We start from the raw sequence: 121896 nt of genomic DNA on the forward strand, positions 1-121896 counted from the left end.
GCACCCCAACAGCCTTTTAAAAAATGTTTATTTATTTATTTTGAAAGACACAGAGAGAGCACTAGTGGGAGAGGGATAGAGGGAGAGGGAGAGAGAATCCCAAGCTGGGATTCTCCCACTGTGAGTGTGGAGCCCCTTGCAGGGCTTGAACTAGTGAACTGTGAGATCACAACCTGAGCCAAAATCAAGAGTCAGATGCTTAACCAGCTGAGCCACCCAGGTGCCCCTAACTATTTATTTTGAGAGAGAGAGAGAGAGAGAGAGAGAGCGCTTGTGAGCAGGAGACAGGCAGAGAGAAAGGGAAAGAATCCCAAAGAAGCTACACGCACAGTGCCTTCCTAACAGGTAGCAAGCCTTGCAGGGCTCCATCCCCTGACCCTGGGATCATGACCTGAGGTGAAACCAAGAGTCAGACACTTAATGGACTGAGCCACCCAGGCACCTTCCGTCATTGCTTTTTAAAACATGTGTTCATATGTATCAGTTTGGATATCTTTATAAATGGATAATGTCAAGTTTTCTGAAAATGTGTTCTGCAGAATACTGTAGTCCCAAACAGTCATCTGTGAAAAAAAGGAATCCACAGTTGTACAGAATATTTTGCTTCCCACTCTTTACCAGTCTCCCTTCTGCTCTGTGCCCAAAGAGCTGATCTGTATGGACTATAGGTTCCTTTGCCCTCTCTGCCTTCCTCTTGGATTTGGCTAAGGGGGAGGAGGGCTGAGGGAGAATGGGGAGATAAGCTGGACATTAAAGGAGATGGGGAAATGAAGATAGCCAGTTATTCCTGACTCTCTTATTTCCCTTCTGCTGGATTGCCACTAGTTAGTTGGCTGTCTTCCTACCAGAGTCACAGCTTCTGTGAGACAGTCATCTCCATTTAGTTGCCTCTTTAGGCCTGAAGATGGTAACAGTACTCTATTCTCCCATGTTGGCTTCCTTCTATTAAATGTTTCTCAGTTACCCACTGTGAATGTACCACCTATTTCCTTCCAGGAACTGACTTATTCAATAGTTACATATTATATTGTACTCTTGGAAAGATTCAAAATTCACACTAGGATGTTAAAGGCACTAAATGATATAGCAGTAAATAATATCTAGGTTTCAGTCATTGTTTGCCAAACTTATTTATTCATGGCACCATTTTCCTAAGAAAATCCCTTGAACACACTGGATTGTAGAATTTCTTTCTTTTCTTTTTTTGTAAGTTTAAATGTTTTGTTTATTTATTTATGTATTATATTTTTAATTTACATCCAAGTTAGTTAGCATATAGTGCAATAATGATTTCGGGAGTAGAATATAGTGATTCATCCCCTATACCACCCAGTACTCATCCCTACAAGTGTCTTCCTTAATGCCCCTTAACCATTTAGCCCATCCCCCCACCCACAATCCCTCCAGCAGCCCTCAGTTTGTTCTCTATATTTAAGAGTCTCTTTTGTTTTGTCCCCCTTCCTGTTTTTATATTATTTTTGCTTCCCTTCCCTTATGTTCATCTGTTTTGTATCTTAAATTCCACACATGAGTGACGTCATATATTTGTCTTTCTCTGGCTAATTTCGCTTAGCATAATACCCTCTAGTTCTAGCCACTTTGTTGCAAACAGCAAGGTTTCATTCTTCTTGATTGCTGAGTAATATTCCATTGTGTGTGTGGGGGGGGGGTGGGTGTGGGTGTGTGTGTGTGTATACCACGTCTTCTTTATCCATTCATCAGTTGATGGACAATGGGCTCTTTCCATAATTTGGCTATTGTTGGTAGCACTGATATAAACATTGGGATGCATGTGCCCCTAAGAATCAGCACTCCTGTATCCTTTGGATAAATTCCTAGTAGTGTTATTACCAGGTTGTGGGGTAATTCTATTTTTAATTTTTTGAGGAACCTCCATACTTTTTTCCAGAGTGTCTGCACTGGTTTGCATTCCCACCAACAGTGCAAGAGGGTTCCTCTTTCTCCACATCCTCGCCAGCATCTGTTGTTGCCTGTGTTGTTAATATTAGCCATTCTGACTGGTGTGAGGTGGTATCTCATTGTGGTTTTGATTTGTATTTCCCTGATGATGAGGATGCTGAACATTTTTTCATGCGTTTGTTGGCCATCTGGATGTTTTCTTTGGAAAAGTGTCTATCATGTAGAGAAGAATTTTTTTAGTGAAATAAATTAAAATTTAAAGAAGCAGATTGATATTAAAAATAAAGATTGATTAAAAATTAAAAGCACTCAATAAGTGGGCAAATTAGAATGGGTGGGAAATTAAAACAGGAGGTTCCTAATATTAAAGCCAGATGGTAAAACAGAAGAATACAAAAGAGGAACAAAAAACAGCATAAATTTAGATAAGGATATTAATTAAAACATTAGGAGGGTAACTTGAGCAGGATTAAGTCATCAATAGAATAAATTATAATTAATTCAGGTTTTCCTAGGCAACTAACACTAAGAAAATGTTAAATGGACCCCACTCTATTGTAGACAACAGTTATAGAAGTTTTAAGAAGTTTTATTGTGCCAACATATCTCCATTGAGTATCTTTTTAATGTTTGTTTATTTTGAGAGAGAGAGAGAAAGAGAGAGCATGCATAGAGGGGGAGAGGCAGAGAGATAGGGAGAGAGAGAATCCCAAGCAGGTTCTGTGGTGTCAGTGCAGAGCCCAGTGTGGAGCTCTATCTCACCAACTGGAAGATCATGACCTGAGTTGAAATCAAGAGTTGGACACTTAACCAACTGAGCCACTCAGGCATCAGTTGGTCAAATACCATTGAGTATTTTTGCAAGACCCACATGCAATGCCTATCAAGGCTCTCACAAATTTATGTTGTTTGGAAAATTCATAAAAGAAAACAGGAGACAGAAGAAAACTACAAAACTTACAGAAAGTATTCTACAAATTTTTTTTGGAGCATTGGCTAAGTTACAAATGGAAATAAATAAGTGGATTAGTGTCTACATACAATATTTACTTTGAAATGACTTTCCCCTCAATATACTTTACACGAATATCTAAGAATATTGGTTGAAGGTGACTAACCTGAGCAATAGCTCTATCTGAGTAGTAAACTGGCTTCAAATAGATACTGACGGATCTGCCATGCCACTCGTTGGAAATATATATAGCACTTTTTACTATAAGAATAATCTAATTTTCAGATACACAAGGATATACCGTGCATAATCCTGGTTGCCTTGTGGAAAGGGAAATAGTACCTAAAGAAGAGGAATGAAAAGGAAACTTTCACTATTCTCCATGTATACTGTAAATGTTGTACTTTACAAATATGTTACCTTTTCAAAAATAATTTTAAAACCAAACTTTTCACATTTTCAGCTTCTGCTTCTGAAATTAACAACCACCTTAAGGAAGAAAGCAGTCTCCAGTGCCAGGCACCGCTCTTGGTTTCCCTCCTCTCCTCAGTCTTGGTCCATAAATTTTTACTTCTTGGGTTGCTCTCCAATGACTTCAAACTGACTAGCTGTCAACCTCAGCTTTTAAAAACAATTTTAGTCAGAAGGATGGACCATAATGGTCTCGTCTATCAGTACCTGAAGCAGAACTTCCCCCAAGACCACTCCTCATGTACTGGAAGTGGAAATATTGTTGCAGTTTCCAAGTTACCAAGAATTTAGTAAATATAGTATGTTAACCAACAAGTGTTAAAATTTATTATCTCCAAAAATAAGATAAAAACAAGGACAATTGTTAAATTCCATAGACAGTTATTTGTAGCTGGCATTCACATCATCTACTGTAAGACAGGTCCTGTATCAATGGAATTAACATAGCATTTTATTTCACCTTCATAACCACCAGATATTTAGCATCAGTCTTATTTTTCAGATAAAGAATCCCACGTCAGAAACATGAAATAATATTTTCTGTGTCACATGACCAATGATTGATAGAACTTAATTCAAGTTAAGCTTCAATCATTGAAGGTGGTACTATGTGACACATTTTACCAGCCTCTGCAAAGCACTGTAGTAAACCCTGAATCAAAAAAAGCAATAAGAACATTAAATAACCCCCCCCCCAAAAAAAACCTGCCAATGGTGTCATTTAGTTTGATATTTTCTATTAAGAATTTGTCAACATATCGCACCTACATGGCTCAGTTGGTTAAGCGTCTGACTCTTGATTTTGGCTAAGGTCACGATCTCAGGTTGGTTAGTGGCTCCATGCTGACAGTGAGGAGCCTGCTTGACATTGTCTCTCTCTCCCTCTCTCTCTGCCCCTCCCCCACTCGTGTGAGTGCTCTCTCTCTCTCTCTATCAAAATAAATTAAAAAAAAAATTGTCAAGTGCCTTGGTGGCTCAGTCTGTTGAGCATTCAACTTTGACTTCAACTCAGGTCATGATCTCAGGTGAGTTTGAGCCCCGCATTGGGCTATCTGCTGTCGGCACAGAGCCTGCTTCAGATTCTCTGTCCCCTTTTTCTCTGCCCCTCTCCCACTTTCTCTCTCTCTCTCTCTCTCTCTCTCTCTCAAAAACAAATAAACATTAAAAGAATTTGTCAATATATTGAAGATAAATTTTCACAAAATGGAGTTTGTGATTAGGAGAAAAAAATTATCCTGAAGAATAAAAACAACTCAAGAGGGCGCCTGGGTGGCGCAGTGGGTTAAGCGTCCGACTTCAGCCAGGTCACGATCTCGCGGTCTGGGAGTTCGAGCCCCGCGTCAGGCTCTGGGCTGATGGCTCAGAGCCTGGAGCCTGTTTCCGATTCTGTGTCTCCCTCTCTCTCTGCCCCTCCCCCGTTCATGCTCTGTCTCTCTCTGTCCCAAAATAAATAAAACGTTGAAAAAAAATTAAAAAAAAAAAACTCAAGATAGAAGTATCATTTGTTCCCCTTTTATTTCACCACACATGATGTTTCCATACTCACAATAAAAGGTAAATTCCTGAAGGTGTAATAGAGGGGAATGAGAGGTGGCATCTGTGTTCACCCATTTGTTTCTCAAACATGTTTCTGGATATTGCCTCTACACTATATTCGTAGGGCCCAAGCTTGTTTCTGTCTTTTTTACATAGGTGAAGTCCCTTGGTCCCCAGCTTCAAACTCAATCCTTCCTCTGGTTCACAGGACCACCAATCACTGTATTCTAGCATTGTCAGCTCTAATATCTGGCAAATCCCCTTTGATGATTTTCTGCTAGAGTATTTTACCAGTTTAGGTCATCCTTGGCTATCTCTCTGGCATCTTCATTCTTTCTTAGGTCATTTTTTTCATTGTCAGTCCCTTTCCAAGATCTGTATTGATGCTTCTGGGTCTCAGTGACTTTTTTTTTTAATTTTTTTTTTACATTTATGTATTTTTTGAGAGACATAGAGAGACAGGCACAATTTGGGGAGGGACAGAGAGAGAAGGAGACACAGAATCCGAAGCAGGTTCCAGCCTCTGAGCTGTCAGCACAGAGTCTGACATGGGGCTCGAACTCACAAACTGTGAGATCATGATCTGAGCCGAAGTAGGACACTTAACCAACTGAGCCACCCAGGTGCTCTGGTCTCAGTGACTTCTACCACTATACCAAATGTCTGCCTGCTGGAACCTCTTATATCACTAACTATAGACTCGTGGTGTTCTTGCCCTATTAACTACATGTATCCCTCCCCACCAACATTCCCATCCCCCACATAGTGGTGAATTGTTACTCTGCTGTACTCTTCCCTGAAGTGAGATACTCAATGGGCTGCATGTACCTTACCCTATGCTGCTGAATAAAGTTGCTGCATCACAAAACTATGTGAAGAATGTTTATCTTCTGGATGAATAGATTGAACTCTGAATACTGCCTTAAAAATAAATGTTCATTTGAAATATTCTTAAGCCTCTTAACTACTGTTAGTGTTATAGATTATAATAACTGGAAAACAAAACAAAACAAAGAACAAGACCTAATCATAATCACCATCCTCTTGGAATTTACAGTCTACTAAGAAAGATAAGCTCTCTAGGGAGGCAGTAGAGGGCAGAATGATAAAGTGTCTTAGAAGAACAGATGAAGTAGTATAGAAGTAAAGAGAACGAAAACTATTTCTTCCAAAAGGAAGAATCTGGTATGACTTAATGAGAGAGAAACAACTTCTGGAATTGGAGCTATTCAAAGAGAATCCCTTTATCTCTGAGGAAGTGAGCCTAAGAGCTAAGAACTATTTTCCCGGCCCTTAGAAGAAAGTCAATCTTTGGGATGGTGTGAAGATCAAAAACAAGGGAAAAACAAATGAATTAGGGAGAGAAAAAAAAGGAAGAAAGGGTAGGAAGGAGACCCTAATGTCAGCTGAGTCTCTGGTTCCAGATACCTCTGATGCTAGTTGTATTGCTGATATTGTTAGGGTCTGTTTACAAAAGCCGACAAGTACCCCTTTTTGCCTAAATTAATCCCCTAAACTGGGATTTTCTTTTTTTAACTTTTTAAATGTTTATTTATTTTTGAGAGAGAGGAGAGAGACTGAGAGTGAGCAGGGAAGGGGCACAAAAAGAGGGAAACAGAGGATCCAAAGCAGGCTCTACGCTGACAGCAGAGAGCCTGACACGGGGCTTGAACTCTGGAACCATGACCTAGGCCAAAATCAGAGTTTAACCGACCGAGCCACCCAGGTGCCCCTAAACTGGGATTCTTCTATTTATAAACAAGGCATATACTCTGGAAATTTACCGGTTACTAATTACATCTTAGTTAACTAATCTCAGTTAAACTAATGTTTCAATTTTTTTTAAATGTGCGATTTGATTATTTTAAAGTTAATTTTTAATCCTTGGAAATCCTGCTTCCTAACCTTTCTTTAGCCATTATTCCACTGTTTGAAGGATAAAAAATAACCATACACAGAAAGAAGTCCCAGGGCCATAATATATAGAATCCCTCTAAACTAAACTTGTTCTTCAAGTATACAGTGGCTAAAATATTCAGATAAATATGCTAGCACTCCTTTTCCATATTCACCATCTATTCCATCTGAATTTGCTTTTTGGGGGTGGAGTTAGCCAAATATTCTTTTATACCCCTGTATGGAGGGTCAATTGTTCCAGCATCATTTATTGAGTAGTCCACCTTTCCCCCACAGATTAATAATACCGTGGGGGAAGTAATACCATGGATTAATCAAAATCCATGTATGCACAGGTCTGTTTTTAGATTCTTATTTCTTTTTTATTGGTCTTTTGCTTATCTAATTGATTGTAACAAGGACATGTTTTAATTATTATAGATTTCTTTTTTTTTTTTAGTGTTTATTTATTTTTGAGAGAGAAACAGAGCGTGAGCAGGGGAGGGGCAGAGAGAGGAGGAGACACAAAATCCAAAGTAGGCTCCAGGCTTTGAACTGTCAGCACAGAGTCTGATGCGGGGCTCTAACTCACAAACTGCAAGATCAGGGCCTGAGCCAAAGTCGGACACTTAACCAACTGAACCACCCAGGCTCCCCGTAATTATTATAGATATCTTATAAGACTCAATAAATGGTAAGGGTAATCCTCCATATTCTTCAAAATTGTCCTGGTTCTTCTTGGCTTTTTCCATTTGAGTTTTAGACTGGGTTTTTCAGGTTCCATTGGAAGTACAATAAGAATTGCAATAACTTCACAGACTGATTTTGAAAAATCATCACCTCTATGATAAGAGGATTTTGGTATTGGTTAAGTATCTTTCTCATTTAAGTTTTTCTTAATTTTATTTATTTATTTTGAAAGAGAGAGTGCAAGCACAAGTGGGGAGAGGGGCAGAGAGAGAGGGACAGAGAGAGAGAGAACAGAGAATCCCAAGCAGGATCTGCACTGTCAGCACAGAGCCCAACATGGGGCTTAATCTCGTCATGACTTGAGCCGAAATCAAGAGTCAGACACTTAACTGAATGAGCCACCAAGGTGCTGCCAGTATTTTTCTAACCTCTGAATCTACCTGGGCTTGGGACCCAACCTTCCTTAATTTGGTCTGCCAAGACCCTGACTGAACCTAGGCTCTGATAGAAGAATGAATTTTGGGGGCGCCTGGGTGGCGCAGTCGGTTAAGCGACCGACTTCAGCCAGGTCACGATCTCACGGTCTGTGAGTTCGAGCCCCGCATCGGGCTCTGGGCTGATGGCTCAGAGCCTGGAGCCTGTTTCCAATTCTGTGTCTCCCTCTCTCTCTGCCCCTCCCCCGTTCATGCTCTGTCTCTCTCTGTCCCCAAAATAAATAAACGTTGAAAAAAAAAAATTTTTTTTAAAAATAAAAAAAAAAAGAAGAATGAATTTTGAAAAGTCTCAAGTCCCAATAACTCTACCCAGACCCATCACCATTAGCAGTTAGTATTCTTGGTTGATGAAGTCCTTTCCTATCAAGAATACACTTCATGGATTATATCACTCTTAAGAAATTAACATCCTCTTCCACGGGGAAGCCAAGGCTTGACAACCACACTTCTGTTCCCCTAATCAAGCTACTCATTTTCCACAAATATGTTGCCACCAAATACCAGTAATACTGCCCAGAATAGCAAGTATTCCAATCTTCAGTCACCTGAAAATTAACTCAATATTTTTTTTAAGATGTTTTTTATTTTTAAGTAATCTCTACACCCCGTGCCTTGCTCAAACTCATGGATTTGAGGTCAAGAGTTATATGTTCTATTGACTGAGCCAGCCAGGCATCCCATGAGCTCAATATTTTTTTTTAAGTTTATTTATTTATTTTGAGAGAGAGCACAAGCGGGGACGTGACATAGAGAGAGACAGAGAGAGAGAGAGAGAGAGAGAGAGAGAGAATCCCAAGCAGGCTCCACTCTCTGCCACCACTTACCACTATGAGATCATGACGTCAGCTGAAATCAATGGTTGGTCACTTAACCAACTGAGCCACCCAGGCACCCTGAGCTTGATATTTTTTAACTTGGGGGTCAAGTATAAAGCAAATTTTCCAACTAGCCCTCCTTTCACTGAGTTATGATTTGTGGTGATTAAATCATACTTATTTGTTTGGTCTCAACTATTTGGTCTCATACTATTTGTTATGGTCTCAGTAGATAAAAACTATTGGAAAAATCCTAACTCCAGTTTGCTATTATTAGGTGATTTTGAAAATTTAAGAAAATTTAATAATGAAAATTTAAGATGAAAATCATTTAAAAAGAAGTTGAAGAAAAAAAAATTGAAGTAAAGCAGATTGGATGTCATCTTGAGGTCAATGCCCACAAAGGTATCCCAACAATACTGAAAAGAATCTGATGGTAAGCATAAATTAAATACATGAAATATTTTTTTATTTTGTTTTATTAAAAATAATTTTATGTTTATTTATTTTGGAGGGAGAGAGAGAGAGAGAGAGAGAATTTGAAGCAGGATCCAGGCTCTGAGCTGTCAGCAGAGTCCGATGTGGGGCTCAAACTCACAAATTATGAGACCATGACGTAAGCCAAAGTTGGACACTTAACCGACTGAGCCATCCAGGAGCCCCGAAATATTTTTTGTTTTAATGTTAATAACCATAATGTGCTAAGTTCTCCTTACCTAATAGGTTAACTTTTATACTGCAATATAAGTTTATACAAAAAAATCAATCCAATTGTAAAAGGAGTACATGATAACTGTGTTATCACTTTTGATTTGATTTATCTTAATCACATAAAACATAGGCATTATAAGGAGAAAATGCATTTGTATATACACATAGATGTATATACATACATGTAACATAAGACATAGTATAAAAATAATATGTACATACAATTTATTTAGGAATAATATATATTATATTCTTATATTGAAATCAGCAGCGTGGTTCAAATATTTGCTTACTTGTTTTAAGAAGTAAACAAACAAAAAACTAATACCTGAACATGAGTTTGCTGTCTTAACATTTTTTTTGGAAATGTTGGTTAAAGATTCCTACTCTCCTGATACACTGCTTTCAAATATGATTTTATAAATCTGGTAAGAATGCTTATTTAGGGGCACCTGGCTGGCTCAATCAGAAGAACATTCGACTCTTAATCTAGGAGTCGTGAGTTCAGACCTCATGTTGGGTTTAGAGATGACTTAAAAAAAAAAAAAAAGAGTGTAAGAGTTCTCTTACACTAATTGCCTGAGTTGTGCTGTAAGAAGCAACAACCTCTCTTCTTCCTCTCTGCTATCTGCTCAGCAGCTGCAAAGCAGCAACTATGCATGAATGCATCTCCATCCACGCTGGCCAGGCTGGCATTGAGACTGGCAATGCCTGCTGGGAGCTCTATTGCTTGTAACATGGCATCCAGCCCAATGGTCAGATGCCAAGTGACAGGACCACTGGGAGAGGAGATGACTCCTTCAACACCTTCTTCAGTGAGACAGGTGCTAGCAAGCATGTGTCCATGGCAGTGTTTGTAGACCTGGAACCCACAGCCATTGATGAAGTTTGCACTGGCACCAACTGCCAGCTCTTCCATTCTGAGCAGCTCATCACAGGCAAGGAAGATGCTGCTGATAACTATGCCTGAGGGCCCTGCACCATTGGCAAGGAGATCATTGACCTTGTCTTGGATCGAGTTCAGAAACTGGGCAACCAGTGCACAGGTCCTAGAGCTTCTGGGTTTTCCACAGCTTTGGAGGGGGAACTGGTTCTAGGTTCACCTCCCTGCTGATGGAACATCTCTTTGTCAATTATGGCAAGAAGTCCAAGCTGGGGTTCTCCATTTACCCAGCCCCCCCATGTTTCCACTGTTTTTGTTGAGCCCTACAACTCCATCCTCACTACCCACACCACCTTGGAGCACTCTGATTCATGTTAGACAATGGGGCCACATCTATGACGTCTGTCAAATAAACCTTGGATTGAATGCCCAAAATACACTAACCTGAATAGGCTGATAAGCCAAATTGTGTCCTCCATCACTGCTTTCCTCAGATTTGATGGAGCCCTGAATGTTGATCTGACAGAATTCCAGACCAACCTAGTGCCCTATCCCCGCATCTACTTCCCTCTGGCCACATATGCCCCTGTCATCTCGGCTGAGAAAGCCTACCATGAACAGCTTTCTGTAGCAGAGATCACCACCACCAAGGCATGCTTTGAACCAGCCAACCAAATGGTGAAATGTGACCCTTGCTATGGTAAATACGTGGCTTGCTGCCTGTGGTACCGTGGTGATGTGGTTCCCAAAGATGTCAATGCTGACATTGCCACTATCAAGACCAAGAGTACCACCCAGTTTGTGGACTGGTGACCCATTGACTTCCAAGTTGGCATTAATTACCAGCTGCCCACTGTGGTACCTGATAGAGACCTGGCCAAAGTAAAATGAGTTGTGCACATGCTGAACAACACCACAGCCCTTGCTGAGGCCTGGACTCCCCTGGACCAGAAGTTGGACCTAATATATGCCAAGCATGCCTTTGTTCACTGGTATGTGGGTGAGGGCATGGAGGAAGGAGAGTTTTCTGAGGCCCGTGAGGACATGGCTGCCCTTGAGAAGGATTATGAGGAGGTTGGTGTGGATTCTGTTGAAGGAAAGGGTGTAGAAGAAGGAGAGGAATATTAAAATTAACAATGTCACAAGGTGCTGCTTTTACAGGGAAGCTTATTCTGTTTTGAATATTGGGAAGTTGTGCTCTGAACAGTTATTTTTTATGTAGCAGTGTATATTCTCATATACAATTACTGACCTATGCTTAAAAACACAACGCTTTGTTATAGATCCAAGCTGTCCATTTCTTTGATGAATTTGTATAAAGAATTCCCTGTCTTAAATGAAAAATAAAGAATGCTTATTTATTTTGAATTCATAAAATTATCTGCCCCAAATAGTGGTGTTAACTACACGAAGCATAAAATGACTTTGACTTGGTAAACATTTTGTCTTATTGCATATGTAGTTCATTACTTTTAAAAATTGTAACTATTTCCCTGTGCTATCACTAAACTGAAATTTTACAGTGACAAATGTAAGGGGAATTAGGTAGAATAATTCCCCTTATAGGGATTGGAGCATTTATTATGTATTACACAATATTACAGTATTTTTTAGTAACATTAACTTATAAAATTTTTGTCTTATAGCCTTCTACTTAAAATTCCTTTGGAATCACAGAAAATGCAAACAATGACACAACGAATACAAAATGAAGGCTTGGGTTTAATTAAGGGATCTTCCTATTGTGCTTTTTTGGCCTTTGAGGAACATTGTATTACATTCTTTTAAAAAAAGAAAGCAAGAAGAAATGGAAGGGGAAGGAAAGAAAAGAAAAGAAATCTGGTATAGCACAAACTAATAATATTAGAAAAATAAGTAAGACCTGAATCTAACCTTGTCAGAACCCATTGTGTGCTGGGAGAGTAAGATAGCTAAAGCTTCACAATGAAAAGTGGTGAACGTGTTTTCCACTGCCATGGTAACCACAGATTTGGAGCCCAACCTCCAGAGAAAGTTCAGGAGGACATCCTTAACTTCTGATGCCAAAATTTTGGAATGTTTTTTTTCTGAGTGAGCATGAGGAGAGCACTTTAAGAAGCTTCAGCTATGCTCTCAATTTGTATGCTTTTGAACATTTAGGTTCCACTCAGTATTTTGTAATTATAGGTATAAAACCTTTTCATGTCCACTAAAACAGGTACTAGATTGAATGCAATTGAAAGTTAAGTGTTTTAAGCCAATTAACAAAGGGTTTTTTTTTTTAAAGATTCTTTAACTGTTCTTTTGGTTTAATTATCTCAAGCTGACATTGCAAAATAATTTCTGTAGTTATAACTTACCAAATCTCAAATAGGACATTGATGCAATTAATAATGTTGCAATATCTTTTGTCTTCTAAATATATGGCATGTACCTGGATTTTAGAGTTACAAAGTCTTGCATTTGGAGCCTTGCTTCATTACTAATAAGCTATTTAAACTGGAAGTTTATTTCATTTTAATTTTTTAAAGTTTATTTATTTATTTTGAGAAAGAGATACAGAGAGAGAAAAACCTGGGGGAGGGGCAGAGACAGAGGAGAGGGAGAGAATCCCAAGTAGGGTCCCTCCACACTGTCAGTGCAGAGCCTGATGCGGGGCTCAAACTCACAAACTGTGAAATCGTGACCTGAACTGAAACGGAGAGTCAGATGCTTAACCAACTGAGCCACCCAGGTGCCCCTGATCTGGAAGGTTATTAACCTCTATGAGTCTTAGTTTTTTCATCTCTAAAATAGGGATAATAGCAACGGTTTGTGCTTATTTCAGCACCTCAAACGTAGAAGGCACTGAATAAATCATTACAACTTGGTTGCCCTTTCCTTAAAACTCATCCATAATTGAGTAGTCCAAGCAATGGTGTCTGTGCTTTGAGGACCTAGAAAGTGATTTGCAAAATTTGTTTTTACTCTTCTTACAAACTAATAAGTTAGTATGTTACTGTTTTGTGGATCCTGGCCCAAAACTCAAGACTAATGGATTATAAAGAAAGGACTTTGTTCTTTACAGCACAGTAAGCTGCATGAGCTCTGGGTGGATGCTATGCATGCAGTGAGTTTCCACTGAGGCTGAGGAATACTGAGCATAAGGAATTCATCACTTTTATAGTAAGCAGTAAGCAAACCTACTCTTTGTCTGGGGGAGACATTACCTCATCCTTCAGGGTTACTCACTGCAAACACAACCCTGAGAAATGTCCCAGGGAAGGAACAGAAAGAGCCTTGCATTTCTGGCATACCCAGCAAGAATGTACATGGATGCTCAAGGCTCGTGGTGAATTGCCTGTCCACTCCTACCTACCTCATAGGTGAGATTGTTATTTTTTTTTAATTTTTTTCATGTTTATTTTTGAAAGAGGGAGAGTGAGAGAGAGAGAGAAAGAACAAGTGGGGGAGGGACAGAGAGAGAGAGGGAGACACAGAATCGGAAGCAGGCTCCCGGCTCTGAGCTGTCAACACAGAGCCCAATGCAGGGCTCAAATCCATGAACCGCGAGATCATGACCTGACCTGAAGTTGGACTCTCAACCAACTGAGCCACCCAGACGCCCTGAGATTGTTATTAAAATACAGATTGAGAGGGGCTTTGAGCTAATTTTTAAAAATTAGCAAATGTGACAACTTATAGAATTTAGCATGATACCTGACACAGTGTTTAAATGAATAAATTAATGAATAAGTGAGAAATATGCCCATGAAATATAGTAAGTATATGTATTAAGTTGGCTTTTGTTGTAATTTTATTTTAAAACTAAAATAAATGTTAAATGGATACAAACTTGTAAATTAAAGTAAAACTATGTATCTTGATTATGGCTGTATTTTATAAAACCATGAGATAGCCAGAGTCCTACTAGGAAATGTAGAAATCTATCTGTGAGAGATAATAACAGAAATAAAAGGGGACTTGGCTGTTTGAACAGATAAATGGCCAGAATTGACAACATCAAAGTAAATATATTCATAATTATTGAATTTGGTAATTATTGTTAACTGTCTTCAGCTATTTAAATTGTAATTTAGAGAAAGGAGTAAATACAATGAGTAACTGTCCGAATATATGACATTAGAAAGTCCATAGGGCTACTCAAAACCCATAGGGCTACTCTACTAATCAGTTTTAACTCAGCGGAGTTACCTTACCTAGATATGCTTTTTGGCTTTCACACCACACCACTTCTTTTTATTGTTCCAAAGCCAACCTTCTATATCATAAGACAGCTGCTTAATTGAAACTCAAAATATCTTTGCACAACAATTTCTTAACATGCTCTGATGAATTTTAGTTCTGCCTTTCTATAAAGTGCAAAATGTGGAGGGTATGCTCAATAGCTTTTGTCACCCTAAGAACAGCAGGGTATAAATTAAACAATCCATGCGGTGAGAGCAGATACTGCCCTCCTCACTTAAAGTCCACACTTACAATTTCCAAAATCCTCTGAAATATTGAATGCAACTAATTGCACCATAAAATATGAAAGCTTTAACCATGTTTGAAAGGTAAAGAAAGTTGAGCCATTACCAGAAAGGAAATCTTACAGATAAGTGAGCAAAAACCTGCAAGGAGTCGAGTTCTTACTAGTCAGATCATCCTGAGTCTATTGCAGATGGGCACTAAGGCTACCTTCTCATGGTCTCTCTCTCTCTTCCTCTCCTCCCTTAAGATCCTTATACAGTCCTTCACCCCTTCCCACCTTCTACCTCCCCAGTCCCACCATCCTACGTCCTTTTCCTCATTCTCTGACTCAAAGTCCTTCTGAATCTGACAAACTAACTGTCTGAGCTAGAGAATAAGAAAAGAAAGTGAGGGTGGGAGGTTTGTGGGCTCTACAGGCTATCAAACCCTACGCACAATGGAGAAGAGGGAAAATTGAATACCTTGAGATGAAAATCATGAAAACAACAAATTTTTCCCTTAATACAGAATCTAGTATGTAATTTTGCCAAAGAGTAGTATTTTTTTCTCCTACCTTATTCTTTTTATAGTATCCCTGCTTTGGATAAGCCACGTCTCCAGCAGAGTTGTGGGTAACTATCCTGTCCTAGAAAAAGAATGGGAGGAAATAGAGTCTTTTGCCAAGAATACATGTTACTTTTGCATGTGGTTGGTTTATTAGCAGCATCGCATATTTTCTTATGTTGTAACTCATATTTGTCAACCCCAGTGATAGACCTTACCTTGATTTCTGAGTGCCATGGAGCACATAATGCAAACACAGTTGCTAAATTGCTCTCTTTATTATCTCCTGGATCATCTTTCCCTTACTTTTGATATCATACCCAATTTTTACCTCCTGATGGTACTTATCAATTTCCCTCATATAAAAAAGGTATGTATACACACATCCTTCATATTCTCTGCTAGACTGTAAGCTAAGAACAAGTTGTATTTTTAATTTTTTATAAGCCCACCACTTGACTTCTGATCAATATTAAGAACATATAAATAAATAAATATTGGTTGAAAAAGAGGGTGAATAAACATTCTCTTCCTTTCTACAACTCTGTGATGACTGCTTTGGTTTCTCTTTCATTTGGCATCTTTAACTCTTTAGTAGTTTTACTGTATGGCTCTTGCTATAATGCCTCCATCATCTTAACTTTCTAAGGCTATGAGATCTTCTCTATGCTACCTTTATAACTGCTGTGATATGATGACACACTTTCATAGCTTTGTAATATGTTTTTAATGTCATCTCTTATGAACATAAAATGAATTCTATGCAGACACATGGCAGAAGAGGCCACTTACAAAAGAGCTCTATTTTGTTATTTGCAATCTTCCCAAGTATGACCATAATTTAATACTTAAGATTGAGAGGAAGCTGTCTTTCAGTTACGAGACATTTTATTAAATGTGACTGAGTGGGAAGTTTGGGAGGAAGCGATGAGTTTAAATTTAAAGAAAAACTTATTATGCACATATTAAGTAAATGTTTAAAACGGAAAATACTCTGCTGCTCTGCCCCCAGTCCTTCTAATAATTGCCTTTATAGCTCCATAACTCTAAATAGTTCATTACTTCTAGATTTATCATCTTTGTTTAATATGCACTACATCTTGACCCCTGATACAAATTACTTATCATACTAATTTTCCCATCCACACCTTCTGCCAAATTAAGTTGTCGCTTTATTTCCATTATTGATCCACCATTACTAGGTAAACATGGGTAAGTTACTTAACCCTCTGTTGCCTCTGTTTTACTGACTCCCAAAGAAAATCTGAGTACTTCATATAATTGCTGTGGAAATTAAATGAGTTAATACATATGTAAAGAACTGTGTTTACCATACAGTAAATATTATATAAGTAATGACTTCTTGTTGCTGTTTTCCTTCAAATGGTTACATTTATAATTAACATTATATTCTGAAATATTGACTTCTCATTCCATCAGTTTAGAAAATATATACTGGCTCCCTACTCAATGAGCTATTCTTGCATTTTCCTCCATCTGGCCTCTGATTTTGCCCTTCCAAGTGTATAGGAATTAAAATAATTAATTTAATTAAATGTGTTAATTTAATCCAATAATTAATTGTGCTTTGTAACCAATTGAGGTTTCTGTGTTTTGTAAGGAATGATCTTAAAAATTGAACCCCTCCCTGCAAAAGACAGCATTTACATTATGGTAATGATGTGAACATTGTTTATTAAACAGTAAACTAGATGATATACATCTTTATAAGTCCAAAATCATTACCATGCACCAATCAAAAAATGATATTCCAAACATTGATAAAATATTTCCTCTTCTCACATTCAATCATATATTCAAATCATTCTGTATTTTAGTTTACTATATTTAAACTTGTTTTATTTTGTTTGGGGGTGGATTGTGATTCTGTTTTTTTTTTTCTTTTTGTTTTGTTTTGTTTTGTTTTGTTTTTTTAGAAAGAGTGCAAATGAGTGAGAGAGAAGGAGAGAATCTTTTTTTTTTTTTAATGTTTATTTCTTAATTTTGAGAGATAGCATGCGTGCCTGAGCAGGGGAGGGTCAGAGAGAGAGAGGAAGAGAGAGAATCCCAAGCAGGCTCCACTGTCAGTGCAGAGCCCCACAGAGGGCTCAATTCCACAACCCTGGGATCATGCCCTGGGCAGAAACCAAGAATCAGCACTCAACTGACTGAGACACCCAGGCGCCCCTAAACCATTGTTTCTAATAAAGCTCTTATTTTTCACTGTTATTTCTAATTGCTTTCCTTTTGCCTTGCTGGTAAAAGAAACATAACCTTCCACCATATGCTGTAGATTACCCACCTTGTACGTACTACTATCTGTTGTATTACTATCCCAGGAATCTTCTGATTTCCTGCTTCCATCTGGACAAGCTTTGTCTTGATTTTCCTATGGCTTAGTTTCATTGTTTTAATGCTTTCCACATCTTTCACTTTATTCCTTGTTTTGCTAAAGTACATATTCAAATAACGTCCTCAAAAAAAGATGATTGGGAGGTAAACTTTCTGAGGTCTTGCATGTCTGAAAATGTATTCTTTGCCCTCATAATTGTCTGATAATTTAACTGGGCATGAAATACTGAAATTTAACTGGACATAAAATACTGAGTCCAAAATCATTTCCCCCCGAAGTTTATAAACGTATTTCTTTATTATTTGCTCCTATCCAGTGCTGCTAATTAGAAGACAGATCCCAGTTGGATACTCATTACTCTGTTAGTGAACCTGGATTTTCTTTGTGGAGGCTTTTAGAATTTTATCTTTATTCTTGGTAATTTGAAATATAAAGAGGACATATGTGTACGTAATTATATATGTAACTTTGTATTATATACATATTATATATTCTATACATAATATAGATTATATATAATATGTATATATTATATACATGTAGCTTACTCAATTCTTCATAGGTATTTTCTATTTAAAACTTTGTTTTCAGGGGCACCTGGGTGGCTTATTCGGTTGAGTATCCAAATTTTGATTTCGGCTCAGGTCATGATCTCAGTTTGTTAGATGGAGCTCTGAGTCCTGAGTGTTTGGTGCTGACAGCATGGAGCCTGATTGGAATTCTGTCTCTCCTCTCTTTCTCTCCTCACTTTCTGTATGCCTCTCACCCTACTCACACACACTCTCTCTCTCTCAAAGTAAATTAGCATTTAAATAAATAAATAAATAAATAAATAAATAAATAAATAAAATAAAAACTTTGTTTTCAGTCCCCAAACATTTCTTTTCTTTTATAATTTCCTCCACCCTAATTCTTCAATTCTCTTTTTCTGAAATATAAGTTTGTCAAATGTTGGAGTTCTTGGAATGAGCCTCTAAATACCATCTTTCCATCTTTATCTTTTTCCTTCTCATTCTGGGAGACTTTCTTGCAGTCTTTCTACTGATTTTTTAAAAATAATTTTTTTCAAAAGTTTTTGTGTCTTCTGATTATTTTTCATAGTTTCTGGCATAGTCCATAGTAGTTTTATGAATAAAATATCATTTTGAACTTTTCAGAGAGTACAGACCCAATTTTTAAAATGTTTATTTGTTTGTTTATCTTGAGAAAGAGAGAGCATGCTCTCAAGTGGGTGGAGGGGGAAAGAGAGGAAGAGAGAGAGAGAGAGAGAGAGAGAAAGAGAGAGAATCCCAAGCAGGCTCCGAATGAGCCACCAGGAGCCCCCATACCCAAGTTTTATTAGTGTTATAGGTTCTCTATCACAAACTGGCTCTGTTTTTGCCAGCTTTTCTGTTTGTTTGTTTGTTTGTTTGTTTGTTTGTTCATCTTGCTCTTTGCATTTAGACTGTTAATTTTCTTCATATTTCTGGGATATATATTTGTCCTTTTATATTTATAAAAGAGTAGATTGATTTATACATGCTTGCATGGGTTTCTACTGCTGTGTGCTGTTTCTCCAGTAGGCCTGACTAGTATATGCAGATGAGTTAAAGGTATTCGTTGGCCAACTTTATTTAGGCTTTTCACATAGAGAGCAAGAAGACAGTTTGGAGAACCACTAAAGAGTCGAGAGTGGGGAGGGGGTTACTTTGCTCTGGGATAGAACTCTTATACTAGAAGCCTTGGACCTCCCTAGGAAGTTCTTTAAATTTCTTTAGAAAACTGCCTCCACTCAGCCCTACTGGTAAATTCAGGGCTTTTAATTACTCTGTTCCTACAAGGAGAGTAAAGTCAGGACAAACCGAACAGCTATTTCAGAAGTGAACTTACAACTATCCTGATACAACATGCCAATTCCACAACTAGAGCCTCTCTAGTTTCCACTGGAAAGTCAGATTCCATCACACTATAGTTTTCTACTCCTTGTAAAGCTTCTCCAAGTATCATTTGTCAAGAAACTACCAAACTTTTTCCATCTTTCAGAAGTTCATTGAAAACTCTGGTTAAGTAATCAACCACTTTCCCATTTTATTTACTGTTATGCATTTCTTTACTGTCATTTAGTTGATGATAATGGAGGGGGGGGAGGAGCATTAAATAAGTGTAATCAGTCTATTAGCTTTATTTACTCGTTTTGCAAATATTTACTGAGTGTATATCAGGTGTCAGTATTAACATAAGATTGGTTTGTTGGGCTGTAGATTTTCTCACTCTTGGAAGGCCATTTTTGGGGGAGCAAATCATTTTTAATTTTTTAAAAAGAAATATACCAAAGAGTCATGCAATGCTGCCAGCATTGGATACAATCCTGGGCCACAAGTCCACACACTCCTTCGAAACTGGTCTTGTGACAGCAGAACCTTTCATTTTGTCTTTATTGTTTGCTATGAACTCCACATCCTTTTCAAAAAAAAAAAAAGAAACACACCATCTTTTCTCTGGTATGACTTTCATTGTTGAACTACCACTGTAGGATATACCTTCTTTCTGAGGTCTAGTTTGCCTTTCTTCACTGTGGCTATCGCCATGTCACCCACACCAGCAGCAGGAAGTCTATTGACTCATCCTTTGATCCCCTTCACAAAGATGATACACAGATTTTTGGCTCCTTTGTTGTCATTACAGCTGATCACAGCTCCTACCAGAAGACCCAGGGAAATCTGGAACTTTGCACCCAAAGACCCATCATGTCCTTGCTTTGACATCTTGAATGGAGCCCAGGGGCAATTTTTCTTCTTATTTCATGTGTTTGAGACACAAAGAGCCCTGTAGCCTACCTCCTAACCATAGCTCCCCTGAAGAAAAACTCAATGGAGCTGATTAACTCTCTGTCTGAACCAGCTGCCAAACTCTCTCTCTCCCTTCTACCTTTCCTTTAGGTGTTTATTACCTTTCTAGAACCCTGACCTTCCTTTCCAGTCTGGCTTCCACATATTTTTAAAAATATGGAATAAACAGCAAGCTATTGAAAATAATTATTAGGCCAAATTTGAAGGAAAAAGTAAAAATCTACAGAGTTACTCTAAAAAGGAAGCTGCTTTTGGCCAAAAACATTTTCCCAAGATCAAGAGTGAGAGTAGAATTTGACATTTTTATGGACTGCATGGCAGATAAATCCACCAGCTCTGGAACAAGGGTTTGGAGGTTGTGCTGTGCTCTAAAGGATCATCCCTGCAATAAACAGGGTCTTCTTTCAAACTGAGAAAGAACCCATGTAGAATTATAGCCCAGTCAGATTCCCTGGTAAGTCCAGAAAAAGTCAAGACATGAACTTGAGCAGGACTTATAACATGCCTGCAGACAAATACTAATTTTTCTGGAAGAACATAACTTCAAAGTATTTTATTTTTAAACATAATGCCCAGGAACCATACGTAACCAAGCACCTCAAAAAATTAACTACCATGAGCAAGAAGCAGATCTTCAGAGAATTCAGATATTGTAATTACCACATGGAGACTCTAAAAACATGATACTGACCATTTAAAGGAATGAATACAGAATCAAAGATATCTTCAGAGAGTAGAAAACTGTAAAAAGTGATACCTGGGGTTAGGTCAGTATGGAAGATAGGGCAGCCTTTTAGGACGAGACAAGTTCAGGGTCCCCATACTACTTCGTCATCTTAATTCCATCCTAGAGCAGCCTTTTAACCTTGAGAACCTAACAAGAGAGGTACTAGACCCCTAAGGGGCTTAGAAAATAATAGATATTAGCAAGAGCTGGCAGAGTCTGAACATTTACTATACGTCAGATATTTTAGTCTGTTAGGGCTACCAAAGCAAAATACCACAGATGGGGTGACTTAAACAACAGCAATTAATTTCCCACAGTCTGGAAGATGGAAATCCAGGATTAAGGTGTCAGCTGGATTGGTTTCTCCTAAGACCTCACTCCTTGGCTTGCAGATGTTTGCCTTCTGTCTGTGCCTTCACATGGCCTTTTCTTTGTGCTCTCGCATTTCTGGGGATTCTTCCTCTTCTTATAAAGACTCAGTCATAGTGGATTAGGGTCCCATCCTTATTACTTCCTTTAACCTTAATTCTCTCTTTAAAGACCTTAATCAAATACAGTCCCATTGAAAGTTTGGGCTTCAACGTCTGAATTTTGTTAAGAGAAAATATTTGCTAACTTTAAGAAGAATGTTATATCAATTTTTAGCTAACAAATGTTAATTAAAAAGTGAATAATATGGAGTGTCTGGGTGGCTCAGTCAGTTCAGCGTCCAACTCTTTGTTTCGGTTTAGGTCAAGATCTCATGGTTTGTGAGTTCGAGTCCCTCATTGGGCTCCACACTGACAGAGCAGAGCCTGCTTTAGATTCTTCCTCTCTCTTCTCTCTCTGTCCCTCACCCAATCGTGCTTTCTCTCTTACTCAAAATAAATAAACTTTTAAAAATGTGAATAATAATAAATAATAGAGATTGCATTTTATCATCATGATAGTTGTAATCTTTGTAGAACTTTGGTAGAACCATTTGACATATTAGAATTCATAGCATCAAACAAAATAATCTTCAAGAATTGAAGTTTACATTTAGCTATTTAATTTGATTTATATTTAAAAAAATCTTTGAAGAAAAAAAAACCCTTTGGAGAATTTTTTATTTCTGTGAGGCAGAATTAAACAGAATATTAATTTTGTCAACTCAGATTTGGAGTTGCTTGTTTACAAACTATTCAAGCAAGATGGAATATCTGGTAGTACATATATAAAAGGCTGATGGAACCAAATAAAGCCTTTTCCCATACTTTTCAGATTAAAATACAAGCATAGCAGGGTTTACTAACACCCACTAATTGCCTGTAGAAGAAGTTCATTTGCTGCTGAAGAAATAAAATGATGTTCCTGGAGAAGGCAAGCCTTTCTCACATGATACCTAGTGTAAAGATCCTCTTGTCATTTAACTCCAAGAAGATTCTGGAATTGGTATGCTTGTCATGAATGCTGAGAAGGAAATGGAAATTCAATGGTGATTCTGTTTTCCTTAAAACCAAATCCATTTCCATTGCCACAGTTTTAAATCCAAAGCATACAGACTAAATTTTTGTGGAAAGGAAGTAGTTCACAAAAATATATTTTTTAAATGTGTATCTGTAAAAGAAAGGTTTTTTTAATTCACTTTTTATCCTAAAACTTTTCAAATACATATAAGAAAAAACAGAAGAAACCATTTAGGACTGGTCACCTAAAATCTACAATTACTAGCATGTTACTACTCTTATCTAATCTCCATTCACTAACTTTTAATCTATTTATATTTTCTAGAGTCTTTTGAATAAAATTCCAGGGGCTCCTGGCTAGCTCAGGAAGTAGAGCATGCGACTCTTTATCTCAAAGTCATGAGTTCAAGCCCCACACTGGGTGTGGAGCCCACTTAAAATAACTAAATAACTAAATAACTAAATAACTAACTAAATAAATAAATTTCCAGATATCATATGGTTTCACCCATATGAATTTCCACATGTGTCTCTAAAAAATAAGGATTCTTTAAAAATACCAGTATCAGGGGTGCCTAGGTGGCTCAGTCAGTTGAGGGTCCAACTTCAGTTCAGGTCATGATCTCATGGTTTGTGGGTTCAAGCCCTGTATTGGGCTCTATGCTGACAGCTCAGAGCCTGGAGCCTGCCTCAGATTCTGTGTCTTCCTCTCTCTGCCCCTCCCCTGCTTGAATTCTCTTTTTCTAAAAAAGAAAAAAAAATTATCATACTTATATTTTTAAATTTCATGAACACCCAGTATGTATTCAATTTTCACCAATTACCTTAAAAGTCTTTTTTGTGGCTCAGTTATTAGTTTGTTCAACCATTTATTAGCTTGTTCAAATCAGAATCTAAATAAGGGGAAGCCTGGGTGACTCTGTTGGTTAAGCGTCCAACTCTTGATTTCTGCTCAGGTCATGATCTCATGGGTTCATGAGTTTGAACCCTTCATCAGGCTCTGCACTGACAGCGTGGAAGCTGCTTGGGATTCTCTGTCTCCCTCTCTGCCCTTCCCCTGCTCTCTGTGTCTCTAAATAAACAAACAAATAAAAAAAATACAAACCTGTGACACTTAAGGTACCAACAAAAAAACCACATTACCTGAAGATAGGTGCCAAAACTGTTTATGTTCTACTCCAGGCATGGAGGAATACTCTTCTCCCCCTTCTACACCACACTTAGTCTTATGGATACCAAAGAAGCAGTGCTTTGTATCTTCACATTTTATGAACTCCTTCACTGAAAACAACTCCTTTGGCTTCTGCCTGCAGAAGCATTGGGACAGAATTATACTCTCCTTGGCTCATGAGACAATATACTGTTCAGACTCCACTCTTTTTGACACCTGGCCTGGGGGATGTTGGAGTGGGGTGATTGTGGCACTGATGGGATAAAGACAGAGGAAAGCATGACTGTGAGACACAACAAAAATCCTTTTGTAGAGGCTAAAGTCTTTCTGCAAATCAATTCCTGGCATATTTAAGTCATCAAGTCATGGAATGTTTAAGTTTATTTGCTTATTTTGAGAGAGAGAGAGAGAGAGAGAGAGAGAGAGAACGAGTGGGAGAAGGGCAGAGAAAGAAGGAGAAGGAGAATCCCAAGCAGCCTCTGCACCAGCAGCATGGAGCCCAACGTGGGGCTCGGACTCACAGACTGTGAGTTCATGACCTGAGCCAAAACCAAGAGTCAGACACTTAACTGAGCCACCAGGAGCCGCCATAGAAAATCTATTGAATTACTACTATGAGCCAAATATTGTGCTGAGGGCTAGGGATAAAGATTTGAGCAGTATATAGTCTCTGCTCTTTTGAAACCTACAATCCAGGATAGAGAAGGAACATTAAACAATTAGTAAACACATGCTTAATAAAATAATTACAAGTGGGCACAGTTAGAAAAAAGTTGAGGGGTGCCCAAGAGAAAATAATGGGGGGTCTGTGGTATAGGGAGTTAGAGGAGGTTTCCTGAAGTGATGTTTGAGCTATAACCAAAAAATTGTGTAGTTTCATGATTCCATTTACATGAAATGTCCAGAATAGACAAATCTAGAGACAGAAAAATTAGATTAATGAAAGTGATTACTGGTTGCTTAGGACTGTGGGAGGATGGGAGTTCAGTGGTGATGGCTAAAAGATATGAGATGACTCTTTGAAATGATCTAAATCTTCTAAAACTGATTGTGGTATGGTATGCAACTGTAAATGTGCTAAAAACTATTGAATTGTATACTTTAAATGGGCTAATTGTGTGATATGTGAATTACATCTCAATAAACCTGTTACCGAAAAAAACAAAACAAAACAAAACAAAACAGATCATGTCATTCCTTGCTTAACAAATTCCCCAGTGGCATCTACTTTTGTTTGTAATACGTTCTAAATTCCCTGCTTTAGCCTACCAGGTTCTTGCCAATCTGTTGGCTTTCTGTCTTGCACCGTATGCTCTATTCACACTAGCCTTTTCTGTTTCTAGAGCATCCCAAATTCATTACTATCACAGTCTTGAATTAACATTTTTGTTCCCTAGAGCTCCTTAGTTGTGACCTCCTTAGTTGTCTATTGTCACACAGTCTCATCCCCTTACTTTCTCTAGTCTCGTGAAATCGGTTTCCCTGGTCCCCCCTTCCAACTTTCCAATATGGGCTCTAAATTCCAACTTGGGATCAGTAAAGTTTTCGACATATTTCTTTTTTAATTTAAACAAATTATGTTTCTTAAGTAATCTGTACACCCAGCATGGGGCTTCGACTCACAACTCCAAGATCAAGAGTTGCACGGTCTAACAACTAAGCCAGCCAGGAGCTCCCCTCCCCTTTTTAAAAGTTTCCTACATATTTCCATTGATGGGACTACATGAGAGAAGTTTTCTCATAAAGCCTGGATGCTTCTAGCAAATGCTACACTTTCTTGAGGTTCTGTCTCTGTACACATTAAGTTGTTTATAATATTTTGTAACTCTGTTCTTCAGCAATAATTTTAATTCAAACATAAATTATAAACAAGTTATTAGCTTTTGGTGCTATAATTTGAAAAAGTTATAAATGGGCAACCTAGCCTAGGAATGTTAGGACTGGTCCCTTTTGAGTAAAGCCATGACTACATTTAGTCCCATAAGAAAGGTCTCTCAGACCTCATTCCAAGGCAGTCTTGCCTCATGGACCTATATTCTGTTGTTGCTGTAATTTGCTGAGCTTCCTTTTGAACTTGCTTCTCCACTGATGGAGTGAGTGACATAGACTTAGTGCATCTTGGGAAACTGCAAGGTACAGAAATGACTACCACCCCCTTCTTTATCTTGTGCCTGGTGTGTAGAGAGCTGTAAACCTTCCTGTGCTTTTGGGCTATGTACTTACCCTTTTGCCTTCCCACTGTGACCAGGGCTAGTGTAGGCAGCATAAAACTTAATCTTATCTTAATCGCACCTGATGAATCTGGTTCTGTATGTACTCAAGAGTACAAATAACAACTCTAGCAACTGGGAGATCAGTTTCTAACTAATTGAAAGTTATAGTTAACTGCCTCTTAGCAGATACCTTTCACTGTCATTGACTTAACTGAAATTTGATATTCCCTGAGAACCTTATTTGCTCTGCAACCCTCCCAAGTAGAGGTATATATTTTTCACACCCCTCTTACCTTAAGCTAGGCTTTCCTTTTCTCAACTGCAGCTTCTTCTAGATCATTCATCTCTCTCCCTTCTAGGGAAACAAACAACAACAACAGACTGCTACCATTTTATCCCCCTCCTTGTTGTCATCATCTGTCTCTTCCTAGTCTTTTCATGGTGGCTTTAGCTTCTAGCTCAGCCTTCTGCACTCATACCATCATATAATTTTCATGATGTCAGTTTTCATGTGAAGGACTCGTTTAATACACTGAAGTCTCAAATCCTTGACACTCACTTTCACTTCACCTTAACTATTCATTTCTGTAGTCATATCTGAAAACTTGTCATCACCTAAAATTATACCACTTCCAAGAGTCTTGATTTCAGAAATCCTCAATCTAGACACCAGCCTTGCTTTCCAAAACTTTACTTTACTATCCATAGTAACATAATTTTTCTATCTCACTCAGATGCCAAACTATTGAACCCCACTAGTTTCTCATTATCTATCATCTTCTTCTTGTCTTTATTTCCTGTGTCCCTGGTTTATAGTCCAAGGTCTGTCATTGTTATTATTCCCTAAAAATGATCTACAACTCATTGGTTCTCTCTTCTTCCACTGCACTTGTCTGGCAAAATCTCAACTCTAATTGAATCCAATTGTCCGTATTTTCAACGTGTATTGCTAAACAGTAGACTGTTGCTGAGGGAAATCGCACAACTGGGCTAACTGGCTTCATTTTATCATCACAAACTTTAAATGACACCCAACACTACCCAAAACATCTCTTCCATTTTCCTTGGTAAGCTTGCTTTTCTACTCTTATAGACATCAACTTCATTGCTTCTTCTTTCTCCTCAAATATTCCAATATGCCTCCTTTGCTTCCAATCAGTCCTCCATCCTCTCATAACAGCAAACCAACACTTTTTTTAAGTTTATTTATTTATTTTGAGAGAGAGACAGAGAGTGCATGCACCTCGGAGGGCAGAGAGAGGGAGAGAGAGAGAATCTCAAGCAGGCTCTGCACTGACAGTGGGGGTGGGAGGGTGGGATGGAGGTGGGGTGGGGGTGGGGGCTCGAACTCATAAACCTCGAGATCGTGACCTGAGCTGAAACCAAGAGTCGGTGTCTTAACCGAATGAGCCACCCAGGAGCTCCACCAACCAACACTTTCAACCGTAGCTTTACCCACTCTTCCTTTCTTTAAAATGGGGAGTGTATCCTTATGCCTATATAAGGCCAATCTCCAGAGGTTCAGTGTTAGCACTCAAACCAGCAAACTAACTAAACCCTCATATACACAACTCTCCTTTGAGCAGATCTCTGTTGCCTCCTGCTCTTGCTCCGTTTCTAACTTAACAACAAAGCTTCTCAAATCAGCTGCTATACACTTATCACTGCTTCAATATCTATTTAGTGATCACTATTGTTTCTTCTTCTATTTCTATGGAGAGAGCTTTAGGGGAAAATCAGCTAGTTTTTAAATATCAGCTTGATACTATTCCTTTGTTTCTTATGTGGCATAGCCATCACGATGAATTATGCATCTTTTATTAGACACTGTGAGTCAAAACTGTTCTCAATTAACCTAAAATAAATTACAGAAATAAATTTCCAGCAAAGCACACCCTTTGTAGAACATAGTTATGAGAAGAGCAGCAGAAACTGTAGTGCTCAAGAGTGTTCAGTATGATTTGTGCTAATGCACATTGATGAAAGGTTTACATTTCAGTCTACCCAGTGTTAGCTCTCAATGTCTTAGTGTGTGCAACAGCACTCAGAACATATGTAAATACATAAATATATCAATACCTATTAATGGGATGCTTTAAATATATTTTAAATATCTTTAAATATGCTTTAAATATCTCTAAAGAAAAACATTTCAGAATCAAGTAACATAAAAATCAGGGCTGTGTGGAACAACATTAACCAGAGAAGACAGATAATAAATGCGCTTACTGCTAGTGATACAGAAATGAAATGGTGTCTTGGTCCTCCAAGAGCTCAAATTCTAGGGGTGTCTGAGTAGCTCAGTGGGTTAAGTGTTGGATTGTTGATTTCAGCTCGGTTCATGATCTCATGGTTCATGAGATGGAACCCTGTATTGGGCTCTGTGCTGACAGTGTAGAGCCTGCTTGGGATTCTCTCTCTCTCTCTCTCTCTCTCTCTCTCTCTCTGTCTCTCTCTGCCCCCTCCCCCTAAATAAATAAATAAACATTTTTTAAAAAGCTCAAATTCTAATGGGAAAGACAGCAGCCTCATAAGTTCGATAGCAGAAGTGTGTACAGGATACAAAGAGGAGAGTGAAATATTCTGCTTTGGGAGGGAGACAATTAGGAAAGATTTTATGGAGGAGATATCTGAATAAGAGTTTGCCAGATAAGACTTTCCCGTAGAGGAAGCAGCATGTACAAAGGAATGGAAGCATGAGATTGCACCACAGAATTATGAGGAATTTGGTAGCTGGACTATAAGAAGTAAGAAAAAGATATTGGTGAGTTGAGATGAGATCATGAATGATCTTATAAATCATGCTAAGAAGTTAAACATAGGATTGTATTTATTCAGGGTGGAACTTTGAAAGGTCACAAGCAGAGGAATAATGTTATTAAATTAGCCTTGACCTTTTTTTTTTTTAAATTTTTTTTTTTCAACGTTTATTTATTTTTGGGACAGAGAGAGACAGAGCATGAACGGGGGAGGGGCAGAGAGAGAGGGAGACACAGAATCGGAAACAGGCTCCAGGCTCTGAGCCATCAGCCCAGAGCCTGACGCGGGGCTCGAACTCCCAGACCGCGAGATCGTGACCTGGCTGAAGTCGGACGCTTAACCGACTGCGCCACCCAGGCGCCCCTAGCCTTGACCTTTGAGAAAGATTACATCCTGGCATGTGGTCAACAGATTGAAGGGAGACAAGATGGGAGATTATTTCCACAATTAAGTACAGAGGAGGGGAGATTCTGGAGATCTCTAGGGGGAAGAATGGATAGGATTTAGCACCGATCTATTCATTTGGTCATTCAAATAACTTAGTCACAACTTCAGAGGAAGTGTTCTAAATATCCAGAAGTTGCAAATAAAGTTTTACATATCCTTTAAAATGCTGCTATAGAGCTACATGATTAACTGGGAGGAATTTTTACTGTATATTGTTGATTTTTTAAAAGCAAACTTAAAGCAGTACATATATTAAAATCCCATTTGGTATACAAATCTTTGCATATTCAAACTTTTTTCTTTCTTTTCTTTCCTTTCCTTTTCTTTTGTTTTCTTTCCTTTCCTTTTCTTTTCTTTATTTTTGAGAGAGAGAGAGAGAGAGAGAGAGAGAGAGAGAGGCAGAGAGAGAGGGAGGCAGAATATCTGAAGCAGGTTCTGTGCTGAGACCCTGATGCATAGCTGGAAATCAAGAACTATGAGATCATGACCTGAGCCGAAGTCAGTCACTTAACTGACTAAGCCACCCAGGTACCCTCAACTTTTTATTTTCTTAAGATAAATTTCCAGAGGTTGAATTCTAGAGTCAGAAGATTAAAAAGGTTAAAATATATATGGGATGAGGTGCAGGTGTGTGTGTGCATATACATTATTATATAGAACAAAAGTCTGTAAGATATATACTTAATATGATTATTGAACTTGTAGATTGTTTTCAGTTTTATATTGTAAGCATCCTTGTACATAAAATTTTAGAGTCCTGCTCTATTATTTCTTTAAAAAAAATTTTTTTTTTCAATGTTTATTTATTTTTGGGACAGAGAGAGACAGAGCATGAACGGGGGAGGGGCAGAGAGAGAGGGAGACACAGAATTGGAAACAGGCTCCAGGCTCTGAGCCATCAGCCCAGAGCCTGACGCGGGGCTCAAACTCCCAGACCGCGAGATCGTAACCTGGCTGAAGTCGGACGCTTAACCAACTGCGCCACCCAGGCGCCCCTCCTGCTCTATTATTTCTTTAGATACAGTCCTAAGAACAGAAATTCTGCATCAAAAAATGTGCATATTTAAAGTCTTTTGATACACCTTACCAATTTTTCTCTAGAAAACTATCAATTTGTATTCTATTCTTAGTATATGACAGTTTATCCATGCCCACGTCAACACTAAATGATGACTTTTAAAATATTTTACTTATCTGCCTAATGATACATGATATGAAGTTGATAATTTTCTGATACATTTATTAAAGATTTATTTTCTGCTGAAGTCTTTTTTTTTTTTTTTTTTTTTTTTTGAGAGAGAGACTATGTGAGTGCATATGAGTGGGGGAGAGGCAGAGAGAGAGGGAGACAGAGGATCAGAAGCAGGTTCTGTGCTGATAGGAGACAACCCACTGTGGGGCTCGAACTCACAAACAGTGAGATCATGACCTGAGCTGAAGTTGGACACTAAAAAAAAATTTTTTTTAATGTTTATTTATTTGCCATGTAGCAAATAATCCTCTTCTTATAGACTTGAGATGGCATCTTTACTACAGACAAAAATTTTATTTTTGTTTATTTTTCTGCTTCTTGACTTTTTTAACAGCTTTGTTGAGATGTAAATTCACATACCACACAATTAACCCATCTAAACTGTGCAATGTAATGGTTTTTGGTATACTCTATTATTAATTTTTTTAAACCATGGTAAAGCATCTATAAAAACAGCCATTTTAACCATGTTTCAATCTACAGTTCAGTGACATTAATTACATCCAGAATGTTGCATTATTTCTAAAACCTTTTCATCATCCAAATAGAAATTCTGTAACCATTAAACAGCAAATCCTCATTCCCCCTGTTCCTGGCCTTTCTATTTTGTTAATTTTTCTTTGTCTATTTTTCCTATTTTGTTAATTTTTGTGTATTTTTATTATGATAAATTTATATATTCTTATGCTTAAATTGAATGTCCACATCCCACTCCCACACATTACTTTTTTTTTAACTTTGCTGACTATATTAGCTTTTCCATTCTCTTAATTTAATTAAAAAAATTTTTTTTAATGTTTATTTATTTTTGAGAGAGAGAGATAGAGCACCAGTGGAGGAGGGACAGAGAGACAGAGAGGGAGAGAGGGAGACACAGAATCTGAAGCAGGCTCCAGGCTCTGAGCTGCTAGCACAGAGCCCCATGTGGGGCTTGAACTCATGAACCACAAGATCATGACGTGAGTCGGAGTCAGATGCTCAACCAGCTGAGCCACCCAGGTGTCCCCTCTTAGATTAACTTTAATTTGCCAAATTATAAAAGGAATGGCAATACATTCATGGTTATTTTGAGGAAAATCGACATCTTCATTATATTGTTTTTTGCTACCTAGAACATACAATCTTTATTCAAGATTCTGTTTAAAAAAATAATAGTTTTACTGACATAAAATTTATATACCATACAATTCATCCATTCAAAGTGTACAATTTGATTGTTTTTAGGAGATTCACAGATAGGTGTGACCATTATGACAGTCAATTTTGGGACATTTTCATCACTTTGAAAAGAAACTCTACACCTTTACACATCATCCCTCTATCATCCATCCCTTCACCCCAGTTCTAAGTCCTAATCTACTTTCTGACTATAGGTTTGCCTCATCTGAAAATAGGCAAATTTTACTTCATAAATATATTTGGGGACTTGTTTGCCTATTCTGAAAATAAGGCAAATTTTATTTCATAAAATATATATTTTGGGACTGTATCTTTCAGGTAGCATAACGTTTTCAAGGTCTATCCATGCTATAGAACATTGGTACTTTATTCTTTTTTATTGCCATATCATATACCGTTGTACGGCTATACCACATTTTATCTATTAATCAGTTGATGTACATTTATTTTGTTTCCACCTTTTGCTGTTACGAATTATGCTGCTTTGAACATTCATGTACAATGTTTTGCATGGACATATGTTTTCATACCTCTTCGGTATACGTATAGGAGTGGAGTTACTGGATCATATGTAGCTCTATGTTTAACAGTTTGAGGAACTGCCAGACTAGTTTCTAAAGCAGCTGCATGATTTTACATTCCCACCAGCAGTATATGAGTGTTCTGATTTTCCATAGCCTCACCAATAATTGTTATTTTCTATCTTTTTTATCATAGACATCCTAGTATTTGTACAGTAGTGTCTTATTATGGTTTTGGTTTGTATTTCCCTAATGACTAATTAGGGAACTGAGCCTCTCATTTACTGGCTATTTGTATATCTGCTTTGAAGAAATGTGTATGTAGATCCTTTACCCCCTCCCCCGCTTTTTTTTAAAAGTAAGTTCTATACTTAACGTGGGGCTTGAATTCATGACCCTGAGATCTAGAGTCACATACCCTACCGACTGAACCAGTCAGGTGCCTCATCCTTCACCCTTTTTAAATTGGGTTGTCTTTTATTGTTGAGTTTTAAGTGTTCTTTACATATGTACATTCTGGATACAAGTCCCTCATCAGATAATGTGATTCGCAAACGTTTTTTCTCACTTTCTGAGTTGTCATTTCACTTTCCTGATTGTGCCCTGTGAAGCACGGAAGTTTTTAACTTCGATGAAATTCAATTTATCTATTTTTTTTCTTCTGTTGTTTTTACTTTGGTGTCATATCTAATAATCCATTGCCAATTCTGAGATCATAAAGATTTACCCTTATGGTTTCTTTTAGGGGTTCTATAATTTTTACTCTTACATTTAGGTCTTCACTCCATTTTGAGTTAACTTTTGTATATGGTTTGAGCTAAGGGTCCAACTCCATTCTTTTGCATGCATCCATCATCCAGTTGGTCCAGTACATTTGCTGAAGAGACCATTCTTTCTCTTCATTGGATGATATTGGGATCTTTGCTCAAAATTAGTGGACCATGACACATGGGTTTATTTCTGGACTCTCAACTTTATTCCATTGGTTAATAACTCTATCCTATGTCATTAGCACACTATCTTGATTACTGTTGCTTTGTGGGTAAGTTTTAAAACTGGGAAGTGTGTGTCCTCCAACTTTATTCTTCTTTTTCAAGATTATTTTGGTTATTCTAGGTCAGGTTTCCTTTTAAGTAAGGTTTTTCTTTTTCCGTATAGTGAAGAAATGCACAATTTTTTCTTGTTAGGCTGTTTAAGTGCTACATATTTTTGTTGGAATTTGTTTTCCCAACAAATTGTAACCAAGATTGCTGTTTATGGGAAACCTATTAATTTCTTTTAACTGATTTTTGAACAACTGGCCTAGTACTCAGGTAACTCCTTAATGCTAGTAGTCATTTAATTGATTCTGTTTGATATGCAGTTATAGCGTATGCAAATAATAATCATTGTATCTTTTATTTTCTTATATCTATCTTTCATTTCTTCTCTGACCTTTCTGTATCAGCTAATATATGGTATGAATATATGAATAATGGTAGTCATAGTCTCAGTCTTGCTCATCCCTGGCTTGAGTGGGGATGCTTCTAATATTTCACCATTTAGTTTGATGGATTCAGACAGCTATCACTGAGCTGCATCTTAAAAGGATTCAGAAGTGGGGGGCCTGGGTGGCTGAGTCGGTTGAGCCTCGGGCTGGACTCTCGGTTGCAGCTCATGTCAAGATCTCGTGATTTTGTGAGTTTGAGCCCTGTATCGGGCTCTGTGCTGAAAATGAGGAGCCTGCCTGGGATTCTCTCTCTCTCCCTTTCTTGCCCCTCCCCCACTCATGCTGTCTCTGTCTCTCTCAAAATAAATAAATAAACTTAAAAAAAAAAAGGATTCAGAAGCAATCTAAAAGTGGTGGGAGGGTCTGTAGTGGTGTTTAGGGTCAGTTCAGAAGAGAGCATTCCTGTCAGAGGTAACAGCATGAGCAACGACTAGGTTAAGAGGCAGTATGGATGTGTGTAGGAAACAGAAGTTAGATGTTGCTATGTCATAAATTTAAAAATCAGGGAAACATGAGAAGAGAAGCTGAAGAGCTGGATAAGGACTAATCCCAAAGTGTCTTAACAGCTATATTAAGAGGTTTGGGTTTTATTCTTTTTATTTTGGAGAACCACAGAAAAATTTCAAGTAAGGCGGGGACATTGTCACCGAGGGACCCTTTCACAAACACTTTCTTTGTTAAAAGAATTTTGAAGGGCTCCTGGGGGACTCAGTCTGTTAAGCATCCGACTCTTGATTTCTGCTTAGGTCATGATCTCATGGTTTGTGAGTTCAAGCCCTGTGTTGGGCTCTGCGCTGACAGTGTGGAGACTGTTTGGGACTCTCTCTCTCCTCTCTTTCTGTCCCTCCCCTGCTCGTGCTTTCTCTCAAAATAAATAAACATTAAAAAAATAGAAGAATTTTGATTACGTCATTGATGCAATATGTCCAACCAGATAATGAAAGATTTGTAGCTCCAGAACCACACAGATTCTCTAGAACTTTCTTGTCCTTGAGGGCATCCACTGTCAGAAATGCCTGGTCTCCACTCCAGGCCAGGTAAAGCATGAATACATGTCCTCTGTGCCCACCAGTGTCAAAGCACTGAATGACAGAATTGCTCCTTCCCTGTACCTTATAGTTGCTAAAGTCTGCATAGGTGCTTTTATGCCCTGTGCAGACCAGGTACATGGAAAACTTTTATTTTATTGTTTGACCCAGCCCCTCTAGGCACCCCCTGATCTCTGGTACATTGTGCAAATTATTTACCCTGGATCAGGATATGCCCTTAGTTGGGAGCTATCTTTCTGGAGAAAGTAGGTAAAAAAAACTGTGTGGGAAGGGAGCAAGCCTGACATAAGGAACAAGGTGTTCTGGGTTAAGCCTCTAAATTTCACAATGGTCTTAGTAAAATGAATTCAGAATATTTTGATTCTACTGCTTTGATGTCATGTTTAAGAATAAAACCATTTATATCTATTCAAACTAACGTGAAAGTGTGTCTGTGTATATAAAAAGTGTTTTCCAGAAAAAAAGACATTAAGTATATTTGATATTTTTATTGATTTTCTATTTGCTGCAGTTAACATCCCACTTTTTTCATCTTTACTCCAGTGAACTGATACTGTAGGAACCAATGTTTCCATGATGACAAGCATTGTTCATATCAGACTTAACTTCCATACCAGCACTGTGAGCTGTCTTCCATGGCCCCACTCTCTGCCAGGCTCAATTTTCTTGAGTAAAGTTTTGCAACATCCAAATTTTGTCAATTTTTCATTTTTCCACATGTTTTGTTTTGTTTTGTTTTGCTTTGGTTTTGGTCAATTTACAATCCTATTGGTCAGTATTTGCCATTGTTAGTTGTCTTGTCTTGTTTTCTACCAAATTTAATTTTCCTGAGTTAATTTGGAGTTTTTAATGCTATCAATACAATCTGATTTTCCAATAGGTCTTTTAACTAAAACAATGTCCTGCATGCTCTGAGAGCCATTCTCAGTATTATTATGATGGTTCTTTCTTCTAGTAATCTTTTTATAGACTGGATAAAAGACAGATTGTGTTTATATCTGGAAGCAAAAAGAAAAGATCATTAATGAACAAATGTGAACTGGGTTCTTGCCTGGTTCAAAATAACATGGTCAAAATTCACGCTTTGTGGTAAGCTTGTTGGCTTTTTTAGGATTAGAAATCTGTTTTGTAAATGTGACAAGCTTACCATTCCTGTACTTTTTCTTTTTTTTTTTTTTTTAATATTTATTTATTTTTGAGAAAGTATGCATGCAAGTGGGGGAGGAGCAGAGAGCAAAAGGGGGACAGAGGATCTGAAGCCAGCTCCACAAAAACAGCAGAGAGCGCCATGCAGGGCTTGAACTTGCAAACCACAATATCATGACCTGAGCCAAAGTTGGACATTCAACCAACTGAGCCACCCAGGCGCACCTGCTATAGTTTCTTTTAACCTTCATTGTGTTTTTTTTCACAAATTTACTAAAATTTCTTTAAGAAGATAAGTTTTCCCCAGGTCTTCCAAGGGAATTTTCCAGATAATGATTTTCTATTTGAGCTCTACTATATTAAATCCCTTAGAATTGGATTTTGTTTATCATCTTATTCTTTCCTAATGCCTTTTTCAAATTTCACATTGAGGTCCAGAAGAAGAGTAAAAATAAAGTTAAGGTTTATTTTAGCAATTCATCCCAGACATTCCAAGTGAGAAAAAAATTTTGATTACTCATTTCTATTTCCCTTTCTCAAAACAAAACAAAACAAAACAACAACACAAAAAAAGAGATTACAAAACCAAGTTTTGAGGGATCAATGAGTCAAGGCAGGGGATGGAATTCTAGGATTCCAGTAGAATTGGAACAATCTAAACTTCCTTTGTGGAAGAGCATTGAGTATTGGGAGTGCTCAAAATACCGGAAGACTGGAGAGAGTAAAGAACAGCTCATCACCACATGCCTGTAAGCTATTCTTCTACTCTGCACAAATCTTACAATGTGGCCTAGGTTGGCATGAAGCTTAAATCAACAAGTAAAGGTTTCTGAAGAGCACAGCAGGTGCTGGCTATCATTCTTTAGTGGGTACTGTAATGTTCCTTGCCAAGAGAAGGCACAATCCCTGTCCTCAAAGGGGCTTGTTTTGGTTGGAGTGATGACTAACAACATTACCTCACAATGTTTATTAAGGGCTGAGATAGAAGTCAGCACAGGCTGCTGTGGAAACATTAATCAAGACCAGTGGAGTTCAAAGGTTTTGGCCTCAGAACCTATATATATTCTTAAAAATTACTGAGGGACTTCTAAGAGCTTTTGTTTATGTGGGTTAGTTATTTACTATCGTAGGAATTAAACCTAAGAATAATAAAACACAAAATAACAAAATTCATTATATGTTATCATAAATAACTTATTATGAATTTTTTCCCAACAAAATTTAATGAGAAGAGTGGCATCACTTTAAATTTTTGCACATTTCTTCAATGTCTGGCTTAATAGGTGGCTGGATTCTCATACCTCCTTCTGTATTTAATCAGCTGCTACATGTTTTGGTTGAAGGAGATGAAGAAAATTTGTTAAAGAATTGACGCTCCTCTTAAAGGTCTAGGGAACCCTTCAGAGGATCCTCTTGCCATATTTTGGAAACTGTTGACTTCGACCAGGAATGATTCTTGTAGGCAACTTGAGTCCTGAAAAAGACCATCTATTTACAGAAAAGGCGAGAACAGAGGTGGTTAATGATGGGGCTGTTGTGTATAGCCAGCCGGGATTCTTCGGCAAGGGGCTCATGTACTGCCCTGTAGCCTACCATTCTTGAAAGCACACCCAATTAATGAAACGTATTGGGGCGGGGGGGGGGGGGCAGATTTGACTATCAATATTGCACTACGAAGCCTTAGTGCTCATTACAATCGAGAAAAATCGATCTGTGCCTCACCCCGCGAGCGAGGTGATAGCTCAAGGCCCTCAGGCGTGCCGCACCCAGACAAGACTGGGAGCGGCGCGGAAGCGCAGCCGAGTGCTACAGCCCGGGCCCCGCGGAGGCGCGGCACTGGAGAGCCCACATTGCGCAGGCGCAGCGTGCAGGCCGCGGCCCCCGGAACGGTAAACAGTGGGGTCACGTGACGCGGCCCGGCTCCTGCCCCCGCGCCGCCGCCGCACGCCGATGGCTGCGGGGTCTCGCGCCGCCGCACGGTCCCCACGAGGCGAGCGACCCTCGGGCCCTGGGCGGCGGCGGCTGCTACGAGGATAAAAAGGGCGGCGCGGAAGCCAGGCTAGTGTCGTCAGCAGCAGCCGTTCGGCCCTGTGAGCAAAAGAGGCTGTGGCAGCGACGCCGACGTCCTGCGCGTACCCCCTCTCCTCGGCACCCACCGGGCCCCCTCCTCCTCGGCGGCGGCGGCGGCGGCAGCGGCCACCATCTTCCTCTTGCTGCCAGTGGTAGCGCTCGTCTGGCGGAGCTGGGTGAGTTGCGGCTCTGGCCGCGGCCAGGGAGACGGGCAATTCTCCCCTCCCCCATCCCTTTCCACACGCACAGCGCCGCCGCGGGCCTCCCCGCCCCTCCCGCGGCGGACACTCCGCGCCTTTCTCCCGCGCAGCCGGGAAACCTCTCCGGCCTCTTGCGCAACGACCCCGGCCTGCCCGGGCCGTGCCTCTGTCGCCCGGGACCGTTTGGATCGCGGGGTGGGAGGGAGCCGCGGCGGCGAGGTGGCCAGGCGGAGGGTCTGGACCGCGGCCTCTCCCCGGCTTCTGCTCCCGGGCCTTCCGCGGTGAGTGTGCTCCACTGCCGCCGTCGCGCGGGCGCGCAGGCCCGGAGGCACCGCGGGCGCTGCCAGGAAGGCCCGCCCGCAGGCCCCCGGACCTGGCCCTTCGTACCTCTTCCCTCCAAGGGAGCGAGCTCGGCATCGAGCTTTGGGCCCTGCCGCGAGGCTGAACCCTGTCCCAGCTTTTGGAGAGGGGGGAGTTGGCGCTCTATCCATCCTCCTGCTACCGCGCGCTTTTGTGCTCGGGACCCAAACTGTCGACTCCTTTTGCTTAGTTTGAAAAAGGAAGCCTAGAATGTGGCTTTCGGAATAATATGAGTAATTTAATGAACCACTTGTCGATTCGTGCGTGTTAATGGTGCTAAATAACTGATCACCTGACACGGGGAGGGGGGCAGGGAGGAGGGAGAAAGGGAGAGAATGTTAGTACCGCGCATAGTCCTGTTTCCCCCTTCTTTCCCCCAGCAATGTGTTGCCGGGTCCGATGACCTTTTCCCATCTTTGGATTTTTAAATGCCATTTTCTAAAGACTATGATTCGAGGTAGTTTGAATGCATGATTATTGGTGCTATTCAGGAATCATTTGCAGATTATGATCATGGATAATCATTAATGTAAGTGGTAACAGCGCTTTGATATCTACCTTTACTAATCTTCATTACATGTAGAAATACTTAATTTAAAATGAGACATTGGTTATTGAGCCTTTCCCAAATACTACCTTATTTTAAGCCAAAAAAAAAAAAAAAGATACAGTAAACTATTTAGGGAGTACTTAGTACATTGTTCTACTTAGTTACGATTTGGGGGTCGATTTTTGTTTTCCTTTTTACAAAACTGGTTGTTCGAGATCTTGCAAAACTACGCCTTCTTTACTCATTCATTTCCTACCATTTTTTGATTCTTGAATGAAGTGTTTGGGATTGTGAAAATGTTTTTAGATGTGTTTGTGGTAAAGAGACACGAGTCAAAAGAACCAAGAAGTCTTTGCAGGATTCTTCTGTTTTTGAATTTGTATCCTCATTCCAGAGCTCAAGAGGTGTTGTATAAAGATTATTTCGAATAGTAGTTTTTGCTACCGCTCGACCTTTTTATTACTATTATTTTCTGTCCAGTTCTTCTGTTTATTTGCCCTATATTACGATAATGAATTTTTCCTCCATCATCATTATATCTATTACTATTTTAAAATACATACTCCATTTCCCCATGATAGTAATATAATTTCAGAGAAGATTTAGGAGCTATTATTGGTCTGATTGAGCCATACACAGTTCAATTAGTAACAGAAAGACTTCTCAACTGAACTGGGCTGCTTTTTAAGTATGCAGAATTACAACCATAGATTTTAAGCTTTATTTGATAGCTGTGCTGTTAATTTGTCAAAAGGATAACAAGAGTTAGTTGATGGGACCAGTTTTCCCTTGTTCCTTGCATGCTTTATAGGTCCGTTTATTGAAGAGCATGAAAACGTGATATACTGCTTTTGCATCCTTCAGGCAGGGCAGTGAACTTCCTTGTCTGTCACATTGAGTTAGTTATGCATTCTATGCTGTTGGGATGGACTTCACATAACTTTAGTTGATCCTTTGGTATACTCATCTGTTGCATGTTCAAATAAGTCAAATCTCAGAGAAGCAGTCTGTGTAAATGTAGGTGAAAGTTAGCATTAATTAAATGCAAATTTCAGGATAGAAAAGAGGAAAGCAAGTTGTCTCTATGTTCAAATCGTTTAAAACCATAGTATTAAAATTTAAATTGTATTCAGATTGGAATTAGTTAAGAAAGGTTGATAATCTTTGATTTATGTAATAGTTTATTAATAAAACTCTGTTGTTAAAAGTTGGAAGGCAACAAGGTGACAGTTGGATTACTGCAAAATTATCCTGAGTTTAGATTTTCACATAATATGTATTATACTTGGAAAAAATTCGTGAATGTAAATTATGCATACAATTCTTTTTTTTTTTTTTAGTACTGAAACATAATAGTTATCTTCCTTGGTAATATGGCGTTGCCTTTTTAATACATTTTGCTTTCTTAAATGTGCACTTTTTTTGTTTTTGACACAGATATCTCATGAAATCCTTTTTACTTAATTTTTGTCTGGAGATAAGGTCTTTTCTCCTCTTTAATGAGATAATGAGCTTCATTGATCAGTATCTCAGGTTTGTGGATTACCGGTAACTACTTCACAGTGTCAGGAACTATTAGGGTTCTTGGAGTGCAGATTTCTATTTTCTTTCATCCACATTTCAGGAAATCTTTCTGACGAGGGCTGTTGGATTTCTTTCTTTTGTGGAGCAGTACATCTTGGGCTCTGTTTCTCTTTTTTTTCTTGGAGCACCTCCGAGAATCCTGGAGTATGTTTTCAGAAGGATAGACATTTTATTTTTTAACTACAAAAATGACTTGGCAAATTGTTAGACACTTACAGTATAGTTGCATGTTTGAGAAAGATACTCCCTTTTATTTGCTGCTCCTTGAATACTGGGAAAAGATATTGAGGGTGTTGGTTTGATTCAAAATATGTGAGACCCAGGGGCTGTTTTTACCCTCAAGAAACATAGTCTAGGTTGAGAAACAAGATTCAAAGACTCAAGATGTTAAATCATTATATTAAAGTGAAAAGATGATATTTCAAGAATTACAAAAGGCATTGTGTGAGAAATTGCCAAATGTGTAGACCGGACACTTACTCCTATGCATTGTGTGTTAATTTATATCATTAAAACAATTTTTTTTTTAATGTTTATTTTTGAGAGAGGGAGTGCAAGCATGCATGGGGAAGGGGCAGAGAGAGGGAGACACAGAGTCTGAAGCAGGTTCCAGGCTCTGAGCTGTCAGCACAGAGCCTAATGCGGGGCTCGAACTCAAGAACTACAAGATTATGACCTGAGCTGAAGCTGAAAGTTTAACCAACTGAGCTACCCAGGTGCCTTTAGATCATTTTTTAATGGTCAGGGAATTTTCATTTTTATGATCAGTTGTACAGTGAAGAGAAAGAATGAAGAGAAATAGTTTAATAAAAATTTCAAAATACTACCCAGAAGTTTTAGTTTTAGCATGATCTAACTTTATTAGATGAAGTTTTGAATGGCATAGTAGATTGTACAGAAAGGCTAAACTTAATGTTTTTTTTTGGTTCATTCATAATTTGTGTGAGTTGGCCATGTGAAAACATTCTAAAATTGTAGACTGTGAAAATAAATTGCAGAGTTTGTAGTCGATAACTTCCAAAATGATGTTTGTACACACTGAGGATAGCCATTGTGTTTTTTATGTGTAGGGAGTGGCTAAGTGTGTATTTTCTAACTTATTTTGGAAGAAGGGTAGGTCACTTTCTTTTTAGTATTTTTAAGATTTTATTAATTGTTAAGAACATAAAAATTAGTATGTGTTACACAAGTAGAGTGCATATAGTATAGTATAAATGTGCGGATTCAGTAATCACGCTGCTTGGGTTTCAGTTTGGGGCAAATTACATAATGGTCTGGGCCTCAATTTGCTTGTCTGTAAAATAGATAGAGTAATTGCACCTTCCTCGCAGGGTTGTTGGGAGGAACTAATGAGATAAGGCATACGATACACTTAGCATAGGGCCTGAAACATAGTGCATGCTAAAAGTACATGTTAGCTTGTAGTGTTAGGACCTACTCCATAGTTTCAATGATGAGCTACTTCCACTGGTTGTATGGTCAGTCCAAACCATATCAGTAGGATATGGTTGTAAACTTTGGAGTTAGTGCAGTTGGCTAGTGTAATTCTGCTTTTGCCAGATTCAGCTTGTATTTGATAGTTCTTTTTCTGGATTCTTAGGTTAGCTTTAGTCTTAGTATGGCAGACACCTTGGAATCTTACCTGTTCTTTTACCTGATTTAGAAAAGTTTCGAGCTTTGCTTTTTCTTAAAGATTCTAACCAATGCAACTGGAGTAGAATTTGAAGTGTGTTTAGAGCAGTTGATTAGGTTGCATTGCTCTATAGAATTGTACTTTCTAGAATTGTGTTGTACTACATTGTTTAACCATTTAGTGATTTTCCTTTTCTCTATCCTGGAAAGATAACCTGTTACTCATCTTTAATGTTTTCATATTATGGTGGTTAAGAACTGACCTTTGTGTCAGAGCAGAATTGAGTCCCAGCTGTGTCACTTATTTATTCTATAATACTGGGTGTAACTTTGCTAAGCTTTAGCCCCACTCTTATAAGTTGAAATAATAATGATACCTGCCTAATTGTATGGTTGTGAAGATTAAGTGACATCATGCATACATTAAGTTTACACTGTGCCTGGCACATAATAAATACTCAATGCATTTTGCTTTATAAATAGATAATACAGTGTAGTGGTAAGTGCATTGATTCTTGAAGGAAATTTTCTGGGTTCAAATTTCAGCCCCACCATTTACTATAGCAAGTAATTTAAGCTCTTTGATCCCAATTCTTCCCTCCCTTCATTTCTTTTTCTTTCTTTGTTTACTGAATTATAATATAGCATTGTAGTGAGGATTAAATTAATAAATGTAGGGCAGAGTTTCTTAACCTTAGCAGTTTTCTGGCTGGATAATTCTTTGTTGTGGGGCTTTCCTTGTGTATGGTAGTATATTTACTGGATGCCAGTAGCCTGCCCTCCCTTTGTGATGACCAGAAATGTCTCCATATATGGCCAAATGTCCTCTGGAGGGACATAATCACCTCTGATTGAGAATTACTGATGTACAGTATGTAGACCATTGCCTGGTGTGAAATTAGAGCACATCGTTTTACGTTTTTAGTCACTATTAGTAGTGGTACTTTTATTTTTCTACTACTAGTGCCTATTAGAAATTTGTTCACGGTAAGCAAGCCTGATGAATTGACAGCTTAATTTAGACTATAGGATAGGGGCTATAAGGCACCACGCTTCCATTCCCAGGGCCTTTGCATTTAGGTCTTTGCCTGGATTGCTTTTCCTCATTTGTGCATGGATCACTCCCTCTTTTCAGATTTTGGCTTACATGTTCATTTACCATTGTACATAGAAACACTCTTCCTCTTCCCATCACTATTACCCTGTTTAATTTTTTGTCATAGATTTTACAATCTCCTGAATATATTTGTAACTCCCCCATGCCACCCCCATACACATATATGTGAATACAGACTGCATGAGACAGAGCTTCTTCATAGTATAAACTGTTAGGGTCTTTGGTAGCTTTAATGATTTATTGTTAGGTTTATATCTATTTTTTTTAAAGGAGATGACATGATAAAACATAGTTTTACTTTGAAGATGCTTCTGAAAAGTTGAGATAGTTTCAGTGTATTCTTAATTTAAAGGGGATTTTATAGAAATATAACTTTTTTTTCTTTTTTGCTGTTGGTGTTTTCTAAATCTTTTTTGCTTTCCATTCCATGAAACAGAATACATGCTGATTTTATCAGTGTGAACTAAATTTGTTTGCAGTATAATTTTTTGAGAGTTACAGATAAAGTATTTTAAAGCGGGACATATCTTCAAACTCATTTTATTCAGAATGTTGGTAGTAATACTTATTTTTTAATTGTTCTGAGTCTTTCCAAATGGTCTGTTAGGACCAGACTCTGTCATTCATAATTAGCACATGCTGTTCTTCCCTTTGCCTGGAGTATCTTCTGGACCTTTAGGATCCAGCTCATACATCACTTGCTTAGATATTCTTGGCCTCATGAGTTTCACCTTCCTCTGTAATAACTGTCTGCAATCCTTATTATGACACTGTCCTATTTTGTTGTGATGTTTACATGTTGTTTATATGTCTATACTCTTATATTGTGAGTTCCTTGGATTTGGATGGTACTTGTTTCACTGGTACCTATAATAATACTTTATAAGTAGATGCTTAATAAATATGTGAATAAATGAGTAATTTTGAATTAAGTAGATTACCCAGTTCTCTGACTTAGCTGGAGATATTTTATGGTCTGGAAACATGAGACGTTACTGTGTGTGATCTAAGAACTAATTCCTGGTTTCAGTATATACCCAAATTATTAGTATCGATTTAATTGAATATGTACATATCATTATCCATTTAACATACACTGTAGATGGACTTGTTGTTTTATTTTTATTTATTTTTTTGAAGATTTTAAAGATCTTCTTTGTCTATCCACATTACTAGTTATCTCCTCTAATTTTATTTTTATTTTTATTATTTCTTTTAATGTTTATTTTTGAGAGAGAGAGAGAGAGAGAGAGAGAGAGAGAGACAGAGCACGAGTTGGGGAGGAGCAGAGAGAGAGCGAGACACAGAATCCGAAGCAGGCTCCAGGCCCTGAGCCATCAGCCCAGAGCCTGATGCGAGGCTTGAACTCAGGAACCGTGAGATCATGACCTGAGCTAAAGTCAGATGCTTAACCTACTGAGCCACCTAGGCGCACCTATTATTATTTTTAAATATACTTTTCAAAATTCTTTGTTTTTTTAAGTTTACTTATTTATTTATTTATTTAATTTGTACACGCAATGTGGGGATCAAATTCACGGCGCCTAGATCAAGAGTTGTGTGTTCTTCTGACTGAGCCAACCAGGTGCCTCCTCTAATTTTAGAGTAATTTTAGATTAGTGTTCATGTTTTTAAAAAGACTTATTTTTATAACAACTTCAGACTTATAGAAAAATTGCAGACATTGTATAGAGTTTCTGTATTCCTTCATCCAGTTTCCTGATTGTTACATCTGACATAATGCTAGTGCCTTTATTAGAACTAGAGATTAACATTGGTACATTGCTATTAACTAACTTGCAGACTTTATTCTGATTTTACTGGTTTTTCTTTTACTGTCCTTTTTCTGTTTCATGATCCAACCCAGTTTACCACATTGCATTTAGTAGATTAGTGTGTTCATGTTAATTGAGTTAATATTTCTGCAGTTGACTTAACGTTTGTTTTCCAATTTAGCATGGAAAATTTTATCATTTTATTTTTGATACTGAGAACTTGATATCTGAAACTGATCTTTTAAAATGAATTGCTTTATGCTTCCATTAAATATTACTTTCAAGGTAGTCTTGTGAGATGGCTGTATACTATCATTTTTGGAATTTTTCCTTGGAATTGCCCCCAGAACCACTTAGTACTGCTTATGAAAAGTCAGTCTTACTAATTTATAATAGATTTACAAGAAAACTGGTCTTGTGATGTCTCCTGTAGAAATTGTCTTCTTTGGGTCCCTAATTTTATAACCTATTCTGTGTTGGAAGAATCCTGGTCTTGTTGGCATAAAGATGTCTCAATGGTAACTGCTTAGTAAACATGTGTTGAATGAATTAAAAGTATTATTAAATAAATGCAATTTTGTTATGCTAGTCCTTTTCAATATTTGACTATGGAAGCCTTTTCCCTGATGTGCTTATTTAAATTCAGATAGAACACACTTTACAAGTCATACCAGTTTGGCCAAAAAGCTGTAGTGGAAAGTTTGGTTCACCCATCTTATTTACACAATGTTTTGCTTTTTATATTTTTTTAAATTTGTCTTTAAAGACTATTGTCTACCTTTGAGATAAAAAAATATGTCACAAGCTCTTAAAGTACTTTTTTTTTTTTTTAATTTTTTTTTCAACGTTTATTTATTTTTGGGACAGAGAGAGACAGAGCATGAACGGGGGAGGGGCAGAGAGAGAGGGAGACACAGAATCGGAAACAGGCTCCAGGCTCCGAGCCATCAGCCCAGAGCCTGACGCGGGGCTCGAACTCACGGACCGAGAGATCGTGACCTGGCTGAAGTCGGACGCTTAACCGACTGCGCCACCCAGGCGCCCCTCTTAAAGTACTTTTTGTAAAGGAGTTTGGGGATGGTTCACTAATAGTGCTATTGAAAAAAACATACTGCTTATTTAGATCACTATTTACTAAATATTGTGAATGTTATTAAATAATGTGAATGAATATTTAGAATGGGTTGGTCTTCCATATAGCTTTGTGATTTTGAGCTATGTGATCATAATTTTGAATGTTCTTAATGTCTCCATCACTTGAAATCACATAACCAGTAGTAACAGAAAGATGGACTTCAGGCGAAGTTTGTAGAATTTATCAGACTCGTGTTGCTATGGGAATGAGTGCATTTTTCAGTAGATTCAGCATACTGTTTTTAGAAGGAAAGTTTACTATTTGCTTTTAGAGCTGGAATTAACCTTTTTTTCTTTTTGATTCATCTGAGAAAAAAAGATTACTAAGTGGGATGCAACTTTGAAAAGGATGTAGTCTTGACCTGTGGCTTTGGATTCCAGCATATGTAGATAAACTAATTTGTCAGTAGTTTTAGCTATGTAATTTGTAAGCATTTAATAACATTTTTGTAAATTAAATACCAGAAATTTATTATACTAAAATTTTTTGGAACCTAAAAACATACTAGTGGAAGCATTGGTGATATAATTGAGCCTTTTTTAGGTACTGAGATCAGGTAGTATTAGAGAATTAAAAGTTTTCCTGAGTTTTCATCAGCATTATGAGCTGTAATTTTCTTTTAATGTTACAGTTAGAGAATGCATATAAAATAGCCAGCATGTCAATCAAATCATTAACATTTTAGTGTTTTATGAATATTAATTAATTAATTTTAAAAAATGTTTTATTTTTGAGAGAGAGAGAGAAAGTGAGAGTGTGAGTGGGGGAGGGGTAGAGAGAAAGGGAGACACAGACCCCAAAGCAGGCTCCAGGCTCTGAGCTGTTAGCACAGAGCCCCATGTGGAGCTGGAACTCACGAGCCACGAGATCATAATCTGAGATCATAATCTGAGCCGAAGCTGGATGCTTAACTGACTGAGCCACCCAGGCGCCCCTATTAATATTTTAATATACATAAAATTCCAAAATTTGAGAAGAGATACTGAAATCCTTCATTTAGAAGGGGATTAACTTTTGTGAGAATGAGGAAATTTTCTTTCATTTTTTTTTTAGGATTTTAAATTGAGTTACAGTAAACTTTCTACTTAAAATGAACAGATTGATGAATTCCAGTGGATGTATACATTCATGATTTAGGAAATTTTTATCATTCCCCAAAGTATCTTCCTGTCCCTTTGCAGTGTATCCTTCTGTTATCCAAGGACCCAGGTAACTACTGGTTTGTTAGAAAATTATTTTTAAAGAAGAGCCTTTAATGAGTCAAATCTAGTCAATTTCTAGTTTGGGAGCTTAGTGTGAAAGAGGAAGAGGTATGGCTATAGGCTGTGGAGCCTAGGAACCTAGGTTTGAATCTTGGCTGTTTTATGATTTGGGGTGAGGAGATATTTATTTACATTATTTATTTGTTTACTTTTATTATTTTTATTATAATATTTTATTATTATTATTATTAATGTTTATTTTAGAGAGAGAGAGACAGAGTGAGTGGGGGAGGGCAGAAAGAGAGAGAGGCAGACACAGAATCCAAAGCAGGCTCCAGGCTCTGAGCTGGCAGCACAGACCCCGATGTGGGGCTCGAACTCACAAGCTATGAGATCATGATCTGAGCTGAAGTCAGATGCTCAACCGATTGAGCCACCCAGGTGCCCCAATATTTACATTATTTAAATGAATTGTCTTGTAAAAAATTATTTGTTAAGTGTTCATTTATTTTAGAGAGAGAGAGAATGAGAACGAGTGGGGGGAAGGGCAGACCGAGAGGTTCCAAAGCGGGCTCCATGGTGGTAAAAGTGAGCCCGATGCGGGACTCAAAAACTGTGAGATCATGACTTGAGCCGAAGTCAGAGTCTCAACTGATTGAGTCATCCAGGCGCCCCAGTTGTTTAAACGTATTTTCTATGTAGAGTCTATTATTATCATTGGGCATAAATGGGCTAAATATGGGTGAAAGAGTTGGCAGCATATGATATATACACAGTAAATTGTCAAATATCTTTGAACTTTCTCTTCCTTCATTTTTATAGGGGAAAGAATCAAGGACAGTTTGAGGAAATTTTGGTAGATTTGGAGCCGATCTAAAAAATCTTGGAATTTTGGAACCCAAGATGTTCTGGGTTAGTTGAATTTCTAGCTAACTGAATATTATTAGATGTTTTTGCTGATGCCCTTCCTCTCCCACCTTCCAAAATACATTGGTTCAGTTTTTTCTGAAACCAGTCTTATTTTCATAATTCAACTTTTGATTAATTGAGGCTCTTCAGGGCATGAGATGACCTTTCTGAGCAGTGTGTAGTATATATAGTAGGAGACTAGCTTGACATCTGTATGTACCTCACATAACTCACTAAAATAAATTTAAATCTCTGATACATTGTTTTCTTGTCATTTATCCCATTTTATCCTAAAAGGAGTCCCCCCCACTAAAATGTGTGTATGTGCACGTCTCTGCCTGTGTATGTGTGTATTTTTTTGAGTTTTGATTTGTTGGGTTTAATTAATAGTGTCTTTTCATTTCCCCCTCGACCCCTACAAACGACCTTTTTCTCTCTGTATTACCTTTCTTTAAATGATTTAAATGCTTTGTAAATGACACAAGGCTATTTTACCGTCTTAATAGGTATGGGACAAATATTTGATTTTGGCTCTTTTATGTGGTCTTATTGTGGAAAGCAGTGTTTTATTCTTAATTTATGAACAGATTATGGTTAAAAACACACGGTTTTTATGGTTTAAGCCATGTCATTCTTTCAATTGTATCAAATTAATGAATTATATACATAGTTTTTCCCTCAAAATAATAAACTGAGTAAACATTTAATAGGATTTCTGGTAAAATGATATTCTACATGTATGATGAAGAAACATTATTTAGTAAAGATTCGTTCTACATGTCCAAATGTTTATTCTAACAACAGTGAGGGTTTTTTTTTAAAAACAATTCAGAAATACCGAAGTGTGTTCTTAGACTCAAAACTATTAAAATAATTTGGTTTTAGGTGATTATCAATTGATAGCTTTATTTCTTATGGTATTTTTTTTGTCTTTCTATAGGGCTGAAAGACACACAGAAGTCTTCATGGATATAGTTGATACATTTAATCATTTAATTCCTACTGAACACTTAGATGATGCCCTATTTCTAGGATCCAACCTGGAGAATGAAGTCTGTGAGGATTTTAGTACAAGTCAAAATGTCTTAGAGGACTCGCTGAAGAACATGCTCAGCGATAAGGATCCTATGCTAGGATCTGCAAGTAACCAGTTCTGTTTGCCTGTTTTGGATAGCAATGATCCCAATTTCCAGATGCCTTGTTCAACAGGTAATTCTTACTTTTTTTTTTTTTTTTTTTTAGTCTGCAATTTAAAATAAAAAGAATTTTCAGCAGCATCTTTTTTATTCTTTTTCTTTTTTTCTTTTTCTTTTTTTTTGTTTTTTTGTTTTTTTGTTTTTTTGGTGAGGGTAGTGAATTTAGGATTCTTTACTTTCAATTTAGAGCTGCTGTTCTAGACATCAGAATTAGACTTTAAATTTTCTTCCAAGGAGTGTGGAATTATCTTTGAGGATATTATGGATATGGATAGGGTGACCATATAATTTATTATCCAAAGGGGGACACTTTTTGAGAATTACAGGGGTGCTGTTTATTACATTATGACAAAAAGTATAAGTTGGGACTCTCTCTAGTATATAGGGATTGCTTAGCAAATTGGAACATTATGTCACTATAGGCCTGCTGGAGTCAGGGGGAACTGCTGAATTGACCTTTCTCAGTACCCCTCCCAGACCTTCATATTTAATATATTGTATGCTTTCATTTCAGATATTTTGGTATTTTGTACATGTATCTCAAAACCAGAGAAAGAACTCTAGACCTGTGCTGTCCAGCATAGTAACCACTAGCCACATAAAACTGTTAAATCACTTTAGAGGAGTGCAGTCCTAACTGAGAATGTGCTGTGAAGTGCACATTAGATTTGTTTGTTTAAGTAGGCTCCAGGCCCAGTGCAGAGCCCAATGTGGGACTTGAACTCAGGACCCTGAAGTTAACATCTGAGCTGAGATCAAGAGTCAGATGCTTAACTGACTTCATCCACCAAAGTACCTCCTGCACATTACATTTTAAAGACTTAATATGAAAAAAGAATATCAAATATATTTTGTCAGAGGTTTTTTTTGTTTTGTTCTGTTTTTTTAATGTTTATTTTTGAAGAGAGAGAGGCGGGGGAGGGGCAGAGGGAGAGGGAAAGCGGGAATCTCTGTGCTGACAGCACAGAGCCCTATGCAAGGCTCAGTCTCACAAACTGTGAGATGATAATCTGAGCCGAAATCAAGAGTTGGATGCTTAACCAACTGAGCTACCCAGGTGCCCCATTGGAGTTTTTTAATGTTGATTACATTTATGATATTTTGTATACTTTGAGTAAAATAAAATATATGGTTAAAATTAATTTCATCTCTTTTTACCTTTTTTTAAAAGTGGCTACTTGAAAATTTAAAATTACATATGTGGCTTGCATTATATTTCTATTGGATAGCACTGATCTAGGTTCTGTAGTTGAAGTAACTGGAAGATTAAGGATAGCAACTTTCTGTAAGGCTAAACGATTTCTTAATATGAAATTATCTCAGATACATTAATATGTGGGAAAATATGTAGGTTTTCTTTTATAAAGCAAAGCAAATATTACAGCAGACTTTGGGGCAGTTAGCTATTCTGTAAGCTAAAATTAACTAAAGGAAAATCAGCTTCACTGGAGAATTTAGGCTTCCCATCACTGTTCCATAGAGTAGTTCACAGGTTTATGTGGTGTTGATCTGCCTTTCAATGAGTCTAGACTTCTGCACTATGATTTTTCAGAATAATTTTTGTTTCGTTTTAATATTTTCTGCCTAATATTTTAATATAACAGTATTTAAATTTATATTAGGCTGGCCTGCTATTCATCCATAAATTTTTCAGATTACTCTGCTTGAAGACCTCAACATTTTGCCTACTAGGAATCTTCATTTTAACAGCTCTTTAATACTGAGGTCTTTTGAATTGATTGCTAATGGTATATCTCTGAATTACATACCTGGTGTTGTGTTATTGCGTAGGTTTACATTGTTTTTGTTGTATTTTAAATGTTTTAAACCTTTTAAAATTTTGTTTTATGTATGCACTGTTCAAGTTTTTTACTTTGGTTCCTGTGTCAGTACAGTGTACCTAATTATCTTTATTGTCAAGTGCTTTGGACAGTTCTTGGTTGTATACAGAGTCGCACATCTCAGTCTAAATTCAGGAAAAACATTTATTGAATAATTATGTGCTTATTACTGGAAATATGGTTACTCTTTAGGATGTTAATTGGTTCTGAAATTAGCAAATGTATCATCTTGTTAGACTTCTTTATTTATAAAATTTCAGCCCTTTTATAATACCAGTATTCCTACTTGCTGTCCCCCTTTTTTAAAGAATTGATTTTTATTGATCTGAAAACTTTCTATTGTGAAAAGTCTCTTCAGTTTGGTGAACATTTCTTTTCTTAATAGAAGACTGAGAACATCTCTGCTGAAGTACTTAACAGTTTTTTGAGGTATAATTAATACTTGTTTGTGATTCTGTTATCTTATAACTTTAACTTTTTTATTTAAGAACTTAAGTAGAATTATTTTCTAAATTTATTTTAAATTTGTGTGTTATAATTATTTACCTTGGCTCTGAAGTGGAACTGTTTTTATTAATATGTATGTAGTATATATGTTTTTAAGATAGTAAGGGAATTTGTGGAGGAAATTTTAAGTAATAAAGCTCTTCTGTCTAGGATCGTTTAGATTTCTTTATGCGGTCAGGTAGGGCATTTATCTTGATTGCTTCAAAGTTCCATTTGCCCTTTGGGATATTTGGTTGAGTAAAAGGCCTATATATTTTCTAATGATAGCAAGATGGACATCATTTAAAATTTTGAAAAGTTTGTTTTGACATAATTTTAGATTTCAGAGACAGTTGGGAAGAAGAAATTATATTATAAACCATTTAGTGAAAACCTTATATGGATAATTTTTATAAGTTTCAGCTATTCACATACCACTTCAGCTTTTTGTTATAAAATAAAAAGGATATAGTTTTTATCCAGATGTTTTGTACATGGGTCTATATGCTTTTATTAATTGTCTTACTGGATCTTTAGCAGGGAAATGACCCTGTCACTATTCCTCACATCAATGACAGTTATAGATTGTGGTAATTTTGTAACTTTGGTTTTGACAGTGCTAAAACTAGCAAACCAATAACTGCTATGTCTTGTTCTCTACTATGCTTAACCAAGTTGATTTGCTGTAGTTGTTAAAGACCAGTTTTTTGTTGACATAGTTGAATGGCTTGCATATATTTAATCTGTATCCGGAAGTCATAGAATAGCTTTAAAAATTACAAAAATAGGAAAGAAACGTTGAAGATTACTTTTAGGGCTCTGTTTGAGGCAAAAAAATTAGGATGCTGATCATTTCATGTTGGGAGATCACCAATAGATTTCTGGTCTGTTTCAGAATGCTTTGGACTCCAAAGTGTTTATGTACATAATTGCAGTATTTGCATATGGTTTTTAGATTGCCCAGTAAACTTTTTTTTTTTTTAACTCCAGTGAGGAAAATCATTAAGTATTGGAGAAATGTCTGATCTTGATAATCACAACAGTTATTGGAATTCTTTAAAAATCTTGTTATCCTTAAAATTAAAATATTTGCCCAAGTAATAGGTTGTTGATACCAAATATATTGTATATACCACTCGAACATATTGTTTATATATACCACTTGTTTATATATACCACGTATGTAAAATCATTGAAATGGTTTTTGAAAAACTGGCAATACACAGTGTCAAGGAGAAATATTTTTTCTCTCCTTTTACAAACATGTTCCCCTTTTACATGGATGGCTCTGATTCATAAATGTGAAGGAAGTCTTGTATTTAACCATTTCTTTATATGGTATATTGAAAAGAAATGTTCAGTGGCTGTAATTTGATTTATTTAAGACCCAGGAAGACAGATATATTGTAGATATGTGGGTACGCAGAATACCTTTTATTCAAATAGTACTTACTCATAGCTCTTGTGCTCTTCAGTGAAACCAAGGTGTTCTTTGCAGGCCACGTCATGGCTTACAAAATGATCATTGACTAAAATAAGAAAAAGCCCCTCCTGTACATGGTTTTTGGAGATTAAACATTTTAGAAAGTCATTAAAATCTTACCGGTATCTTGCATATTTGCTAAAAATTGATTCATATTGTGCATTTAAGTACTTTTTTCAAATGTAAAGGAAAATTTCTAGTAGCATGCATATGTGATAGTCACTTTCCTGTCGTGAATGACATTCAAGCAGTTTTGTTTAGTAAGAATTGTAGTTTGTGCTGCTTTCCTCACTGTGCTGCTTTCCTCACAGCAAAGTATTGTAATACATGTTAAGACTGGTTTTATAAGCCTCTTAGCAATGTGTGATTTGGTCCCTTTTTTGGCACACAAGTTTTAACTTTGGTCATAGCTCATAGTTTTGGGGCATCTTCACCATTAGAGGCAGAATTCATCTGTGTAAAATCAGAAAAATTGTGTTGTCCTGACACTTGTCCTGAAAAAATTGGTGTCTTAGTGCATTACTGAGATTTATTAAAAGGTGTTTACAAATTTTTTTGTTTTTTCAGTTTATTTTGATTTATTTTGAGAGTGACAGAGACAGCACGAGTCAGGGAGGGGCAGAGAGAGAGGGAGACCGAGAATCCTAAGCAGGCTCCACACTGCCTGCACAGAGCCCAATGCAGGGCTGGAACTCAAGAAATGGTGAGATCATGACCTGAGCTGAAACCGGATGCTTAACTGACTGAGCCACCCAGGCATCCCTTTTTAAAAATGTTTAAAAAGTATTTAAGTAATCTCAGCACTCAGTGTAGAGCTTGAATTCAAACCCAACAGCCCAAGATCAAGAGTTGCATGCTCCCTCTGAGTCAGCCAGCTGCCCCTTTTCACAAGTTTTTATGGCTTCATGCTTCTCTTGGACAGCATTTTCAATCAGACATTACATTTAACTAAACACAGTGGACCTTTGATCCAATAAAATCCTGTTTTCAGATTTTAATTATTCTTCTTCTTATTCATACTTGATTTGTGGGGGTGGCAAACTGTTCAGATTAATTAGAAATGTGGACCCAGCTACACATATAAATTCATTCCATATTTGCACTGGGGTCTTTTTTCACTATTTTTATTATCCTGAGTGGTAGTTTTTTGTTTTTTTTTTTAACCTCTTGTGCCATCACAAGAAGTCACAATCAGTGAACCTCTTGTGCAGTTTATCTTATTTTTGAGAATTGGCATTTGAACAAGAAAATACAAACAATACATGTAAGCAAAGTAGTAATACAAATGTGATGAAATACTAAGACGGATTGTATACTGTTAATTGTTAGAGTAACTGATCACCCTTGGAAGAACATGCATAGCCTTTAAGAATAAAACATCATTTCCATAAGTGATGGTTAATATTAAATATCATTTTGAGTTATAATTAGAGTGATTTTGGTGAAAATGAGTATGTTTAGAAGAGAGCTAACAGAAAAGAGGCAAAAATTTGTAGAATTAGAGATGTAACCTTAGTGGAGGAGAGAAAATGCTGGAAGATGGAAAGAGTAGGATATAATAGCCATAGATCCTTGCAAGTTTGTCACATTGGCAAGAGATTTGACTTTTTTTTTTTTAATGTTTATTTATTTGGGGGTGGGAACGGAGAGAGAGAAGAGAGAGAATCCCAAGCAGGCTCTGCACTGCCAGTGCAGAGCCTGGCACAGGGCTCGATCCCATGAACTGTGAGGTCGTGACCTGAGCTGAAATCAAGAGTTGAATGCTTAACGACTGAGCCACCCAGGTGCCCCAAGAAATTTGACTATATTATGAATAATGGGAAAGAGCTTAGATCCATTAGGGAGCAGTTAGAGGTACAGTTTGATTGGCTAAAAGGAAGAACTTAGGGTTCATCAGAAATAGAGTAATAGTTCCCTGGGAATATGAAATTTACACTTTTTTTTTTTTACAGTTGACTTTTGCTCTCTTTAACTTGATGTAATATAAAGCCAAGTATATTTTAATTTTACTTCGCATTGAATGAACATTTAATTTTCTGTCTTAATTTAAAATCTGAAAATTAATCATGTCTTCATCATTATATCCCTAAGTAATGTCTTTCAGTTTATTCCTTTTATCTATTACTTAAAATTCATTTCATTATTATTTCTGAAGCCCATTGCATATTTCACTTAAAATACAAACCTTGGATCAAGACTAGAACAGTTTTTATTCTTTGGGTTACTGAATCTTTTAAAATTTAACTCGCATATGTGTGTTCTCATAACGGGCTGCTTTTCCCAAGATCTGGGATATTTGGTTCTATTCAGTCTACCTTTTTTCTGGAAATCCCAGAGCCCTCTGTCCTTATCTTTTCCTGTCTAGGCTTGTCATTCTCTTGACCTGTTGAACATCTGTCATCCCTGAGCTTCACTGCACTCCTTGAGTAGAGCTATTAGAGCTATTACTTTTCTGTATTACATCTGTTCCCTCTTAATGACATCCTTAGTCAGTTTCTGGTCATACCATATTTGAGTAATAATTTGCTTTTATTTGAATATCACCTTTCTTAAAATTTTAAGGCATTATTTCTTAGCCTTCTAGCATCTAGTATTGTGGTTAGGTTGCCTGATTCTTGTATGAGACTTTTGCTTTGTTAGGTGGCCATTCTTGCACTCCTGCTTTAGAATCTTTTCTGTATCTTTTGGTGTTTCATCTTTAAATTTTGCTGGGCCCTTGGTGGGTTTTCAGTTTGGAGAGTGATCCCTTCAGCTCTGTAAAATTTTCTTCTGTTTTCTCTGCAACTCCTAGTAGACAGATTTTGCCCTTTCTAGAGGACACATTTTTCATCTCTTTCTTGAATATTTACCATCTTTTGCTTTATGTCTTTTTAGAGAGTCACTGTCATATTTTCCATTTCTTTGAATATTTAATTTTGACAATTGTATTACTGTTTCTAAGAACTCTTATGTTCATTCATACCATTTTTAATTTTTAAATTTATTTATTTATTTATTTAAATTAAGCTTTATACCCAGTGTGGGGCTTGAACTCCACCCTCAAGACAAGAGTTGCCTGCTCTATCTACTGAGCCAGCCGGGTGCCCCTATTCATACCATTTTTAAATAGTATTCTGTTTGTTATAGGGTTATAGTGAGAGTCTCTTTATAGTCTGAATTAATTTTTTATTTGTATATTTTGGTCTTAATGTGTTGTAAGCTTTTTCCAAATGTCTAATTATTTTTGGTTTGTTGATGTTTAAAATGGGAGAATAGGAAATGTATGTCAGGTTTGCTGTGGGATAAGTGAGTATTAGCTAGATAGCCTGCAGTTATTTTGGGGAACTTCTGAATACCAGGATGAGAGGCGCTTTATCATTAGGTGTTCATTCGGTTTCACTTCAGGGTTAAGAAAAGATTTTCTTGCTTGGAGTTCATTGCTTGGCTATAAGCCTTATTGGGTAGTATTGAAGTCAGGGGAAGGGATGAGGTTGACCTCTTAGTATGTTAGTCCTTAAGGTAATTCTTTTATTTTCTAGCCCAGGTCACTGCCAATACCCTTTGTTGGGTGGGGTTGTTCCCTCTTAAGTTACAGCTCCCTTTGGCTCTAGGCTGTAACTTTTTCATGCTCTGTTTCATTAATCTCTTCTGTTCAGGTTTCTTTTCATCTTTCAGAAGTGTGTTAAAATCTTTCATCAGCTTTTGGGCTTCCTCTTATTCTTTGTTATTATGGGCTTTTACCTTTTATTCCTTTATTCTCATTTTAATGGGATTTAGGGAAGAATAGGAGATAAAATTTGGCCCTAGGGAGCCAATGACTTAATTAGGTCAGGTAGAAAATTTCTGATACCCAGTAATTCCTTCTTAAGAATTTTGGAACCCTTAGTATCCAAAATCTATGAAGGACTTACCAAACTCAACCCCAGAAAAACAAGTAATCTGGTGAAGAAATGAGAAGACATGAACAGACACTTTTCCAAAGAAGACATCCAGATGGCCAACAGATACATGAAAAGATGCTCATCATCAGGGAAATACAAATCAAAACCACACTGAGATACTACCTCACACGTCTCAGAATGGCAAAAATTAACAACTCAGGAAGCAACAGAAGTTGGTGAGGATTTGGAGAAAGGGGAACCCCCTTCCACTATTGGTAGGAATGCAAACTGGTGCAGCCACTCTGGGAACCAGTGTTGAGGTTCCTCAACAAATTAAAAATAGAATTACCCTACAACCTAGGAATTTATCCAAAGGATATAGGAGATGATTCATAGGGGCATATGTACCCCAATGTTCATAGCAGCTCTATCAACGATAGCCAAATTATGGAAAGAACCCAAATGTCCATCAACTGATGAATGGATAAAGATATGGTATACATATATAGTGGAATATTTCTTGGTAATGAGAAAGCATGAAATCTTGCCATTTGTAGCAACACGGATGGAACTGGAGGGTATTATGCTAAGTGAAGTACGTCAGTCAGAGAAGGACAGATACCATGTTTTCACTCATATATGGAATTTGAGAAACTTAACAAAAGACCATGGGGGGAAAGGAAGGGGGAAAAATAGTTACAGAGGGAGGCAAACCGTAAGAGACTCTTGAATAACAGAGAACAAACTGAGAATTCATGGGGGAGGGTGCGGGGTAGGGGAAATGGGTGATGGACATTGAGGGAGGGTACTTGTTGAGATGAGCATTGGGTATTATATGTAATTGAAGAATCATGGGAATCTACTCCTGAAGCCAAGAGCACACTGCATACACTGTATGTTAGCTAACTTGACAATAACTTGTATTTAAAAAAAAAAAAAAAAAGACTTTGGAACCCTCTTATTATCTTGCCTTTGTCAGTGTTGAATTTTACCCTGTTGTTTATTTCTTCCATGGTCAGTTTGTACTTGTTCTCTCCTTTTTAAGATTTCTTAACCTATTAGTAGTATTAATCTTAATTGCTAGTTTTTTGTTAGTAACAAAGCTATTAACAAACTTCTTAGAGTTTGCAAGTGTGTTAGAATTTTCCAAAGAAGAACCAATAGGGGGTGTGTGTGTGTGTGTGTGTGTGTGTGTGTGTGTAATATAGGGGGAGACAGAGATAATGAAGTTAAGATTGTTTTATTTTAAGAAATTGGTTTATGTGATTGTGGAGGCTGGCAAGCCCAAAATCTGCAGGGTAGGCTGGTAGACTGAAGACCCAGGGAAGAATTGATGTTGTGTCTTGAGTCTGAAGACAGAATTCCTTCTTACTCAGGGGACCTCCATCTTTTTTCTCTTAAGTTTTTCAACCGATTTGTTGGGGTGCATCCATGTTATGGAGGATAATCTGTTTTATTCAGAGGCTACTGGTGTAAATGTTAATTTCATCAAAAAATATATTCACAGTAACATTTAGACAGGCATTTTACCAAATAACTGGGTTCTGTGGCATAATGAAGTTGGTACTTATTACCCATGAGAGCAAGGTACCAAACTCAGAACATGATAGATTATTCTTTGAACTATTACTGCTAGTTTATATATGTTGTCATGAAACTGCTTTTTTTTTTTTAACGTTTATTTATTTTTGAGACAGGGAGAGACAGAGCATGAACAGGGGGAGGGTCGGAGAGAGAGGGAGACACAGAACTGAAACAGGCTCCAGGCTCCGAGCTGTCAGCACAGATCCCGACGCGGGGCTCGAACTCAAGGACCGTGAAATCATGACCCGAGCTGAAGTCGGCCGCTTAACCGACTGAGCCACCCAGGCACCCCATGAAACTGCTTTTAATCTCAGAGTTTCATGGGGAGTTTGCAGGCAGAGGAGCTTATAAAACCCCCTGTTCTTTTCTTTTATAAGGGATTATATATAAAGGAAGTTGAAAAATAGCTAATATGTGTGGATGTTAATGTAACAGGTACTGCACAAAAGTACTTGGCCAACATTATTTCATTAGTTTCACAAAAGCCTTAAAAGCTGTAAGTAACTATCAATCCCATTTTATAGCTAAACTGAAATTTTGAGAGTTGGTTAAGTGATTTGCACGTTCACTAATACGTAGGTCATAGACTAGAAAAGATTCTTAGTCTTCTTGTCGTCAAGCACATGAGTGTTCTTAAGATCAAGGCTCTAAAACTGTATCCCAAATTTCATTTGGCTTCATAGTCAGCAAAATTAGGATGAGGAGTGGTTTTAAGTTCTGTTTTTAAAGGACCAAAGGGGATAGTTCTCGTCTTTCCCTTTCAAAGAATGTATGCATTTTTGCATTTATAAGATTTATGAATGCCTGATATGGCTCTTCATTATTAAAGACTACATGTTTTAGAGAGAGAGAGTGTCATTGGCCAGTCTAACGTCTTCTCATTTTGCAGTTGAAGAAATTGAGACTTAAAAATAAACATTAACTTGAAGAAGGTTTGTTAAAAGTGGGTTGTTTTGGTTTTATTCACTTACTGAGTTGTGTGTTTCATATCAGGTTGTGCTTAGTTTCTCTTTTTATGGAGCTTAAGGTTTAGCATGGATGTTTTGATGTTTTATGATGTTTTGAGGATGCTTAGTAAGTCTAGTTATTTATTTAACATTCACTTACTGGGAGAGGTGGCCTCCCATGGGTCTTGTGTGTTCTTGAACATTCCTGCTGAGTGTGCCAAGAATGAAAGGTCTTGATCACTCTTAAACTGGGCCATTTTTAGGGTTGTGTTTGAAGCAAACAACTTTGAAGAATAGGATAACACTTGCTCCTTCACCCAATCACCTCTTACCCCAGACAAATTGCATACTTGCGTACTGCTTGCAATGAAAGTGATAAATTCCCCACACTGTTCCTCTCTTGTATCTCACCCCAATATGTAGGCATCTGTCTAGGCCCACCTGTTGCCCCTATGGAACTTGGGGTGGTGGTGGGGGCAGAGAGAACTGACATAACATCATGGTCATGCTGCTTGCTCTGCCACAATGATAGAATTGTCTCTGACCTGGTAGTCTCCTGTCAACACCATGTATTAGTAACAAGCTAGTTTGTTAGTTTGCAAGTGGGGTAAAAGTCACGGACCCTTCACAGTTCCTAGCATGACTGTGTTGAAGTTCAGAAATGATATATGGGGGCTTACCAAGCACTTTAATTATTAAAGATGAAAAAATTATTCCATGAAGGCTAGGATAGCTCTGTATATAGTATGTTGTTCATATAGGCATTAGAGTAGTACCTAACCTAGCACATAGTAGGTGCTTAGTAAATTTTAACTGGGTGGAGGGCAATTCGAGGAAAGGGGAAAAACTAGGGCCAAGTAGTGGAACCAGAACTTAAGATAGTAAAAAATGTTTGCTGCAGGTGGGGCACAACTTTGGCTCTCAGATTTCTAGCAGTCATTGTGGAAGAGGAAAACATTCCAAGGGGAAAAATTATTGTCCTTAAAGTGAAAACAAAGTCAAAGTACCCAGGAAAAGGAAAACCTTTTCTGATAGTAAAACTAGAAAGAAATATTATCCACAGTTTTGTCCTAGTGTGTGATACGCTAAAAGAAAATCCTTACCAACATACTCTCAATGAACATGAGCTTTTTGTTACAGTGTCACTCAGTATGTATCCCAGTATAAGCTGTATTATAGGGACTAATATAATGACCTGACCCAATCCTAGGTTAGATTTTATGTTATCTTTCAAACAACTTTCCTTGGATATCATTTCTTATATCAGATTGTTAAATGTATTGATGGGAAGGTGAGTTACATGATACTGTCAGAGATCTGGTGGGAATGCAGTTCTCACCCTTCCACCCCCCCCCCTTTTTTTTGCCAGCCAAAATGCGTAGACATCAGCCTTATAAATACACAAGGATGTGTATGGAATTATGTAAATTTAAAAGCTCTAATGGGGAATTTGTTTGAATAGGAGGCTTCTCTGCCCTCCCTGGGCAGAGGAGGACAGAACCATTATTTTCCTCAGAAAATGATTTTGGGATCCTGAAAATAATTTTGCATAAATGGACAGTAGGAACCTCATAATTTCAGACATAAATGAAGATCATTTTGGCACAGATAATTTTTCTAAAATTTTTTGTGTTTATTTATTTTGAGAGAGCATGCATGGATATCTGAGGGAGGCACAGAGAGGGAGAGAGAGACACACACACACACACACACACACACACACACACACACACGCACGCACACAGAGTGTCCCAGGCAGGCTACTTGCTATCAGTGTGGCAGGGCTGGAACTCGGGAATTGTGAGATGACCTAGCTGAAATCAAGAGTTGGACACTTAGCTGACTGAGCCACCCAGGCACCCTGATAATTTTTGTTTTATAGCCCTTGTTTTAAGTCGCAACTTTTGTTGAGTAAGATTCTACCCCCTTTAGTTCCATTTGATTATTGCTGTTTTCTTCCAGTTATGGAAGGATTGCATAATCCCTTATTGCCATTTTCACCATTATCACTGCCTTGATTTCTATGGAACTCTTTAGGTTTGTTCGTTTTACTTCTGTCCCTTGTACTTAAACCCCTCCTTATTTACTTGCCTTAGTTGGAAAATGTGCCTGGTTAGAATTCTTGTTCTCTGTCCCTCCTCTGAATGTGTGCATAAACTTTTAAAAAAGTAATGTCTGATAGTTATTCAGTTACATTATGGTTATTTTAGTAGTTTTTAATTTTTTTCCTTGTTTCTTAAATGTTTATTCATTTTGAGAGAGGGCAGGGGAGGGGCAGAGGGAGAGAGAGAATCCTAGGCAAGCCCTGTGCTATCAGCGCAGAGCCCCACATGGGGCTCAAGCTCATGAACCTTGAGATCATGACCCAAGCCGAAATTAGGAGTTGGACACAACCTACTGAGCCATCCAGGTACTCCAGTTTTTAATTTTCTTAAATAGGAGAAACATCATATCTGACCAATCTCATTGGAAGACTATTAGATTGGAAAACTAGTCTAAGACTAGATTTTTGTCTATGATGATTGGCCTACCATCACCTACTGGTGAGAGGAGGAAAAGAGAATAATACCTTCTTTTTGTTTTGAGTAAGAAAGTCAAGGTATATTTTTCTCATCCCAGAGCTAAGTTTAGTCTTAATTTTGTAGCTTTCATCACAGGAAAGTTATTTTAAAAATGTAAAATTTATAAAATATGGCTGGCATAGTATTTTGAAGAGAATAATGTTTGAATAATCCTAATTGTATTAGAGTATAGTTAAAATGAAGAACATAGGAGTCTGTTCTGATGATACATAAATTTGAATTTACTTTCTCATTAATAGGGTTAGGAATGGTCACATTTTCATATTAGCTTTCACATGCTTTATGAACCCATACTCTGGGTTCAAATTTAGAATAATAATAGAGTGAGCCTGACTTCTGAGTCCTGGTTTTGTGAGGAAGTAGGAAGAGAAGTTTTTTTTAAACCCTTCACCTTGTGCATTTTGAAAATATGTAATATGTTTATTTTTGATCATCTTATATTTTTAATATATTATCAGAATTCTCTCACCTTCCTACCTCTTTCTTCCCAGCTGAATTCCTTTCAGCCTCATTCTTTATCTGTGAGTTTTTATTTTTCTCCAGAATTAACTGCTTACTCTATCTGTAATCAAAATTTGTTTCTATACCTTGTCTGTGATCTCAGCTCAGAATTTAAACAAGTAAGTTTATCACATTATATCTAGTTAATTTAAACACGATTGATAACTCGTTAACAGTTCCAGAACTGTTTATATCGTTGGGGTGCCTGGATGGCTCCGTTGGTTAAGTGGCCTACTCTTGATTTAGGCCCAGGTCATGATCTCACAGTTCATGAGATCGAACCCCTAGCTGGCTCTGTGCTCATGGCACAGAGCATGCTTGGGATTCTCTCTCTCCCTCTCTCTCTGCCCCTCCCCTGTGCGTGTGCTGGCACACTCTTTCTTTCTCTGTCTCAAACATTTTAACAGAAGAACTATTTATATGATTAAAAGAGGATGTTTTCTAGTGTAAATCAACTTGCATTTATTGGATGTTTGTACATTTTAACGTGGGTAAAAAAGTTTTTTCTACTGTATGTGGGTACAAAGTTTTTTGTAGTATATGTAGTGGGTGGTCTTTGGACAGGAAGGCTAATATTCTATGATTTTGCAGTTTAAAAGAGTCGGGTTCTTGATTTGACAGTTTAATGTGGTAACAATTTGATCAAATATACTTATTTCTCATAATCAGAATATTTGTTATAAGATGTGTGATATTTACTTATTTTAATCAACATGAGATGGTTTATGAACAGCTTTTTAATGTTTAAAGCAGTAAATTCTACTTTGTAGTTTTAAAGTAATTATGGTGTAAAGAAAACCAAGGATTACTGAGGAAATGCTTCTTGAGGAAATACTTCTTGACTTTGGATTTGCTCTTCTGTTCCTTTGTTTAATTAACTCTATAATTTTTATTCTTACCATCTTTTTCCCATGGAAGAAAAATGAATAATGAAATATCTCTAAACCCTGTATTTTGGTGTGTCTTGAGAATGTTGACCAAAAGGATTTCTGATAAAAGAGTGAGAGCTGCATCTGCAGTTGTTATGGGATCTCAATGATGAGACCGTTTGGCTGTTAGTGGCTCGAGAGAGAGAAGCTTGTTTTAAAGGCCCTATCCCTACCCATCTTCCCTGTCTTAGGGATTGGTGTGCCTGCCAATCAGAGAAGTTGAATTTCATAATTCCTTGGGAGTGGTCGATTCCTGTTATTAGAGAATTAGGAAAGCCTAATTACCTGGATTTCCCAAATCGTAGACCTAGGCATCCTTGGCCTATTGGCTGATCTCAGAAATACTTTCCCTATTCTAGGCTCTGTTTTCTCTAGTTTGTTGCTGTGATGGATTTGGTTCTTATGGATTGTGACTTATTGGGGCATCTTAATAAAAATGTTTGGCTTTTTGGCCTAGGATTAAGTTCAGCTGGGAGTGACAAGAAAACTCCAAATAACAGTGGTATGAAGAAACATTTATTTTGTTATATAGTAGCTCAGAAGAAGGTGACTGAGAGTTGGTGTGGACCTCCAGTGTCAGGGACCTAATAAGCTCCCTGACACTTGTGCTATCTACATCTACCTTGTGCTATCTTGTATGTCCCTAAATCGAGGTTCACTTCATAGTTTGAGATGGCTTCTCCAGTATCCAACTAGAAGTTGGATTCTGGTCAGTAAAAGAGAAAAGGGGAAAGGAAGGTATGCCCCCCTCCTTTTATGATTATATCCTGAGAGTTGCATGTACCATTTCTCCTTTCACTTCATTGGCTGTAATTTAGTGGCCATAGCTAGTGGTAAGGTACATTGAAAAGTGTTGTCTTTATTTTGGGTGACCAATACTCAGCTAAACAAATTCTAGTGAGTGAGGAAGGGTGGCTGAATGGATATTGGGCAACAGTTAGCTAGCCCTCTCAAGCACAGATTCTGTAGTTCACTCTGTGAAGAGGCTAAGGACTTTTTTCTTGGTAAGTTGACCTCAGCATACAGGTTATCCTGGGAGGTTTGATTACCTGGCTTGTTTTCAGAGTTGATTCTGCCTCACTCATCAAAGACTTTTCTAGGCTGCATTATCTATTTCTTACCCCCAGCTAATGGAACCTGGGTCACAGTTCATAAAGTTCCAGGTCTCTGTTCATAGATCATGATTGCCAGCTTTTATCAAAACGTTTAAGGGATATTAAATTCTTGTCTTGTTTCACTCTGAGGTGGGGGTGTCAGAATTGCTGCTTCTATATCTGAGGCTTCATTTCATTAAGATAATGGTGTCCAAACTTGACTGTACATGTTTATCAGCAAGACATTTTACTTGTATGTGTATTGATACACTTGTCCTACTATACTAATATATTAATGTTTATTATATAGCATATATGATAGATACTTGAAAATATGCCATAGATAACAAATAATGTTTACACTTTAAAAATTATTGTCAATTGTACAAGAACTTTTTTGGAGTGCAGTATGATTGATCATACTTCATTATTATTGAAAAATTCGTCTTGTCCTTTAGATAACAATGTTTTATGTTTTGGTTACAAGTCGAATTTATTTTGATGCTTGATTTTAATGGCTCTTCTGGATGAAAGCCATAATACAAGAAAGAGACATGTATTTACATGGAAGAAATTCACCATAGGCTCTACATAACGAATTACAATCCTAGATTTTTGTTCCTTATCTATCAGGTGTACAAAGGCTTTTATTGCAGCTAAACTAGAACATTTTTTGCCATCTTCAGTGTGTCTGTTCTTTTAAACCAATAAACCAGTGTGTCTGTTATTACCTTTAAAATATTTACCATTTGAACTCAGAACTCACTGCATCTTTTTATTTGGAAAAATTTTAAAGTTTCCAGATAAGATTTCTTTAGGTGCTAAATTTCATTTTTAGTTACAAATTACATAATAATGGAAGTATTTCTGAACTTCTGTTTTCTTATCCCAAGTTTTTTCTTTTAATTCCAGTGTAGTTAACATACACTGTTATATTAGTTTCAGGTATACAATATAGTGATTCAACAATTCCATATATCTAACCAGTGCTCATTGCAAGTGTATTCCTTAATCTCCATCACCTGTTTCACACATTCCCCTCGTCCACTGCCCCCCCTGGTAACCATCAGTTTGTTCTCTATAGTTAAGAGTCTGTTAGCTCACGTTTCTTTTTGAAGAGCAAGTAATTTCTTACTCATTACTAAATGTTACCTTTTATCAAAAAAGGACAGATTAAGGGTGCTTATTTTTTCATATGACACATCGCTTAAAACTGCTTATAATAGAAAAGGCCAGCATGTTTGTAACACTTGTCTCATTTATAAAACATTGTATTATTTAAAAAAAATGTATAACTCATCCTTAAGTGTAACAGTTCTTAAGGACTTTGCTGTGAATTAATGGAGAACCTTTCTGTAATACACAGATTTTAACAGTCCTTTCCCATTTTCTGAAAATTACTGTAAACAGTCCATTCTTTTTAAAGGTTTGTTTTTTTTTTTTTTTTAAATACAAAAAGAACTGTGTTGATGATATCCTGTAACAATGCAAAACGTTGGAGGTAGACAAGTGGTTTAAGGGTGCCCAGTGCCACCACATTATGGAATTCTCAGTTTTGCCTCAGGATATTTCTCTTTAGATAAATTATGACTGACATGAATTGAGCAAGGATCGTAGTGTCAGTTTGATTAAATATTGGTGAAGTTTAATTTCTTTTTAGTTTTTGGATAACCGTTAATATATATAATACTATTTCATTCCTGGACAGAGATTGTGTTTACACCCTGTTAGATCTATATACTTCCTTAAGAGACCATCTACTTAGTGCACACTTAAAGTCTAATGGAAGTTGTTATAAGGGTGTCTATTGAAATGGTATTTTATTTGAGGCAGTACCCTTTTAATGTATACTGCCCATTTTTCATATTTTTCTTTCTAAAGAGTTTTGATAAATACCTGACAAACTTTGACTTTTAAGCTTCATAAAATATAAATATTTGTAACTCATTCTGGGTACTTAATCATCCTTGACTTCATCTTAGTTTCTGTCCCATCTTTTTCTTTAGTTTTTCTTTTTTTTCTTTTTACATATTAGCTTACGTCATACATCTTTTAGAAGACTACTTTAAATCTGTGTTGGAACAAAATAGCTTATAAAACAAATGTATGCTGTTAGATACTTGATTAAGGGTATATTTTATTTTGAGCTTCTCTTTTTTTTCTTTTTAAAGATTTTGCTTTAAGTAATTTTATACCCAGTGTGTACCTTGAACTTAAAACCATGAGAACAAGAGTTGCACACTGTATCAACTGAGCCAGCCAGGTGCCCCACGCTTCTCTTTTTTTCTAAAAATTGAACTTTTTATTTTGAAAAGTTAAAACATACTGAAACAGGAAGAATAGTACAGTATACACACATTTACCATCACCAAGGTAGATAGCTGTTAATGTTTTGCTGTATTGGCTGCATCCATTTATCTGTCTGCCACATCATCCTCCCACTCCTTCCATCCAATGAGTTTAATTTCACCATGCATCTCCGGAAAAAGGATTTCTACATGACAATGTTATAAGCATACCTGAAAAATAGGTAATTCCCTAAAATCCAATATCCTGTCCATATTCAGGTTTGTCATTTGTCCACAAAATACCATTTTCATTTGGCTTGTTCAAATCAAGATGTAATTAAGGGACTTAAGTGTTGTTTTTAGTTCTATTTCCGAAGCCTCATATTTTCCAGTGATACTGATTTTTTGACGAAATAAGACCAAATATTTCTTGATGTCCTAAGTTTTGGATTTTTAATATCATTTCTTTATGATGTTAATTAGCTTGGTATGTTGCTTTTATGTCCTGCAAATTGGAAGTTAGATTGAAAAGCTTAATTGGATTCTGTTTATACATTTTGGCAAGATTCCTTCATAGGTGAATGTGTGTAGTTAATATAATACCACATCAAGAAGTCTTACAGTGTTTGGTTTTGATGTTAAATTCAATTACTGGATTTGGCAAAAGCCAAAACTCTGCTTCCTAAATACTTGAGATAGCAAGTAATTTGTAGAGATAAAACTTTGGCAACATGAAAATATTAGTTCTTCATTGACCTTTCCTCTAATGGTTTTATGCATCCATTGATGATACTTGGTAGAATCAGTTGTAGCAAAGTGATGATTTTTTAATTCTGTCTTTTCCTTTACATTTATTTGTTGGCATTCGTCTGGCAAAGAAACGTTTTCCCTTATTACCTGGTTATTAACTACATTCCTATTGAAGAGGCAGATTAAAGGAAAGAAGTAACATTTGGCCATCAGTTTCCAGATCACATCCAGTGCCAGAGGTGGCAGATTATTTTTTTGGCTCTTTCCTTTTAGATTGTCATAATGGGTGCATAGATTTTAAAAAATACATTGTGTTACACTCTTTTTTAATGCTTAAAGTGCCCCAGATGTAATTAGTGACATGGATGGAGTACCTTTAAATGTGTGTATTCATGTCCAGTTGTATACATTTACGCAGGGAGAATTACGTACATTGGCATTGTGGAGTGCTTCTTAAAGCACTTACTGATTTCTCTTTAAATTCGGAGATTAAATATGATTTAAATTTTGGCCTTAGAACCATATTTTCTTGTTTACATGTATAATTACAGTCAATTTCTTTATGAAAGATTTCCTGATAAGCAGCTTTACAAAAGTACATCCAAGGAGGTCATTTTGGTAGCTTATCTGTTGATAGGGTTTGGTAGAAAAATTTTCCTAGGTTTAAGGTTTAATGTTGATAAAAATGCTTTAAATCAAATTTGATACACTTTGGTCACAGTAGGAAAATTGTCAAATAAATGATGTTGACTAATGGATAAGCAGTATTGGCTCTAATAGAGAAACATTCATGTGATGTTTTAGGAAAGCAATTTTCCTATATAGTATTTTCCAAGAAAGAGATAGTTTTAAAATGATTTTTTTATTTTAACCATTTTGGGTGGGTCATTTTCTAAAACATATTAGATAAGTCTTTTTTAAAAAATAGTGAACATAATGTAACTTTTAACTGATGATTGAATTTTCTTAGGAAATAAATTATTTTGTCATTCATTAGTAGTGATATCCTTAGGTACAATTTTAGTAGGTGGGGCTTTTGGTCCTTACATACTTGTGGAAAAAAATTTTTTAATGATTTATTTTTCCTTTTAAAATAACAATGTTTTTAGAACCATCAGTGTATCTTTCTGAAGATATATTTTGTCTAATCTCAGGAAAGTGAGATTATTAGAAATACATGAAATAAAAGTAAGAGGATACATGCTTGTAAATTAAGGTGTGTGTGTGTAACACAGATAAAAATAAACTTTATTAACGTAGTTCTTCACTGAAGCCTGCTACTTACTTTTCCTTATGAAGGGCTTTAGAATTAGAATCTTAACTGAAATGAATTTGAGTGATTGGAATCATCCAGTCCAAATTGCTTATCCAAATTCCTCAATCCATAGAACCCAGAGAGATTTAATGAAATAACAGAAAGTATGTACTGATTCCTAAATCTACATTATGAAATGGAAGGAGATATGTTTCACTATATATACAGTTACTTGAAGATTAAATAAATAAATAAATTCTTGTTTTGCTCATTGAATCAAGACCTTTAGGTATGTTTATCAGGTATTTTTATGTTCTCTTCTTGTGTTTTTCAAGTTCTAATAATTGTCTTGTATGTTCTAAATTTATTGCAGAGTTGACACTTTTATTCTATCAAAGTTATATAGTTTTTAAAAATTTCAGTGTTTTTGAGGTATAATTGGCATGTAAAATTGTAAGATATTTAGAGTGTATATCATAGTGATTTGTTATACGTATATTTTGAGTAAGGATTCCCCCTTGAATTAATACATCATCACATTGCATATTCATGTTCATATTTATATATTTATTTTATGAGAGCATTTCACTTCTCTTTTAGCAAGTTTCAGTTATGCAGTAAAGTGGTATCAATTATATCGTGTTTTACAGTGGATTCTCAGACCGTATTCATTGTATAGCTGGAAATTTGTACCTTTTACCTACCTCAACCTCTTCCTATTTCCCCCACCCCCTAGCCCCTGGCAACCACATTTTTACACTCTGTTTTCATAGGTTTGACTTTTTTTTTTTATTCCACATGTAAGTGATACTGTGTAGTATTTGTCCTTCTCTTTTTTTGACTTCTTTCACTTAGCATAGTATCTTCAAGGTCCGTCCATGTAATCCCAAATGGTGGGCTCTCCTTCTTTCTCATGGCTGTATAATATTCCTGTGTGTGTGTGTGTGTGTGTGTGTGCGCGCGCGCGCACACCACATCTTTATCCATTCATCTATTGATGGACACTTGACTATTGTGAATAATGCTGCAAACATGGGAGTACAGGTATCTCTTTGATATCTTCTTTTCATTTGGTTTGGTATATACCCAGAAGTGGGCTTGCTGGATCATATGTTAGTTCTATTTTCAGTATTTTGAAGAACCTCCTTACTCTTTTCCATAGTGCCTATACTAGTTTACATTCACACCAACGGTATGTAAGGATTCCTTTTTCTCCATATCCTCACTAATAGTTGTTCTTTTTTGTCTTTTTGAAGGTAGCCATACTAACAGGTGTGAGGTGGTATTTCATCCTAACAGGTGCGAGGTGATATTTCATCATGGTTTTGGTTTTGATTTGCATTTCCCTGATAATTAGGGATGTTGAGCAACTTTCATATACCTGGCCATTTGGCCATTTATTTGTATGTATTTTTATTATTGTTATTTTTTAACGTTTATTTTTGATAGAGAGAGAGAGAGAATGAGTAGGGGAGGGACAGAGAGAGAGGGAGACACAGAATCTGAAGCAGGCTTCAGGCTTCGCACTGTCAGCAGAGCCTGATGCGGGGCTCGAACCCAGACTGAGAAATCATGACCTAAGCCGAAGTCAGATGCTTAACCAACTGAGCCACCCAGGTGCCTCATATTCTTCTTTGGGAAAATGTTCAGTCCCTCTGCCTATTACTTCATTGGATTGTTTGTTTGCTGTTGAGTTCTGTGAGTTCTTTATATACTTTAGATATTAACCCCTTATCAGATACTTGATATGCATATTTTCTCCCATGCTGTAGGTTGCTATTTCATTTTGTTGATGGTTTCCTTTGCTGTGGAGTAGCTTTTTAGTTTGGTGTAATCCTGCTTTTGTATTTTTGTTTCTGTTGCCCATGCTTTTGGTGACAAAATCCAAAAAATTACTGCCAAAACTGAAAAAAAGAGCCTAATCTCTATATTTTCTTCCAGGAGTTTTATGATTTCATGTCTTGCATTCCAGTCTTTAATTTATTTTGAGTTGATTTTTGTCTATGGTATGAGATAGAGGTCCATTTTCATTCTTTTGCATGTGGCTATCCAGTTTTCCCAACACTGTTTATTGAAGAGAATCCTTTCTCCATTGTATATGCTTGGCTCTGCTGTCATAAATTAATTGACTATATATGCGTGTGTTTATTTCTGGGTTCTCTATGCTGTTCCACTGATGTGTGTGTATTTTTGTGCCAGTACGATATTGTTTTGATTGCTATAGCTTTGTAATGTAGCTTGAAATCAGGGACCATGATGCCTCTAGCTTTGTTCTTCCTTCTCAAGATTGCTTTGGCTATTTGGGGTCTTCCGTGATTCTGTACAAATTTTAGGATTGCTTGTTCTGTTTCTGTGATAAATGCCATTGGAATTTTGATAAGGATTGCATGAATCTATAGATTGCTTTGAGTAGTTTGGGAGTTTTAACATTAATTCTTCTACCATAGAATATCTTTCCATTTATTGTTGTCTTCATTTCTTTCATCAATGTCTTATAGTTTTCAGTGTAGAGATCTTTCATGTCCTTTGTTAAACTTACTCCTGTTTTATTCTTTTTGATGCAGTTGTAAATGGAAGGTTTTATCTTTAATCTTTAATATTACTTGGCCAAAGTTCCTTTTAAATAGAGACTTTAGCAGTTCTACTCTTAAGAAGATTTAGTTCCTATGCGTATATCCTGAAAAAAAGCTACTAATTGTATCTTTTTGAGTGAGTAGATGTTTTGTTGTTTGGTAGCTCCATTGTGGGATACTTCTGATCTTTGTTTTCTAAACTGTTAGCATTCTTACTCCTGAGTTCTGCAAGGTACTGCAAGGGGACAGTGCACTACTGTGATGGAGTAGAGGTGTTTTATTCTGTTTCTTTTGCTTGTTAAGGGTAATTCCATGATTAGAGTCTAGTTTAAGGTGATAGTTCTAATCTCTTGAGATAGAAACTTGGGAACAGTGACATTTGTGTATACTTTCATGTAGTTCATTTAAACTGCTTAAGGCTGAACACTTGTATGGTCTAGCTGTGTTCAAGGAATTAGGGATATATTAGAAAGCATAATGACAAATTCCTGCTCTCATGAAGTTTACATTTTATTTAATATTGTGTATAATACCATTAAAAGTCTTTTCTTGGGCTATTACAGATTAGTGATGTTAGTCTCACCTACTGAAAATTGTGTAATCCTCTAAGAACTTTTAGCTTGGCCTCATTTATGTTTGGTTTCCTATTATATTTGAGTAAAAGTGAACCAAATGTTATGGAACAAAGTGCATAATTGGGATCTGATTCATTCAAATGGGAAACTCAGTAAATAATGGTAAGATCCGTATTATAAGACAGTTAAGTTGTATTTTTTTTTCAAGCAATTCTTGTTTTATGGTATCATTCTCATTAGATACCATTCCGGGCATCAACAGCTTATGGTATGGCTCCTCAATTGTGAGGTATAATAACTTGCTTTGGCATAAAAGTGGTTGGTACTGTTTGTTCATTTAATAAATACTTATTGCATACCCATCAGGTACCAGACTGTTTCCAGTGCTGGAGAGTACAGTTTTGTTTGAGACAAATAAGGCCCCTGTCCTCACGGAGCTCACAAAAAATGTAAGGTGATAGAGAATGTCTGGTTGTTTGGTGGTGGAGGCCATGGTGTATTTGAGTTGGGCTGGTCAGAGGAGGCATCTCTGTGAAGGTACCATTAAAAGTGGCAGTGTTCGAGGGCTGCCTGGGTGGCTCAGTCCGTTAAGCGTCTGACTCTTGATTTTGGCTCAGCTCATGGAATTGAGCCCCACATCAGGCTCTGCACTGACAGCACGGAACCTGTTTAGGATTCTCTATCTCCCTTTCTCCCAGCCCTTCCCCCACTGTCTCTCAAAATACATGAATAAATTAAAAAAAAATTGGAGTATTCATAGAGACATGTAGTGGCCAGCCTTTTGAATATCCTGGATTCCTGCATAAGTAAAGTACCTTCCTTGTAGAGAAATAGCAGATGGAAAGTATGCATTGATTTAAGTGGTGGTTAGTTAATCCTTTTGTCAGATTAAAGTAATCCACTGTTAATAAATAATTCTCGTATCATCTTGGATTGTGATTATATGATTACATTCATATTTAGTTTTTTGCCCAGGAGAGTCTGTAATTGGTAGAATATATAAATGAACTAGGAGACAAAGATTTTCTTATGTGCTAGCCCACCAAAAAAGAACACTAAGAAATAAAAATAAAATTTAGATAACCAAAAACAATCCTTAAGCAACTAAGTACTCCTTAGTACGCCATAAACACTCATGTTAACGTTGTTTACCTGGTCACTGTAAATTTTCCACATTTGGCCAGTAGGTGGCCAGGTGTCTCTTCTCTGTGCTTGTTTTTAGAAGAACTGGATGGAGCTAATCCATTTGAAAATTTGTTATGTGTGTTTTGATATTTTCCTTAATTTCATAATAAATATTTCCTGGCAGTTAAAAAAAGCTTTCTTATGATTTTAGCCCTTATGTCTTATATTTAGGTGCATATTTAGATACTTATGAAATTAGATTTTCATGTTTCAAGACTAAGTTTTTATTTTCTTGTTTTCCATGGTCATGATTTGTAGTTAACATGATGGGATATCCACTCTACTTTTTGTTTTATCCGTGCTTGGTAGAATTGAAGGGTATATATACTCTGCCAAAATCCTTACAGTTGAATTTCAGTGTTATCACACATGATTTGGAAGTGCATTTTGTATACATTTATATATACATATATTTATCATATATCTGTATTACTCTATTCTTTTGCTCTTTGCTTATAGTGCAGCTTCTGGAAAGAATTCTCTTGTGTTCTTTATCCCCAGTATCTTTCTTCCAGATTGTGACTCTGCTAGATCCCAAGACTCTTTCTTTTCTTTCTTTTTCTTTTTCTTTTTTCTTTTATCAGTGGCTTTCTATCAGTTGATCTCTGTCTTTTGAAATGATCTGTTCACTTGATTGGAACTCCTGTTATTCTGTCACCTGCCTGTCTTCTTTCTCTCAGTTTCTTTTGATACTCCTCTTCATTTTCCTGACCTCTAAGCACTGCACTATCTCAGGGTTCAGATTTTAGGTATCTTTTCTATTTTCTACTCACTGTTGTGCTGATTTTATCCAATTTTATAACTTAAAAAACTCTTTACGGGAGACCTGGCTTGCCTGGTCGATGGAGCATGTGACTCTTGAACTCAGGGTTGTAAGTTCAAGCCCCATGTTGGGTGTAAAGATTACTTAAAAAAAAAAATCTTGGGGCTCCTGGATGGCTCAGTTGGTTGAGTGTCCATCTGACTCTTGATTTCGACTTCAGTCATGATCCCAGGGTCATCGTATAGAGTACCTCGTTGGGCTTGGCTCTGAGTGTGGAGCTTAAGATTCTCTCTCTCTTTCTCTCAAATAAAATAAAATAAATAATTAAATAAAATCTTTGAAAAATACTCTATAATTAAACTCATGTATGTATTTGTATATGTATGTGTATTTTTAGCCTCACCTTCTGGTCTAAACTCCAGACACCTGTGTTAATGTCTTTGGCTGTCTATTGGGCATCTTAAACTTAATGTCTGAACTCTTGATGCCTATTTTCCCACCCCCCAGTTCCCTTAGTGCCAATTCTTCCTATAGTCTTTCCCATCTCTATAAATGGCAAGTCCTTTTGAATTGCTCAGCAAAAAACTTTGAAGTCATTATTTTACTTTCATATTTTCTCTTTCATATTTTCATATTTAGTTGGTCAGCAAATCTTGTTGGCTTTATTTTCAGGATATATCCAGAATCTGGCTACTTGTACTTCTCATTTTCTTCACTACCATTGTGGTCTTAGCCATTTCCATCTCTCACCTGGATTATAGCATTAGCCTGTAAGTGGCTTCCCAGCTTCTGCCCTTTGGGATTTGTTACAGTCTGTTCTGAAAAGAGTACCAAAAGTAATCCTTTACAAAGTTAGATCATAATCATGCCTGTGTGTTCACAGTGCTCTGGTAACTTTCTGCTTCATACAAAGAAAAAAAAAAAAACTAAAGTCCTTGTAGCCTAGACCCTTCTTAGTTTCCCCTGGTACCTCTGTATGTAATATTATCTTCTGTTCTTCTCACTTTCCCTAATCTAGCCACAGGGACCTGCCCCCAATCTATTCTGATATCCTAGTCATGTTCCTTCTTCAGGGTCTAGGTATTTGATATGCCTTCTAAAAAGCTGTTGTCCCAACTTGTTCAGATTTTTCTTTCTTTTTAAAAAATGTTTATTTATTTTAGAGAGGGAGAGAGAGAAAGACAAAGTGCGAATGGGGAGGGACAGAGAGAGAGGGAGACACAGAATCCGAGGCAGGTTCCAGGCTCTGAGCTGTCAGTACAGAGCCTCATGTGGGGCTTGAACCCACGAAGTATGAGATCATGACCTGAGCCAAAGTCAGATACTTAACTGACTGAGCCATTCCCAGGCTCCTTCCAGCCCATATAGTACCTTTTTAGGAATTCGAAAAAGACATCCTTGGGGGTACCTGTGTGGCTCAGTTGATTAAGCAGCTGACTCTTGATCTTGGCTCAGGTCATGATCTCACAGTACTGAGTTCAAGCCCCACGTTAGACTCTGTGCTGGTAGCGTGGAGCCTGCTTGGGATTCTCTCTCTCCCTCTCTCCCTCTCCCTCTGCCTCCTGTGTGTGTGTGTGCATGCACGTGCTCTCCCTCTCTCTCTCAAATAAATCAACTTAAAAAAAAAAAACAAGTCATCCTTTTCTCCTATGTAAGCTTGGAGAACAGACAGAGGCCTGGATTTCAGTCTTCACTTTTCCCATAGGCCAGAAGCTGTTGTGCAGTAAACAACCGGTACAAGTATCCCTGGCTTTTGCTGGCTATTTATTAAATTACAAATCATCCTTTTAAGGATTTTAAGGATCCTTTAAGGAAAGGCTATTACTCTTTCCTTTTAATCGTTAAGACTTATCATGTAACATGGTTTATGTTTGTCCCACCCTCATTTTAAAATGAAGCTTTATGGAAACAGTTTTTTAAAAATTTTATATTTTATGGAAAACATCAAACAAAGAAGAGTATAATGAAGCTCAGTGTACCTGTTACTTAGCTTAAACAGTTAATAGTTGGTTTTATTTCATTTATACCCCACTCCTCCTTACCTGCCCCCACCCCAGGATTATTTGAAGCACAGCCCAAAAGTCATGTAATTTCATTTGTAAATATTTTAGCATGTATCGCTAATATAAGAATTCTTTATTTTATTCTATATTTTATAATATTATCCAAATATTAAAAGAACTTTAAAGATAGTTCTTAATATTTTCAAGTGTGCAGTCACCTTCCAGTTTTACCCAGTTCCCTAAACATTTTTTTTTAAGTTTGAATTGGAATTGAAATAACGTCAATATATTGAGTTGGTTAGTATGTAAGTATATATCAGTCTGTATAAGTCCCCCCATCCAGTCCTTTTTTAATACTGTTGAAGAAACACGGTCATTTTGTCTTTGAGTATTCTGTATCATTGGTGTCTAAAATAATCTGGGCCAGCATGTGACATACAGTAGGTACTCAGTAAATGTTTTTAAAGGCATTAACTGAAAGGTAAATATAGTATTCTAGGATGGAATTCAAGTGTTAAATTTTTAGGGAATGATTACCATCTCACTTTTATGTTAGCTTAGTAGAATGGTCTTGGCAATAAGAGAAATTATTTAGACAGTTGAGAAGGGATCACATGAAGGGCACTTAGGGCTGTAGAAATTTATTTGAAAAAAATCTGCCAAGATATACTTAATAATTGCTGCCATTTAAGATCTTGTTATTTGCCTACCAAGCACTGTATTAGAAGCTATATTAGCTAAGAAAAAAAAAAAGTGATATTAGTTAATTCAGTTTTCACAGCAACCTTTCAATGAAGGGTTTAATTTGTCTTCATTTCCCATTGAGGTAATTAAAGTTTAGTGGGGGAAGTGGAGGAGAAGTGGGTGCTTGGCATTAATGTTTTTCTTAACAAACTTTATGAAACCAGACACCACTCCTTAAAACCTTGTGCATGGATAACTTTGATAAAAAGGAAAAAAATTAAAAAGTGGCATCAATAATACTACTTATTTCTACATAGAAAACCTTTGTTTAATGTGTCTCTTTTTAGCTTCATTTTCTAGGCAATCACAGATATTTTGGAAAAATTTTTTTCACAGAACTATTTTAATGTGAGATGGATTAGGAAATGTAAGAAGAAAGGGAATAATCTCTGAAATAACCATTACTAGCATTTTGGTGTATGTTTTTTAGTATGTGTGAATATAGAACTTGGGAAACAGTTGTATTATGCCACGTGAAGTTCTTTCCCTCCTATAATGCCCATTTAGCATATTGAAGACCGAAGATCTGTGGTGAAAAAACAGTTCTAATTGCTTTAACCCAGTGTCTGTCTTCTAGACTTCTTTGATAATGGAAATATTTGTGCACATTTAAATATAAGGCTTTAGAATGTATTAGATTATGGCAGAAAGGATGGATAATTCGATAGTATTGGAGTAACTGAAGATAACATTCTGAAGAAAAGTTACCTTAGATTGACACCAGATAATACTAAAATAGAATAAGGGAAAGTATTTGCATCAAATAGGTAACATAGATAATTACATATAGAATTCTAATACATTAAAAACACCTTCACACCTGAGTGGAAGAGTAGGCAAAGCTAACAAATACAAAAAGGCAGTATACACATCTGAAGTGTTCAAGGTTTTTTAGTAACTGTGTTTCTTTTAAAAATCTGAGGCTCAATGCTAGTGAGTTCTTAATATGAATCTCTTTACACTGTAAATTGTGATCCCTTTGGAAAGCCATGTGGTGAGATATATAAAATAATAAGATACGTATATTCTCATTCTTTGACTCAGTAAACCTATGTGTTAAAGTTTATTGTAAAGAAGGAACTGAGAAAAAAATATGTGTGCATAGTAGCAGTATTTGTATTTTTTCAAATTAGGAACATCTAATATCTAAAATGATATATTTACCCAAAATGGTTAATTTTATGTAACATACAACTTGATGTATATCATGCCACAACCTCTTTGAGGAATGAGAGTATGAATCATCCATGAAGGAAATAACTTTTCCTAAAGGGAGTCCAGGTAGAGGCCGGGTGGTATTTTGCAACATTAGAGGAAAAAGCTGTGGGGGCTCTGTTAGGAGGATGTAACCATAAAATTTCCTTTTCTACTTCAGAACACAAGCCTTGTAAAAAGATATCTAACCTTTATTATTGTGATGCTGCAACATCATGCTCTTTAGTTTTTTCTGAAGTCTGATACTTAATGTCAACTTTTTCTTTTAAGTTTACTTATTTATTTTGAGAGAGCGAGCAAGAGCACTAGCAGGGTAGAGACAGAGAGATGGAGAGAGAGGATTCCAAGTAGGCCCTGCACTGCCAGCATAGAGCCCAATGTGGGGCTTGAACTCACAAACCAGGAGGAGTTCATGACGGGAGCCAAAGCCACGGGTTGGACACTTAACTGACTGAGCCACCCAGGTGCCCCAATGCCAACTTCTATAAAAGAGGAAACAGTTGTCCTAGAAATAGTTGAGTTTGGCCTTTTGCACTGCCAGCATGAATTAAGGCATGTCAAATGTGAAGAATTTCATACTGTACTGTGGTTCTCCCTTTTATATGGCATTAGAGTGATTTAAACTAATCCTGTTCTTGAGAAATTCAGTAAGTTTAACTCCAATTGGCTTGGTTTTATTTTCTTTATCTCATTTACCTCTTTTTCCCAAAAAGATAGATTAGAAGTAAATGGTCTGGAATAAAGTAATATTAGTGTTGGGAGGATTTCACATAGACATGACTGACCTCAGAACTCAGATTAAATTAGGGCCATTTGCAGGTGAGGTTGGGAGGAATTTTAATGTGATCTAAACTCAAGCTCAGGGATTTCTGAGTATGATGATAGATTTCATGCCAAAATTTCAAAATGAGAGTGACCTCTAATTCTGGAATCTGGGAGGGATGAAAAAGCATATTGTTTTTTTCTGTATGGCATAGCCATACACTTGTCTTCTAAAGAGTCCGGGTGGGTCATAGCACTGTTTTGGTAACCCAAAGTTTCCATTTTAGTGAATTTAAAAAGTTGAGATGTCAAATATTAAATCTTGGTTAGCCTTGTGGCAGAAGGAGGGGGAGATGTGGGAGGTCCCTGAAAATAGGTAGTGTTCTGAAAAGAACCCAGATTCTCCTTTACTTCTGTTCATTTTCTTAGCACAAACAGTTGGATTAAACTCTTTAAAACACAAATACCTAATTTGGAGGGTTTTGCTAGAGATTATCCATTCTGCATTGTGAATTACCTTTAGTTAGATGAATAGATTCAAAGAAAGAAATTTCAGATACTTTTAAAAATTTGATTTGTTATGGGGAGAGTTGAGGAAAAACAGTGAGGGGAAGGAGTATATAATTTTTGAGGGTGAATACATGAGCAGGGAGACTGAAACAGAAGCTAAGTGCCAGATACTGTTCTAAGCATTTTATACATATTAATTTAATCATCACAACCACCCTCTGAGCCACTAGTATTTTCTCCATTTTATTGAAGAATTTGAGGCACAGAGAAGTTATGTTAGGTGCTTTACTTGTTGGGGGCATTGTTCAGATGAGAGCCCTGGGTATGTTGGAAACCATGTAGAGCTTGATTTAGTGTAAAGACGCACTTCTTTAAAAAAAATTTTTTTTTTAACGTTTAATCATTTTTGGGAGACAGAGACAGAGTGCAAGTTGGGGAGGAGCAGAGAGAGAAGGAGACACAGAATATGAAGCAGGCTCCAGGCTCTGAGCTGTCAGACAGCACAGGGGCCAACACAGGGCTCTAACTCATGGACCAGACCCGCGAGATCATGACCTGAGCTGAAGTAGGACGCTTAACCGACTGAGCCACTCAAGCGCCCCTAAAGATGCACTTCTTTAGGTAAAGGAAATGTGTCAGGTAGAGCAGAAGTACAAAAAAGGCTGCATTCTTGGAAATGTCAATTCTGAGAAACATCTCAAATGCAGTCTTAGATGTAATTGTAGCTTGTTGCCTTAGGAGGTTTGTGTATGATGATGGGATCTCAAGGCATCACTACCTTCCAAGTTATTTTCCAGCATACACGCAAACCTGTGGAGATCTTTGTTGATTTTTCCCTCCTCCCCTTCCTCTCTCCATCTCCTTTCTTCCTCTTCTCCCTTCCTTCCTCTTTCTCTTTCTTTCTTTCCTTCCTTCCTTCCTTCCTTCCTTCCTTCTTTCTTTCTTTCCCTCCCTCTTTCTTTCTCCTTCCTTCCTTCCTTCCTTCCTTCCTTCCTTCCTTCCTTCCTTCCTTCCTTCCTTCCTTCCTTCTTGCCGCATTCTCTTTCCCTTCCCATTCCGCATCTCCTTTTGTAAAGGTAATTCTCCCTACCTCACCTCCTTACATTTCCCTTCCCCATTTGTCACTTAAATAGAGAAATCGTCTTTTGTCCCTTTAACTTCCTTTAGTTGATTGTCCTCCTTTTCTGTCTTTTACCATTACACTTCTTAAAAATAAAAGAGAGACTGCAGTTGTCATTCTTTATTCATTCACTTTTTAACCTTTGTCATCTGGTCCTCTGTTTCTGTGTGTCAAATTAGTGGATTTTCCTCCTTCCTTTGTTTTCTCTTGTAGCATTAACCTTCCTGATCCCTACTTCATTGAGATTTTCCTTACCCTTTTTTGTGTGATGTTTTATTACCTTGATGCTTCTTTGCCTGCTCTTTTTAATGTCATCAGTATATCCAAAAAGTGAAGTCACTACTTTACTTCCAAATTTGTTCTTTCCAACTTCTGTCTTCTGGTTAGTGAAAACCTTTTCTCACTTATCAACATTTAAATTTTCCTGGCCTCTTCTTTTCCCTAATTCTTTTGCTCAACCAATATTTCTGGAGTACATCTTGTATACCAGGTCATTATTCTATGTTCTGGAGTTTCAGCATTGAACAAGAGAGAGAGAGAGAGAGAGAGAGAGAGAGAGAGAGAGAGTTCTGACTTGTAGACTTACATTCTAGTGGAGAAGACAGTTATTAAACAGATATTAATCAGGTAGTGTGAAACATGTTTTAAAGGATAAAGTACACTAAGGGTCTTTAGGCAGTGATGAGAGTGTTGGGTAAGATTGTTAGGAAAAGTTTCTCTGAGAAGGTGATATTTGAGTAAAACTCGAAAGAAGCAAGAGAGGGAGCCATATGGATATCTGGGAGAATAGCATCCTAGCCATAGGGAATAACAAGTAACAGAACCCTGAGATCTTATACTTTCCTGTATTAGGAAAGGTTTGTGTGACTGGAGTGGGGTGAGTTATAGAGCGATAGGTGAAAAGTCAGAGAAGTTGGCTGGGGAAGATCTTAGGATCCTGTGGGCCCTGGTTAGGATTTGGGGCATAAATCTAAGTGTGGTGGTGTGGTGGCAAGAGTTTGGAGGGTCTTGAAGAGAAGAATGGTAACAAGATAAGACTTCATATTTTAGAAGGATCACCGTGATGACTGTGTGGGGAGTAAACTGTATGTGTATGTGTGTGGGGGGGTGGTGTGTGGCAGTAGAAGGACCTGGGACACTATTACAGTATGGTCTTGATGAGAAATGATGGTAATTTGGAGTAGAATGTTAGTTGTGGAGATGGTAAATGGTCAGATGAGTTTTATAGATAGAATTAGCAGGATATGCTGATCACCTGGATGTGGTATATGAGGAGAGAAGAGCTAAGGATAGTTCAGGAGTTTGGGGTTTGAACAACTGGGTGAATGGAGGTTCCATTACCAGAAATACCTTAGGAGGGGCAGTTTTATTTAGGGGAGGGGGGGAATGGGTGGAAGCAGTGTTTATTTTCAGTATGTTAAGCTTGAGGTATCTGTTAGACAACCTTGTGTGGAGATGTCAAATTATCCTCTTCCAGAGGTTAAATGTGAACTTGGGGCTGGAGAAAATAATTTTGGGAGTCATACAAATGTAGATGGTACTGGATGAGAGCACTTGGGGAGGTTTGAATGTAGATAAAGATGAGAGGTGGGAGGATTGACTCTTAAGTCCTCCAGCACGTAGACATCTGCAAGAAGAAGAGGCTCTGTCAAAGGATATTAAGAAGTGGCTAGTGAGATGGGAAGAAGTGTGATGTTCACAAGTGAAGTGAGGGGAAAGGGATTCAGGAAGGGGAGATGGGTGAGCTGGGTCAGAAGCTACTAGCAGATGGAGCAAGAGAAAACGTAATAATTGACTTTTGGATTGGGCTTGCTAAATCCCATTGATTCTGCATTGCAATATAGCTCTAAAATTCAGAGCATAACTTTTCGCTCCCTGCCAATAAACACTGTTAATCGGGCTTTATTTACTCTTCTCTTGGACTATTTTTATCATTTGAACTTTTTCTTTCTCTCCTGATTACAATACAGAATACATGCTGATTGTAGAAAAGGTTGGAAAACAAAGAGATAGCGTGACAATGATGTAAAAAACCTAAATTCCTTATCTACCTTACCACTAGACCTGATCACTGGTAATACTCCAGTGCTTCCCCCCCCACCTGTCCATTTCTGTCTATGCATATTTGTAATGCATAAATTGTATACATGCTTTTATATAAAATTGGGATGAAATGTCTTACATTTTGTTTTTTTAAATGAATGTTAAAACATTTTTGAGAATGTGTGTGAATTTGTGGCAACATAAGTATTTCATCATGATGGAATAGCCTTCTAAACTGAACTCCCTACCCGTTTCTCCCCTAATTATATCTTAAATGAGTCCTGATAAATTTTCCTAAAGTATATTCTTTAAGGTTTTAGTGCATAGGAATAGTGATTAAAGCATAGACTATTTTTGAGAGTGATAACATGCATATAGCAGGAAATGTGGAAAACAGGAAATAAATATATTTTATAGAATAACCATTATTATGATTTTCATCTTTTTGCTAATCTTTTTTTGTTTGTCTGAATGTACATGCACATGCATTTCGTTTTTTTTTTTTTTACTAACAAAGATCACACTGTTTTCTAGCCAGCTTTTTTTTCATAATTTATTCTTTTTATAATTTATTGATCAAAGTATATAAGCAGTTTCATTGTTCTGTTTGTTGTCAAAGTGCTCTTCAAAAAGATTGTACCATTTGAAAGTATATTTATAAAGAATTTTGTTCTCTTTAAATTTTAGGATAGACCACTATCTTGTTGAGCTCTTTTAATTGAAGTTCTTCTTGGATACAAAGATGAGGACTAGATAACTTCTTGAGGTTCCTTCTAACCCCTAGGATGAAGATAATAACTAACATTTGTGTAGTGCTCTAAAGTTTACAAAGTGAGTTCTCATACATCATCTCACTTGATCCTCACAACAGCCCTGTGAGGTAGGTAGGACAGGTATTGTTATTCTCATTTTAGAGATAAAGAAACTGATAGAGAGGTTAAGTGACTTGGTCAAGTTTTATTTAAGTGTTTTAGTTGGGATTTGAATCCAGGCCTTCTGATCTAAATAATCACATTCTTTTTACAAGATATCATTCAGCTGCACATTTAGAATTGCTGTATGTCAGCCAGTTAAGTGAAGTAAATTTGTTATTATAATTCAGAATATACAGTGTTTATATTTTCTTCAGTGTCCTCCAGTCCTTTTCCATATCTCCCCCTTCCCATTAAATGAAATGCTCTCTCTTTTGACTAGAAGGTAATTTAATTATATAGCTATATTAAACCCCTACAATTTTACCTGGCATTTGAGAGAGGGGAAAGTTATATTATATTTTTCATTTCTCTGTGTATATTTTTTCGCTACCTCTCAAAGGTATACCTATATTACTTTCACACATCCAGCATAAAGTCTTGAATAGAATTACACTTAGAACTAGAATCTTTTGCATCTAGCATGAACTCAGAATCACAAGCTTTTCAGAGCATTAAACTTTTGTACTACTTTAACCAAAATTGGGATAATTGAGTTTTCAGGTATAGGTGCTTATGATAGTCACAGAGGTACAGTGAATATTAAGTGAGAGTGACGGCACAGGCCAAATCAAGAACAATTGTAGCTATTCTACACTAGTTACCTCATAAGGTAAAAGTTTGTAAAATTGAATTGGGAGCTTGATAGTGGCAATATCACACAATAGGAATAGAACTAAGTTTTCATGACCCTATAGGGTAGTATTGCATTAAACTGTCTCACAGTGTTTTCTGTACTGCCTTTATATACTTAAGGTCCTCGATATTTTTAAAATTAATTTTCTTGTTTTTATTTTTTTTTTTCTAGTTGTTGGTCTTGACGATATTATGGACGAAGGTGTTGTTAAAGAAAGTGGCAATGATACCATTGATGAAGAAGAACTGATTTTACCTAACAGGAATTTGAGGGACAAAGTAGAAGAAAATTCAGTGAGGTCACCAAGAAAATCACCTCGTTTAATGGCACAAGGTAATCCTTCCAGAGAGGTTCTAGCTAGAAAATCAAAGGTATAGAGACAGATGTGATAGGTCATGACCTTGCTAAGCAGAGATATATTTTCATGGTGCTTGCTAATCTCAGCATTTTGATAATAATCAATTTTGAGATTATATCAATTTGTTGGTATAGTTTTTTAAATTTTCATTGAAATTATATATTTACAAAATTTAATTTTAGTTTAGTTTAATTTAATTTTAATTTAATTTAATTTTAGTTTATTTTAGTTTAGTTTATTCATTTTTGAGAGACAGAAACACAGTACGAGTGGGGGAGGGGCAGAGAGAGAGAGACACACACAGATTCCAAAGTGGGCTCTAGGCTCTGAGCTGTCAGCACAGAGTCCAGCGCAGGGCTCGACACGGAGCTCAAATTCACAAACTGTGAGCTCATGACCTGAGCTGAAGTTGGATGCTTAACTGACTGAGCTACCCAGGCACCCCTATATTTACAAAATTTAAAGGGTTCACTAATTCTGTAAGTTTCTAATACTTCTTTTTCCCCAGAGGACATAATTAATTCTTTCAGCTGGTATTATTAATTTTTTGGTATTTAGTTTCATGTCTCTAAGTAACATATTACTACTTTTTGATTATTCTGATATAAGTATTTTTATTGACTTCCCACTCTGGATGATGAATTTAGTGTTTTTTTTCCTCTTGTTCTCATCACACAAAAGTACATTCTCTAATTTTGTTACGTCACTAGTAATTATGTTATTGTGACTCTGTATGCTGTTAGAGATGATCAATTTTAATAAACTGAGGTTACTTTTCCTATACAACTTTTGTCTTTCTGACTTAATAGTTGTTTTTGTTCATTTGCTTTATAGTTTTGTATATTTGTACATAGCTTTCTTTGTACATATCAGTAATACCTCAACTACTCTGCTGGTGTCTAAATCTTTCCTAAAAATACTTGTGCATATCAGATGTTCTGTCATTTTCATTTTATTGAAGAAACTGGAGCTTTCTGATCTGCTCCCATGTGCACTGTATAAGCCTGATGCATAGCTATTATCCAGGGATCTCCCTTTTCTATTCTTCTGAGGATTCTGTTTGGTGTTATAGTTCTTATTTCCTCCTTTTTTGGCTTACCTACTTCATTTTGGTGATACTTTTTCCAGTAGTTTTGTGTGGAAAAAGAACATGGAGACATTATTTTAAAACTGTATGTCTGCAAATATATTTAATCTGGTCTTCTATTGGAATTACAGTCGAATGTAGGATTCAAGGTTGAACATAGTTTTCCTTCAGAAATTTGAAAGTTTTCCTCTATTTTCTTCTAATTTCAGTGCTGTTGAGAAGTTTATTCTGATTCCTTTTAAGGAATTCTTGATTTCTTTTAAGTAGAGTGTTACCTACTTTCTTCTGGAAGTTTGTGGAGTCTTTCTCTTCAGCTCTAGTGTTTTGATATTTCTGATAATGTGTCTTAGGGTAAGTGTATTTTATATATTGAACTCTGGGTACTCCACATTTCCTTTTAGTCTGAAAAGGACTGTTATTCAATTCTGGGAAAACTTTTTGTATTATTCATTGGTAATCCCTCTATTTTCTTAGTTCTTGCTTTCTTGAACTCCTTATTATTCAAGTGTTAGAAAGGACTGATCCTTCCATTTTCTTGATCTTGCCTACTTTCTATCTCTTTATCTTTTTCCTCTCCTTGGTGAAATTTTCACATGTTTATGCTCCAACTTTTCCGTCAAATTTTACATTTCTAATTTTTGAATGTTCTTTTTTTTGTTTCGGGATAGTCCTTTTCGTAGCATTGTGGTCTTGTTTTATGGATGCAGTATCTTCTGTCTTTTCTAAGGCACTTGTGCTTTAAAAAGTGTTTTAAAAGGTGTTTTTGGTCTCCTTTCATAGTTATAGTTTTTTTTTTCTCCATGTTGTCTTTTTTTTTTCTTTCTCTCCATCTTTCATGTTAGGGACTTTTCTAAAATGTCTGATCCAGGGGCGCCTGGGTGGCGCAGTCGGTTAAGCGTCCGACTTCAGCCAGGTCACGATCTCGCGGTCCGGGAGTTCGAGCCCCGCGTCACGCTCTGGGCTGATGGCTCAGAGCCTGGAGCCTGTTTCCGATTCTGTGTCTCCCTCTCTGTCTGCCCCTCCCCCGTTCATGCTCTGTCTCTCTCTGTCCCTAAAATAAAAATAAACGTTGAAAAAAAAATTAAAAAAAAAAATAAAATAAAATGTCTGATCCTTGATTGCTTGCTCATGTTGAAGAGTAGGGAACTAAAACTGTGTGAAATGAAAAGGTTAACACTCAAGAGAGTGTGGGTTGGGTTTTGTCTACTGTGAGCTTCACTGTGTGGTTATCTGGCTATGCTTTTTATTTTTATTATTATTATTTTTTTATTTTGAGGAAACCCTGTTGTCAGAATTGAGGTTATTTATTCCTTTAGGCTCAATTAAGATTGTGTAATGGGAGTCCTTCAAGGAAGCTGACAGGGTGTCTCAGGTATATAACTTCACTTAATATCATACATTTCAGTGTACTTTCCTGCCACTTTTATCTGTGCCTGATGTTCCTTAGTCTAGAAACCCTGTTTTATACTCTTCCAGAGAGCAAGCCTCCAAATCTTGGATTAGGACCAGGAAAGGGCAGTTGCCTGGCAGATGGAGTCAGGGAGAGGGAGCTAGTGGTCTGACTGCTTCTCAAACAGCTTTTAACTCCTCTTCATTTTAACTACCTGTTTTCATCCTCATTTTAGAATCATCTGGGGTCACCAGTTCCTAACCCTTTTGAGGTATTAATGCTATTGGTTCTTGCCCACGTTGCCATCTTAGGGTTTATCTCCTTTGGGTCACTTCTTGATCATCTCTTGTTTGGCTTCCAAAATTCAGGTTTTCTCCTGTTCTGCCATTCATTTTAGATTCATGCCTTTTGTATACTTTTAGTGTGGTGTTTTGAGAAGTGGATTAAGTTAGATGCATGTTATTTACTTTTATCATCTTTTCCTCAATATCTATTTTTAATCAGTTTTTAAAATCAATTATTTGGTAATACTTGTAACTTAGAGTAATGAAAAGAATAGGATGAACAGTATGGACAGGTAATGATAATGTTTGGCCTATACAGCCAGGATTCCAACCAAGGCACTTTATATTTAGAGGAGAAAAAAACAACTTGATCTTTGGCTCAATAAATCAGTTACTATTGGAAAACTTTTTTTTTTTTTTTTAATGTTTAAGAGAGAGCGAGAGTGAGCAGGGGAGGGGCAGAGAGAGTGGGAGACCCAGAATCTGAAGCAGGCTTGAAGCTCTGAACTGTCAGCACAGCCCTACGTGGTGCTTGAACTCACAAACCACAAGATTATGACCTGAGTCGAAGTTGGATGCATAACTGACTGAACCACCCAGGTGCCCCTGAAAAACGTTTTTTTAATCTTAATTACCTTTATGGTTGAATATGCTATTTATTTGCGACAACGTAGGTAATGGGTGTTAAAAGTTCCTTTACTTTATTTCAAGGCAGATGAATAAAGTAGAAGTGTAAACTATTACAAGCTGTCTTCAAAGCTTAAAATACATAAAATACATAAAAATCTCATCCAGATATTGATAATGAACCATTAAGTTCTTAGTTATTTAAAAATGTTATATATCTGAGCATGTGGTGAACAGTTAATAATCCACACAATAATCCACAAAATTTTAAAAAATTGTTGGGTGCTTACCTAATGAAGAAATACTGTGCTGAGTCCTGGGGGAATTAGAAAGGGTCTCTAAGATTGGGACAACCAGATAGTTTTTTGTTCAAACTAGGACACTTTTGAGAATAAAAGAATGTACTATTAATAATCACATCAAGACTGTAGGCATCACCAAGGACTGTTAAAGACAAGTGAAGACACCTGATACCTTCTTTAAAAGTTTAGTGGTAGGGGTACCTGGGTGGCTGTCGGTTAAGTGCCTGACTTCAGCTCAGGTCATAATCTCATGGTTCGTGAGTTCAAACCCCGCATTGGGCCCTCTGCTATCAATTCAGAGCCTGCTTCAGATCCTTTGACTCCCTCTCTTTCTATCCCTTCCCCACTCGTGTTCTCTCTCTCTCAAAAATAAATATTAAAGAAAAAAAGTAAAAGTGGTATATGACAAGTAAGCAGTGTTTAAGTATTGGTGCATAGTGGTGTTTTGCATTGAAGAGTAGGAAGGAGTCTTTTTATTTTTGATAATTGATAGTATTTAATTTTCATGGTGTTTATTTGGAGGTATTGGATATGCATAGGCTTGGAAATAGTTTATTTTCTATTTCATTTTGTGGGTTTTCTGATTAGTGAATCTACTTTAGTTCTCTTTCTTTCTGTTTTCCTTGCACTCCATATGTTTTCCTTTTCTTGGAGGTGTGTCCAGATAGGGAAAAGAGGAAAAACTCATATAGTGGATTCTTTGTTAGGAATATTGTTAAAGGTGGGAAGCTTTGTTCAATTATTTTCATACTTTCCCCATTTTCTTTTATGGTATATTTTCCTGGCTTAAACTTCTTTAGTTGTAATTTCTCTTTATCTGTGGTACTATAGCATATACTTCATTTCTTAGGAATAGCTTATATGCTAAAATGGTGATATAAGTGAAGCACATTCATAAAGGAGTTTGAGTTGTGAGGCTGTGTTTTGAAACTCACACAGATCCTGTTTGTTATAGGTGGTTTAGTTCTTATTATATTGGCACCTGAATTTGTTTGGTATTCTTTATTTAAAGATACTTAATGTTTAAAACTGTATGACAGTCTTGCTTTATGATGGGCATTAATGCAAAGGAAACTCATTTATTTTGCTCCCTGCTTATTTATTATAGAAAAGAAACTTGATGAAAACATTCTTGTCTTACAGTAAAGTATAATATCAGTCTGAATTTTCTAGAAGTTTTTTCTCCTGTCAGAATTTATAGAACTTTGATAAATGTAAAATTTAACATGTAAAATTTAACATATATATATATATAATCATCATCATCATGAGTAACTTTCAGTACATTTTAACTGAAATGAGCAAATTTATAGCTCAGAATAAAGAAGTGATGTATTCTAAATTGTATTGAAATAAAAACACATGGCAAAATAGCTAAGTTATTTTTATTTGTTTTTTTCCCTTGTGATAGAACAAGTAAGAAGTTTGCGACAAAGCACTATTGCCAAGCGTTCAAATGCAGCACCTTTAAATAGCACAAAAAAGGCATCTGGGAAGACTGTATCTGCCCCCAAAGCAGGGGTGAAACATCCAGAAAGGTGTCAGATTAAAGAAGTTTCTGTATCACCAAAACCTGAATACCATAAAGAGAGCAGAAGGAGCAGCCGACATATTGGACAAATTGACGTGGTACCAGAAGTATCAGTGTCTTCAAGTCATTCTTCAGTGTCGTCTTGTCTTGAAATGAAGGATGAAGCTGGATTAGATTCTAAGCAGAAGTGTGATAATCAGGGAGAAGCAAATGTGCCATCTCATGAATTAAATTGTTCACTCCTTTCAGAGACTTGTGTTAGTATTGAAGAGAAGAATGAAGCTCTGATGGACTGTAAAGTCAAAACTGTTAGTAGCCCACTGTTTAAGTTTTCAGATAAAGAAGAACAGGATGATTCTATTTCAGTTAAGATGGATGGCACTGTTGTTGAAGAAGGGAGGGAAAAAGGAAAAGTTGAACAAGAATCAAATGAGACAGTAAAATTATCTCGTGAAGATAACCAAATTATTGAGGAGCCTGCATCTTCTTCCTCTCCTTCTGATGCTGCTGCTTGTACAAATCCAAATAAAACAGAAAAGAACCTTACAGGTTTGTCTGGTTCTGTGGATGAAGTAAATGAATGTAATATGGAATTGAAGAATACCCTGGAAGTTGCTGATAAAGCGAAGAACTCCTTTCAAAGAAATGAAATAGAATCTTTGGGTTATTGTAATGACACAGAGTCTAATGATAAGCAGTTGGAGAGTACAGAATTTAATAAATCAAACTTAGAGATGGTTGATGCTAATGCTTTTGAGCCAGAAAGTAATATTTTAGAAAATGCTATTTGTGATGCACCTGACCAAAATTCAGAACAGTTGAATGTTGTTGAAAGTATTAAAATGGAGTCTCATGAAATAGCAAACCTTCAGGATGACAGAAGCAGTCAGTCAAGTAGTGTTTCTTGCTTAGAGTCAAAAAACATAAAATCCAAACAAACAAAACCTGTAATTCATTCTAAGCAAAACATGACCACAGATACTCTGAAAAAAATTGTTGCAGCAAAGCATGAACTAATGCATAACAAAACTAAGGTTAATGTCAAAAGCGTGAAACGAAATGTTGATGAACCAGAAACTCAGCAAAATTTTCATAGGCCAGTCAAAGTGAGAAAAAAACAAGTTGATAAGGATTCAAAAATTCAGAGTTGCAATTCTGGGGTTAAATCTGTGAAAAATCAAGCTCATTCTATATTGAAAAAAACATCACAGGATCAAAATTTAGTGCAGGTTTCCAAACCCTTAACTCATTCTCTGAGTGATAAACCTCATGGTCACCCTGGTGGCTCTAAAGAACCCCATCATCCTGCACAAACTGGACATTTATTACATTCCAGCCAGAAACAATGCCATAAGCCCCAGCAGCTGGCTGCAGGGATGAAAACCAATAGCCATGTGAAGGAAGAGCTTGAACATGCAGGTGGTGTAGAGCATTTTAAGGAGGAAGATAAACTGAAACTAAAAAAACCTGAGAAGAACCTACAACCCCGCCAGAGAAGAAGCAGCAAAAGTTTTTCTTTGGATGAGCCACCATTGTTCATTCCAGACAACATAGCTACTATAAAAAAAGAAGGTTCAGACCATAGCTCTTCATTTGAAAGCAAATATATGTGGACTCCCAGCAAGCAGTGTGGGTTTTGCAAAAAACCACATGGCAACAGGTGTGTGTGTGTATGTGTGTGTGATATGTGCATTAAAGAGAAATTGCTTTTTAGGGTAGGGTTATGTGAGAACTTTTTTATAGAAAGAAATTATTTAATATACAAAGACTTTTGCAGAAACAAAAAACCCCTCATCAATCCTGGATAAATAATAGATGGAGCTACTGAATTTATAAATATGTCATCCTAGAACATTAAAAAAAAAAAAAAAAGCGTAGCCTGACCAACTGCTGGTATATACAGAAATGTTTTGTCATTGTAATCAGTTAGAGTGTGTGATTTAGTTGTTGCATCTGAAAGAGAAAAAAACTTTCTGATCAAAAAATTGTTAACACTGCTTTGGGTCTGTAAGTTTTATTTTATTTGGCTTGAGAAGAACTAGTAATAAAATGTAAAGGTCATAATGGAAATTCTATTTTTCTTTTGAAGATATAAAAAAAAAATTCTAGTAAATGAAGCACACCATCACTTCATAACTATCAAACTTGACCTTGGAATGAAGTTTGATAGCTAAAACAACTGTTAAAATTACTTGGGTAGATTGTGTATGTAACATGGAACAGAGTGAAAACCTGTATTTCTCTTTTGAATGTTTTAGTGATTTGAAGGATTTCTCATGAATTCCGATCTTTTAAGAAGTGATTTTAGGATTCAGTGTTTTATAGCTTTTTGACACTACCAGACCCCCTCCCCTGCCATGTATTTTTTATTTGCTAGTGTTTTAAGAAAAGGAAAACAGGAGATGAAGTGGAGTTTGCAGCTGCAAGATTGTCCTGTTCGTGTTGAGATTGCTGTTGGAACTTCTATCAACACTGACATGATAAAAGAACATTATAACTTGCACTTTGTAATATTATCCTCACTCATTCATGAAAGTAAATATTAGGATGAGTTTTCCCAGCACTATGAGGTTACATTAAAATGAAGTTTTTTAGGTAGGGACAATTTAGTAAAGTATGTTGTGTAATTATTTTGGTGTGGGAGGTGGTGGTTGGGCAGAGCCGGTGGGAGTTGTTGGAGCTATTCTGTAAAAAACTTAAGTTTTATGTCGAACTGTTATGTCAAAGACATAACAAACTTTCATGCCTTTATTTGTGATTCAGTCCATGTCCTATTTTTAGTGTCGGTGGTTATTCTTTATAACCACATATTCCAGTTTTTAAAAATTGTGTCTTTGGATATTGTGCTACATTTGTCCTCACACATGTGTTGGTAGTTTTTTTTTTTTTTTAATTAAATTAAATTTAATAGAAAACACCTTATTCAGATATTCTAAAGTGGGCCTGCCAAATTTTCAGAATTAAGGGCTGGGTGGTGCTTTTAAGTGTTCTTTTAGGCCAGCACTTTTTTCTCTGCCAGAATCTTTTAAAAATCATTACATGCTGACATGTGGTCTGAGTAATGCAAGAGGAGCCTTAGCTTGAAGGAGTTTCTAAAATGAAACTTGAGCCTAGAGTTACAAGCAGTGTTAAGTGTGTTACAGTGTAGCTTTGTTGCAGATAAGCTACTCTTCTGATGGTTTGGCCCTCAGGAGTTTGCCAAGGCTTTTTAATGATGGCTCACTTTACCAACATCAACAGTTATTTTCCTAAAATGAACATTAAGTGTTAATGTTAAATCCTACTGTTTTTTTGTTTTTAACCTAATGCCACCTTCTGTATCTCTTCTATAAAACCTAGAGTTTCTTTGCCTCAGTGTGGAAAATGACTGAGAATAATACATATATAGGGGTTTTGAGTTTACTTTATGTAGTTAACATGCATAATATATAATGACATTGGAAACAATGGGGAAGCAACATTTCACATTACATTTTGTGAATAAAGAAGCAAGCCTAAGTAATTGTTTTTTCTTCACATATTAACTAGCCTTCACTACTTTTTTTGATGCATCATGCTTATATACATTTTTACTCAAAAAATGTACCTGTCATACAGCATGTAATTTTCCTATTTTAATCCATGTATTAATAAGATTATGAATTTATTAGGAAGGGCATATCTGGAAATAATTTTTGTCCATTTCATGCAGTAGCCATATGGGAAGCTATTTGTTAATATGACATTTTCTTGTACTTGTGACAGCTTTGCTTCTAAGGACTATTTTATAACTCTTAAGCATTTTACATGTATTACAACTAAAATTAGCTTCCTGTGTGTGCTTCCAGTTGGAAATTATATTTTTAAGTATAGATTTGTACATGACATCACCAAATGTAATAAATATTTAACCATAGGCAACACTATACATATCCTAAAGACAGTAGGTATTGACTTAACAATTTACACATCAAACTGTTGTTTTTGCTTTGGTTCATTTTCCTCATCAGCCTTACAAAAGCATATTCATTATTTTAAAAACCGGACTACTTAATATTCCCTTTAAAAAAATCATCTTTGTACTTGTGTTTACATAAGCCAGTTGGCATTTTGGAAGGAAGAAGTGTTAGTCTTTTCATAGTATCTATCCTGTAGTTTCTAGTTTTTTCCTACGTCTCCAGGTGTTTGTATCTTTAGTTTGTATTGCATTTTCTTGCCCAGCAATAGATGATTAATACATTGGATGAAATTTAAAAACAAAAAATCTCCATAGCATGATGGCTTTATACTCAAATTGTTTTTCTGAGAAGGAAATTTTCTTCCAGAATAAGATTGTTTTTCTCAAGATTTTAAGAGATTGACAGATAGGTATTTTCATCTGCAGATAAGGTTGTTAGTGACAAAAACTGATTTAATATTTATGTGGAATAGAATCATTTTAGAAAAGAGTGAGTACGTATACATTTATAGTAATATGGTCTAGATTGTCACTTAAATACTTAATCAGAACTGAAGACCCATCTTGTAACAGCTCCGTTGTTGATAATTGTAACATGAATATGCTGAGAACAGTTCTCATTGTTGCTTTCCTCTGATTTACTTTAAAGAAACTTTAAAGTTTTCTAAGAATATATTTTGGCTTATGCCAAAAAGGTTAGAATTTTAAATTGGTTTTTATCTTACACTAAGTCTAGTTTAGCTTTTTACTTTTAAACTTTGTGTATGAATATTTAACAATAGGAGATACAACAAATATTTCTGAACTCATCCATTTAACTGATGCATGCCTACTTGGTTTACTTAATCCAGAGGTAAACTCCATACAACATTTGTTTGTTTATTTATTTATTTTTAATGAAATATTTAACATCCAGGTTATATAGTCTTTTCTGTAAGTGATTTTGTCTATTAATAATCAGAAATTCAAGGCTAGAACAGAAAATGGGTAGTAATTCTGTTAGCTATGTGATTCATACTCTCTCCCCTATCCCTCACATTTTTAAATCATGAGGAATAATACAAAAAGGGAAGAAAGTAATACTGTATTTTTGTGATAGACCTTTTCTCCCAATATAAATTTTCCCCAATATAAATACCCATAAAATTTGTAGTACTCCTCTAAGTTTCAGACCTAAAAATGATCCAGATTTACATTTTTGTAAAATCAGTTTTACTTTCAAGTGAATTAATTTATTTTTTCCCTAGAACATGTGGAAATTATTTTTATCAATGACTTTTTAGAATTTTATTTATTTTTTTATATAAAATCCTAAACTATTAAGATGATCTGTAGATGGCGCTAGAGATTTGCTTTTCAGAGCCTCACATTTGAGGAGACCTTTCCAAAACAGACTTGAGATGAGGCGTAATGAAATATAATTAGTTAATAAGTTTTGTAACCATAAAATAAGTTCCCTGATGAAATAAAAATTTGAAATTTAAAATCCATGCTTTATAATATTTAAGAGTTGAATTTGGGGTAAAAGCATAGTCATGGTCATAGTGTGTAGGTTTTTTAAGTAGTCTCATTGAAACTTAGTCTAGACTTGCTAATGTTGCTCTGATAGTGGAACTAAAGGGAAATGACTACTAGCTTTCCTTCGCTATTTCACAGACGTTCATATTACCTGCTTTCTTTTTTTTTTTTTTTAATTTTTTTTTTCAACGTTTATTTATTTTTGGGACAGAGAGAGACAGAGCATGAACGGGGGAGGGGCAGAGAGAGAGGGAGACACAGAATCGGAAACAGGCTCCAGGCTCCGAGCCATCCATATTACCTGCTTTCAAGAAATAGTTCTTATGACTTTGAAACCTGAAATAGAAAAGCTATGCATTTGCATTTTTCAAACTTATTTATTCTGTTGGCTGGAAGATCTGTATCATTGAAACATGGACCCATCTAAAATCTCCCCAAGCCTAGACAGACATACCATTTCTATCTTGCAAACAAATAACACATTGTTTGAAAGTTTTGTTGTTGGCTTATGAATCCAAAACATTGTGTTTTGTTTTATTTTAACATAAAACAGAAGGTTTTCTTGTTTTTGTTTTTTCCCTTGTCATTTTGGGGAGATAATGACTTATTTGATAAAGATAGCACAGACATTACCAGTTAGGGTAAAGAATGGTGAATCATAGACAGGAAGAAGTCAGGTTTCCTTAATGGACAGCAGTAGTCTGATACACAATAGAAAGGGATACAAAGAAGAGAAAAATGTGCTGCATTTGAGGAATGAATATTTGCTGTGACTCTTTTCAAGACCTCTTGTAAGGATCAAATGTTGTTTTTATAGTTTCAACCTTCAAACAGAACCTCTGGTATGTTTTGAGAGTTGGCCGTACCACCCATTGAATTACCTTAAAACATCTTCCTGTTGGTCCACAGGTTTTTAAAATGGGTTTGACATTGTTGGTGCCACTGTTACCAAAATCAGCAGAAAGTCTTTAATTCATTAAAGAATAGACCTAAATCTCTTTGTCGTAAGCTTTCAAACATATCATGAATTACCAACTTGAAGAAGAAAGGAAAATGTTAAACATGATTAAGTGAGCTCTCTAGTTTTCCTGACAGTGGGGTAAAAAGTATTTTAGAAAGATAATTTCTCTCTCAAATTGCTGTTTGTACATCTGATTTACCATTTCATTCAGAAGTAATTCCAGATATTTCTAAGTTAGAAAAATAAGCTTTTTAGAGTCCTTAATCTTGTATCCATCCATAGGCTTTTTCGTTGGTTAGTGAAGTTAGATAAAAATCAGTAAAGGCAAACTTGTAAGTCGATTGGAAACTTTAAAAAATTCAGCCTGAATATTAATATCTTCATGTTAAGAACAATGATCTTTATTTGGGAAAACAAGTGTAATAAGGAAGTCCACACTCAAAAGTACATACAAGATTCTTCAGCTTAATATAATCACTGCTATACCATGAAACCAGAATATTTTGACCTCAAAGTATAGTTACATAGTTAAGGTGGTTAATAAACAGTGTAAGAGTCTCCATTATGTTAGTTTTTGAGTTTTATATTTGTTGCTATCTCTTTTTGTCATTTCAGTATGATTCATTGGATGAATGATTCTTGAGTTTTATATATATCAGGTGTGTGGGGTAAATGTAATTGTAACTTTGATGGATTGTGTGTGATCACACTATCACAGATCTTCCCACCCTTCTCAGTGGAGAAACGTTACTCTATGCTTTGTTATTCTGTGTAGTATTCTTTGTATTTTCTCATTCATACAAGTGGGGATGTATTTGACTTCTTAAAAGTTCCATTTTCATAGAATATTCTTTGAAAACTTGCTCCATGTTGAACTGACAGAGTGAAAAACAGAATGTCAGAAAATGATTAAATATTTAACTTAGGCATTTTTGACATTGGGTTTTTAAAAAATGTATTAAATCAAAGTTTTTTCCCTTCCCCCAGGTTTATGGTTGGCTGTGGGAGATGTGATGACTGGTTTCATGGTGATTGTGTTGGTTTAAGTCTTTGCCAAGCACAACAAATGGGAGAGGAAGACAAAGAATACGTGTGTGTGAAATGTTGTGCTGAAGAAGATAAAAAGACTGAAATAGTAGATGCAGATATTTTGGAAAACCAGGCTAAAGTTGAAGTCCATAGTGAAGATAGGACAATGGAATATGAAAAGCTTGGGTTATCAAAGCACACACCAACAAATGAAAAAACCAAATATATAGAAGATACAGTGAAGCACAAGGTCAAAATTTTAAAGCGGGTAAGGTGCTCATTAATGCATTCTTTTTATTTAAGAACTTTGTATGGACTGACAATTGGAAATTTCTTTGGGGTCTCCTGGATGGCTCAGTTCGTTGAGCATCTGATTCTTGATTTTGGCTGAGGTCATGATTCCAGGATCTTGGGATCAAACCCCACATTGGGCTCCATGCGGAGTATGGAGCCTGGATGGGATTCTTCCTCCATCTCCCCACTGTCCCTTTTCCCTGCCCTCTCACTCTCTCGCACGTGCTCGTTCTCTCAAATAAATTTCTCTTTGGGTTTCATTGTTCTAAGAGTACCTTTTCAAATTTATTTTTCCATAAAAATGAATGGAATTTTATTTAAAATATTTTGGCAGTCTTGATGAAACCAGGTGGTGAAATCTTCAAAACACATAGATTTTATTTCTAACAGCGTCTTATGCAGTTTCTAGTCTCTAGTTTGGTACTTGGATTTTCTGTGGTAGGATGTGTATGTGATCTTGTGGCATTAAGTGGTAATAAGCTCTATAGTGTACTTGATATCAAGCTTTTTAAAAAAAGTTTTCCAGCTCATAAGTATCTATCTACTAATTCTTAAACTATATTTGACATTGTCTTCAGGTAGAAGAGTTATTTTGTCTCTGTAAGGAAAAGTAAACTTAATTCTTTTGACATTGTCCCAGTGTTTGCTTGGAACCTTCACTTAATAATTTCTTAGAGTTGTCAGTTTTCCCTAATCTTATATTTTTAACTGATTTCTGAAAGTATTTCCTAAATAGAAATTTCAAGATATTTAATCTATTACAGGAGAAATGTATAAAAGATTCAGTGCTATATCTGATTAAATTTTTATGTTTTATTGTCTGCCTTTTTGTTACCTATGAATTTTCTATTATAGAAATTTGTTGTTTTATAATGCTAGCGAAGAGTACAGTGGCAACATATATATGTGGATAGTCAACTATAATAATCCAAAAGACAGTGAACATGAATTGGAGAGTTAAGAAGGAAGTTTGGAAATCTTTTAGTTCAGCCATTTAGATTGAAGAATATAAGCATGTTTTCTCCAAAGTCCTCTCCATTATTTACAAACTCAGTTTTTTGAGACATTCTTTATATAACAACACTGGATTAAGTTGCAGTTTGCCAGTGCTTGTAGCACCCAGCAATTTCTGTCTGACCAGACTTTTTGAGAATCAGATTATGTCCTTCTGGCATTTGCTATTGCTTTCTCTGTTGATTTGATGAGCGCTAAAGTCACTGATGGTATAGAATTGAGAACTCCATTGAGAATAGTTTATAGCACATCTTTGGAAAACTTCTGTTAATCATTAACTATTAATCATCACTTCTTGGATATAATATTTTGACCATTTAGAAATATAGCTCATTGTTTTGTCATTTAGCTAAGTTATCTCTATCCTGTCTAAAAAGACATAAAACATTGTAAATGTTTTGAGAGACCACTCTGTCCACTCTCTGTGTCAGAAAAGAAGTTGAGGTTAGTCTGATTTTGTAAATACATGTGCTCTTCAAGTTATTACTGCTTCCTTTTCTTTTTACTGTTGAACTCTGTTGAACTTTGTTTGGACTTGTCTGATTTTAGTTTCTGGAATCTGCTTTTTAAGTATCACTTCTTATCCCTAGATTTTATGTTGAACCATGTGTTGAGTTCCTATTGTGTGCCAAGTGTGGTACCAGACTTGGGTGTATAGCACTGATTAAGATATGTTCCTGGTCTCAAGTAATTCTAGTTGGAAAGATAGAAAATGAGTAAATAAAAAATGAGAGGATTCCTAGTCTAGAGAAAATTAGTGTTTTTTTGTATGTACTCTAATTAAAACCTATGATTATATATGCCTATACACAGGGTTCTTCTCCCTATCTTTCAAACACTACCATGATGTGATTAATTACTTTAAAGGGTCTTAGAGTTCTAGTTCTCTAGTAGTTCTTTGTGGGCTATAATCAGGATGAGAATAGCAGGTATCCTGATGGTTTGTTCTACTTTATGGGAGCTAAAATTGCTAGTAGATACAATGAGAAAAAATTGAACACTTGCTGTAGATGGATGTGATTTCATTTGTTTTAGAAAGTGAAGAACATAGATACCTATTTCTCCACAATCTCTCCCTCCTTTTTCCATATCCACAGCTAACTAAGAGAACTCTTATTATCTTGTATCTAATTTTCTTGCTAATATCACTACCTGGAAAATGATATCCATGTTTTTTGTGTTCCTTTATAGGCTATTATGTGTTCTGCAGAAAATAGGTGCTTGACAAATGGATTTTGAATGAAAGGGCAAATCTCCTTTTTGCTACTAATTGAGAGTTATTTGTGTACATCTTTAAAAATAACCTTTTAAGTATTGGGCTAAAGAATATAATGTTTGCTGGGGTGCCTGGGTGACTTAGTCAGTTAAGCGTCTGACTTCCATTCAGGACATGATCTCATGGTCCATGGTTTTGAGCCCTGTATCAGGCTCTGTGTTGATGGTGTGGAGCCTGCTGGTTTTCTCTCTTTTGTCTTTCTGCCCCTCCCCCATTCACACTTTCTCTCTTTCTCAAGAATAAATAAACTTAAAAAAAAAAAAAGAATATAATATTTGCTATCTTAATGGATTATAATACTAATTAGGTTTAATTTTTTTTATCTATATACTCTTGAGCCTTGCTTTAGTAATTTTCATTCTAATGAATTAAATACTTTTTCCCCCCCTAGGAATCTGGTGAAGGCAAAAACTCATCAGACTGTAGAGATAGTGAAATAAAAAAATGGCAGCTAGCTCCTCTTCGAAAGATGGGACAACCGGTTTTACCTCGGAGATCCTCAGAAGAAAAAAGTGAAAAAATACCCAAAGAACCTTCAACTGTTATTTGTACAGGAGAAAAAGGTTCCAAACAAGGTAGTAAGATTAATAAAAATTATTATACACTAATAAAGCTATATTTATTTTATATGCTATCAGTTATTATATTTAGGGAAATTTAACCATTTTAATATTTTAATGACAACAAAAATATGTGATTTACCTTTCTTGAAATTAAAAACTATTGCTCTAAATTCTGGGAAGTACAAATGAATTTAATAAGACCCCACCCTCATGGCTCTTAAATACGAATAGTAGAAGACAGATAATAAGTAGACAAATGGTGTGCTCTATCACGGCATTTAGGCACTATGAAGAAAAAATATAGTATTGGGGTAAAGAATTTTGATTTTGAAAAAAATCAAATGAGGTTGAAGTTGGTGAAGGAGGTATTGTTGGATTGTGAAGAGAGGAGAAAAAGTATAAAATAATGTTTGGGGAAGTGGGAAAACAAGTTTACCAGGAAAACTTAATAGGATTAGGGCAGCAGATTGAGTTATCTACTTCAGATTTGTGGTTATGAATTTATAGGGAGATCCGTTAGCATCAGTGTTTTTTCTCCAGTTGCCTTCAACTGCTTGTAGGCTGTTTGGGTGAAGGTTAAGGCTGGTTTTCACCAGGTTGTGGTTTTGCAAATACAGATGTTTAAAGCAGAGAGGATAAAGGTGTTTTGAATGCAAGGGTGTGGTAATAATGTTGGACTGTTTAATTAAAGTTGGTTATGTGGGAAAATGAGGACACAAATGGTAAAAAATGATAGATTGAAGTTGGGGTATCTTGGCTCAGTAGAAGAGCATGCGACTCTTGATCTTGGGGTTGTGAATTTAAGCTCCATGTGTAAAGATTACTTAAAAAATAAAATCTAAAAAAAAAAAAAGAACTGTTGGAATGAAGAGATTCTAGAATAAATAAGTCGGTATGTTAGAAGGTCAGAGTAGTGAGATGTTTCACATTGAGACTTTGGAGATGTTACATGAATTAGTAATGTTGGAATGAAAAATCATTTGAAAAGCTTAACATGTCAAATTAACAATATCAAGCACAATTGTTTTAAAACCAGAGATGATTCATCAATTTTGTGGTACTGGAAAATTCATTAAATTATCTGCTCACCTAATAAATTCAGATCATATTTTCTAAATAGTTTTTAAAATTTTTGTTTTTGAAGATTTTATTTTTAAGTAGTCTCTACACCCAACGTGGGGCTCCAACTCACAACCCCAAGATCAACAGTCTCACGTTCCACTGACTGAGCCAGCCTGGAGCCCCTCTAAATAGTTTTTTAAAAGTTAATATTATATTATGTGAAAAGAAACTAGCTCTAAAAACCATTATCTAAAATGGGAAAAGGTGGGGGTGCTTGGCTGGCTCAGTCAGAATAGTGTGTGACTCTTGATCTCAAGGTTGTGAGTTTGAGCCCCACATGGGGTATAGAGATTACTTAAATTAAAAAAATAAAATGGGTAAAGGGTATATGCACTTCATAGGGCCACTTTTTAGTCACTTAATTTGTAATTAAAATTCATTTAAATTAGAATTTTTTTGGTGAGGTATAATTGGCATATAACATTAGTTTCCAGCATATGACAATAATTTGATACTTGTATGTATTGCAGAATGGTCACGATAAATCTAGTTAACATGTCACCATATGTAGAATAGAATTTTAATGTCAGGAATATTTCAATATGGGTTCTGATGTTATTTCTACTTTTTAAAAAATGTTTATTTTGAGAGAGAGTGCACACGTACATGTGCACAAGCGGGGGAGGGGCAGAAAAAGAGAGAGAGAGAATCCTAGGCAGGCTATGTGCTTTCAGAGCAGAGCCTGTTGTGGGGCTCAGTCTCACCAACAATGAGGTCATGACCTGAACCAAGTTAAGGGTCAGATGCTTAACCGATTGAGCCACCCAGGTACCCCCTGATCTTATTTCTAAATAGTGATTTTTTAATCAGTCAATTTTGTTTAGAAGCTTAACAGTATGCACTAAAAAGGAAGATATCTTTTTAAAAACAGTTTAATGAATTTTGGTATTTGTTTAAATTAGGGGCTCATGAGAAGCAAGAGATAAGAAAGAAGAAAATTGAAAAGGGAGTGCCTAATGTGCATCCTCCTGCTACTTCTACTTCCAAGCCTTCTGCAGATCAGATCAGACAAAGCGTCAGACATTCTCTTAAAGACATTCTTATGAAAAGGTAACACACGTTATTATTGTAGAGGATTGAATCACATATGCTTACTATATGCTTATTATTGTATTTGAAGAATAATTGAATTATTCTAATTTTAAGACTTACAGAGTCCAATTTGAAGGTGCCAGAGGAAAAAGCAGCAAAAGTTGCCACAAAAATTGAAAAAGAGCTTTTCTCTTTTTTTCGGGACACAGATGCTAAATATAAGAACAAATACAGAAGTTTGATGTTCAATCTGAAAGATCCTAAAAACAATGTAAGTATGTTTTGTTCATGTCTATACCTGTTTAAGCTTCCAGCTTTCCTGAATATATTGGAATTTAAGATTATAATACAACAGATCTATAATTTATTTCTTAAAGTGAGAATGTGTCATTTTATTTTATTTATTATTTTTTATTTAAAAAATAATTTTTTTAACATTTTTTTTATGTTTTGAGAGCGAGAGAGAGCATGAGCTCTGAGCTGAAGTCCAACACTTAACTGCCACCCTGGCACCTTGAGACTGTGTCATTGTTTTAAAAAATTTTTTTCAGTATTTATTTTTGAGAGAGAGAGACAGAGTATGAGTTGGGGAGGGGCAGAGAGAGAAGGAGACACAGAATCTGAAGCAGGCTCCAGGCTCCGAGCTGTCAGTACAGAGCCCGACACGGGACTCAAACTCATGAACTGTGAAATCATGACCTGAGCTGAAGTTGGACACTTAACTGAGCCACCCAGGTGTCCTGAGACTGTGTCGTTTTAATAGTCTTTGGCTACTGCACTGAATTATGAATTCTGAATAGTGGTAACTAGTGTTCTATAATGAGTCTATTAAAATGTAAACTGCTAAGTCTGTCTTAACCTGATTTATGTGAATTTTCTTTCCATTATGTCCCTTATTTAATCCAATTTATTAAAAATTTACTCAAATGTATTTTTTAAAAACTCTGTTAAGCCAAAATTCATAACAAATACTGTAATGGTACTTCTGTTTGTTTGTTTGTTTGTTTTTGAGGGTAGGGGAAGGGGCAGGGTGAGAGGGAGAGAGAATCCCAAGCAGTCTCTGAGCGGTCAGCTGAACTCAGGAATTGTGAGATCATGACCTGAGCTGACACCAGGAGTTGGATGCTTAACTTATTGAGCCACCCAGGCGCCCCACTATAATGGTACTTCTGATTTGAATCTAAAAGCAGAGCAGCAGTACCTAAAAAAAAAAAAAAAAAAATTATGTAAAAAATACTATTTTAAAACGTTTCGTTGGGACACCTGGGTGCCTCAGTCAGCTGAGCGTCTGACTTCAGCTCGGATCATGATTTCACAGTTCACAAGTTCCAACTCTGTGTTGGGCTCTGTGCTGACAGCTCAGAGCCTGGAGCCTGCTTCAGATTCTGCGTCTCCTTCTCTCTCCGCCCCTCCCCACTCGTACTCTGTCTCTATCTCTCAAAAATAAACATTAAAAAAAACCATTTTGTTAATTTAAATAAGACTTTAATTCTAAATATCTTTTAGCAGTGAGGCAAATATTAATCGAACTGTTAATCATTTTCTGGCATTTCTTGTTTGAGACTTAGGGGAAATCTAAAAGCTATGTATATGAATGCAAACTCCTTACATATTTGCTTAAGTTTTATAAGATTTTCACTTAAGTGATAACAGTTTGTCAATTTGTATAATGATAGTTGCAATAGTATGTGATATGAGGTATTTTCTTAAAGTATATACTAACAGCTACTTAAGAGAAATCTACATTGTATAATCTGCCATCATAGTCCAGGGGATCAGATACTTCTTGAATTATATAGTCTGGAAGCTTTTCTTCAGTAAGTAAACATTTATTTCCATTAGGTTTCTTTCTTGCAGTTGGTTCTTTGCTCTGGAGTCCCTCCCAAGCCTGTTAAAATTTAAACTATGAAATCTTAAAAATATGAAAGACCTCACATTCAATAAAATTCTTTTATGTGGTACCTTGCTATTTACTACAGGTTGGCTATTATGACAGAGTGTATCACTGGGAATACTCTGAGACAGAATCTTCTTTTGGGGGAGGGTGGGAGTAGGGGAACAGTTTTAATACAATTTTTGGATAGATGTTGTAATGGTTCTACTGTACCTGTTTCTTCACTATGTGTTGATATTTTTACATTTATTTTTTAAATGTTTGTTTATTTATTTTGAGAGAGAGAGAGAGGGAGTATGAGTGGGGAGGGTCAGAAAGAGAAAGGGAGAGAGAGAATCCCAAGCAAGCTCTGCATTGTTAACGCAGTTTGTGATCCCACGAACCAAGAAATCATGACCTGAGCCGAAATCAAGAGTCAGATGTTTAACCAGCTGAGCTACGCAGGTGCCCCTGTGTTGATTTTTTATATGAAAGGTGTGTTTGTTACCTTAGATGAAAAGTTCCTAGAATATAAGGTTGTCAGTAAATCTCTTTGTAGTAGATGATTTATAAATAGACATTTGTAAATCCGGTTTAAATATTGCATCTTTATTTATTACAAATTTTTATACAGCAGTTCCAGTTTCTTTTAAAAATGTTTTCTCCCCTTTTTATTCCCATTTTTAAATATTTCCAGATATTATTTAAAAAAGTACTGAAAGGAGAAGTAACCCCTGATCATCTTATAAGAATGAGTCCAGAAGAACTAGCTTCTAAAGAGTTAGCTGCTTGGAGACGGAGAGAAAACAGACATGTAAGATTATCTATGAATATGTGTTTGGCTATATCAGAACCTATATTTTTCAGCCATAGGGGAGAAATTATATATATATACACAGAGGTAATTTAACAGAGTGCGCAGTAATACAGACTTCCTGTTCTATGCTTCTTCTAAATTACTTATCTTCCATTAACTGAGTTCTTAAATTTAATCTTTTGTTTTCCCTATCTCTGCTGCTTTTTTCTCATTTTCTTCAGTTAGAAGGTTACATAATTAACTTGTGTTTTGTTATATTTCATAAATCAGAAAGATGGGAAATTAGGCACATTTTTTCTTAATCACGTCTATACTTTTCAGAAGCACAATTTGAAGGTATAATGAATATTGGTAATTTGTAGTACTAGATTAAGTCAAAATGAAAATTTTACAGGTTTATAATCCCTTATTATTCAAATTTCAAACACCAAAAGGTCAGAAAAACAAGGATTTTTTTTCCCTTAACACATTTATTGATAAAACCTGACCCAAATTGTCACGTATGGATGCTCATATTTACAGAAATGTTGTGGGCTTAAGCTGTCCCAGGTCTTACTGAGGTATTATGTAACATAAATAGTATGTGCAGCATAGTCCATTTTTAAAATTAAAAAGTGCTGAAAGTCACCAGTGCCAGGAGTTTTCATTTAGGTGTTGTGAACTTGAAATACCTTTAAAGATTGATTAAGTGAATGTGTGACTTAGGGTTATTGTGGCAGTGGGATAACCACATTATCTATTAGTTTGATTACAGTGGCCTCAGAATATTGGCTTTTTAAAATTTACTTATTTTTTATTTTTGAGAGAGAAAGAGCATGAGCAGGGGAGAGGGGCAGAGAGAGAGAGAGAGAGAGAGAGAGAGAGAGAATAGTAAGCAGGCTCCATGCTTAGTGCAGAGCCTGACGTGGGGCTCGATCCCATGATCTGAGCAAAATCACGAGTTGTAGGCTCAACCGACTGAGCCACTCATGTGCCCTAGAATGTTAGCTTTTCATTCTAGAAAGTATTGGTTATTTACAGTTCATAGGAATTCTACATGATTTACCTGATTCTTTTTTCCATAATACTTGCATCTCAGGTATTAAGCCTCCATGTGGATCTTCTGCTAAATCTAGTTTGAAGCACAGGGCCTTGATTTCATATATTACACTTATTCATATGTTTCTTCACTTTCACCCTGTGTAATTTTTCCTCTTAATTTGGAAATAGTATCACCTCATCTTTCTCTCCATGTCCCAAATATGTACACGCCTCTCTTCTGCATTGAAATGTGGCTGCAAGTATTACCTGCTTTCGAGACCAGCTTGTTCTTCCTTTAGGCCATGTATCTGATTTCTTTCTTTAAAGGATGATTTGCATATAACAAAGGCAAAATAAATGACCATCTTTACCTTTCTTAACCTGTTCCACTCTCAGCTACTTTTTACTAGTTTTTGCTACACTAGTTTTTGCTATACTTGCTTATTATTGTGTTGCCAGGCTTGTTCATCGTCACGAAGTAAGCTTGGTCAGGAGAAAACTGATAGGGGACTACCTGATAATTTTTGGTATTTGAATAAACTTCCACTATTTGGGGGAGTGTTAAGAACATCAAGTTAGGAATCTGAGGAAAATAATTCCCATTTCCCGGTGGCAGCTGCTACTATACTAAATCAGAAAGCAGGTAAATATCATGTTTCAACCCTTTGCAAATTACATTGCACTTCAGCTCCCTCTGGTTAATTTATGTGTGAACTTCTCATGGCTTATAAACCCAGCACTTAAAACAGTCTCTGACATTTGTAAGTATTCAGTGTATATTTGTTGTTTGAGAGACCACCTAAAGATTAAAAATCATCTATGATGTTTTTTTCATTTTTAGATAAGCTCTTACTATTTAAAGCTGTACGTTTGGAAATATGTATATTTCAATTGTGAAATGTTTAAAATATTTCCTTTAGACCATAGAGATGATTGAGAAAGAGCAGAGAGAAGTGGAAAGACGGCCAATCACAAAAATAACTCATAAAGGTGAAATAGAAATTGAGAGTGATGCCCCAATGAAGGAACAGGAAGCAGCCATGGAGATTCAGGTAAAAATTATAATAGTGTCATGTTTGTAGTGCTCAAAACATGAAGATTCAGTGATTTATTTGCCTCAGATGGTCGTTAAGTCGAAAGAAGATTTTTAAAAATATATATATTTTAAAGTAGTTTATTTTATTGGTTTCATGGTTTTTTGAGAGTGTTTACAGTATTGTTTCTTTGTATGTAAAGTGCAGGCTATCTGCATCACAGGCACCTCTTAAGCACTTGTTTAAATGTAGATTCTCAGGATCTGTAGGACTTTGCGAATTCTTCAGTAGGCCTATAAATCTGTAGGTGCTTCTTAGACTGGTTTGAGAGCGTGGTACAACTTTTCTTATTTTCAAATATCAGTGAGAAAATAATAGGAAATCTTGTTAGAGGCCTTAAAGAATGAAGACTGAAGAATGTCTTGAGTTTTTGCTCTACTTTAAGTCATAATTAATATCTAGCATTTATTTTATAAAGAAATAGTGAAAAACAACCTGTGAATGGAATAGCTTTCATGTATCAATATGAAATATAAGTTGATTTTTAATAATCGGGACAAAATTTTGTCTGCTGAAACTTTTTATTCCTTTTTTAGGAACCTACAGCTAACAAGTCATTGGAGAAGACAGAAGGATCTGAAAAACAGAAAGAAGAGATTGATTCTATGTCTAAAGATACCACTAGTCAACATAGACAACATCTTTTTGATCTTAACTGTAAAATTTGCATAGGTAATTGGAAATTTTTCCTTTCTTCTTTTTTTTTTAATGTTTATTTTAGAGAGAGAGAGAGAGACAGTACGAGTTTGGCGGGGAGGGGTAGAGAGAGGGAGACACAGAATCTGAAGCAGGCTCCAGGCTCTGAGCCATCAGCACAGCCCAACATGGGGCTCAAACTCAGGAACAGTGAGATCATGACCTGAGCCGGAGTTGGACGCTCAACTGACTGAGCCACTGAGGCACTCTTGGAAATTTTTCTTTCTTAAATGTTGCTTTCACTTGGAAAGGGGGATACTTGTATTTGTAATCTAAATAGGTTTTTGTTTTCTCTGTACTGGTGGTGGGTACCTACTCACTCCTTTTGAGGAGTAGCACAGTTTTAGAATGACTGCTCTTTAGAGTTGAGGTATAGTTTGATACTATCATATAGTTTGCTATCTAGAATTAATTGTATTATGTAAGATCTGAACTTAACCAACTCAGAGTCAAAAGACTAGAATTTAAGCATTAGAATAGGCATCAGAACTGTTGCACAGTTGTGATGGTATTGTCATTTACTAGGTGAAGGAATAAAACAGCATTCATATTTTATTATTATATATAACAAATGAAACAAATCCCAAAATATCTTTTCTCTAGTATTCTTATATCTGGCCATTCATTCAGTAACTATTTGCTGAAATCTTTTTTGCCGAGCACTTTCTGGTGCAGGGAATATAGTGGTGAATGAGTCAGATATTATCCAGGCTTTAAGAGAAACCATAAAGCCTAGTGGGAAAGACAGGCAGGTGATGATTTGAGTAGAAGTACAGTCATAAGTGTCTTTAGCTAGCAGGAAGACTTAGCCTAGAGTGAGGCATTGGGGAGACTTGAATTGATATTTAAGCTGAGACATGAAGACTGAAAGGGGAAGACCATTCTGAATACTGGGAATGGCATGAGCTTGAATTGAATTCAAGAAGAGGAGAGAGGCATATGATTTGTTTGAAGAGATACTTTAGGGATCACATTTTGTATTATTGCCTTTCGAACTTCAGATTGTGACTTCTTAGTGAAATCAAGTTAGTAAGTAGTTACTAGCATTTCAAAAACAAAAACAATATGAAATACCACAGTGAATTACTCTTATAAAGATGTGTACCATTTTGTGAAACTTTAACTGTTATTTTATATATCACCAAAATAATACACACATACACACACGTGTATATACACACACATACACAGATGTGTTGAGTGTGTGTGTGTATAAGTAATGGATCATGAGATAAAATATGACTTTACAGATCATGATCAGAATACTGAAAATCTACTTTTACAGCCACATTGAAGATTTTGGTCTTTTATCTAAGAGCAGTGGATACTGATTGAAGGGTTTTTTAAGCAAGGGAATGGCATGATCAAATTGGAATTTTATGAAGATCTCTCTAACTGTGGTGAGAAGGTATTACAGTGGGAGAAGCCAAGGGAGGAAGGAGGGAAACTCGATAGGAAGCCTCTGCACTAGTCCAATGTGAGATGAAGATGGTTTTAATTAGAGTGATTAGAGCAGTAATTGGAGTTGGAAGTAAGTGGAGGCTTTGAGATAATCACGTTAGGTAATATTGATAGATGCTAGAGATGGGCTATATTTAGGGCATAAGAAATAGGGATGTATAAGGAAGAATTTAAATTATATTAATAATCATATCTTCTCAAAATCGTGTTTATATATTTTACCGTCTGTACAAGATTAAAGACTTAAAGGGCAGAGAGAATGTTTTTAGACTTTGTTCTTTTTTTAAAGTTTATTTATTTGAGAAAGACAGAGATGGCTCAAGTGGGGGAAGAGGTAGCAAGAGAGGGAGACAGGCTCCTCATTGTCAGCTTGGAGCCTGACATGGGATCGAACCCACGAAAACCCAGGAGATCATGACCTGAGCTGAAATCAAGAGTTGGATGCTTAACCGACTAAGCCACCTAAGCTCCCCGAGACGTTACTATTCTTAAAGAAAGCTATCCATGGTCTAATAGTATTTTTAAGTTCACCCATGTAGTTCTATCTTAACAAAAAATACTTAGTGATTTCTATTAACTTTAATAATTTCCATGGTAATATTTTAGTAAATGTAATGTTAGCACAAAAAACATTTGTTAAACACTACTAGACCTAACCTATTTTCAGAAAGTTTGAGTGATTTGTTTCCTTCTTGGTGCTATAGCCTAAAACCAGTGTCATTTTTTAAACTTTACTAACATTTTTCATGTTTAGTAACTGTACTATGCATTTATGTTATGAGCTGCTGCTATATGTAACACAAAGTAGGATACAGATTTTTTTTACTCAGTTCTTTTTCAAGTAACTTCTCTTGGAATTTGGTGTAATTTAGTATAAAATTGGTAGGGGGTCACCTGGGTGGCTCAGTTTGTTGAGCATCTGACTTTTGATTTCAGCTCGGGGTCATGTTCCCAGTATCGTGGGATTAAGCCCTGCATCTGGTTCTACGCTGAGTGTGGAGCCTGCCTGGATTCTCTCTCTCTCCCCCTGACCCCCTCCCCTGCTTGCCTTTTCTCTCTCTAAATAAAAAAAGAAAAATTGCTAGGGAATCAAGAAACTTAGTTTAAAAATGTTTGTTTATTTATTTTGAGAGATAGCGATAGCACAAGCAGAGGAAGGGCAGAGACAGAGAGGGAGAGAGAATCCCAAGCAGGCTCCATGTTAGCACAGAGCCCGGTATGGGGCTCCATCTCAGAAACCGTGAGATAGTGGCCTGAGCCGAAAGCAAGAGTCAGATGCTTAACCGACTGAGCCACCCAGGTATCCCAAGAAACTTATTTTAGATTCTAGTTATAATGTTTCCATTTCAGCTTATCTAAGTTGCTTAATATCCTTTTTCCCTAATTTTTCACATCAATTAGAGAGATGTAATATAACACAGCATGAGAAATGATGATACTTAAAAATTACCCCAGGAAATCTAAGGTTATGCAACAATTCCATCAGAAACACTGAATAACTCTTGAAGTGAAATGGATGAAGTTACAGGAATTTCAGTTTACAAAAATGGTTTGTTTGGTGTCATCTGATGTTAGGTCGAATGGCACCACCTGTAGATGATCTTTCTCCAAAAAAAGTTAAAGTTGTTGTTGGAGTATCTCGTAAACATTCAGATAATGAAGCAGAAAGTATAGCAGATGCACTGTCTTCAACCTCAAACATCTTGGCTTCTGAATTCTTTGAAGAGGAAAAACAAGAGTCTCCGAAATCAACATTCTCTCCTGCCCCACGGTAATTTTCTCTTAGCTGTAACTTCAATAATTATTATAGATCTTTGCCAAATTATACTTGGATATCTTCAAATATGGAAAAGTGACATATTTCTTAGGAACCTTTCTTTTGAGAAAAGAACTGTACCTTCTTAAACATTAAACTAATTGAGATAAAAGAATAAGACTTAAAATTAATTTAGAGATTTGAGTCTGTGTGTGGGGACTTGACTTTAAAATTCCTTTTAATTATGTTGGTCCCAAGAGGTGGGAGATAGGTCATTAAATAAAAATTGCTCGCACCTCTCTGTACCTTCATCTGAGCCACCCGTGAAGGATATTGTAAGTCATGACTATGTAAATATGAACGTACTTTCATCTTTAATCAATAGCCTTTATGTATTTTGGCTTTCTTGACATGCTAAAATAGAAATAATTGATGACTTAGTAGAAGATGTATTTATTCATGACCATATCTTTAGGCTGAAAATTTCTAATGTCCTGTTTTAGACCAGAGATGCCTGGAACTGTTGAAGTTGAGTCTACCTTCCTGGCTCGATTGAACTTTATCTGGAAAGGTTTCATCAACATGCCTTCTGTAGCAAAATTTGTTACCAAAGCCTACCCAGTATCTGGTTCCCCTGAGTATTTGACAGAGGTACGGTGAACTTTTCTTGCCATTTTCTGCTTGGGTTGACATATGTGCTTCCAAAAGAAGTAGGAGAGAAAATGATATTATAAATAATAATGTTTTATTTCATTCATAAGTATGTTGACAGTGATGCTTAGAACCATTCAGTTAATGAAATTTTGAGTTCACAACTGAAGTTTTTGAACTGTAGATAACTGTTCTGAAAGTTTTCACCCTACAAATCCTGTACTGTAAGATGTATGTCAGAGAATTAAAAATTAATGAGAGTCTGCATGGATATCATGAGTTTTTCTTTAAAGGATTGACCTACTTAGTATGGACCTCAGTGTTAGCCTGTCAAGAAGATTTTTTTCCATGTTAACAAGTCTAATTCTCCTGTTGCTTATGTTTCCCCTACTGCATGACTACAGCTCTTATCTGCCTCTATCTGTGAATGAGATGTAGGTGATAGTTGAAACATTACAGTAAGGTGACAGTCCCATGAGACCCAATGATCATAGTTGCTCCAGGTACCCTTGGTTGGTTTTATACCTGAAAGAATTGGATGGAACTGTCATGCAACATTTATGGAAAATAAGCAGTTACAGGATTATATTATGAAAAATGAGAAAGTATGACATTTTTGAACTATTTTGAAAAGTTGTTTTTCTTTTGTTTCAGGAAGTAGGAAAATAATTCAGTACATGTACTGTATTTTTGTTGAGATTGTATTTTCTGTTATGTTTGTATCTAAACTGTTCCATCCATTCTCAGTCTCCTGATCATGAAGGCAAAAATTAAAAAAGAAAAAAAATTCTTTCCAGTATTTCAAAAGTCTTAAATTGTATATATGCCTATTTTTCTTTAAAGACTAACGAACTTTTCTTTATATTAGGCTGAAATTAGTTTAAGTGTAATGGTGCCTAACGTTGATCAGTTTATTTGTTTAGCATTGTGTTTTAATAAACAACGTAATTATTACTTTTACATTTAGTTTGCTTGGCAAATAATATTTTAGAAACGTTGATTTTATAAGAGGAAAATTAAATGGACCCATGATGCTTTTCTTTTTGAACAAATCTCTTTAGTCTTTGATCAGTGATGAAGAGAACTCTTCTTTTAAATTGGAAAGAAGTCCTGAACTATGGAATTTGAATTTAAACAAAACTATTCTCCTTTCTTAATTTCTAAGGTTGCTTTCCAGAATTCTACCTCTGCTTTTTACTACTTTTAGTTTAGGACTAAAGTCCCAAATAAAATATTAAAGCAATTAATAACTTATATACACTTAAATCAAATTTACTATCAATTAATTATGCTTTCTATGAATTTTTTCAGCTTCATAGAAAAATAGAAATACACTGATTAAAGTTTTAAATATTTTCAGTTACACAGTTCTTCACTTAATTTAGGTATAGTCATCTGTTTCCAGAAAATTCTACTGTTAAAAAAAAATGAACTTGCAGTATTACAGTGTTCTGTACTGTGCAGAAATACACTCTATAATTATACTTGGTAACTTCTGAAATCTAGCTGTTAATGATTAAATGATATCCTTGCCCACTACCACCAAAAAAGGGGTGAGGGGGTAGGAGTGGGCGGAATAGAAAAACAATCTCTAATATTCTGAAATCTGTTGTACTCTTCCTGGATTGTCGGTGTGTCTTTTGCTTGCCACTGCTTCACTTTCCTGTGCCTGTTTTTCCTACTGGGAACTGACATGACCTCAGATTCTATCTCACATGTATCTTGGGCACCAACCTTGGTTATTTGAGGTTGACAATTGAGGCACCCAGCTTGGTTATTTGAGGTTGACATTTGAGGTAAATCCTGATTGCTATCCCTGTACTTTGTTATGTTCTATGATGCAAATCTTTTTATTTACTTGTTTTTTATTACCAATTTTAAATTAGTCTTAGAGTAAATTATGAATATTACAGTAAATATATTCTGTATATACTGATCACCTTCATTTTTTACTGTAGGATCTACCAGATAGTATTCAAGTAGGTGGCAGGATATCACCTCAGACAGTTTGGGATTATGTTGAAAAAATTAAAGCATCAGGAACCAAGGTAAGGAAAATTTCTTTTGTTACACCTGCATGAGAGAGCACTTGAAAACTAAATCATGAGAGTTCTTATGCAGGGAACCCTAGGGGGTAGGAGCCACTACAAATTCTGAATCTACATAGTGTGCCTGACAAAACTGAACTAAAACCATTTGCTAAAGCTCAGAACAGCTCAGCATTCTTCCTGTGGGTTTTTCTTTCCTTCTGGTATGCTTTCTTAGTGATTTCTGTCAGTGTTTTGAAAGAAATGTTTTAAAGTAAGTATTGAGATTCCTCCTGGGATTGTGCCTTTCTTTGATTATAGACATTTGTTTAGTTAGGGCATAGGCTAAGAGACCTTAAAATATAGTGGCAACAGAGAGACCCTAAAAATATAGTGGCTCTAAGTATATAGAAGTTTATTTTTATTAAAATTTTTTTTAATGTTTATTTATTTTTGAGAGAGAAAGAGAGAGAGAGCGAGAGAGACAGAGCGTGAGCAGGGGAGGGACAAAGAGAATGTAAAGCAGGCTCCAGGCTCAGAGCTGTCAGCAGAGTCTGACGTGGGATTCAAACCCATGAACCATGAAATCATGACCTGAGCCAAAGTCGGATGCTTAACCAACTGAGCCACCCAGGCGCCCCTATTTAATTTTAAAAGTTTATTTATTTATTTTGAGAGAGTGGGGAGGGGGGGAAGGGGAGGGTCAGAAAGAGAGGGAGTGAGAGAGAATCTCAAGCAGGTCCCTCACTGTCAGTGCAGAGCCTGACTTGGGGCTCTAACTCATGACTGTGAGCTCATGACCTAAGCCGAAACCAAGAATCAGATGCTCAACCAACTGAGCCACCCAGGCACCCCCTGAAGTTTGTTTGCTTAAAAATTTTTAAAGTTTATTTATTCTGAGAGAGAGCATGAGTGGGGTAGGAGCAGAGAGAGAGGGAAAGAGAATTTCATGCAAGCTCCACACTGTCAGTGCAGAGCTTGACATGGGTCTCGAACTCCCGAACTGTGAGATCATGACCTGACCTGATACAAGGGTCAGACACTTAACCAACTGAGCCACCCAGGCGTTATGAATATATATTTTTCAATATAGGTTTTAGAATTTAAATTAATACAGTATTAGAATACAAAGAAACTTTGAAGCATTGTATAAAAGTTACAACACTTATTTGCTATCACTTTCTCATGATAGTAAAAGTCATAAGAAAGCATTGGGGAGGTATTCCCTTGGATATTTTGGGAATCATTCTTGGCCTACCCATATACTTCTGCCCAGTATTTTATAATATGCCTCCTTCCTGAACTGACTGAAACACACCCCTAAAAGAGGACAGTTTAGATGACAGAGATGACAGAGAGCCATAGTTTAGCTCATTTACATGTTCTGTATAGGAACTTCTATCAATTTAGGCTTTGTAGCAGGTCTGTCTCTCTTCATTTTGACTATGTGTGTTCATGAAAAGACATCTCATTTTTTTATACTACCAAATTGATACTACATTGGGATTCTCTTTTCTATTGGAAACAAATTCTAGAACCTAGAGGCAAACAAATAAGTTCCTGAGTAAACCAAATGATTTCATAAAACGTATGGCGTTTTATGTATTTCAGTTCTTTTCACCCAGTCTCCATTCTGGATTTTCACTGGATTTGAGTTTTTTTGTGTATGTGTACATGGCAGGGTGGTGGTAGGTGATATTAATTTTCAGTATACTGAAAACACAGGCAACCATTTGTGGAGATTATGAGATAGGAAATAAGGATGTAGTGTAGATATCAAAGGACTCGGGTTTAAATACCTTCTCTGTTACTGACAATTGTGTCACCTTGAGCAAATTAATTACTGTGGGACTCAGTGTCTTATGGGACACCTTCAGATAAAACAGATCTGTCAGTGGGTCAGCAAACATCTTTTCCTAAGAGTTCCTTCCTTTTACTATTTTTATCTGCATTTAAGTTGGCAAATCATGTTTTTCAGTAATCATCATTATAAAATTTACTGGATTATTACTAGTTGAGAAATGATATTTAAAACCCAGCTATTCTTTAGGTTATTATTTTAAACAGTCATTTATGATTTTCTTGAATAGGAAATTTGTGTGGTTCGCTTCACACCTGTAACTGAAGAAGATCAAATTTCTTATACTTTGCTGTTTGCATACTTCAGTAGCAGAAAGCGCTATGGAGTAGCTGCTAACAACATGAAGCAGGTTAAGGATATGTACCTTATTCCTTTGGGTGCCGCAGATAAAATTCCACACCCTCTTGTGCCTTTTGATGGACCTGGTAGGTATACATTTTAATAATAAGAGTATGAATAAAAAAAAGTGGGAGGTGAGACCAGAGTGAGAAGACAGACTCTGCTTGCATTCTTGGGTTTCAGCCCTCTAGAGCTGACTTCACAGGGACAGGCACCCACCTAATAGGCTGTAATAAGCTAGATGCAAAAATGTACCCTGTGTTGTAATGGTTGAAAATGACTGTTCATTGATATTTTTTATTTTATACAGGGCTTGAACTGCATAGACCCAATCTGTTGTTGGGCTTAATTATTCGTCAAAAACTGAAGCGGCAACATAGTGCTAGTGTTAGCACTAGTCATACAGCCGAGACTTCTGAAAGCGTACCAATGGCATTGCCACCTGACAAAAAAAGTAAGATGGAAGTTTCCACAGAAGAAACACCAGAGGAAGAAAATGACTTTTTTAATTCTTTTACAACTGTATTACACAAGCAGAGAAATAAGCCTCAGCAAACTCTTCAGGAAGACCTTCCAACAGTAATTGAACCTTTAGTGGAAGTCACCAAACAAGAGCCACCAAAACCTTTAAGATTCCTTCCTGGGGTATTGATTGGCTGGGAAAATCAGCCTTCTACTCTGGAATTAGCAAATAAACCTCTTCCTGTGGATGATATACTTCAGAGCCTTTTGGGCACTACTGGTCAGGTATATGAACAGACTCAATCGGTGATAGAACAAAACACTCTTAAAGAAATTCCTTTTCTAAGTGAGCAAGCTGACCCCAAAGCAGAGAAAGTAGATAAAGTGGAAGTAACTGATGGTGAAGCCAAGGAGGTAAAGGTTAAAGTAGATGATCTTTCAGAGTCTACAGGTAATTCAGTAGTAGGAGAAGAAACATCAGTAATGGGTTCTTCTTCCATTTCTCCTGGACCTTTGACGAGTCTTAGCCTCAGAGGTAAACCACCAGATGTTTCTACAGAAGCATTCTTAACAAATTTATCAATTCAGTCGAAACAGGAAGAAACTGTGGAGAATAAAGAGAGAACGTTAAAAAGGCAGCTGCTGCAAGATCAAGAGAATAATTTGCAAGATAATCGGACTTCAAATACTAGTTCTCCATGCAGGTCTAATGTAGGAAAAGGAAACATAGATAGTAATGTCAGTTGCAGTGAAAACCTTGTTGCTAATACAACAAGGTCCCCACAGTTTATCAACTTGAAACGGGATCCTAGACAAGCAGCAGGACGAAGTCAGCAGATAACTGCTTCAGAAAACAAAGATGGAGATAATTGCCGGAATGGAGAAAAACACACCCTGCCTGGTCTGTCACACAAGGAGCACTTAACAGAACAAATGAATGTAGAGGAAAAGTCTTCTGTAGAGAAGAGCTCATGTGTTCAGCAGGGTGATAATTCAGGGGTTGCACAAAACTCACCGTCAGTAGAAAACACACACACTTCTCAAGCAGAACAAACAAAACCCTTACAGGAGGATATTTTAATGCAAAATATTGAAACTGTGCACCCATTTCGAAGAGGATCCACAGCGACAACATCTCATTTTGAAGGTGGAAACACATGTCAATCAGAATTTCCTTCTAAAAGCATCAACTTTACTTCCAGAAGCACCAGCCCCAGAACAAGTGCAAACTTTTCACCCATGAGGCCACAGCAGCCCAACCTTCAGCATCTCAAGTCTAGCCCCCTGGATTTCCATTTCCAGGACCTCCTAATTTTCCCCCACAAAGCATGTTTGGATTTCCACCACATTTACCACCTCCTTTACTTCCCCCTCCAGGCTTTGGCTTTGCTCAAAATCCCATGGTTCCCTGGCCACCTGTTGTTCACCTGACAGGCCAACCACAACGTATGATGGGTCCCCTTTCACAAACATCAAGGTATATAGGCCCACAAAATTTTTACCAGGTTAAAGACATTCGAAGACCAGAAAGGCGCCATAGTGACCCTTGGGGTAGGCAAGATCAACAGCAACTGGATAGGCCATTTAATAGGGGTAAAGGGGATCGACAGAGATTTTATAGTGATTCACACCATTTGAAAAGAGAGCGACATGAAAAGGAATGGGAGCAAGAGTCTGAAAGGCATAGACGCAGAGACAGAACCCAAGACAAGGACAGAGACAGAAAAAGGGAGGAAGGGCACAAAGATAAAGAGAGGGTGCGGTTGTCACATGGTGATCGAGGAGCAGATGGAAAAGCAAGCCGGGATAGTAGGAATGTAGACAAGAAACCAGATAAACCTAAAAGTGAAGACCATGAAAAGGACAAAGAACGAGAGAAAAGTAAACATAGAGAAGGAGAAAAGGACAGAGATAGGTACCACAAAGATAGGGACCACACTGACAGAGCTAAAAGCAAAAGGTAAAATTTGCAGGCTGCTTCAAGATTACATTTAAATAACTTAAATGTTGTATCTTAAAAACTTTACGATTGCCTGCTAGGATTGTGCCATCTTTTAAATTTTTAATATTGGTGGTTTGCAGAACAATAAAATCTGTGTGTTGGTGCAGAGTGCTCTCTGTACCAGTGCTCATCATCCCTTCTTCATACCAACTGTCCCTAGTTCTAGGAATTTAATATTTTTAAAAGTTTTACATTGCTGTATATTCAAAGATTTGTTTTATTAATATGCAATAAAGGCTTAGAAATTTTAGTTTTATTCCTTACTTGGTAAATATGGTTAACTATGGAGTATATTTACTGCCTCTAGTGAATGTCCTTTATATAATGACTAATTTGAGAGTAATGTGTGCTCTGTAAGTTTGTTTAAATTGCACTGTTTTTAAAGAAACTGTAGAGGAGAAACAGAACGCCAAGCAACTTCATAATCAGATTATATTAATCATTTAGTTGAGCAGTTTTTGACCAAGAATCAGACGCCCAAGGAGTACATTTCTTGCTTTAATCTGCACTCATTGAAGGCATTTATTACCATTACTACAACTTTGTGGTAGGCCATTTCTTTCCTTTTCATTTTTGGCTCTTTGGAAACTTGAATACTTAAGCTTGTACATGATCTTGTGTTTTGCTATCCTTTTTACTGTAAAATGTAAATATTTTAAGGGATATTTTGATTCTAAATATGATAAAAGAATTTCTCACCTATTTTGTGTGTGTGATTTGAAATTCAGTAGTCAAAGTATTCTTTAAAGCTTTAATTATCATCAGATGCTAAACCCTTACTCCACCAAGGGCATAGAGCCATAGCTCTCTAAATCAGGCAATAGATGAGGGAAAAAACGATTTCTGCACCATAGATTACAGGCTATTGAGGTAAATCATGTAGTTCTAAAGAGGCTATGAATTGAGAACTACTAATGAAAAACTGTTGTAGCTATAGCTCACTTTATAGGTATGTTTCTGAAAACTTGTATACCATCAAAATTTGGTACACTGACTAATCATTTCAGAACTTTTATTTTAGAGAAACGTGTTGTGAATCTCTTTGGAACATGTGTAATTTGTTGGTGGAGGAGGGGGGATAACTACAGTTTTGTATGCTAGTACTTCTTGAGATAGAAAACACCTGGAGGCTGTTGTTAATCCAAATTTAAATTTACTTACACCCTAAATTACCTACTGTATTGATTGCTATAATTTAAACCAATAGCTACCAAAAGTTATTAGCACTTGAGGCCAAAAAAGAAAAAGTATTTTTGCTCCTCTGTATTAATGAAGAAAAATATAAATGACTTCACAAAATTAAAAAGATAAAATTGATTTTCTTAAAAAGTATAAAGATTACAGTTAAAAATAGGTTTTGAAAATGAGTCAGCTTTGGTGTTCTCACTGGAGAGAAAAGGAGCTGAAATTCAAAACCAAACATTTTGTCTAACTTGCAATAACTTGCAACCCTTTTTTTTGTCATCCTTATCCTCCGAAATTAATGATCATAAAAGTTCTGAAACAGAGGACTTGTATTTAAATAAAGTTTGTTTAATTTTGGTCTACTTTTCTTTTGGAAATTAACTTGTTAGAAAACTAGTCAGTTTGCAAACAAAACTTAAGGTTGGTCATCTTTTGCAGCATTATGAAGAAATTGTTCAGGGTTTTGCTTAAAAAACAACAAAAACCAAAAACAAATCCCTCAAACCAAAAAATTACCTCTTTGATTTCAACTATGTATGTTAGTAAATCTGCTTCCCCTGATTAATCTGGTAGGGATGGTGGTGGGGGAGTTGAGTAGACATTGAATTTTTTTTTGTTTGTTTGGTAAGGTAAAAATGGGTTAACCAATGGAAGAAAGCCTTTAAGTTAGTTTTTTATTACTTCTTAGCCAGTAGTTTCTTATATATATTGTGATGCTTTCATATCTCATTGGAGCTTGATCTCATAGAGGCTCCTATTAGTGGTGGCCATCTCCTGAGATTACAGGGCTACTAAGTGTTAAAACCAGGTCTCTTACCCTTGTTGACTGAAACATTGTGGTGATTAGGGGGAGTATAGGCATATTGACTGAGGTTTTAACTTGGGAGGAAAGGGAAATGAGAAAAATTTTCAGTGAGTAGTAGATCCAAAGCCATTCTCAGTCTTTTAAAGTCTCACCTACAAACTAGCCTTAACACAAATGTGAGTTAAATGAGATTCCTCTTTGTTTCTCCTGTCTTAAGGAAAGCTTAATCTTCAAAAAAATTGATGCTTTTTAAAATTTAGAACCATCTTCAGACAGATTCTACATACCTCTCTTAAGTAAAATGCACCAGGGTGTCTCAATACCAAAAAGTCCACCTCTTGTCATCCTTGCAATAAGAAAGCCTCTGTGAGCCCTCTGTTATGTCAGACCTTGTGTGGAGCACTTTATATAAACCTTGGGCAGCCTGAAAGGTGAAGACTGACTTACCTCAGAGGTCTCTTGAGGAAACTTGTACTTAGGGGGAAAGAAAAAAAAAAGTGCCCAAGGTTAGACTGCTATTGTCAGAACTGGAATTTAGCTCAGTTCCACTTTTCTTCGAAGTCTGCATGCCAGTTGTATGAGAATTGAGAACAGGAGAGAGGGACAAAAGCCTGATTACCGTATATGCCTTTCATAGCCCTTTTCCTCTCTATTCCACCAGCCTGTCTGTGGTGAATAGCCCAACTCCTCAAAGTGAGCAGGAAGACGAAAAGTGTGGGTTCCCTTGTATAGATCTGCAAAGTTTATCTTCGTTTCAAATCCTAATTCTCAAGTTCTCTTTTATTCTCTATTGGTGCTGTGACAAATTATTAAAAAGTTAGTGGCCTAAAACCACACAACTTTATTGTACATTTCTGTAGATCAGAAGTCTGATGCAGATCTCAGGTTGAGATCAACGTGTCCTTCTCTGGAGGCCTTAGGAGAAAAATCCATTCCCCTTGTCTTTTCCAGCTTTTAGAGGCCACTCACTTTCCTTGCCTCAAGGTCCCTTCCTTCAATTCAAAGCCACCTCTGATCCTTCTGATTCCCTCATCTACTTTTAAGGGGCCCTTGTGATATATTAGGCCCACCTAGGTAATCCAGGATAACCTTCCTATTTTAAGGTCACTGATGAGGAACTTGAGTTCCATTTGAGACCTCAATTCCCTCTTGCCATATAACCTATT

General features: G+C 36.5%; 1 protein-coding gene and 2 pseudogenes across 1 annotated transcript; 2 read left to right on the plus strand and 1 right to left on the minus strand.

Annotated features, from left to right (window-relative positions):
- Positions 1-10140: 10140 nt before the first annotated feature.
- Positions 10141-11554, plus strand: LOC122488960 (annotated as a pseudogene).
- An 8478-nt stretch (positions 11555-20032) lies between these two features.
- Positions 20033-20460, minus strand: LOC122488961 (annotated as a pseudogene).
- Positions 20461-37864: 17404 nt separating this feature from the next.
- On the plus strand, positions 37865-119442 carry PHF3 (PHD finger protein 3). Its single transcript, XM_043591723.1, is given in 16 exon segments — positions 37865-38171; positions 84528-84689; positions 89816-91595; positions 97339-97648; positions 100356-100539; positions 102552-102699; positions 102796-102952; positions 105252-105368; positions 107312-107443; positions 108022-108157; positions 111218-111413; positions 111902-112049; positions 114008-114097; positions 116167-116362; positions 116587-118014; positions 118017-119442. Coding segments are annotated over 15 exon segments (5850 nt in total). The 5' UTR covers positions 37865-38171; positions 84528-84547; the 3' UTR covers positions 118703-119442.
- The last annotated feature ends 2454 nt before the right edge of the window (positions 119443-121896 follow it).

The sequence above is a fragment of the Prionailurus bengalensis genome, chromosome B2 (assembly GCF_016509475.1).
Source record: "Prionailurus bengalensis isolate Pbe53 chromosome B2, Fcat_Pben_1.1_paternal_pri, whole genome shotgun sequence".
Lineage (NCBI taxonomy): Eukaryota > Metazoa > Chordata > Mammalia > Carnivora > Felidae > Prionailurus > Prionailurus bengalensis.